General features: G+C 48.3%; 1 protein-coding gene and 1 pseudogene across 1 annotated transcript; one reads left to right on the plus strand and one right to left on the minus strand.

Annotated features, from left to right (window-relative positions):
- Window positions 1–14865: 14865 nt before the first annotated feature.
- LOC149329191 (uncharacterized) lies at window positions 14866–18967 on the minus strand. Its single transcript, XM_089560134.1, has 3 exons — window positions 18623–18967; window positions 17444–17612; window positions 14866–17368 (listed from the first exon to the last, which is right to left on the minus strand). The coding sequence occupies exons 1-3, from the start codon at window positions 18813–18815 to the stop codon at window positions 16909–16911; spliced, it is 822 nt and encodes a 273-aa protein (XP_089416260.1). The 5' UTR covers window positions 18816–18967; the 3' UTR covers window positions 14866–16908.
- Window positions 18968–36364: 17397 nt separating this feature from the next.
- LOC149329192 (uncharacterized) lies at window positions 36365–82399 on the plus strand (annotated as a pseudogene).
- Window positions 82400–134249: the final 51850 nt, after the last annotated feature.

Consider the following 134249-nt stretch of genomic DNA (forward strand, 5'->3'; position numbering starts at 1 on the left):
TGGAAATTTTTCAAAGCGTGACGAAAACAGATTTGTTTTCAACAGCACAACGATAAATAATAATGCTCCGAAGTTCAGCGGAATATGCAGTTGTAGATGTCATATTGTGAAACGAACTTCTTGTTCTATACTGCACCGAGAAGATAAAGAATGATTTGTCATCAGGCGTATATGGAGATATAAATATCATATTTATGGAACGAACTTCTTGTTTTACCGCACCGAGAAAGGGAAAGACTCAGAGTCAGTGTCGCTACAGTACTACGCGCAGCAGCACGGATTGAAGCTTTGTCCGCAGCTTGGTTCGACTGCACATACACAAGCTTTCGAACGCGTTCCCCTGAAAGCCTGTTGCGAATCCTTGTATGGATGTTTCCGAAACGTGACCAGTTTCGTTTGCAGCTGGCGGATGATGGTGGCCGGCAAGCAGTCGGCAAGCCAGACGAGTTAGCGGCTGGTTGGTACAAAAGCCTTGCCACCAGGTAGATGGGGCCACGTGCTTCGCTGAAGACCTCTGTCTTTGACAAAATTCCTGCGGTTGTCCCGTACTCTGCTGCGTTGGAAATCAAGAAGCTAGGCTTGTATTTGCCTAAAACCGCTTACGTTCACAGCAGCCTATGTAATTTATGTCATGTGTGTAGCACAGTAGAATTTGCAGCCATTTTGTTCTACTTAAGGCGTGAGTTCAAGCGGTTGAATTTCTTTGGAGGAGAAATTTCAAAGGCCCGTGTACTGTGCGATGTCAGTGCATATTAAAGAACCCCACGTGGTCGATATTTCCGGAGCCCTCCACTACGGCGTCTCTCATAGCCTTATACCCGTGCCACACGCTCACAAGAAATGGCAGTAAATGCTTAAGGCCTTAAGTTTGTTAATGCCATTATTTTCGGAGTTGGTGCTACACGTCCACATTTAATGCCATTATCGAAAGTGACGATGACGATAACGCTTGCAAGGTAGTTAAAAGTTTCATCTGAATATGAACATTGCTAATGAGCACAATATATGGGAAATGTTATTCAAATGTAATATAAAATCGATTTTTCAGAAAATACGGCTGTTCCTGCTTTACAAGTCGAAAAAGTAGCCATAGACTCGCATGTCAGCACCGAAGTCGAGAGTACCTGTCAATAAGGCTGATAAAAATGGCGCTCTTCGCATCGAAAATGCAGTATAGTTGCCTCATCTGACTGAAAGTTAAGAATTAACTATTTCCTACTGGTTAGGAAGTTGCTACTAACAGCTGCATACTGTTCTGCGTGTGGAATGGGCACGAGAGTAGGCATTGCACGGGCGAATGAGTTGTGGCGAACTCAGTAGGTCGCGAATGGCAGTAAGGCTAATGCCATTAAATTTGTGCGTGTGGCACCGCACGAATGCCATTAAAACTTAAGGCAGTAAGCACTTAATGGCATTAAATCTGTCCGTGTCGCACGGGTATTAGTCGCTTTGGGACGTTAAACCCCATAAACCAAACCAAACCAAACCTGTTTTTAAGTCAAGCCTGGATCTTATATGTGACCTGGCCTCCAACCCGCGTACTCACAGCACGAACGTTTTAAAAGCACTACATCGCAGCGGCGATGACGACTGCTCTCCAATCGTTCAACGATGCACGCTGTAATGGTTTTCAAAGCAAAAACAAAAACCCGTAACTGAAAGCAAGCAATCATGAAACTTTGAAATTCCACTGTAAATTTTTCCATGTCTCTTTCCATTTTTTCTCGTCTGAAAAAAAACCGCAAAAAACGTTTTTTTTTTGCAATATTGCACTGTTTTTTTTTTCAGGCCTTCACACCTGCAGTCCTGATGTCCCCCCACCGTTGTCTTGCCTTGGCGCCGTCGGGGCGACGTCGGCGGTGGCGGCGGTGCCATTCCCCTGCGGTCACGGTGGCCAACAACCTCGTCGGGGCGGCACAGAGCCACCTCTTCATGTCTTTATCCCACTATGGGACACAGCGACGCCAACCAGGCGATTATCCCTTTTTTGCCTTGACAAGGAGCGCCGACCCGCCACCTTGTGGGAGGTGTCCGAGGGCGGAACAAAGCCCCTTCCCCGAACTGAGTAATGAACACCACTAACCCCGCTCGTGAAATGCCCGGCCAGCTGCTTTGACCTTCCTGGACACGCCGCAGCGGGATATCTCAGCCGACGACCCTGGTACCGAAATCAGTATCCCTCCCACAACACTCTCTTTCATTTCACTCCTACACACTGCCTGCTGTCCTTTATTTTTCAGCCACAAAGCGCACAAAATTTTTTGTACAAATAAAATGTAAATAAAGGGTCCTTATTTCCATTTTTATTCTTGGTTCCTGGAATCCTGGAAATGAAGCCGCCAACCTCATAGCCCGAGGTTCCTTAAACTGAGGAGTTTAGAGCACCTAGCGTGCTCTAAACCCCTCTCGTTGTTAAAAAGTTTTTGACCATGATGACGATCATTTCGTTTCGAGCGAAAAATTGTACCTTCAAATCCACTTTTGCTGAGGTGAAAGTCGGATGGCGACCCATGCGCGAGCATGAATTCGATCACAAACGGAAGACCCTAAGCAGAGCGAATGTCCATCTCTAACGACACCGCTGGCCTGTCATGCTTTTTTTGCGCTGTGCACAATGGAATATAACGATCTAGGAAGCCATTCAACGCAAAGGCCTTTACAAAGAGTCATCAATAACCTCCAATGCTAACATCAGGCACAACCAGCACACTGTTGAGAGTCGACAAGCTATCGCAGCTTCGTTGCTAGCTGAAGCTCCAAACATGTCTCAGCGAGCTTGACTCAACAACCTCATGCAATCATTTTTCGCGTCATGTGCACTGCAGCACCGACATTAAAGCACGCTAGAAAGAGAACAGCTGCGGTTGACCCACATGCGAATGCACAGCTGCACGTAATCCCACATTCCAACACGGCAACGATATCGCCCAGATCATAGACGGTGCTGCATATGCAAGATGGCAGCGCCCCAGTCGGAGTCTCATTCCATGCTAAAATCGAAAGTAACGGCAAAATTAAAACGGAATGAGAAATAGCCTGCACCTGCGTAGCATCAACAGACTTAAACCAATAAAAAATAAAAGAACAGGGCCCATGTGGCCAAAACTCGAATTTGGTGCAGAAACCCAATGAGAAAAATAAAGTAGGGCACGGTAGCATTGTAACCGAAGGGCTCAACGAGCACAGAGGGATGATGAATCCTCGGTGAGCTTCTTTTATTGACGAATATCAATCAGGGTGCCAAGCACGAAAAAAAAGAAAAAAAAGATGACATGATAATTTACATAAATACAAAAAAAGTGGCTTGATTATTCACAAACTAAAGGAAAAGAAAAAGAAAGTAGAGCAGAGAAAGATTTTTTTTCTTTATTGCATTTTCACAAAAGGTACAAAGAAGTAAAACTTGTCAGCAACACTTTCACTGACACGGCAGGTTAAAATTTTTTCACTACAACCAAGTCATCCAACACATTTAACCAAATTGGCTGATCAGGTAGTGCCTGATACACTTCCCTCAGACGTATGACACCTTCAATGAAATGCTCGAGTGGAGATCTCACAACTACTTCTGCATTGTTGAATTGCGTCCTTGTTTTCCATGAACTATGGAGGCCAAGGAGCATAATAGTGTCATAAGGGATGTACTGTTTTCCTACCTGTAAGAACCCTGATGCCATGCGGGTGTAGCGGTAAATCTTTCTTTAATATTCTTTGAAGCACATCCCAGAAAAAAACCGCATCCCAACAATCTAAAAACACGTGATCTACTATTTCAGGTTTTTTACATAGAAAACAATCTGTTGACCGAGGGAACTATGTCGGTCAAAACATGGATGCATGGTAGAGCAGAGAAAGATGCAAGATGGCAGCGCCCGCAGCTTCGCAGGGGGGCGCTGCGGACGCCAGTGAAATGCGCCCTCTCCGGCCGACTCCGCATTTTTGACCGGGCAAACCGATCACCCCTCCCATTGAGTAGCTGCGCGAGCAGCGTGCTTTCTCCTGAAAAAAAAGCCAGTTCTGCGCGTACTTTGCACGTGTTGGCCAGCCTCCAAATTTCTTTGTGCAGTGGAGAGTTTTGTTGGCTTTTTCCCCTCGTGCTTGAACGCTGACGAGCTTCAGAGGATTAGTAAAATGTACAGGGGCGCGAGAAAGAAACGCGAACAGCAAGGCGCCCACGCGCTGCGTAGTGGGAATTTACCTTTAATGCGTTTTTATCTCTGTAGTAACAAAAAGACGCTAGAGTGGTACATTATTGTATCACGGATGTCTCTGGCGTATTTGTGTTGCGAGCCAAGTATAAGCGTGACGAAAATAAACTCCAACAGCGGAGCGCCTAGGCACCGCGCTATTCGCATTTCTTTCTGTCGCAGCAGTACGCTCTGAGATGTAGGTTAAAAGAAATAGTGGACAGTTAATTATTTTTTTCGCTGCGCAAACTTGAAAAAAAGAACTGCTAGTGGATCAGGCCCACTCCGTGAAACAGATTGTTGACGAAAAAGCCGGTACCGTAACGCCGAAATGTGTATCGCAAGTAAATGACGAGATCATTTAAGACATGTAATTCGAGGTAAATACCTTTTTTTTTGGCGCAGCCTTCTTCGTAAGATACTTTCACTGCTGTGTTTGTTCCATAAATATGTTCACACCCGTCCTTCGTTGTTACCTCTGGCATCACCTTTCCGCTCTTCACAACGCTTACACAATCAACTCAGCTTCAACCGGATATATGGGAAGACCCTGTCGTTTAATTCCTCTGCATTACCTAGAGCAATAAAACTCTGGAATGATCTTCCTGACAACATAATCTCTTTCATTGACCCTGGTGAGTTTAAAAAACATCTATGTATACATTTATTGCCATAGTGATGTTCGAAATGTACAACAGTTTCATTTGTTCTTAACGTTGTTTTCCCATTTACCACTTCTGTTACCCCTGGTTGCTTTTTTTTTTCTCATGTTCGTGTTTCGCTTTTTTTCCCCCCTCTATTTTCGTGTCTGATGTTATTTTCTCCGTTTTGTATAAATTTCGTGTTCCTGTCTTGTATTTGACTTGTACCGCGTTCTTGTACCGATATTACGGTTTTTTCCATCTGTATATACCTTTTTTTCGATTTGCCCCCCTCACCCAATGCTCTTCGGGGCCTGTGAGGTACTAATAAATAAATAAATAAATAAATACCTAATTTCGTTGAGTGGCTGAGCAGTTCGCTGCATGCAGGTTTGTTGGCCAAATAATAAGGATTTTGTTACGTGTTTCGCTGAATAATAATGGAAATAATTTTTATTTTAACTTAATATAAAGTGGCCTTAAGGCGACACGCGAGGCTGAAGAGAAAAATGAAAACACGCACGAAATGCGCCTACCAGCTGCTTGCTATATACGGCTAAGAGAAAAAAATGCTCTAGTTTGGTCAATCGCTGCAACGGAGATAAGCGGTTGGCATATTTATTTTAATGCCGATTACAGTGCACGCTCATCCCCAAAACAATTAATTTGCATATCCATTGCTCATATGCAAACGTTCATTCATATGCAAGCAAACATTTTGATTATTTTTATTTTTAGAAATTTTTTACATGAAAAGCAACTTCGAAAATTGAGCCAGGCGTTACAAGTCGAAACATTGACGCGATCACTGACCTTGCCTCACACGCGTCTCCATAACGCCGCTAGCTGTTGTTGTCAGCCTCCAAAATAAGAAATGGCAAAAAAAAATTAGTTTCCTTAGAGCGAGCTTTACTAAACACTGCATACTTAGTGAATTACAGCAAAAACTGCTCAGAAATAATATTACGCGTGCAACATACAAAACATCTTTAGCAACAGAAAAAGCTTACTGCACCCTGTCCACAGCAGTTATCCAGGCCTGCCGTTTCTCGTTCTCATCCATTTCATACCCTACAATTCCGGTCAAAAACATTTTTGGATAGAAAACAATACGACCGCATTTTTTTTTTCATATACTGGAAGATTTCATTGTAGCAATCTCCCATCGATAGGCTTGCATTTTTTTCCCCGTATTAACGTTTTTCCTATCGTCAACTGCTCGATACGAGCGATGACAAATTTTTAAGATTTAGCTACATATAGAAAGGGTGGACCATTACCTTCAATATTTCCATTACTGTACGTTACAATTTTAAAATATTAATTTTTTTGTCCCCAAGAATGCAGGACATGTCCAGGAAATCTGTAGAATTCCATGGGCATTCCTTGGCCGTTGATGTTCAGAGAACTATTGTGACAGCCCCTGAGACAAGTTTATCCACTCTTTGAACGTCGCGGAATTCCAGCCATGACTCACAGCGAGCGGCAACAATACTTTTGTGCGCCCGCGAGCATATGGAAGATAAAAGAATGTTTGCTGCCCCCGCATCTGCTATGGCGGCTGGAAGCACCTGAGCTGGGGCAGCCGAGATAAAGGATAGCAGGCAGTGTGTAGAAGTAAAAGGAAAGATGTGAGGGGATAGTAGAAGGGACAGGGGAAAGAGGGCGGAGAGGGTCCAGCTGTCTTCCTTGCAAGCCTCGGTCGGCCTTCAACAGACGAGCATAGGCGAAGGTGGTGCCCTCCAGAAACTGCTGCGAACAACCCCACTTCCCTCAAATCCCTGCGAGCGCTAAACTGACCAAGGACGCACCGTAACTAATCTCTTCCTCCTCCTCACTCTTGACGAGGCCGTGCTAGAGACTTTCTTTGACATCCACGCGCCCCGTACCCGCCCAGCATTTGTCCCTGTTTCTATGCCACCCCTGCTCAATCCCCGCTCGGGCTCCTGCTCCTCAGGCACCTTTTTTTTGCCCTCTTTTGCTACCTCTACCCAATCCCTTTGCTGTTCTTCTGCTTGAGAGGGTGTTTTTTGTGTTCATGCCTTGGGCCCAGCTCTTTCTCCTTTTCAGCATATTCACTCTTTCCCTCGTTCCTTCCTCCTTTTCTTCCGGAATACTGCTGTCACCATAAAAAAAGGTGACGTAGAGGGTGAAGGAGAGCGAGAGTGAAGGGAGGAAGAGGGAACACTTAAGAAGGCATGTCCTGGCCGCCTCGGGTACGGCAGACTCGTTGAGCGCTCGGCACTGAGCGGACGCAAAAAGCATCGCTATGAAAAGTTACGTCCACACGCTGGTCGGATTCTGCGGCCGACGAGATCGGAAACCCTTGAAGTTCGTCGCCCCGATACCCTTAGATCAAGTGTGCAGTGCCTGTGGGCTGATTCCCAAGACGCTGTCAATGCTTCCCTGCATGCACGTGTTGTGCGGGTCGTGCTACGACCAGTGCGCAGACGTTGCCGGTAGTATCATATGCCCTCTGGACGGACGCTGGATCCTGGAAATCGACGTCGACTGGGAGGAATCCTCCTTCGATGATATCGCCGAAAGAGAGGTAAGCGAGGATGGCACCGACCCTTGGTTTTAGTGTAGTGAACTAGATTTTAGAGCGCAGCTTTTCGCCGCCCGTTTCTGCGTGTCGCGGCGTCGCCGTCACCGTTGTCCGCTGTGATCAACAGTGGCCACCTTAGTCGCACTTTAAGCTGCGAAACCAATGGAGCGGGAGCTTAGAAAGCAGAGGGATAATAATTGGTAAATTGGTTTGAACAAAGCAAACGGCGCAGTATCTGTCTCGCATATCTCGGTGGACACCTGAACAACGCCGTAGGGGAAGGGAGGAAGGTGGGAGTGAAAGAAGAAAGGACGGCGCATAAGTGCCCTCTTGGAACAACGGACACCTCAATCGTGCTTTAAGCTACGTGGCGGTAGTGATATAAAGGAATCGTTAGTAGAGTTTTTCTTGAAGAAAGATTATGTGTGAGAAATAACGTTTTTATTTTATATACATGTCTTGCTCCAATTCTTGGCCTCATTCTATCGAAAAGCTGAAATAGCTGATGAGCTGCGCTCAAATTTCGCATAAGGAAGTAACGTAATCGACGGCAATTTTCTTGTAAGAGTTTTTCATTCGATGATTAATACAATTTACCGCCATGTAAAGAGCAATGCTGTGGGCCCCAATAAGTCATCCAGGAAAACAGGAAAAGGCTGCGAGTATGATGATGATAATAACGATGATTCTATTATAGTCGCCTTGTAGTGGGCAGGCAACGTTTTGGCGTCCCCAAGTGGTAAGAGAAGAAAAAGTGAAAAGGGAGAAAAGAAGACGCACAGAAATAAAAGCAATTGAGAAAGTGGCCCATCCGTGTACGCACGCACATAAACGCACGCACACACACGAACCGAGCCGACCACTCGGTCAGTGTTCTGTAAGGATGAAACCTCCTTGGTCTACTGATGATGATGATAATGTGTGTGTGGCTTTTCTCTTTGTATGGGGTGGGTGCAGGACTGCGCCCGAGCCTGGGAAAATTAAAAAATAAAGGAGGTAAAAAAATTGGCTGGGGCTTAGCTCGTTTAAGCCCGGATATCAGAAGCGAAAAGCCTCGGTGAGGCATGGCTAAACCGGCAGAACCGCGGCGGCATGCGCCTCCTGTGACGTCACGCGGTTGTTGCAGAGTCACGGCAGCGGCGGCTCCGACCACCTGCGCCTCTCCTGTGACGTCACGCAGTTGGCGCAAGCGCACCTGTGGCTTTTTCTGACGACGGGGCCACGCTCGCCTCGGTATTGACTGGCCCAGTGAAGCTTTTCGCTTCAAATCGGTGTATTCCGAAAAGGATATGCGAGCTCCTGTTATCGTCGGAGGAGTGTCCACCGCATGAAGAGACGAGATTTCGCTGTGTAGATATAGCTTGCACGTGTCGACAGCGCCCCCATCAAGCGCTTGCGGCCATGCTGCCGAGCCATTCGGCTTTCTCCGCCCTGCGGTGCCCGACCACTCCTCGGACGCTTTGGATTACTTTCTTATCTTTCGGGCGCGATGCCTACCCCACAGAGGAAAGAACCATTCCTCTGTTCCCTGAAGTGTTCCCTGAAGTGGCCCAGGGGGATATCATGTTCTCTTTCCAGCTTTGTGATATTGGGAGGGATGAAAGCCTTCTAATCAATGGAGGCACTCAACGAGTTCTACAGAAGCCTGTCTGCGATGCGCCTACGAGACGAAAAGCTCGGCCTCGGCACGCCGCTTTCTCTGCCGCCATTGCTCGCTGCGGTCGTGGCGATCCGAACCGGCTTGCCTTGAGCTGTAGTTAGGATGTAGCGACGCGGGTCTCAGTCTAGGTTTGTGTTGTCAGACAAATCGGATGGGGTCAATGAAAACAGCAACGTTCAATTCAGGGTGCAACCGTTGCTTCCCATGTTTTCGCTGACATTTAGTTGACGACACAAGCCTCTTACCTGCTCAGTGTGCTCCGCAGACAAGGAGATTACAGTTATCGAGGTCCAAATTATCGCGCTTAATGCGAGCCAGCCACAGCTCGCGCAGATTCGTACTGAGTCGATCATGGAGAGCTCGCACTTGCATGCCTACGATTATCTGATGAATGCAGACGAAGTTCGTGTTAATCGGCCTCTTGTTTCACCTGGAGATGTCGTTACGGTTGGAGCAGCAAAGGGTGGCGCACAAAACCATACTGAACCTACAGATGGACGAGAACCAAACTATGCGAGCTACCATAGCCAGCGGTAAGCTAGAGGCAGGGCTGACGGTGGTTCGGCAGCATGGCGTAGAAAGAGACATTTTTTTCTAATGTCAACAAAAAATACAAAGCAAAACTGCTGAACTCAATGCTCTGATTAGTTAAGTACATGCGCAGTGACAACCTTTGCAGAGCGCCGCCTCTCCCTCTCCTGCGCCCGTCGCCTCTTCCCATTGGTCGAGGGTTTCGCGCGCAAAAGTCCTTTAAACCCGCGCTTTTCGCGGCCGCACACGCCATATCGTCCGCTCCAACCGCGCAGCGTAGGTTCGGCAGGCGTCGTTGCGGACACTGAGCTATTGCTTGCTGTGAAGAACATCGGCTTTTGTTTTGCTCGGAACGTGTGTCAGTCACCTAACTTCAAGCCGTCTATCTGTGCGGCGTGACGGGCTGCTGCGCCTTCGGGTGCAGGAACCGTCACGACGGTGGAAAGCGGTTCTTCGCGATCCCATCATCGAAAACCGACGCGGGCCGGAGGAAGGTTTGGCTACACAGAATTGGCCGTCCGAATTTTAACGCAACGCCATCGACCAGACTTTGCGAGTTAAGTGAGGGGCTTTCAATAGCTGCTGAGTTTTCCTTTCTTTTTCAAGCTACGCTGTGCAGTGTTTTGTTCGCGATCGAGCGTATGGCCGCAGTAAGCTCGACATAAGGGCGCTTGAGTTGAGCGCATCGTGATTGCACGCACGCAAGCGTGTAAGTGACGCGAGGCACACGTCTAACTGTAGAGTGAAGTTCCTTAAATTTGAGCGCATGCCGCAGTTAGACATACATGAGTACTATGAGCGCAGATCAAACTGCGCTCTGAAATCGTAAAGCGCACGCGTTGCATTCTGCAGTCGCGCGCGTGCGCACGTGCGTGCGTGTATATTATATATATATATATATATATATATATATATATATATTACAGAAAAAGACAAAGAATTATCGCGCCGATATGCATCGTCAAGGCACCGTAGCACCGTTGGTGGAAACACCAGCTAGCGCGCGCTGGCTTGCGTTTACTCTCGAAATATGACCAGTAGCTGTGGGTATGCGTGAAGGCTGGTTCACATGCAAGCGATTGAGCGAACAGAGCGACCAGCGGCGCGGCGCTGCGACGCCTTTCGCAAGGTTCCGTTTCACATGGGTCGTTCCAAAGCGTTTACTGCCGCTGCGAATCCCAGTGTTGCTGACAAAGAATACGAGCTCGTGGCTGGTTTCGGTGGTTTGCAACCATCAACATGGGCAATGTTTATGCATTATTTTGCCAGAAATGCTCAAATTTTATTAAGAAATAAAAAATTCTTATTTTTTAAATATCAATTATTTCTTACTTTGATGCCGATAATATCTTTTTTTTCTCAAGTTCGTACGTACGTGCGGTGTAACCGCCGGGGCGCCGGCGTTGAATGCTTTCTTTTGCAAACATGGACGCTCACGCAGCCGGAGGTGCGGACGGTGGAGCAGACGTTGAGTCGTCCGAAATGGATGTATGCGACACTTTTCACTCATCGTACACCCATCTCCTCTTGCTAGAGCAATACTGTTTGTTAAAAAAAAAAAAGGCTTTGCTGGAGCTCCCAGTGCCGCGGCGCTGGTGGGTGAGGCCCGTCTGGGAGAACCGCAAGCAAGAGTCGGAGTACTACACCGCGGTGAGTTATACGTTGCAGTTTTGCCTGATACTGGTGCCTTAAACTCCGAAGTTTTCTTCACAGATGCCACTACTTATGAGCGGGGACAAAGAGTACTTTCAGAAGTACTATAAGATGTCCCCAAACAAGTTTGAGGAACTACACGCCCTTGTCGAGGGGCCCCTCACCAAACAGCACGTCGTACGGGAGCCGATACCATCCCGTGCAAGGCTTGCCATGACACTAAGGTACTCGGAAATGCGTGTCACTGATGACTCCTTGATCAGTGCACGCGAGCGGTTATTGTTTTTGCAATCCCTTCTAGGTATTTGGCATCGGGAATGCACATCCAGGATGTTGCCATGGCCTTCCGAGTGGGCATCTCCACAGCGAAAGGCATTATCTGCGACACCTGCAAGCTGCTGTGGGAAGTTCTTCAGCCGATTTGCCTCAAGGTGTGTTGCAGCTGGATGAAATGCTCTTTCAAGCGAAGCCTGCTGTGCTCACTGGGACCTTTTGACTGTTAATGCTACCATTCACTAACATTGCCTCCATCGTTTTCATTGATATTTTGTTATTGTTTTCATTGTTCATTTTCATATCTCACTGCACCAGTGTACAATGCCTGTGGCTGTTAGTCGGCACCTCGTAATGAACAAACAATTAAAATTTGCTTCTTAAATTCAAAACCTTATGGACTGGTAAATGATCGAAACTTGAGCCATGGTTACTGGGGCAGCTACAAAGCGACTGCATACAGTCTTCCCAGTCAAATGCACATTTGTGAATCCCATAAAGGGAACAGAATGTTTATAATGTGTGCGGTGTGCTCGCTTAAAAATGAATGATATATTTAATGAACACTGCAGCTTACAAGTCTCCCCCCCCCCCAAAGTACTGAAAACACCTGAATAGTACACGTTGCTGTGCTTGTTTTGTACTACAGGGAAAATGGGCACAAACCAAAGGCAGGGATAGGCAAAGAAGACAGGATGAGTGCTTCTTAGCGCCTCATTGCCTTTAGTTTGTGCTCCTGCTATTTTGTCACTAAAGATACTTTCACATTTCTACTTCATTGTCACCGCAGATACCAACCACTGCTGACTGGGAGAAGGTTGCTACTGGATTCTCTGAAAAGTGGAATTTTCCGCACTGTGTTGGTGCCGTGGACGGCAAACATGTTCAAATTCAGGCCCCACCACATTCAGGCAGCCTTTATTTCAATTACAAGGTAATGTTCACACTGAAGGGTCTTTTGTCAATTACATAATTTTTCTGTGTACATAAACTCTTGTCATTTCAGGGTACATACTCTATCGTACTTATGGCTGTGGCTGACAGCAATTTGAGGTTCATCCTCATTGATGTGGGTGCCTATGGGAGACAGAGCGACGGAGGAACGCTTAGCGCATCAAGGCTGGGAAAATGCCTTGAGCGTGGCCTGCTAAATCTCCCACTACCGAAATTATTGCCAAGAACATCAACGGTGGCACCTCACGTGTTTCTTGGAGACGAGGCATTCCAGCTGCGCCCTGATTTCCTCCGACCCTACCCGGGCAGGGGCCTTGATGAGGCCAAACGAATATTTAATTACAGGCTCAGCCGTGCAAGGTTTGTTGCAGTGCAAAAATTACCTACTGCATGGATTTCATCACTAGCCTGTTGGCAAAAAATGCAGATACTTTTCATGTGCGTCTGCAGTTGACAAAAATCAAAATACTCGATGTTTCATTCTTTCCAGAAGGTGCGTTGAAAACGCCTTTGGAGTGATGGCGTCCAGGTTCCGAATTTTCCGACGCGTCATCAACGTGCTTCCAGAAAATGCCGACTACATAGTCATGGCTGCGTGTGTTTTGCACAATTTTCTTGTGGATGATGACATGTATATGCCAGCGAACTATGCCGATGTGGAAGATGGCTATGGCAACGTCACTGAAGGCCAGTGGCGGGCAGCAGCTCAGGACGCAGCCACGCTGAACCTGGAGCCTCCGGTGGGGCACAACTACAGCCGTTCTGCAGCAGATACGAGAGAGTTATTTAAAGCATATTTCATGAGCAGCCAAGGAGCCGTGCCATGGCAGTGGGCATCGGCTGGGCTGCGTCGATGAAGATGACACTGCCGTGAATCTTGGTAGTGCTTGTTTGTTCATTCTGTAACGACAAAGAAGTTCCTGTTCAAGCGAAGACGGCGATGAACTTCTGACCATTGTGTTGAGCGGCATTGCCATCGCTTTGTGTGTGTGCTCGTGGTGCCCGACCTCTGTGTCTACGAGGCCTGTGTCTCTGTGTCTACCGCCGGCGCCCAGTACCTCTAACCATCCCAGTACCCATCTTACATTTGGTGGAGGTGCTGGGTAGGAATCTCCATCGTGGAGCTGCGTAGCCGCACTCTTCCCACGCTTGAAATGCCTGCACTTTCCTGCGCCGCAAGTCCCTCCCGCTGCCCTACGCTGTGCTCACTATTTCTGCTGGCCTTTCCATGCTATGGGTCTCTAACCCGTTTTCCTTTCCTACTGCTTTGCGCCATGGCGAATGTCTCGGCAGTATACAATCTATTGCTTCCATTCTCACCTGTGAGGACCCCGCCGATTCGCCTCATCTAGCCATGACTGCGCTCAGCCCTCCATCTTCTGCACCTGATTCCTCCGCTACAGACCTCTTCCTTCGCTCTATCGACACCGATCTTCCTTCCCCACAACGGACACAGCTTCTTAACCTCCTTCACCAGTTCCGCTCCTCCTTCGACTGTCATCGGAGTTCCTTGGGCCAAACTTCCACGGTCACCCATCGTGTCGACACCGGCAACCACGCACCAGTGCGGCAGCGCCCCTATCGTGTATCTGCCACCGAGCGCCATGTTATCGAAGAGCAAGTTGATAAAATGCTCCAAGACGGTGTGATCCAGCCCTCCAGTAGCCCTTGGGCTTTGCCTGTTGTGCTGGTCAAGAAGAAAGACGGCTCCATCCGATTTTGTGTCGACTACCGCCGCCTTAATAAGATTACGCGGAAGGATGTCTACCCTCTTCCGCGCATCGATGACACTTTGGACTGTTTGCAAGGGGCTGAACTATTTTCCTCCCTCGATCTTCGTTCCGGATATTGGCAGGTCTCCATGGAAGCGGCCGATCGCCCCAAAACCGCTTTTGTAACCCCCGAAGGCTTATATGAATTTACAGTTATGCCATTCGGCCTTTGTAATGCGCCTGCAACATTTGAGAGGATGATGGACACCATTTTGCAGGGATTAAAATGGAAGGTATGCCTCTGCTACCTCGACGACATCGTCGTCTTTTTTTGACACCCACCTCCATCGCCTGAGGCACGTCTTGAGCTGCCTTTCTGACGCCGGTTTGCAGCTAAACTTGAAGAAATGCCATTTTGCCGCTCGTAAACTCACTATCTTAGGGCACGTTGTCTCCAAGGAAGGCGTTTCTCCAGACCCAGCCAGACTTCGTGCGGTCGCTGCTTTTCCCAAGCCTACATCTATCAAAGAACTGCGCAGCTTCCTTGGCCTGTGTTCCTACTTTCGTAGGTTTATTCGAAACTTTGCATCGATTGCTGCCCCTTTAACACAACTCCTATCCAGCAGCTCCGACTTTTCACAGTGGTCACCCGCATGCGACAACGCGTTTTATACCTTACGCCGCATCCTCACCGCACCGCCTATCCTGCGCCATTTCGACCCGACGGCCCCTACCGAGGTCCACACCGACGCCAGTGGTGTTGGTCTCGGGGCTGTACTCGCGCAGCGCAAACCTGGCTTTGCTGAGTACGTTGTCGCCTATGCAAGCAGCACCCTGACGAAGGCAGAGTCCAATTACTCAGTAACGGAAAAAGAGTGTTTGGCTATCGTTTGGGCTCTTACCAAATTCCGCCCTTATCTCTATGGTCGTCCCTTTGACGTCGTGATGGACCACCATGGGCTTTGCTGGTTATCCTCCCTGAGAGACCCCTCCGGCCGCCTCGCAAGATGGGCTCTTCGTATGCAGGAATACGACGCCCGCGTAGTTTATCGCACCGGACGCAAGCACCAAGATGCCGATGCCCTTTCTCGCTGCCCCCTTCCGGTTGAGCTCGCTGGCCTCTCAACACTCGAAGACTCCCCTCCGTTGCTTCACATCAACGACATGCCTTCAGCGCAGCGCAGGGACCCTTGGATTGCGTCTCTGCTTGATTTCCTCTCTAACCCTACGGCGGCTTCTCCATCACGCGCTCTCAGTCGCCAAGCTCCTCACTTCGCCATTCGTGACAATCTCCTTTACCGCTGCAACTGCAGCGCAGATGGTCGCAAGTGGTTATTAGTTGTTCCTCGCCATCTCCGCTCGCAAGTCTGTGATTATTTCCCCGCTGACGCACACTGCAGACACGCAGGAGTCTTCAAAACATACAATTGGATCCGGCTGCGTTACTACTGGCGTGGAATGTATAACTTCATCCTTAAGCACATCCGCTCATGCCTGCCCTGCCAACGTCGCAAGCCCCCTGCTCACCGTTCTGCAGGCGAGTTGCAGCCGCTACCTTGCCCACCGCGCCCATTCGACCGTGTAGGCATTGATTTGTATGGACCTCTTCCCTACACTGCAGCCGGTAACCATTGGGCTTTCGTCGCTGTTGACCACTTGACGAGGTAGCCTCCTTCATTTTGCGACGGTTCATTCTTCGCCACGGCGCACCGCGCGAACTGCTGAGCGACAGAGGTCGCGTTTTCTTATCGGAAGTTGTCAAAGCCTTGCTCCGCCAGTGTAACATCATTCACCGAACAAGCTCTTATCACCCGCAAACTAACGGCCTTACAGAAAGATTTAACCGTACCCTCAGCGATATGCTCTCTATATACGTCTCATCAGACCATTCCAATTGGGATCTCGTCCTACCGTATGCGACATACGCCTACAACACCGCAACGCAGTCGACTACCGGCTTCTCCCCGTTCTATCTTCTTTACGGCCATCATCCTTCTGCTCCACTCGATACCATTCTCCCATACCAGCCTGACGCATCTGAGTGCACTCCTATTTCGCAAGCTGCACGACACGCAGAAGAGCGTCGCCAAATCGCCCGTTCTCTCACAACTGAGGCCCAATACCGTCGGAAATCCCGCCACGACAGCCATCACATGTCCGCGCACTTTTCTTCTGGTAGCCTCGTGTGGCTCTGGATTCCATCCAGTACTCCGGGCCTCTCGTCGAAACTTCTTTCAAAGTTTCACGGCCCCTACCGAGTTGTGGAACGCACCTCGCCTGTTAATTACGTGGTAGAACCGCTGATGCCGTCGCCTGATCTTCGCCGGCGCGGACGAGAGACTGTTCACGTGCAGCGCCTAAAGCCGTATTATGACCCGGCCATCCCGCCTACGCCGTAAGTCGCCAGGATGGCTCCTCTCCTCCCAGGGGGGCAGTTGTAACGACAAAGAAGTTCCTGTTCAAGCGAAGACGACGATGAACTTCTGACCGTTGTGTTGAGCGGCATTGCCATCGCTTTGTGTGTGTGCTCGTGATGCTCGACCTCTGTGTCTACCGCCGGCGCCCAGTACCTCTAACCATCCCAGTACCCATCTTACAATTCGTCAAAGCTGCCGGCAGCTTTGATTAATGAACATACACTACAAAGATTCGCGGAAATGTGTTGCTGACGTGTATGCTGCTACAACATACATGAGTGTCTGTGAAAGAGCAAGTGCACCAAAAAATAAAGGCATACAAGAAACTGTGTTCATTTGTTCTGTGCTGATTGCACAGCCAGGCTAGCAGGGTATTCGCCCTGGCTGTACAGTTCGCAAATGTTTAAAAGCTCCATCTTCAAATGCATTAGCATATGCGGTGGAGTTGCCTCCATTTGTGGCCGTAGGGACAGCAGGAAGTGGCTGGAGGCGTCCATCGGCCTGTGTGCAGCGAGTGCACTCCTCACGGCCTGAAGTTCCTTGTCGGTGGCCTCCAGTTCCTGCCGCCTTTTTTGGCGTTTTCTGGGTGGGGGAACCTCACGTGCAGTGGTGGCGACTGCTGCACAGGATGGCCCTGCTCCATCTTCGTCCGGAAGGCCTGGGAGCAGGAACATCGTGTGCAACTCGTTCGCTGAGGTTTCCACTGCTTCTGGAGCTGCGCTGTTGGTGTGGCTCACCTCAGCCGCTGCACTGGCCACTTGCACGCGGCCAATATCTAGGTTGCCGAAACTCCTGGGTAGAATGTACATGCTGTTAATTGCTGTTGCTTACACATTTAGTTCAACATTACTATTAGTCATTGCTTACCGTCTTGGTTCAATACAGTCCCTCAGAAACTCCATTTGTTTGAGGTATGGCCAGGCAGTTTTTGGAGTGGCTCCTGCCCCACTCTTTTTTGAATCCTTTTCGTCCTTAACTTTTCTTCGGTAGGTGTCTTTTAAATTTTTCCATCTCGCGATGATCTCCTCGACTGTTACTGAAATATGGAGCAGTATACAGCATAATGTTAGATTAGCAAAATAAACAATGGCAGCCATTTGGACCAAAGGTTAGCATGAGCATGTAGAAATGGTTGCCTGTTAGTACAGAAGAAAAAAATGACAGCGTTTACAACACTTGATTCATTGCAAAAGTACAGGTTCTTTTTTTTTCTCAAAAGGCTGTTTTTACTGATTTTACAAGCATGAATGACTGAACTGGGGCACACACACATGACGACTGATTTATTTTTCTATTTACCGAACACACGACACTATTTTGTGCGCGTCAGCAGCGCCGGATTATTGCTGCTTAGCAGACGGCGATGAGCGGGCAGTGCCGCGGGACGGAGCGCTCGCGCTAGGTACAGTCTTTGTCAAAAGTAACCAGGCTGCATGGTTTTCTTCTCAGTCGTATATTAAGGCTATTATATGTCAGCCCTCAAGCTCTAAATCTCTGTATGGTAAGATGAACCCCTGTTCGCACCTTCAAAGAAATTTTTGATCTTCAAGGAAGCCGTGAGGGCTCTGTTATACGAATGAGAAGCAAACCGTGGAGCCTGGCTACTTTTGATAAAGACTGTACGTACATGCAAGAGACGATTTTGCTAGGCTCTGAACGTCCGGATTAACCTCGCGCATGGGCGAACTCGAAGGGCCCGCTCCCGCGTTTACAAACGCGACGTAGCTGAGTACATGAAAACGTGCCGGTCGTGCATTTCACGATTAAAGAGAATGGTACAAAATGATGCTTCTAGCGTGTCTGAGAACCAAAAACGTTTGTTCACGGCTGCGTGATGCCGACAATTTTTTATATAGCTATAGCTTATATGCGCAGAATAGCCGGCGCACCGAAAAAATTCCGTAAAGTATGCAGGAATGCGCGGGGACAAAACAGTTTATGACAGGCTGCGGAATCCTTCCACAGTGACGAGAAAAATTTGTTGGCTGCACAATGGCAAATATGGTGACAATCGTTGAGCTCGCCACAAAACGTGTTTTCACTTACCGGTGTCGTCAATTTCTTTGAGTGCGTCCCTTACTTCTTCCCACAGGGACTCTTTAGTAGTTCTATTTCTGAAGCTGTTGTCTTTAACGTCCCACAGCAGTGGGCGCTTTGCAACTTCGTTAATAAGCGCCTCGTTGAACAGGCCACGCGACATGTTGCCGTGTTGCCGGAAGCACGTGTAGTAAACAAACATTGTCTTTCCCGCACTAGTCCTCTTCTTGTCACGTGGCTTTTCCGCCGCGCAGTCATTGGTCAGAGGGCGGAGCTATCGCGCTGTCGCAGCGAAAAATTTCCAACCTGTTGGAATCTCTTCGCTCTGGCCGGCGCAGCCGCCGCGACGGGTCGAAACAGGTTTTTACGCCGCGGCGACGGGAATCGCAAGCACTTTCGCTCCCATGTGAAACGGCCTTGATAGTGGCCATCGTAAGTGGGTAGCGCGTTTCCTGTCACATACTTTGTAACAGCACTTCCGCGTTCTCGCTTCCCCTTGACGCCGAACTAATTCGGAGGAGGCTACGAATGCGAGCAAATCTGTGATAACCTCTTTTATTAATGCTAAAACATTTGTTTTTTTTTTTGTTAACGTTGCCCACAGTGACGCCTCCATTATCTCCATTTTTAAAAGCTTTGTAGCCGCTTCTTTTGTTTTAATGAGATCAGTATAACAAAAGGCTTTGGCTTTGCCGATGTGCATTTAGTACTCGGGCTGTTTCCGAGCCTGAGCCGGGCAAGTCTACCTCGCGGGCCGGGCCGGGTTCGGGCCTATATCGAAAAAATCGGGCCGGGCTGGGGCGCGTAACGAAAAAGGTTCACGGGCTCGGGACGCGTGAATAATTAAGACCCGTGCAGTGCTGTAATATACAGCTTGCACCGACGTCACATCCGGTGGCCGTTGGTTGCGAGTCGGCCATGCTGCCGAACCACCGCCAGACCGCGTCTAGCTTTCCGCTGCCTATGTTAGCTCGCAACGTGTCGATTCTCGTCCATCAGTAGATTCGGTATGGTTTTGTGTGCCACCCTTGGCTGCTACGATCGTAGCGACTGCTCCAGGTGAAAGAAGCCATTTAACACGAACTTCATCTGCATTCGTAAGATAATCGTAGGCATGCAAGTGCGAGCGCTCCATGACTGAGTACGAATCTGCGCGAGCTGCGGCTGGCTCGCATTATGCGCGACGATTTGGAACCCGTCAACCCAAATTTACTTGTGCGCGGACTGCACTTTGTGACAAGTAAGAGGCTTGTGTCGTCGACTAAATGTTTACGAAAACGTGGGAAGCAATGACTACACTCTTGAAAGTTGCTGTTTTGATTGACGCCATCGGATTTGTCTGAACACAAACCGAGACTGGGTCCCGTGTCGCTGCATCTTAGCTAGAGCACTAGGCAAGCCGGCTCAGATCGCCACGACCGTAGCGAGCAATGACGGCAAAGAAAGCGGCGTGCCGAGGCCAAGCTTCTCGTCTCGTTGCTTGCGCATCGCAGACAGGCTTCTCACCCACCTGCTGTAGAAATCATTGTGTGCCTCCATTGATTCGAAGGCTTTCATTTCTTCCAACTTCCCAAAGCTGGCAAGAGTACACGACATCCCCCGTGGGCCACTTCAAGGAACACATCAACGCCCGTCTTCGCGTCGACTCCCGGTTGCAGCGTGTGCGGATCTGTATCATCGCCAATTTTCACTTTGTCTGCGTAGCGTACGCGCGCCGATCGAATAAATTCAGACTAGTAGCCTGCACTGAATGGTTCATTCCTCTGTGGAGTAGGCATCGCGCCTGAAAGATAAGAAAATAATCCAAAATGTCCGAGGAGTGGCCAGGCATCGCAGGGCGGACGGGCGGGGACGGCCGAATGGTTCGGCAGCATGGCCGCAAGCGCTTGATGGGGGCGGAAGTGACGACACGTGCAACCTATGTATAGCGACTATACGAATGTGGAAGATTATCGGACAGATGTAAAAGCGAGGCAGGTTTTGCTTCTCACTAAATGACTGATGGCGATGGAACATTTACGTAGAAATTTATTAACCCATTGCTGGCAGGCCAAGGATATTTGCGAGGTAGGTTTTCTCCTTACTAAGTAACTATTCCAAAGAAAATTTTGATGCGGGAGTCTATATCGTTACAGTTCATGCACGCGGGAGAACAGGGGAGGCACAGATAAGTGCACACGTAGCGTGGCCTTCATACCGTATTTCGAGCACTCCCTCAAGCGTCTTACCTGGTCCGCGATACACTGCAGCAGACTAAAACCAAAAGCCACTAGAAGATCGGATGAACTACGGGCATTTAGAATGCCTTTACTTGCAGGTGTCTTTTCGGATGTCAAACCTGTGCATCCGTTGTAGCACGTCCAGCGTTCCGGCGGGGACGGTCGTTCTGTTTGCATACTCCTCTTCACCAAAACAGATCACCGCAAATTCCTTCTACGGCCTCGTGATTCACGGTCACGTTCAATGCACGCCCCACCCTCGATATCAAACTTGGCACGCCGCATAAAGCCCGGCGCACCCGGACGCGGTGCGCGTGAGGCTCTACCAAAACAATTCATCTATGCGTGCTCATTTTTGCCTTTAGACGATTCAGTGAAGCATGCAAATGTTTCTCCTAAGTCACCGATGTATTTATGCAGCGGAACGCATGGTTAATGCGGAGACATAGAGAAGAACTCGGCAAGTACGGGAATTCAGCGCAACCAATTGAAAAGGGGCTTTAGTTCCTTCGGAGCGGGCTAGAGGTCGCCACCGCAGTCACATGAAATCACAAAGAAAACAAAAGTCGTTCGGCCGGCGCGCGCGGGAGGAAGAGAGAAAAGGTAGGGCGTCCTGTCGCTACTTTAGTTTTTTTAGGGGCTTTAATGCTGCCCGGTACCTGGCGCCATCTGGCGCCGTCAAAGCGACTTGCGGAAGCGCATTGGCTGCGTGCGGGCTCCCACTACACGCCATGCTAAAGCTGTCTAATATTTAGCACTCAGTCGGCTGAACCCGACTATCAGTAGAGCAGTAGCTCCATGGTTGCGCAATATGCCAAATTTGAAGGCTCGTCGATCGGACTCCTTGCCAATGCAAAGCATAAAACCTGAACACAAGCCTGAAAAATGCAGTCTCTAAAGCGTTCGCACTTGAGAACTGCCGTATTCAGCGGAGAACCGGCCATCGGCAATGGCATGTCGAGAAAATCGGGATTGGTCGATAGGGTCTTGACGTCAAAAGCAAGCACAACCTCATGCGGGTAATTCAAACCACAGACAACAATGACGCAGTGAAACAGTGATGACGTTGCTAACATTTCCTCATGGGTCTACTTTGTGGTGATGCAATCCCACCACCATTACGTAGTGCCTGGAAGAACGAAAAAATGATCGAGATGCGAGTCCGTGACTCGAACTGCTACTCCTCAACCACTGGGACCGGTGAGGAAGGTTTGTTCCACTTGGCTGAAAGGACGCCTTGTGTGTTAAAAAAAAAATAAGATGAGATAGACGACAAAATAATGTAATAAAGAAGTTTTCATATCTGTGGAGTGATCTGCAAAGAGGACCTCAGGCTGCTGAAGAGATTAATGGAACCGCGTCGTGCCCCTACGGTAACTCTTTAGGATGAAAATTAGGGGCGATCAATTTTAGCGTTGCTGAGGAAATGTGCTAAAATTCCACTTATGATTCCTTCTCTTCCAGTCAAGATTCTGATTGTGAGCACACATTTTATTAATTTTTTGCGGCTGTCTTGAGTCATTTTTATATAACTTGAGTCATTTTCAGTTCGGCATCTTCCTCCTGCCCTATACAAGCGTGGAGGAGACGTTTTTGTTTATATTTTAATTTGAATAATCGAAGCCATATACCGGGGGTGACAAGGCCATCCCATCTTGATGTTTCATTATTCTTCTCGCTTGCACCTTTAGTAATTTCAATAACTAACATTTACCGCTTTGAATGCAGGTCAGATGCTGGAATGAAGAGAACGGTTGCACTGCTGTAATGGCTGCTTCAGACATCGCCGAACACTTCCAGCACGACTGTGGACACCACTCTGTTCACTGCCCAAAGTGTTCGGCGTCTGTTCTTTGCCGCAAGGTGTGCGCGCACCTCAGATCTGGCTGTTCAGATCACACAATTCGTCCACCTTCAGAACACGGTGGGCAGACTGGGCATCATGACGAATCACTTTTGACAGCTCTGAGCAGAGCCCTAGATCAGCACACAGCCGAAATGAGGGCACTTCTGGAGCAATTGCTTAGCGATGGCAATGCACGAGCCGACCAACTGAACAAGATCTCGCAAAATGTAAAGCTTGTCAGTAAAGCTATAAAGCAGGAACCCTCTGAAGGAGCCCGAGAAGGCCACGGCACTATAAACGGAAGCTTTCTCCAAATAACCGCACCAGAGCAAATAGAAGGATCCTTGATCGATAGAAGTGAGGTAGCCGACACTCTCTCGAGGAGAATAAGATCATTAGCAGAAGAAATAAAAGGTGAATTTGAAAAAGCAACGGCACAGAGGCACGACTGCTATTCAGGGCTTGCTGCAGCCATCAATGAAGCTAAGGATAGCGAAAAATGCGAACAGAAGGGCATTGGGCCAATTGAACAGAGTCATTCGTCAGACTGAAAACAGAGCATCACAGTGCAATTTTTTTATCAGAAACATTCAACTGCTCCACGATACAGCTGTGGCGCTAGGATCCGCCGCCTATTATACCTGTGTGGCTACCGCGTGTCTCCTGCGGTTGTGCTCAGTAAAACAACCAGGATCTGTTGCTTTATTTGGGGCTGCAGCTACACAAGGGCAGCATGGACGACGTAGTTCAATGGCCATTTCAACACAGATTTAGGGTTAGTGTGGTGCACCCGAAGGAATGGACAAAACGGCAGCCCGAATTTAAACCCTCTCCTTTATGCGCATATATACGAAGGCCCATAGGTTCATCGAACGAGCCTTTTTATCATACCGAAGGGTCGTTTAATCTGTGTGACCTTGCACGTGACGGCTATGTGCATCAAGACGAGCTTAGGATAACACTGGAGTTGATTTCGTGCAAATGCCTGAAGGCCAGTGGTGTTTGTGGAAGAAACTTCACCTCAAGAAATTTAAAGTGGATCTTGACTGTTGTTTATATCGACTGACCTGTGCGCATCACTTTTGTTGTGAGCAGATTGAGTGTGAAATAAAACTGTTTTTGTGTTTTGCAGTGAATCATAAAACTCGGACTCTGAGTGATCAAGTAGCATTTTTTGTAAGGCAGAATTTTCTTTCGTTATAAAAGGCGCAGTTATTTTGATGCACTTGCATATTGCAGCAAAGGCTGTTATAGCCTTGTTTTGCCGCACATATATCCCTGCCTTCTACCATGGAATGTACTCATTAGCTATGAAACCTTAATTGCTTCATGAGTTTTTGATCTTAACATAAATAACGTAAGCGAGTTTAAATTATCAACCACCTTCAAACACATTGAATTTTACACCTGCAAACCTAAGCGTGGCCGGTTTCAAAGGGCTCATTCCATGCCAAGCGAACCATAGTTTGCACTCGACGGGCCTCCTCCGATCTTTTCCATAAAATCTGTGGCTCTTAATTGAACCGTCTAAAGTTCCAGTTGACTGATACTTTTTTTTCGTGAGGCTGGCAACCATGGGTTGCCAATAGGCATAAAACAGCACTTCATGCCCCAACAAGCAAAGTATTGGTGCACGGAGTTTTACACTGATGCCTCCAAGACTTCTTCAGTTGCAAGTGCAGTTTACAGCTGTCAATCTTCCGAAACGAGAACAATGAATAGACACACAAGAATATTTAATCCAGAATGTCATGGTATCCTGTTGGCTGTCAGATCCATCCTACAAAAGAACATCCCAACGTCTGTTATTTATTCAGATCCTTTAAGTGCGGTTATGGCCCTGTCCTCCGGGAGACCCTGTAAAAACCCTGTTATGAATTCCCTCTTGAAATGCCTTATGGCTGCATGCCCACTGAACCTCAATATTACATTATGCTGGGTACTAGGTCACTTTGGCATAGAAGGAAATGAGGAAGCAGATAGCCTTGCTGCGTCAGCTGCCAAACTGAGTCTTATTCATGTAAACCAACTTCCACACCATACTCAGGCCTCATATTAGGAGTGCACTCCGCAAAGAATGCCTGCAGGATTGGGACAAATAGAAAACAAACCACACACGATAAAACCAAGCATTGGAAGATATGCCAGAGATGAACAAAATTGATTCAAAGAAGGTGCTATCTGCAGACTGAGGATAGGATATACATACATCACACATTCACATCTTTTAAACGCTACACCGGCACAACAGTGGGAGAGATGTGGACCTCACATCTCAGTTGTGCACATATCAATCATGTGCCCGAGATCGGAGACAGAAAGACGACACTTCCCAGAACTGTCCACATTCAAAAAACCATTGCACCCTTCTTTATTTTCAGGTGATGACCGCACGTTTTATTGGATAGGGCTTTCAAACGCTTTAGACAAATAGACTTTTGGCAAGATATCTCTTATTTAAAGTAACCTCAGCCCCTCCTCAATGCTGAGAAGGCTGAGCTGCTAGATGCGTCGCTCTTTTTGCCCAAGCAAGGACCGAGGTTTAGGCTACCGTCTTTTATGTATAACTGCTCTTACCACAACCTTTAGGTGCTATACACCACTTTAGGCCATTCCACCTCAATTATACATCCTCATGACACACCATAATCATGAACATGCTAACTGTTCGTAGGCCCTATACACCTGGAGTTGATTTTAACATGTGCCGTATTTTAGCCTGAGCTGGCCAAAAACCTCGAGTCTGGCGCTCTTTCGCCTTAGATGCACTTGCACCAATAAAAATCTAGCATCATCATGTACCGTTTAAAGAAACTAGCTTTAAAGGTGCACTGAAAAGGAATCTGAACTCGTATGTTTAGCGCTGCAACTCGGTCTACATGTTCCAAGCGTTCTTGGAAGCCTCGAATTATTGCCCTGTGCGGCCAGTTCCCTAATTTAAAGCAGATTAACATGGAGCTCAACCCTTCTTTTATTTTTAATTCCCCGCAAATGGTGGGAGGAGTCGACCAACCTTTCATCCAGTCCCGTGGCGGCTTGTTGCCCTGCCATCGGCGGAGTGATACGTAGTGATCGGCGAAAGCAAAGAGTGCACGCGTATTTTCACTTCGGTGGGCCTAATATTCAACTAGGTAGTCTCTGACTAGACCTATTTATTCACGGAAACCTAAAAGAAACAAAATAATTGCGAAAGCAAAGTTGCCACGCGACTGCCTGAAAGGCACCCCATGCGTTGGTAAACTCCTTAAAAAAAAGGTGGGAGATGGGGCATTTAATCGGATTTAAATGAGGGAAATCGGCCGCACAGGGCCATAATTCAAAGTTTCCAAGAACACTCGGAACGTGTAGATGGAGTTCCAGCGGTAAAAAAGAACGAGTTCAGATTCCTCTTCAGTGCACCTTGAAGGCCCTTGGGGAAAAAAAAATCCAGGTCATGTGGCAGCCCTTTGATATTCTCAGATGAGCACAAGATTTGGTCTCGCTATCGAGTGCACGACATAACTTCGTCGTCGCCACATCTATTGAGCGAGAGCCAGAGATATAATCCAGGCAGCACTAATTGTCCTGAGGATGTCCTCAAATGCTCAGAACGTCCTTATTCTGAAGAGGCAATTCTGAGCACCTTTGAAGGGCATCGATGCCTTATCGTCTTGAGCGTGTCCCAGATTGTACTTTGCTGGACAACTGGAGGATGAAAATTCCTCGAATGTCCTACAATCGTCCTATCGCAGGAGAATATTGTGGGACTGAACTGAGATCAAACTAGCTTCATCTCTCGCTCCATGGATCTCTTTAATTAAAATCTGTAGGTTCATTAAAACGTCTGTACAATCACGATGCAAATAAGCGCAAACAGCACGGTGCCTATGTGCACCGCTGTTCGAATTTCTTTTGACGGTGTGTTTACTTGGCTGGTAAGAAAAAGACGTTAGAGTCGTCCTAGAATGCATCACAAACAAATCTGGCATCTTTTTGTTACCACTGAAGTATAAGCGTGTTTAAAAGAAACGCGAACAGCAGAGCGCCTAGGCTCCGCTCTTCTCGTGTTTCTTTCCATCGCGCTTGTACATGCATATAATCAAGTAGACCATTGCGACCCCAAAATTATGTGCCTTGAGGAGATATCCTGCAATAATTTTGCATGCTTTCCATAAGGTTCCGCGGTTTAGATTATCGTCATGAGGATGTCCTCAGATTGTACTTTGCTGGGCTTCTGGAGGATGAAAATTCCTTGAATATCCTACAATCGTCCTATCGCAGAACAACATCGTGGGACTGAGATCAAACCAACTTTACCTCATGCACTCAGGATCTCATTATTAAGAACTGTAGGTTCATTGAAAAGTGTGTACACAGACATGTTATGTGCCTGTGAAAATTAGGCGCCTTGAGGAGTTATCTTGAAATATTTTTCGATGCTTGCATGAGGTTACATTGTTTACATTTTTGGACCATTCAACTTTAGATTTAGGGAAAAGAGAGCTATAACTCTCTGTAGCACTGGGCACAGTAAACCCGTGCTGCGCCTTTTTTGCTTATTCTGGTTAGCTTCTTTCATATTAGCTTTGACTACAGCACTCCTACGAAAAAAAAAGCTCTTGGTACAAATTCAGAAGTAGCACTGAAAATGTCCCCAACCTAAATCCTCAAAACGATCTGAGCATGCGACACGGATGGAAAAATGGATCCCAGCTGGACTGCTTCAGGACCAGTTTAGAAAGCCTGAAGATGTCTGAACATTCCGACGTGGAAATCCTGAGTTTATACTCAGGAGGTCATACTCAGGCCATACATTCTGAGGTCATACTCAGGATGTCCTTGCGTTGTCTTGCCAAATGGCCACCTTCTACAATTCCATTTCCTCAAAAGTCGCGAATGTGGCTTTAAACTACCAAAAGCTTCGCAGAGCCGAGCGAACTGCTTGTGCTGCTACGCGCACGACAAACACCACGTCTTCGGTCGTTCGATTGCAGCGCAAAAACGCGAAATATTACTCCAGCGTAATTCCATGCTAACATGACGCATATGTGGGATTTTCTGCCATGTGCCAAAGCCGGCTCCACGAACGTTGATATTTTCCTTGCTGTGAGCCGTTTTCTCATTAAAGTTGAGAGTGCGCTCCACTCGGCCATCGTCTCCATGGTTCGGCTCACGCTAACCACGAACCCGCAGTGGTTTAAACTCCATGTACGCGAACTTTCGCGAGAAGACAAAGCTGCGGCCTCGGCTCTTGCTTAGAGTCACCGTGTCTTCCATAAATAGTGTTCGCCCGGAACCAGATCGTTCATGCTTCCAGTTGCTCTCTCATGCATTGCGGTGGAGCATATCTTAATGACCAGGCATGCCGGCCTGGTCGTCGCAGCTGAACCAGCATATAGGCCTGACATAGGTTCGACATGTATTTTGCTGCGGCATTGAGGTAGAATAAAATAAAATTAATAACAAAATTCCTATTTGCTTTTTGCGAGCGTTGAATAACCAGCCTAACATTTCTTATGGGTTACACACGGAAGGGTGTCGCTGAGACACGTTCTGTGATGGCTGCTAAGAAAGTTACTGCTGCAAGTACGTTACAAGATTCAGTATAGTGTCACCTTTCAGTCTTCTCCAACTTTCAGCACCTAGCACCTTCCAAGTCCTGCTACCTGCAGGAGTTAGGAGCTATTGCTCACGCTACTAGCCAAAAGTATGTAACAGTTTAGCTGCTTGCTCGGCAAGCGATGTAAACAGTTGAACGAAAAATACATAGGCTCCATCACGACCTAGAAAGCCAATTTGGAATGCTTCTCTATGCGAGTCAAAACGATTCAATTGCATTTGTAGCACCATTTGCGATCTCCATGAGTGCCAAGTTCTTCAGGGTAAACTAACATCTGCAGGAACTCCCACTCGCCAATTACACCAATCGCGTTCACTCTCACTCTTCCAGATACTGAAGGGCACTGTGACAACATCTCTCCTTAATGACCAGTGTAGGAAGTGGCCCCGTGAATTCATTTGTCTATGAAGCACAACGTAGCGGAGGCCTGTGGATTAATTGTGACCACCTCGGGTTTTTTAATCACCAATGCTGCGTGATATCAGTGCGCATCAAAGACCTCGTTCATCGAAATTAACCAACAGTCATCCACTACGATTCTTGTCATAGCCCACGTGTAACTTCTTGGCATTAAATACCAAAAATAATGCAACATAAAATATCCTGGCATTTAAAAGCAATCCATGCTGCTTTCAGATGAGTTCGCTTAGTGTACTGCTGTCCTCTGCTTGCTTACTTTGGAAAAGATTGCAAATATTAGACAGATTTCTTTACTAATTACATTTCAGTGCGCTGAGAAAAAGCCTAAGTAGCAATTCTTTTTGACCTAGGGTTCAAGAAAGGGCTGAGGAATACGCAGTTCCTAGAAGTGTAATGAGAAATAAATTGTGCTATTTTTGTAAGGCTAACCACGTAACATATGATAGGTGTTACGTTAAGAGATCGGAAGCGGCGGAGTGGATGAGAGAACAAACGCGGGTTAATGACATCCTAGTTGAAATCAAGAGGAAGAAATGGGCTTGGGCAGGGCATGTAATGCGAAGGCAAGATAACCGCTGGTCCTTAAGGGTAACGGAGTCGATTGCTGGAGAAGGCAAGCGAAGCAGGGGCATAGGTCGGCACACTCACTCATGAGTGCACTCATATCGCCTCACTCACACTCACACTCACGTCTGTGAGTGTGAGTGTGAGTGAGTGGTCGTGAGTGCAAGTGGACGTGAGTGTGAGTGCGAGTGAGTGGATATGAGTGTCGGTAACCAAGAGTGTGAGTGCGAGTGAGGGGATGTGAGTGTGGGTGGTCTGAGTGTGAGTGCGAGTGAGTGGTCGTGAGTGCGAGTGGACGTGAGTGTGAGTGCGAGTGAGTGGATATGAGTGTGGGTTGTCATGAGTGTGAGTGTGAGTGAATGGTCGTGAGTGTGAGTGGACGTGAGTGTGAGTGCGAGTGAGTGGATGTGAGTGGGGGTGGTCATAAGTGTGAGTGTGAGTGGACGTGAGTGTGAGTGGACATGAGTGCGAATGCGATTGAGTGGATGTGAGCGTGAGTAGAGGTGAGTGGGTATGATTGATGAGTGAATGTGAGTGGGCGTGAGTGGCAATGAGTGGTTGTGAGTGGATATGAGTGGATATGAGTGACAATGAGTGGTTGTGAGTGGCAATGAGTGGATGTGAGTGGCAATGAGTGGATGTGAGTGGTGGGTGGAAGTGACAGCGAAGTCGCCCATGTTTCGTGACGCTGATACCTGCTTAGCTATTTTCATGTTGTTGACAGCTGCGGGGAAGAAAATATTCACTACTGAAGGCGCTCGAGGCAGCATAAGGCATCATGCCGGTGTCTTTGGACAACCGAAGGAAAGGATTCCGCTGGCACGGGAACGGCAATCTTTCGTTGCTTTTGTAGTTCACCGTTGGCACGGGCGCAGGCCCTTCGCGGATGCAATGAGCCGCTACAAGTTTTTTGAGACCCTTTATCGAATTTCGCGTTGCTAGTCCTGAAAATATAGATATATGTCTCTTGCCACGCTCCCCGCATGGCTCGATCTCGTATACATATGAGTTAAAATGCTTACTGCTGAAACAACGACTGTCCGCTGCTCGGCAATAACTACCGTACGTTGGGACCTCGGGTGCTGCAGTAGACTTCGGTTTTTTTTCTTTGCCCAGGTGTGCGCATTGCAGAGCTCTCGTCTGGCCGTAATTTGTTCATAGGCTCTAACCCATGCGGTAACCCGACCTCCTTTATCCCAGGTCTTGAACTGCACAAACCCGGCTCAAGCCCGGAAACGACGCGAAAACCAAGTGCGCTTTTCGGTAACGCCAGAGGATTCTTGTTTCTATCATGTACTTAAAGAGCCCAGCGTCGGAAATCAAGCATGTGGCTTTTATAATTTATTTTTTTTTTGTGTGCATAGCATCAGGCATGGTAATATCTTTGACGCCCAAGGAGATATCCAGAACGGCAATATTTTATGTTTTAATTTGCGCCAGAAATTATTGTTTCGTGCTGATAGTGGTAGTGAAGTTCGCGGTCCTGTGCATTGTTTGTCGCGTCCGGGTTCGCGATAAAGGAATGTCCACTGAGTTTTTTTTTTTCTGCCCTCCGCACAACTGCAGGGAGGGGGATGATGAGTCACATTGGCTGCCCAGCGGTATAAGGGGAGCGGGATAGCGACGGATTCCGATAATAAGGGAAAGGTCAAACACCCTCCGGGAACATATACGTCAGGTCGCATCCCACTGTGCACGTTCTTGCGGAAAGGCGGATCCTCGTCGTGTAGCTTTTGTCCCATGTCTATGGCAGCACGCGTTGACAACTTGAGGCGCGGTCAACAGGACATTGCCACGCTAGCTACAGGCTTGAAGACAGTTTGTAAGTGATGGTACTCAACAGATGGGCCTTGAGGTGACTTTCCCCGAACCTGAGTTTACCAGAGGTTGAAACAACCTGCACCGTGGGAAATCGAGAATGTTTGCGGAGCTCGCGGGACGAAGGGAGAAACCTCCGAAATCTTGATGGTGGAAAATGTACATATTTGGGCAGTGTTTGTGGAGGTGAGTTATCTTTTTTCCAAAATAACTGATTGGCTGTGTTGTCCTTTTACAGTTGTTGATCGGCGACGTTTTCCTTTCCCCAATGATTTATTGGGTTGATGTTTGTGGAGTTACCTGATTGGTTACTGTGTTTGGGCGGGACCAAGGGCTGGTTTCGTCACGTAAAGCTACTGGTCAGTCAAATGTAAACAAGTTTTCTCCTTGCTTGTATCTTTCTTTGTTTTATTAATTGGTAATAAAAAGTTAATCTCTCCAGAAGTGTCCTCTGGCAACGTGATCGAGCAATATCGAATCTGCAAGACGTCAAGCACCCTTCAATAATCATCATCAACGTAATTTACCTCTACAAGATTGAGAGGGAAACTCAACTGTGATGAAACGTTGCGGCGATTTTCGGCAGTGGATATGAGGTGGCAACCAAATAGCCGGACCTTTTTTGATTCGTTGGACGTACAGGTCGAAATTAATTTTTATGCACTCGGGAAAGGGATAAAAAATAGAATGTTTCTGAGTATTGTCACCGTTTCACTCGAGAAAAAAAATAAAGAAGAAAAGCAGTACATGCGACTGAAAGTTAATAAGAATCAAGCTAGTGCTGCTAAGGCACTGAAGAAAAAAACATACGACGCCACAGCCGAAAATGTGACCAGAAGAGAACAGAAAACTGAGGGCGGCGGGCGGAAGGGGGGCCAGGAACTTTTCACAAACAGTTCGAAGGGTGCCGACATATGCGACTCTGGACTGTGCTCGCAGCACAGGAAAAAGTTGAATATTAAGCTCCTTCACGCTCTTCCCGTAGTCCAAAAAAACATGTTTTTTCTTTGGTCATGAATAGGCTCCCGTCAGCGTCATGTAAGCAGAACTACGCCGTTGGCAATATGAGCAGGTGGGGGCTGCCCTGGCAAGTCAACAGCTCAAAAGAAAACATTCGACAGAAGTCTGTCTTGTTAGGGTGCTGGCAGAAGGGGTGCTGGCAACGCACAAACCGACCAGCTCTATTGGTCACCTTCTCCCCCGCCCAAAAAACCGGCAGCCCAGAGAAAAGGCCCAGGGCGTCGTGTACAAAATTCCGTCTTCCGTCTGCCCGGCTTCGTACATAGGGGAAACGAAGAACTTCGCGTAAAGGATGAGCCAACACAAAGCGGACGTCCGTCACATGAATCGTCAACGCAGCGCCGTGGCCGAACACTGCGAAGGGTGTGACCATCCAATTGACTTCGACAGCACCATTGTATTGGAAACGGAAGCTAACCCACGCAGGAGGCTTCTACTCGAGTCGTGGCACATACAGCAAACACGAGAGAATGTTAATCGTTCTCTGGGGACACTCCCCTCATCCTACGTCCATGCGATGCGGCCATTGACCCGGAGGTCCTCCACGCAGGGGCTTAAAAAGCCAAGCTGCGCTCGCCCGTAGTCACACCGTGAAGAAGGGGCCGAGCCGGTCCCGAAACGTCGTGTTTTTTCTGTTTTTTCTGTATTTTACTTGGTTGGCGTCACTTACCTTCTCCTAACAAGTCAACAACTGCATACAAGCTTCCCCTGCATGTTGCGAGGCTTGGTTCTCATTTGTGCCGCCTAATCTTCGGCATTTGGCGAGTGAAACCGAAATGAGCTCGTGAAATGCGATTTTGTTCATTTTTCGTGTACAGCAAGGGGATTAACTTCTGTTGGCACGCACCGATTTCAGCAATCTTGCCCTAACTGATATCTGCATGGACAGCATGAGGCATCATTTGACGCAGATACTATGATTTCCACCAAGAACTTCTGGATGGCGCTTTTTCCCAGTAAACTCATATCATTTCAGATTGGCTCAAATTGGCTAACAAGTTAGCTGCATATGCATTCTTCCGAGAACGACGTTGGAGAATAATCGGGTGCAAAGTAAGCACCCCCTATTACCACGCGGATGCGCATGTGGTCTCCGCATGCACTGGCCTCAAAAACACCACGTTGGTTTGTACAACTTCCTTCAGACAGGGATTATGGGCAATACAGAAAACGTACTGCCTGCAGATATTTACAGTACACATATCGGTCACACATAGTAAGCTTAGTAGGTTTTGTAAATGGATTGATAATGGCAACCTCCCCTAGCATCGTTATTACGCGGGGAAATCCTCTACTTGCGACCCATTCCAGCCATTTTCCTTTGCGTGAGGAAATCACTCGATCTTTTGAAAAACACGCTCCATTTTTCATGCCGCGAAAAGTATTCATAATCGTCACTTGACTCCAATAAGTTGATGCAGAGTCACGGACACGTCATTGTCAAGGAAGACCAAATCTTGGTAATTAGACACCATCCAAGAATATTGTCAAGGCAAACTCATTATTATTACTTGCACACCGGCATAGGCACACGCACAAGGGAAGGAGGTGCGTCCCCCCCCCCTCCCCTTTCTCCCAAATAGCCAAGTCTGCCCCATACATTTAATCTGTCGGACCTATTCGGTCATTGTTTACAGTGCAGTGCTACCGCCAAGCAGGTTTTTGAACGGCCAATGACCTCTGATGTTGCGTTTTAAGAACTGTTTACTTGCCAGGTCATTTTGGAGACAATCTTTTCAGTTTCTTTTTTGCTGTGACAGTAACCAAAAAAAAAATCTGTCATAGTTTCTGTGGTCTAGAGAGAACGGAAATTACTCCGGAAGCGCGGTGCTACATCAATGCTTCAGCGACGCAATGACTGCCTTCCTCTGCCGGTACTCACGTGGTGAACAAGGGAGGGAAAGCCTCAGGGTGTTTGCGAACGTTTCAACAAGAGGACTGTCTTCGTCTGGGTGGAGACAAGACCTCTTGTGGAGACGCTGGAAATATTGTGAATCTTGCCCCTCACTTGTTCACATTTTGAGCGTCAAAAAAATCAGCCGCGCTATATCCTCACTATACCCTATATTCCTCTGCCGATGTTACAGATTAAAATAAAAAACTACACCTCTATAATATCCTGTATATTTAGCAATTCTATCACATGGAAATAAATGTTTTATAATCATTCCTCATATTTGCGGCAGGGGCCCAGGTGAGAGGTGGTTGGGGTGGGGGGCGGGGAGGAGGGGGAGGGGGGCACTGCGCTAAAACTTGGCTCATTCTCATGGAGAACCCTGCGCACGCCTATGGACACTGTTCAAAAACTTGTCTAAGCATCTCAGCTGCTGACGCTATACAGGCAATCATCGTCTCAGCAGCAAGCGCAGGAGCACAGGTGCATAGCATTCGGTGCATGGAATATGCGTGATGAGTGACTACTTTCTTCGAGCATCGAAACTGTGCAAATTGGCCAAATAGCCCGACAAAGCCTGGGCAGCTCACCACCACATCTTTGCGACTCAGGATAATGTTGGGGGAGCTACGAGGGCAGTCGCCGCGCCAGTAAATCTCTCATCCCCTCCGTTGTCAGCAAACAAGGAAACAGTACACTGAACGTAAATGCGAGTGAGCGGACATGAGTATGAGTGTGAGTGGAAATGAGTGTGAGTGAGTGGTTGTGAATGAGAGTGGTCATGAGTGCGAGTGAGTGGTTGTGAGTGGACATGAGTGCAAGTGAGTGGTTGTGAGTGTGAGTTGTCATGAGTGCGAGTGTGAGTTGTCATGAGTGCGAGTGTGAGTGAGTGGCTGTGAGTGTGAGTGGACATGAGTGTGAGTGCGTGTGAGTGGTTGTGAGTGCGATTGGTCATGAGTGTGAGTGTGAGTAAGGGGTTGTGAGTGTGAGTGGACATGTGTGATTGCGAGTGAGTGGTTGTGAGTGCGAGTGGTCATGAGTGCGAGTTTGAGTGAGTGGTTGTGAGTGTGAGTGGTCATGAGTGCGAGTGTGAGTGAGTGGTTGCGAGTGTGAATGGACATGAGTGTGAGTGTGTGTGAGTAGTAGTGAGTGCGAGTGGTCGTGAGTGTGAGTGTGAGTGAGCCACCGCTCATGGTGCCGAGGTATGAGCAGGGGGCGGCAGAAAGTTAGGTGCGCGGATGAGATTAAGAAATTTGCGGGAATACGGTGGCCGCAACTGGCGAAGGACAGGGTTAATTGGAGAGACATGGGAGAGGCTTTTGCCCTGCAGTGGGCGTAGTCCGGCTGATGATGATGATGATGAACCACGTTATAGCATGGAATGGGATTGTGCATGGTCAGCTCATCACCTTCTGTGCATACAGTTTCCAGCCCTAGCAAAATTGTTGCACATGCCGTTCTCGGTATGTACAAACCTTGGGTTTATTGGCGAAGGTCCGAACATTACATCAGCCGTTGCTCTAAGAAACACACTTCTAGGGCCCCCTACGTTAGTGCAAGCAGTTCCGGGGGTCTCATGCGCACACATAAGTTACACGAAGGAAGTGTTCCAAAAGTCACACAAAGTATGCGGCCAACTGCGCCATCTTATGCTTGGGCTTGCCCCTGCGTCGACCACGGCCCCGGCCCGGGCAATTTGCTGTCATTGCCTGCCGATTACAGCGCGGGGTGGCTGTCGTTCGCTCTCCACTGCGCAGTGTTTCACGCTTTCCCCTTACGTGAGCGGCCACCCCGCGGTGGCCTCCAAGAACGGGAGCACAAGCAGCTGCGGCGTCCTCCGTTCCCGGGTGGCTCGCGCGGTTCGCCATGTGGCGTTCGCACGCTCGCCGCTGGCTGGCGGAGGAAATGGGGTACGCGGTTATCCCACAACATGACGGCGTCACGGAACTGCAGTGACGTCTTATTTCTCGCTCCCGTCACCACGCAATCTTTGTTGAAGAAACACGTACCTGCAAAACAAAAATGAAACAAGGACGAAGACCTTAACAAAGCCCCGGGAATCCTCTCCCTCTTTCCCGTTATGGTCAAAATGTCGGTGATCAACGAATTATCATTTCTGCTCAGCGGCAGATATGCGCATGCCTGCGGGGTAGCAGTCTGAAGAGTGACTTGAAAGTGTTGACGATTCACAACGTGGCAAGGAACTGGGACAGGTGTATACGCGGTGGCAATTCACATCGATCGGAGCCTGACGACGGGCAAAAAACAAAATCGATGGAGAGAGACGGAGAGACAGAGATAGCGGGACAAGCATTCTCGGATGGGCACAGCATTTCCATCGTCTTCAGCACTAGGACGACAGCAGGACGGGATGCCTCATGGAAAAGTGTCCTACACGCTGGTCGGTTTCACCTCCGAGCTCGACTGGAGGCCTCTGCGCTTCGTGAAGTCGCCTCTACGAGTCATAGTGTGCAGTGCTTGCGGACTGGTGCGGTCAAAGGCGGCAGTCCTTGCCTGCGAGCACATCCTTTGCATGTCCTGTTACGAGCAGTGCACGGAGGGCGTCGAGCCCGTGTGTCCCCTGGATGGCCTCCTGTGCCCGGAAAAAGGAGTGAACTGGACGTATTTTCCCGTTGAAGAGCTGGTGAGTAAAGAGGTGAGTGACCAGGGCGAACTGTTCAGGTTTTACGCGTCGGATTCTTGGTGTTTTTAGATGCAATAAGGGCTGCAAGTTTAATGTAAGCAGACGACATGACGACGCCTTCTCATAACGAAAGTTGAATGTCTCGGAATGCGATTAAATGGCGAGCGGTGACGCAGTGGCCGTTTGAGTACGTTTCTTTTACTATCGGACTTTAAGCAAGCTTCCTGTAGCTCAGAAGTGCTCACGTGAGGAACTTAATTCTATTTCTACTGGTGGGGGGTGTTCGGTGCTCCTTATCCTCAGTCCAACCGCGAGATTTGACCGGAATCTCTGAAAGTTCAGCCTACGGATTGCTACGACTACAGCTGGGTAGTCATGGAAAATTGGAAAATAAAAACTTGCCCGGCCTCACAGGAAGTTTTATCCGCGGTACGCCACGACAGCTGCGAAGACGCAATTGGGCGGCAAGTTGAACGCCATGCATTCGTTGATCGTTGCCCTGAGATTTATTTCGCGCGCTCTGCAGAGGAAAACAAATCCCTAGAGGCCGGAACCATTATTCGCTAACTTATTTATTCAGATAAGTATATAACCTGTCTAGCGCCGGAGTGGACCATTTAATATCCGCACGGGCAGCATCCGCGTGCGGTAAATACAAATAGCGGCGTTAGCTATCTCTGGAGATTAAAAGCGCTTCGTTATCGTAGAATTACAACACATAATCTAGTCTCCTTTGTGACTTAGATTCCCATGTTGTCCATGCACAAACGTCGGTATACCCTTTGGGATGTAAACACTGCGAGTAATCTAACAGATTGGCACGAAAATTTATTAGAGCAAGTCGTGTCGTTCAGGATTCGTTTTCAATCGTTTTTGCTGTTACATGTCACCTAATTTAGTCCTTAAAAATTTAATTGCCATTCTAGCGGTCGTCACGCTTTTCTGCCTCGCTTGTATCAGGCAGCAGAGATATCCGTGGCACAACGCGACTGTCAAGGCAACATGGTCATTGCGTCTCCGGAACAGAGTACCTGCTAAAAATTTCACATTGTTTTTGCTACAACGCGGCTTTCGGTTGCTCTAGAGAATTGCTCTGACCACAGTACGAGATTTTGCTCATCATACCGTGTTTCTACGGAAATGAAATAATGTATTAAAAAAATAAGAAAAATAAGAGTGAATAAAGTGTGCTTTTCTGCACACCAGTGTAAAATCAGGTGGAAATTATGTAAAATTTTGGGAGTTCGAAGTGAATTGTCCGAACTGATAGCTTTAAAAACCCCCCAGTCCAAAGCGCCTAGCACTCGGTGAGACGCCTGACGCCGTCTCACGGCATGCTTCCTACCATTGCACGCATCGCGTGGACCGCTAGTAGTTAGACGCCTTTAGCATGCAATTACCAGAATATTGGCAGCTCGCCCACCGCCACTGCGCATGCGCAGATCCCCTCGATAACGCTAGAGGGCGCCAGGTGCCTTGCAGATGCGTGCACGCCTTCAGCATCAGGACCAATCAGCGCGTGCTCACTGGCAGTGGGCGGGATCCCGGTGCTCCGGCAATGGCGACGGTAACACATTACACGGTATGCTAAAGGCGTCTATTAACAGATACCTACGTACCGTGTACCATGTTACCGTTACTGGACTCCCCGCCCACCGCCGCTGGGCATGCTGCCTAAAGCCCCTGGAAATTTTTAAGGTAACGACAACCCTTGCAGAGCGCCGCCTTTCCCTCTCCTGCGCCCATCGCTCTTCCCATTGGTCGATGGTTTCGCGAGCAAAAGTCCTTTAAACCCGCGCTTTTCGCGGCCGCAGACGCCATATTGTCCGCTCCAACCGCGCACCGTAGGTTGTCCAGGCGTCGTTGCGGACACTGCGCTTTTGCTTGCTGTGATGAACAGCGGCTTTTGTTTTGCTCGGAACGTGTGTCAGTCACCCAACTTCAAGCCGTCTATCTGTGCGGCTTGACGGGCTGCTGCGCCTTCGGGTGGAGGAACCGTCACGACGGTGGAAAGCGGTTCTTCGCGATCCATCATCGAAAACCGACGCGGGCCGGAGGAAGGTTTGGTTACACAGAATTGGCCGTCCGAATTTTAACGCAACGCCATCGACCAGACATTGCGAGTTAAGTGGGGGGCTTTCAATAGCTGCTGAGTTTTACTTTCTTTTTCATGCCACGCGGCGCAGTGGTTTGTTCGCGATCGAGCGTACGGCCGCAGTAAGCTCGATATGAAGGCGCTTGCGTTGAGCGCATCGTGATTGCATGCACGCAAACGTGTAAGTGACGCATGCCACATGTCTAACTGTAGAGTGACGTTCCTTAAATATGAGCGCATGCTGCAGTTAGACATACATGCGTAGATGAAACTGCGCTCTGACATGGTGAAGCGCACGCGTTAGATTCTTCCAGAAAAAGACAAAAACAGAATTATCGCACCGATATGCATCGTTAAGGCACTGTAGGCATCGCTGGTGGAAACACAGCTAGCGCGCGCTGGCTTGCGTTTACTCTCGAAATATGACCAGTAGCTGTGGGTATGCGAGATAGTGCCCATCGCAAGTGGGTCGCGCGTTTCCTGTCACATCACTTCCGCGTTCTCGCTTCCCGTTGACGCCTAACTAGTTAGGAGGAGGCTACGAATGTGAGAAAATCTGTGATAACCTCTTTTATTAATGATAAAACGGTTTTTTTTTGTTAACGTTGCCAACAGTGATGCTGCCATTATCTCCATTTTTAAAAGTTTTGTAGCCTTTTTTTTTTAAAATAAAACAGTATAACAAAAGGCTTTGGCTTTGCCGATGTGCATTTAGTACTCGGGCTGTTTCCGAGCCTGAGCCGGGCATGTCTACCTCGTGGGCCGGGCCGGGTTCGGGCCTATATCGAAAAAATCGGGCCGGGTTGGGGCGCGTAACGAAAAAGGTTCACCGGCTCGGGACGCGTGAATAATTAAGGCCCGTGCAGTTCTCTAATAGCGACTATACGAATGTGGAAGATTATCGGACTGATGTAAAAGCGAGGTAGGTTTTGCTTCTCACTAAATGACTGATGCCGATGAAACATTTACGTAGAAATTTATTATCCCATTGCTGGCAGGACAAGGATATTTGCGAGGTAGGTTTTTTCCTTACTAAGTAACTATTCCAAAGAAAATTTTTATGCGTGAGTCTATATCGTTACAGTTCATGCACGCGAGAGAACAGGGGAGGCACAGATAAGTACACACCTAGCGTGGCCTTCGTACCGTATTTCGAGCACTCCCTCTAGCGTCTTACCTGGTCCACGATACACTGCAGCAGACCAAAACCAAAAGCCACTAGAAGATCGGATGAACTACGGGCATTTAGAATGCCTTCACTTGCAGGTGTCTTTTCGGATGTCAAACCTGTGCATCCGTTGTAGCACGTCCAGCGTTCCGGCGGGGACGGTCGTTCTGTTTGCATACTCCTCTTCACCCAAACAGATCACCGCAAATTCATTGTACGGCCTCGTGATTCACGGTCACGTTCAATGCACGCCCCACCCTCGATATCAAACTTGGCACGCCGCATAAAAGCCCGGCGCACCCGGACACGGTGCGCGTGCGGCTCTACCAAAACAATCTATCTATGCGTGCTCATTTTTGCCTTTAGACGATTCAGTGAAGCATGCAAATGTTTCTCCTAAGTGACCGATGTATTTATGCAGCGTAACGCACGGTTAATGCGGAGACATAGAGGGGAACTGGGCAAGTACGGGAATCCAGCGCAACCAATTGAAAAGGGGCCTTAGTTCCTTCGGAGCGGGCTAGAGGTCGCCACCGCAGTCACATGAAATCAAAAAGAAAACAAAAGTCGTTCGCCCACGAGCGCGAGGGAGGAGGAGAGAACAGGGAGGACGTCTTGTCGCTATTACAGTTTTTTTAGGGGCTTTAGTTTTCCGCCGGCGCCAATCCCAGCGCCAGCTAGAGTTACTGGTCTGTGGTTTGTGGAGTTCAACGCCCCAAAGCGACTCAGGCTATGAGAGACGCCGTAGTGGAGGGCTCCGGAAATTTCGACCCCCTGGGGTTCTTTAGCGTGCACTGACATCGCACAGTACACGGGCCTCTAGAATTTCGACTCCAACAAAATTCAGCCGCCGCTAGAGTTACTGCATAAGTACCTAGAGTTGCGCATAGATCTGCTTTGTTGCCGCAAAGCATCCAAACCATGAGGGAAAGCCGCAACTCTTGAATGCAGGATGTGGACTAGGTGCAGGGGTTGGAGCAAGTGCAGGCTCAATCCGCTTATTTCTGGCAGCCTAACTTGCTTTATTTTAGGTAAATTACTGTCGCATTGAATCATACAGCTTACTAGTAATGCACCGGCTGCAACGAGGCCTGCCTCAATGAGCTTCGAACAAAATACGCGTCTTGTGGATGGGTGACGCCACCTTTTGTAAACGTCACAAATCACAAACGTTTTTCTGGTGGCCTCCGCGATTATTCTTTTGAACCATTAGCGAGCACTTGTGATAAAATTGCGTGTTAAAGATCAGGAAACATCGTTTTCAGAGAGCACGTGCTCTACGGCAAAAAAAACTGCCACAAAGCACGAGGAAAGATGTTGTACATAATATTTGTCGGTGTACAATGCAAATGAGTTAGCGTCTCCGAAAAACATCAATGCTTTTCAACCATGTGATCGCATATGGCCAATAGAGGCGCGAGCGGCCCAGGGAAAAAAAAAACGCGCAACTCTATAAGCCAGTAACTCTAGTGCCTGCGGCAGCATGGGTGCCCTCTCTCGGTGGAGGCGACAGTTGTGAGCAGTATAGTAGGATGTGCCTCCGACAGGCCCTTTACATTGCCGCCTGTACCTCGTGCCTCGAAGAGCAGTGTGCTGCCGACGCTGTTGTTGTAGAGGGACTCAGTAGAGATCACCCCCTTGTGTGCGTGGCATAGCCCAACGGTAGTCTCTCAACGCGCTAGTCGGTGTTGACCAGCGTCATGACCGAAAACTTAGGGCTAACTGACCGGTTCGCGACGTCACAACACCCGTGCTATCACACCCTTGCTTCCCGTATTTTATATTCTGCTCCGTCACAGCGCAGAGAGAGAAAAAAACTTTCATTTAGAATAGATTAATTCCCAGAAGTCAGGTGGTTGGGGCGCATAGTCCAGGGCTCCAAGCAAAACGGCAGTGGCAGTGGTTCAGGTGAAGTTAAGAGTGAATAAAAGGTGTTTGCAATGGCCAACAAAAGGTGTTTGCAGTGGTTTGAAAAGTAGCTAAGCACTCGTTAGTCTGATCAATTGCTTGCTAGAGCATGCAAACCTTGCTCTTGCAGAGCGTGGCCTGTCATTTTATATGCATATCACAAGCGTTTTCTGGTGGCCTCCCCGATCATTCTTTCAACAATTAGCGAACATTTGGGACAAAATTGCCTGTTATTGGCAATAAAACACCGTTTTCAGCGGACGTGTGCTCTGCGACAAAAAAAAAAACCGCCGCAAAGCACGAGTACAGTCGGTGTACAAATTTACTGCCAGCAACGGCCGAGTGCAACGGAGTTTGCTTCTCCAAAATTATTTGATAGCTTTCAACGATATGATCGTGTATGGCTAATAGAGGCGCTAGCGGCCCAGGGAAAACAATGCGCAATTCTCGGCACTTATTCAGTAACTCTCGTGCCAGCGGCAGCGATGTGCCCTCTCTCGGCTGAGGCGACAGTTGTGCGCAGTGTAGTAGGATGTGCAGCGCTGCATGTATCCTCTTTGCTCCGGCAAGCCGTGCACATTGCCGCCGGTACCTAAAGTGACTCTGACAGCAGCGTACTGCCGACGCAGTTGTACAACGACGCAGCAGAGGCAGCTACATTGTGTGCGTGGTACAGCGCAACGGCAGTCTCTTAACTCGCGAGCTTTAAAGGCCCGGTGTCGCAGAAAAACCGCGGTTGGCGTTGACTGCCGTTATGGCCGGAATCTTAGGGCTAACTGACCGGTTCGTGAAGTCACAACACCCGTGCTATCACAACCTTGCTTCCCGTATATTATATTCTGCTCCGTCACATCGCAGAGAGAGAGAGAAAACTTTCATTTAGCCAGAAGTCGGGTGGCCGGGCCCCTAGTCCAGGGCTCGGAGCAAGGCGGTGGTGGCAGTGGTTCAATCGAAGTTAAGAGTGAATAAAAGATGTTTGCAATGGCCAACAACAGGTTTTTGCAGTGGTTTGAAAAATAGCCAAGCACTCGCTAGTCTCGCTAGTACATGCAAGAACTCGCTAGCGCATGCAGACCTTGCTCTTGCAGAGCATGACCTGTCATTTTTTATGCATACTGGCTTGAATTTAATTGCAAATTTTGAAGCGTTAAACTTTTAACATCGGTGTGCTACAATTCTTCCAAATGGCACAGTTTTTTAATGTGGCCACCGCTAAGTCTTGAAAAGAAGTAGACATGCTAAATTTCGTGCTGAAGGTTGGCTGACTTACTTATTACAGTCAAGTGTTAGGTTACGACGACCAATATGCACTCAGTTTATGTCGGCCTGGTCGTCTCGTGTGGTCCTGTGTGGTCCTCTCTTGTGTACGTCTTGATTGCGTTACAGTTCTTTTCATACAGTATGCAGGGTTCTTAGTGTTTAAAAAGTCCTGAAAGTATAATCTCGAACAAAGCCTATATTGTTCATTTTCTTCGCACATTTCTTATACGCAGGTGAAGTGCTGGAACGCAGAAAATGGCTGCGAGGCAGTGGTGACTACAAAAGATATCATCCGCCATTTCAATGAGGAGTGCAAGCACCACTCAGTTTTCTGCCCCAGGTGCACAGCTCGGGTTCGCTGCGCCGAAGTGTGCACGCATCTGAGAACGGACTGCGCCATGTCCCATTTTTGTGCAGAATGTGAAGACGAGTCCAGATGCATAGACGAGTCTATGCCTTTGCGGTCTGCCGGCCAAGTCTCAGAAGAGCAGGCGTGTGTGGAGCAGCTGGCCAGGAACCTCGTAACACAGAGCGACGCACTCGAGAAGCTCTCTGACACTATGCATACCTTCAGTCAGGCTCTGGGACTACTCGAAGCAGCAATGAAGCAAGACCACAGCAGAATGACAGAGAACGACACCAGAGCTACCACACCTAATGAGGAAAACACGCCAAATCTGACAGCAGAGAGCAACGCAGTTGGCAATCTCTCGAGCACCACAGAGACATCCGACGCAGCAGCCAAATATGAACCAGCGAGGGTTGAAAAAGGGAGAAATGGGTCCTTATCCGCTGCCGCCGACGGACCAGAATCCAGAACGCAAGAAAATAACCAGACGTCATCGAAGCGCATCTACCCCGGGCTCCTAGCCGAAGAACGACGAATAGCTGTCAGCGAGTCGTCAATAACGGGGTTCGAATCACTGCTAGATAAATACCTGGATAACGTTTATGCTGAGTTTAAGTGCGAGGAGGTACGGCTCCTAGGCTGCTCCGTGTCACCTGTAGCTGTGCCCATCATAAACGGTGGCTGTGCCCACAAATATCGACCAAACCTGTCTCCTTCAAGTGACTGTGCGGATGCTGTGGAACGATGACCTTTGGCTGCCTCCAGCCGTAGGACCACTTGGGCTGAGTTTCATACATCCATCGAGATTAGAAAAATATTCGGACGGAAGCAGAATACCTTTGTCAGTTCCAAGAAGGGATGACGAATTGCGGACCATAGGAGTCTTTTTTTCCTTTTCCATCGCTTAGGCTGAGGCAACTCTGGAATGAAGGCTTTGTGTGCGAGGACATAATTCGGTTGAAACTAAGGTGGATCTTCTGAGTCTAATCCACTCGAGGCGAGAATCCGGGTCTAATTTCTACCAGAGAGCCTCTAGGAATCCCTGCAGTTTGTTCATGCTTCTGTGCATGTATCGAAAATTATTTAAAGTGCTTCGATGGTTCCATACATAAGCTTAGCTCTGTTCTAATGCTTCTGTTTTGCGGTTAGCAGTGGTGTTCCATTTCGTAACCAAAAATTTCCGAAATTAGGCCCGAAAATCGACATTTTTAGCCCTTTCTCCTTCAGCAGTGTAGCAATGTGACCCAGTCGGTTGGAACGAGAAAATTTCCCGAGAACAAGTGAAGATTCCTTTTTAGGCGTATTTTATTCCCGAAATTCCCTGAAAAACAAGAAATTCCTCATGTGGAACATCACCGCTGTGTGTGTGACTTTTTTTGTGCTTTATGCGTATGATTTAATTGATACGCATACGCATTTATTTCATGTTATGGTAATAAAGAAAGAAAAAAATTCCAACAGCAGATTGTTTTTCCTCACTCTTCGCTCAAGGATGGAAGCTACATTGCATTTATAATTTTTTATCAGTGTTTGAGAAAGTCACGTACTGTTCAACATTAGACAGTTTTAGCTGTGCGTCCGCAAAAGCTGTGCGTACGCTACGGGCGCACCTTACGCGCAGTACCACCAGTCCTGGCAACGACAGTTTTAGTTGGGAGTGGCTAGCGTAGCGCCCAAGCCCGGGATGATGATGATGATGATGATGATGATGATGATGATGATGATGATGATGATGATGATGATGATGTAGCCTTCCCTTTGTAACGGGTGGGCGCCTACCAAAGGTGCCCTGGCTGGATATACACACACATAAAAACACTACTATCAAACGCGAAGCGGCAAACACACACGCAAATACCGACGAAACAGTACTGTTCTAGTGTCGCACCAGCGTCCACCACTCTGTCAATCGGCGCTTCGTCGCTGCAACCGCCGCCTGGTTTGCCGCATCCGCCGTGCAGCCCTCGTTCGCATGGATGGGTGGATGGATGGATAGGAGCGCCCCCTTTGAAACGGGGTGGTGGCAATTGCCACCATGCTCAGCTTTTCTTTCTTTATTATTTTTTTTGTTTGTTTACGGTGTTGGCAATTCTCATTAAGATTCTTCATCACCTTTGCCTACGGTTTCGTACAATTCTAACCTTATGCCACATCTCTGCTTTTCAGCCACCAATCCTCCAATCGCTTTTTGCTGACTTCCACTGCAGATTTATTTACATGACCATTGTTATCTTTAAACCCTAGGGCCTCAGAAAGAGTGACTGTGCCTGCATCGACATCCGGATGGATACCATCACATTTGATTATGAGGTGTTCAATTGTTTCCACAGATCTACCACGCACTGCACAGCTGCGCGTTCTAAGACACCCTGATCTAGCTTCAAAAAGTAGGGCACTGCCTCTTGAGTTATCATAGAAAAATTCTTTCCTGATCTGCCTTTTCCAGAATCGATATAGTTCTACACTATGTTTCTTTTCCATTGAATTCATCCAATTTTTAACTTCCGCGTTTTTAACCTGTCGTTTAATGCTCTTTCTTTCTCCGTCCTCATGACCGGCATACTTATTGGTTAGTTTTCTAGTTCTTTTCCGCCACTGTGAGTCAACAGGGGGCACTTTGACTGTCTAAAGTGGGTAGAGGCGGAAGCGTTTTCCGCACCACCTTCGCTGTTTCTGTGGCACTGGTGGCGTCACATATATTTGAGTACTAATTACTAAGTTATGGCAAATCACTAATTAATTGTTAATTACTGATCAATGCCTGAATGCTAATTAAGTGCTAATTAATGACGCTTAAGCTTCGCCTTTAGGAGTGGAACGCGACAGCGCGTTGTAGCTGCTGCCAGGGAGTCCACGGAACGCCACCACCCATTCGGCGCGATGCCTTGCCCTTTGAACGCAACCCTTTTTGAGGAAAGGAAATGGCGCAGTAATTCTCTGTCATCTCAGTGGCCAGCTGAACCCCACCGTAGAGGAAGGGACGTGGGAGTGAAAGAAGATAGATAAAGAGGAGCCGTAATGAAGAAAATGAAAATTGTATTTGAGGAAAGGAAATTACGCAGTAACTGTCTCACATATCTCGGTGGACACCAGTCAAAATTCAGGGGGGGGGGGCACTTTTTTGACCTAAAGTGTGGTCACTGATGTGTGGTTAAGATGTTAAGCTTCGCCCCTAAGAGTCTTGCAACGCTGCCAAGGAGTCCATAGAACGCCATCGCCCATTCGGTTCTACGCCTCGCTCGTCGGTAAATTGGTTTTTGAGGAAAGGAAATGTATCTGTCTCTCATTTGTCGGTGGACACCTAAACCTCGCCGGAAGGGAATGGAGGAGGATAAGAGTGAGTGAAGACACCGTATTCACTAGGCGCGCCTTTGTTCATTCCAAACCATCGAGCTGGCATGGCGGAGCAATAAAGACAAAAAAAAAAGAGCTGGCATGGCGGAGTGGATAGCGCGCTCGTCTCTCGCGACGAAGACCGGGGTTCGATTCCTGAGCTCGACCAATTTCTTAATCGCTTTTATTTATTTATATGGCCTGACTAGTAAAACTAATTAGGCTAATTGGGTAATTAAGCAATTAACTAAGCTCAGTCCCACTTACTTGGAGCATCACTATACGATCCCTTCTATTGGTTGTATGGCTACTAGACAAAGTGCAATTGGCCCCGTTTGAAATTCGCGCACTGTGACGTCACGACCGTTTCCACCAATTGAAAAGCGTCACATTTTCTGTCGACAACTGCTGCTTACAACGATGAGACATTAAAGTCTTCCGCCTTAATATTTAAATACCTCAGCTGCCCATCTGTTATCGTCCAATTTCCTCAGGCGTTCTTCATATAGTATTTTACTCTTAGCTTCCCGTGCCTCGAACGATGCCCAGCCCATATCCCCCTTGTACTGCCTCGTTTGTGGTTTTGCCGTGGGCACCTAGTGCTAATCTTCCAACAGCTCTCTGATTTACGTCTAATCTCGACTGAACTTCTTCGCAGAACGGGCACAGTGGCGCCATCTAGCGACAGGAAGTCAAAGCTTGTGAACTGTGTGCTGAGGAAACTTTTTCCGCTTTTATTAATGGCAGTGGTGGTTGTATTCGAAGGCTTTGTTTCTTTTTTAATGTAAATCAATTGAATCAAATGAAAATATAAATTCTCGCGCAAAGTTGGAGAAGTACTTTACCGCAGGTCGTTGCTATGACGACAGCGTACGCCGTAGATAGTTAGGCTTAACATCAAGAAATTCTTGGATTTATCTAAAAAACGATTACTATTTGTCACATATATCGTTACGGAGGGATGAGAATGCACAAAATAAAAGTGAATACAACCGTTTAGAGCTAGCTATCGCGTCGAAAAATGCACCGGCGATGCAGTATTTGGTCCGAAGCGGGCGTGCAGGGCGCCACCATGTTGCCACGTTAACCACGCAAGCCACGCAAGCAACGCAACGCAAAGTCCGCTGGCTTGCGTACGTACGCAAGACGCACGGATCGCGCTTGCGTTCTGCGCATGCGCACTACGGTCCCCGCAGTCTCCTTGCGTACGCTAAGCCCTTGCGGACGCACAGCTAAAACTGTCTGTTAAGTTATTCGTATCGCCCTCCCGCTCCCCCACGATGCAAATGCGGGATGTTGCCAAATTCGTAGTTACAGTCTCCTGGGTCGCACCCTCCAAAAAGCAGACAACCTTCGTTCCCAGAATTGACAAGAGGCTCCAGTGGCGTCGCTTGTGCTTATTTAATTATTTATTTGAAATCCTTAGAGGCCCATTGGGCATTGCGTAAGTAGTGCGTAAAAATACTATACTCTGCATTCATAACCAAAGGAAACAAAAGGGAAACATACAGTCATGATAAACATCATATCAACAAATTAGTAGAGAAGAAGAAGAGACGCGGAAATAAAATGAGAAAAAATGCGCGACCCAAAATAAATACCAAATAGGAGTACTTAGTCGTTGACATCCACCCGAGCGCAGCCATACGGCTACAAAGGAAAGCTATTCCCCTAAAACATCCGACCAAAATAAATACCAGCAATAAATGATATTGTGCTGGCGGAACGTGGTAACAGTGAGTAGCGTCACTAAGGCAAGCATATAGGAGTGAAAAGAAAAGGAAACGTAAGTAAGAAAACATCAAAATGGCACGACAGTTGCAGCAAAGTAAAGAACAAAAAATAAGAGATAACAATGATTTGAACGAAGGCGTGCTAAATGACGGTTTCAGTGAAATGTGTGATGAGTTAGGTATGGAAAGAATCTAGATTAGATGTGGAAGCGATGTTGTCTGTTCTGTCAACCCGTAATCTCATGGCTCGTGGTAGTGCGGATGAATTGACACCGAATGTATCACCTATATCCTTGCGAAACTGAGCTGATTACATAATCTTTTCAACGTGCAGGCTGAGACATCGAGGTGAAATGAACTTGTTCTATTCAAGTGTATGTACATATTTGTGAAATAGCGTTAGGAGAGTGAGGTGGCGGCGTGTGCTTTGTGATTGTGGCCAAAGATCTGTTTTAATCTGAGTGACGCTTGAACAGTAGTTGTAGTATCGTGAAATGAATCGCGCTTCCATGTTTTTGATAGATTCTAACGTGGTGATCATGTTATTGTGACAGGGAGACCAAATGAAAGAAGCAAATTCAAGTTGTGGACGAACAAAAGTGAGCTATGCTAGTTTTCGAATATCAGATGGTGGATTTCGGAGATTAATGACTTGGAGGCGAAGGCGCATATGGATGAGATATCGAATGACATGAAAGATGTGAAGAAACGCCAAGGTATTTGTAATGTGATACGTGAGAGAGTAGATCATTTTGAATACGGTATAAGTATAGCTAGACTCGATACTTTTACGGGAGAAGGAGATGACTGTGGTGTTCGCGGGTCCCGGCAAGTAAGAAGCGATAAGAACGCTGCGTAGCATTTTATTGGGCAACAGCTGAGATGCGTTCTGCCGCGGCGCTCATGCAGGCGCTCGCTTTTGTAGAGCCACTGCTGACGTCATTTGGCGCGTCATCACGCGTCTCACTCGGTAGACACGAAACGCCGGCACACGTCTCTCTCGGCTCGCACAGAACGCCGGCACGCGTCACTTCCTCCACCGCAATTTGGAGAGTCACGATGGCTGGTATCGGTCAGGCGGCTTCCTGACTCGCTGAGGGTACCGCCTCGTAGGGCTTTTTCCGCTGACCACGGGTGCAGGGCTAGTTGCGGAGACAGCGGTTGATGAGGGTGGCGGACAATCTGAAATTTCTGGATGACAGATGTCGGTCTCCTCCCCCACCGCAAATGGTGACGGCGTGTTCGCAGCCGAGGCTCGTAGCAAATGGTCCTTGTGTCGCCTCCACATGCAGGATCCCTGGGGTGTCTGCACCTTGACCTCGTACGACACTGGCCCGGTGCGCTGCACGATAGTTGCTTTGAGCCACCTTGGTCCGCTCCTGAAATTGCGCACCAAAACCTGCTCATTCACTTGAAACACAGTATGATCAGCACTTCGCAGCATCGTTTGCTGAAACTGGCTTGCTCCGACTGTACGCGACAGGACGGGCTTTAAAGCGTCCAAACAAGTGCGCAGCTCACGACCAAGGAAAAGATCAGATGGTGTCTGAAGTGTCGTCGCATGCGGTGTGTTCCGATATGCCATCAGGAACTTGGATAATGTTTCTTCAAGGCTTTCTGTGGCTGGGCCTTTCCGTAAGGCGTTTTTATGCGAAGCATACTACTTTAGCTACCACTTCAGCCCTTCACCGTGGTTATGCGCCTCCAAATCACGTGATACATGCGTCACACCACGTGACACGATGACGTCACGGCAGTGGAGAAACGGGGGCCCACCTCGCGCCGTCGCTGTGGTTGTGCGCCTCCAAATCACGTGATACATGAAGTCACACCACGTGACATGATGACGTCACGACAGTGAAGAAACGGGGGCCCACCTCGCGCCGTCGCTGTGGTTGTGCGCCTCCAAATCACTAGATACATGACGTCACACCACGTGACACGATGACGTCACGACAGTGGAGAAACGGGGGCCCACCTCGCGCCGTCGCTGTGGTTGTGCGCCTCCAAATTACGCGACACGATGATGCTTCGCATTCTCCAGGCTTAACCAAGTTAAGCCTCAGCCATTTTTTACCGTCTGCACAAACCTTTCAGCCAGCCCATTGCTGCTCGGGTGATAGGCAGAAGTGAAAACTTGTCGAACGGCGTGCTCTTTCATGCACGCTTGGAGCTCGGATGAGGTGAACTGTGTGCCGTTATCACTTACAACAGTCTCCGGCGCGCCGTATCGAGCGAAGAAATCACGTAATCTTGCTATGGTGGCTTGCGCGGACGCACATGTCATGACGTACACCTCAGTCCATTTGAATGCGCGTCCAATTTAATGGATACATACGTGTATTTAAAAACTTTGTTGCGAGGTTCTGTGTATACATGCTGTGACTTTGTTTCCAGGGGCACTTTTTTGTCCTTTATAAAGTAGTATCTTCGCATTTATAATACTCGATTTTATCTTCGCACTTCTAATGTATATCTTTCACAACTCGTTTCTTCATTTGCTCGCAGTTGCGACTAAAATTTTGCTGCAATTACTCGCAATACATGACCGGTGACAGCTGCTGCTGCAGTACACTGGAACGAAGGACTGCGTCACTGAGATTTTCCCCTGGCCGTTGCATGTGTACAAAAATGTAAAGGTTCTTGAACGACAAAGATTCATTAAAATATTCGTCCTGTACTTGCTGATTTCATGGCCTTTTCGTTTCCCATATCAGCGGCATGCACTGCTTTGCTGCTTTCGGACTGATATAGTTCTAGACATCGTGTGCTATTTTATTTCCTTAGTGAATACGCAAAAAACTTGCAAGCATTGGTATTAGTTATATCTGCCACGAATTTTAAGACATACGATTACATTCTTTTATTTAAAAAAATACATATTTCTCTCGTCTAGACATTGCGTAGCGTTATCTAATGCACAATGACAATGCAGTTATTGTTCTTGAGTTTTATCCGTCCACAAATTCTATGTGGTCACGCTGCAACATGAGCCCGCCACCCCCGAACAATAATTCTGGCTATGCCACTGGTGCGGATGGCTTGTCACTCCCTCCAAACGCTGCTGCTACTTCGCTCGCACGAGCGCGTCTCGCCGCCTTGTCCTCTGCTGACCCGCCGTACCTGAGGGGGAGCGTTCTTGCATTGTACCAAGGCTGCCCCGAGGAAACCGCCATTTCCGTTCCTCAGGCGACCTAGCTGTAGGCGTTACACATAACAAGAATGCTTTAGTTCACGAGTGGCCCGCCATCTATTCGCTTCGTTATTTTTTGCCTGCACTTTTCCTTGGTAGGACGTCATACAATCAGAAAAAAAAAGAATGCGATGTAAATGTCGACACCGCCACAGTATAGACCTTATGCAAAAGTGCTGCCATCTACCGGAAGAAAACCGAAACAAGCAAGCGACGCCATGTTGGGGGCTTGTGGTCATGGGTGAACGTAGTTGCTTGGTGCGGACCGTGTACGATCGCTTTACTTTAAGTTTTTATTTTTATTTTATTTTAAGTTTTTTATTTTAAGAGCTTTTGGTGGCTTTCATCTTTTCTTCGGGCATGGAGAATGCAGACACGGATGGTACAGCCGTGACAGTTAGCCTCCTGCGCCCACTAGCTACTATGTTCCTCAGGAAGTCATTTTCTGTGAAATGCTTTGAGCAGATGCGGGCAGTCGCAATATTCAACGGGGAATCTCTCTTTATGGCGATTAGCCATGCTTTGCGCATGTTCAGCTCATCTGGGATGCAGTGGAAAGACACCTGCAAAATAACATGGAAGAACATGGAACGGAAAGGCGATGGGAATTTGGTTGTTCATTGTCAAGAGTGTAAATGTGTACCTTCCTATAACGAGACGAAGATAGTAAGCAGGCACCGTGACCAAACGGCGCGTGAAATAATTGAAGCCATGAGCATAGCGGACAGTGGGGTTGCATGCGTGAGTAGCACGTCCCTTTCACTACTATCAAAGGAAAGGGCATTTTTGCAAAAGGGAAGGTAGGATTAGACATGTGAGGAGACAGTTTGTCGATTTTTTATCATCCGGGTGTTACCATCTTCCATTTTTATCAGCTGCTGGTGTGTATAAAGAGCAGTGTTTCCCGAATGAAAATTCAGTTGTAAGTCCAGCGCTGTGAGTGTGTGTCTCTATCTTTCAGTCCGTGTCTTTTAAGCGCAGGTATATTTCAATATATTTCAAAATAAAAACGCACAGTAAAATATGCTGAATAACTGCAAATAATTTTTTTCTGCATTTGGCTCAATGCATGCTTTGCTAAACATCTTGTTTACATTGGAACTAAGAAGAGATTTTGTAGTTATGTTCTTCTGAAAACTGCTGCTTAATGGACAATTGCAAGATAACTGCAAGTGTGGTTAATTATCTGAAATAAGTCAGAACAACAATTAGTCGAGCATTAGGGACGATACGTTATGAGCTGTTTTCAAATTTACATAAAGCCTAAAATGCCTGGTGACAGCATAGCCACCTAGTGGCTACGGCGTTGTGCTGCTGAGCCGAAGGACGTGGGTTCGATCCCGGCTGCGGCAGCCGTTTTTCTGATGGAGGCGAAAAACGAAAACGCCAGTATATCGAAGTTTCGGCACAGGTTACAGATCCCCAGGCAGTCAACATTAATCCGATGCCCTCCACTACTGCGCGCCTCATAGCCCAGGTGTAGCTTCGGCGCGTAAAAATAATAATAATAAAGACGACCTGTACATCTGTGTTGCTCGCATTTATGCTCCGCAGGATTCGTATTCGGCAAAGTGATCGCCCGACCATGACTGGCGGCGCTGCAGTGTGGGTCATACCTTGGAAAATACGATCTTCACAAAATACGCGACGATCGAGCAGCCGACCACGAACGGTAAATGATCGATTTACGCTGCCTACTACGTGCGCAAGTCACTGACACGGGCTACGCGAATGTCCGTTGCGAATCCGTTCGCCTGTGACACTTCCCAAATTTAAGATTGCATAAGTCTTGCATAAAAGCAAACCGAAGGTTCAGGATAAAAAAAAAACGGGCACATGAACCCGAGCGGCAGACACAAAACTAATACCGCGTGAGAAACTACTAGCTGACCGACGCAGTGCGCCGTAACTGCTAGCAGGCGGGAGCACTCCTCGGCAAATACAAGATGAGCAAACATCCGACTTATTAGCCTTTTTAGTTCTGTAAATGTTATTTGTGTTGCGACTTCGTCTACGATCTGATTGTTAACTCTCGAAAAGCACTCGACACCCGCAAGAGGCTTCCTGCTGCCTCGCATCGTGCTCCAGGCGCGAAATAAAAAAAAGTGCACGAAGCTAGCACTCCTACCTTGTTTCCTTGGTTATCCGTGAGTCCTCTTTGTGTACAGCAAGGTACAGAGTAATATTTGGGCATCTTGGACGACAATAAATGCCAGCGTGCGCGTCGCTATTCCCGCACTGCCATATAATGCGGTATCCGTAAGCCCCCAACGTGGCGGAAACGCGCGCGGTCATAGCAAGGGGGGCCAGTTTTTGCATAAGGTCTATAGCGGACACAAGCTACTGCAGCTAGCAGTCGATCATGGCCAAATGAACTGATCCAAACGTGTGCGGAAGTTGCAAAAGGAGCTTCAACAAATGAGAAAACTGATGATTCCACTCCTAAGGCGATGTTAAGAGTCCCCGTAGCTTTTTTATATCGATTGACTATTCAGCATCCTAATGAGCCTTCTGGAATTCAAGGCACGCATAATTCTGTGGTATTTGCCTGAACGGTGGAAACATTCATGAAATAAATGTTCCGCTTTAAATTTGTCGATGTGCACCTGAGCTGAACATTTAACGAAAGGACGGTTATCAAGAACGGATGAAGCTAGAGTATCCTCAACGCTCGGTGCGCAGCGCTGTGATTAACCTGATTCCTTTTATCGAATTTTAATCTGTGCGGTTTCTGACAAGTGAGGACCGGTTGAAAAATTTAATTTATTGCGGCAACAAACAGTAATATTTCTTGTACCTAAGAAGGGCACAGGCAGAGACCCCGCAACTGCACGAGGTAAAATTTGATGTCGGGAAATAAAAGGTACCAAGGTAACTAAGATTTAAAAATCGTTAGTAAATTTTGAACGAAAACCACAGGAGCACGAACAGTAACACATGCTGAGTTGCCATGAGATGCAAATCAGCCGGGTAAAGCTACCACTGCAGAAATACAAATGTATAAATGAAGAAACAAATAAATAACGGCAGCAATAAAAATGAAATGTCTCAAATGATAAAAATTGAAAGCCATTGCCGTAAAATATTGTCTCTGAACATCCATGCCACAATTTTCTGCATACCGTTACATATAAATAACGGCAGCAATAAAAATGAAATGTGTCAAATGATAAAAATTGAAAACCATTGCCGTAAACTATTGTCTCTGAACATCCATGCCGGAATTTTCTGCACAGAGTTACAATGATTATGAAGGACCTAAAAAGCGCGGGAATAAGCCACATAAAACTTGGCTGTCCCTTGGTTTCTGTGGCTGTTGGCTTCTCTCATATTTATAACGAGCCCCTCGTTCCCCTCCCCTTGTTTGCTTAATTGCTTAGCGAGGGCCTCTGTTCAAGCAGTCTTGACGCCATAGGAAGCATAAGAGGGTTCTCACACAGCTTCCACCCTCGCCGTTCGATGGCTTGACAGCCGTCGCCGAAGCTCAGCGGTAGAGCACCGGGCGCGTAATTCGGAGGTCGTGGGTTCGGATCCCACCGGCGGCACGTGGTTGTTTTTTCTTCTGCTTTTCTAATCAATTAGCTTTGAGTGATAACATATTCGGTAATATTCTAAATCGAACAACAGCACGAAATAAATAAATTAAAAATCCTCTACGTCCCTTGGTTTCTGTGGCTGTTGGCTTCTCTCATAATTATTTATAACGAGCCTCTCATTCCCCTCCCCTCGTTTGCTTAATTGGCTGACTAGAGTTCAGGATCAGGATATCGAAATATAAATGTGTAATAGTGTTGCAACAGTATTAATCGATTCCGACAGCTCCAAATGTGGCTTTTGTCTTGAAACATTCAGAACATCCAGTTTTGTGCGTCTGACTCAGTACGCCAAGCAACCACGAGAGGACAGGGCGGAAGGTACCCCTTTTCTTTGGCGGCAGGTGGGCGCCACACCTGTCGAGTCACGACACGACTGCCTCCGGGGCAACGCCGTTTCGGCCCCGCTTTAGTGAGGTCCTTTTCCCTTTCAGGTGAAGAGGAGAAAGAGAGGCTAAGATGACAGGGGCACTGGCCGATCTCTTGTGCACTTGCATCAGGGTCACCAGAACCAAAGCCACCTGGCAGAACCCATGGAATGCATCGCGCTCAAGAATGTTGCCGGCTTTGACGACAAGGACCTTCCAGGAACTCAATGGACCACGAACAGAGTAATCCCGGAGACGTGGTTTAGAAAAAAAAGGGAAGTGGGGGAGGGGGGGGGGGAGGATGCCAAGGGAACGTCACAACGAGCGAGTGCAGCACATGACAAAAAAAAAACGGTCTCGGAAGACGGTCGCGGGCGGCTGGGAAGGAAGAAACGTACAGCTCTTGTGCATACTTGTGCTGCATGTATTAAGCAGCTTGTTGCGTTGGAAACGTAATGCGTGTTTTAAACACGTGACAGCAAGAACGAGAGATAAACATCACGACTGTCCCAAGTAGTTTCTTTTAATTCGGGGCTGAATTCTTACAGTACAATCATGAGGATACAGACTTCTCTGGTAACATTTGACAGTCGACGAACTCTTCGCCGTTCTGTGTAATATGCATATTGTGACGCATATTCATGCGTCTCATGGCACCTCAATTTTGAAGCGACAAAGGGCAAACATTAAGTGCTATGGTATTGTGCTTATACTTTTAGAGCCATAGTGCAGGCATGCATCTAAGGGTTGAGGGGGGGGGGGGGGGGGGGGGAGCGGCGTCTTAGCCTAAACTCCCCCTCCCCCGTCCCTGATCTTCGATACGAAACGTTAACTTGGGCCCCTCTCGAAAAATACTGCTGGCTACGTGCCTGACCTAGTCTGCGGAAAACCATCACTTACTCTTGCGGGCAGTAATAGATTCGGATTTTACTTAGCGGTTTCCCTCTCTAAGGGATTGCCTTTTCTTTTGGACAACCTTCGCCGGGGCACTTGGGATAAATGATTATCATCGGATAAGAAATTGATGCACTCATAGCAGCAGATGCGACCTCGAGCTTGTCATTATAGCGTCGTCCAAAGTCGGTGATTCAGTACAGTCGTACGCGATGACGCCAAACCTTTCGATCATGTCTTCGAGGCAGAGTTCCTGCACAAAGACTCGGTCTTTGCTCCTGACTACTTACTTCGTAACATCAGAGCGCATGACTTCGCTCATGGAACACCACCGAGTATGGCAAAAGACATTTTGGGATGCCTAGCAAGGGTTTAAGGTTGACGATTTTATAAGGCCGTAAAAGGGCGCTCAAGACGAAGACACAAAGATGAACACACTAGGGGCCGGTGCGTCCATCTATGCGCGTCTCCATCTTCTGAGAGCCTGCACTATCCTATGATACGCAATCAACTATAGGCCTAGCGCTGCCGCTGTTGACGATTCGAAGGCTGGAGATGGAGACGGCTCTCGTTCTATGTGCGAAGGAGAAAGGTGGGTTTAAAAAGCGAGCTTCACTGCCCAAGGCTACACGCATATGCCACAAAATAAGCTGTAAATTAGCACGCAAGCTAAGCTACCGCAGACTTTGTTTTTGGTGGTTGAGTCTGCAGTCACCGCAAGCTCCAAATGATTTGATGCGAGGTTTGCTACTTCCGAGCGGCATAGATTCGCCAGGAACTTCACAAATGCACCGTCCTAAATTAAATCATACCTGGGAGCTTAAAAGACGCTACACTCTTTCTCCGTTGTGTCTACCTTCACAATGAAAAATTGTCGCGGCACCTGCTTGCCGCATTTATGCCAGAACCATCGTGCAACATCTTGAGGCTAAAAACAATGTTATAGTGACAAGATAACCGCTAATAAAAGTTGTTCTTGCAAAAAACAACAAGCTACATAAATAGCTATCGCATCTGGGAAGCAGCAAAAGAAGTGCCACTGAAAAAGCAGCGCTTGCCACATGCGGGGAATTTGTTTTCGCTCTGCCAATTAGGAAAAAAAGCAGAAATGCTCAAGAAGGCTTACAAGCTACCTGAGTCAGCTATTGCCATAAGACAACTTGAACAGCGTGCCTTACTAACAAAGGAGAGTTGGACACGTGTCCATGATAATGACAGGTTGGTTGTTCACTATTCACGTGAATATATTTTCTGATATCTGCTATGCATACATGCTATTAAAGCATATGTACAGTCGGGGAAAAAAGTCTGTGAACCACGTGTTCCTCAAACGAAAGCGGCGGCTGGTTTGAGGAACACGTGACATTTAGCAGGGGGCTAAAGAGTCCGCTTGGGGAGGTGAAAGTCAAAGCTTTGTTCCTTCATCTCCACAAGTGTGGTCTCCAGCTGCTGGCTAACAATAAAGCTATAGGCTTCGTTTGAGGGACCCATGGTTCACAGACTTTTGACCCCGATAGTACTCCCAGTAGGCTTTCCTATATAATGTACACCTCCCCCCCTCCCCTGGTCAAAAGTCCCCGGGCTACGGAGTTAGTTTTTAAGCTGCGTACTGGAACGTCTACAACACCATCCCTGAACTTCGAAATAAGTGTATGTGTTAGGAGAGGCATCATTCTCACGTCTGGAAGCCTTGGTAGCTTTACACACGTATTAAGTGTCATAATAAACTGCAGAAAACCTGACAGTGCGACCTAGAAACTATTGACTCACTCTGTACAGATTCTGTAAAGCGTTATACTCTGTTTACTTTCCTGTTTACATTCTCCTTAATTATTCAACGACTTGGATATGATTTTACCAGATCGTTGACATTAATTACTCACAATATGCGCACCGTGTTCCGTCTAAGCCTCGCACCTAGCTCTTCGGCGGCGCTCCGACTGCCTTCCTTCATGCTTCCTCCTCTGCGCCATGTTTTCAGTGCGCTAGCTGGGCGCTTGATGCATTTTTACCACGTTTTTGCTCTTTTTTGGATTTAGCGCTAAGAAAACGAACTCGAGATCCAGTGGGAACCATTGCGTCCTCCTCGGATGCGACAACTACACTTAACTTCCGACGTAGGGTGGCCTGTTTGGGCTGGTCGCAGGCTCGTCGCGATCGACGAACGATGATGGCACGTTGGCCGGTGGTCGCATACACGGCGGTTAGTAGTACAATGAACATTTCCGGTCTTCGTCCGCCCGTCGGGCGACACGTTGCCGCTTGGGGCAGTAATTCCAATTTAATAAACAGAACTGGTTTATTAAGGACTGGAATGAAATAGAAGGCAGTTTAAGAAAAATGTGGTTTAAAAGAAAGGCTAAGATTGAGACTCGGCGCGCTCTTTCAACTTCTTTGTTTTCGGCTGGTTTCAAAACCTTCGGCAGTTGGTCGGAAGTTTACTATTCCTGCTCGCGCGTAATTCCAACCAATAAGAGTGCATTGGCAATACAGAAACAACTAGGTGGAGCTCAGGGCTCGCCAGTGCCTTACTCAGTGGACCCCGTACTCCAAAGAAGGTGTAGGGCGAGCAGTTTCGCGTATGCAGCTCGCTACATGTGCAACCGATGGAGGCTCCCCCGCAGTGTTGCCGGTAACGCTTTACTTTTTTCCGAAACTTAGTAACGTACTCGTTACCATTTCGGAACTGTAACGGGTAACGTACTTACGTTAACATTTTCCGGCAACGTGAGGTGTCACGTTACTAGCTACTTTTTATTCCAAATGCCCGCCTCCGCCTCTTTTTGAAAAAGAGGCGGAAAGAAAAAAGAAAAACGCCGAAAATGATTTTTCAAATAAACAAAATCTACAGGTGTTTTCGACGACCCGTGTTGCGGCTCGCGTGCATGCCAAAAAACACCTGTCCTTGACGACGCACTCAACTAAAAAAAAAAAAAAAACCACGAACACGCAGTCACACACTTGTCTCCGTCCCCAAACCACTCACGAACTCAGGAATGTCGCCAGTTCACTTCAAGATGGCCCCAAGAGAGTCGTGGAAAGAGTACAATGGTACAGCACAGAAAAGGGGATTGCAGTCAACCGGCTGTTTCTATCTGCAACTGCGGCTACGTTTCTGGTTATTGCGAGCGAAGCTGACCTTGAACACCTTGACGTAAACACTCGCATTTTAGCGATAATTATGCAGGTTCAAGTAAAAAAAAATTGTTTTCGTGCGCAAATTTATTTTTTCTGGAACTGACATTTAAGCATTTCTTTATTGCTACACGATTTCCGCGTAATTTCGTAAGCAGAAGCACACCAGAATTCCTGTAAATTTGGTGAGTTCAGCTGTTTTCTTTGTGAACATATTTGACAAGGTTTTAGGCGTAAAAAACAGACGAGACACATAGGAAGGTAACAGGACGAAGCGCCATCGTCCTGTTTCGGCGATGGCGCTGTGTCCTATTACCTAATTCCTATGTGTCTCGTCTGTTTTTTGCGCCTAAAACCTATTCAAATATGAACCAAAACCAAATAGCCCAGAAGCAAGTGTTCTTTCTTTGTGAAGTTGGAATTCTATGAAGTATGAGATTTATAAAATTGTTATCTTGAGTTCTTACAGCGAGGACACACTGAATAAAATTTATGGTCATAGAGTAACGGCAAAGTAACGTGCGATACTTTTTTCGGTAACGGTAACGCGTTACCTTTTTGGTAGGTAACGTAGGGCGGTAACGCGTTTTTTTTTATTGTAACGAGTAACGTATTTAGTTACTTTTTTTCCCGTTTCTTTCATGAAAAATTGGAAATTTTTCAAAGCGTGACGAAAACAGATTTGTTTGCAACAGCACAACGATAAATAATAATGCTCCGAAGTTCAGCGGAATATGCAGTTGTAGATGTCATATTGTGAAACGAACTTCTTGTTCTACTGCACCGAGAAGATAAAGAATGATTTGTCGTCAGGCGTATATGGAGACATAAATATCATATTTATGGAACGAACTTCTTGTTTTACTGCACCGAGAAAGGGAAAGACTCAGAGTTTGTGTCGCTACAGTACTACACGCAGCAGCATGGATTGAAGCTTTGTCCGCAGCTTGGTTCGACTGCACATACACAAGCTTTCGAACGCGTTCCCCTGAAAGCCTGTTGCGAATCCTTGTATGGATGTTTCCGAAACGTGACCAGTTTCGTTTGCAGCTGGCGGATGATGGTGGCCGGCAAGCAGTCGGCAAGCCAGACGAGTTAGCGGCTGGTTGGTACAAAGGCCTTGCCACCAGGTAGATGGGGCCACGTGCTTCGCTGAAGACAAAATTCCTGCGGTTGTCCCGTACTCTGCTGCGTTGGAAATCAAGAAGCTAGGCTTGTATTTGCCTAAAACCGCTTACGTTCACAGCAGCCTATGTAATTTATGCCATGTGTGTAGCACAGTAGAATTTGCAGCCATTTTGTTCTACTTAAGGCGTGAGTTCAAGCGGTTGAATTTCTTTGGAGGAGAAATTTCAAAGGCCCGTGTACTGTGCGATGTCAGTGCATGTTGAGAGACCGGTTCTGACCTTTGACCGAGTCGGACGTGTTTTTTGACGCTCCTTCGACTTCGGCCGGGCCTAGCTACGCCGTGCAGCAACCGGGTTGGGCCCGCATCGCCTGCACGTACGACCCGCAGGCAACGGACCTGGACCTAGGATAGCCACCTCCCGTGGCCCCCCGGCCATGGAGCCCCACCAGGAGGCCCGCGGCCGCGGAATGCGCAAGCCTAGGACTGTGCCGGACGGACCTCGTTCGCAGAGCGCACGCCGCGACCGGTCTATCGATTCATCTCCGCTGCTAGAGAGATGGATAGAGTGCGTGCAACGCGCAACACAGCGCGCTGCCCTGACTCCGGAGACGGCGAAGGCAACGCTACGCACCTTGGCCCTTCCGCCACGTGCTGCTGCGATGGCGGCGCGCGCGGACCAACACGTGGGAGCCGCCATTGCCAGCCCGGTCCTGCAGCCACCACTCGGCGGCGGCTACATTCCAGCAGCGGTGGAAGCAGCTGTAGAAGAGCCAGAGGGGGACGACGCCATGGATCAAAGCATCCATCGCAAGCGGCGCCGTTCCACCCACTCTGAAGAGGGGGAGGGGAACAAAGGCAGCGGGGGCGAGGAATCTGCTGCTAAGCGCGAAGCGCTGCAGCTAACTGCACCTGTCTCACCTCCCCCTCCGCGTCCTGAGAAAGCGACCACAGGACAAAGAGCCAGGGAGGTGACAGCCGACAATGGCGTGTCTGCCAGTGCTGGCTGCTCTCCCCCTGCTCTCGCCGGAACGCAAGCCCCCACCCTGAGGGACCATCTGCCGGTGACGACATCGGCTGACGCGGCGCAGAAGCCAGCAAACCCAGCACGTGACCCAGAGGCCGCAGCTGCGGCTCTCAGACGGAGCGCGGCGCACGCTGCCAGCGTGCCTGACAGCAACGAACGCCACGCCCCCCTGGCATCCTCATGCTCACTGGAGACCGCCAGCCTGATCCCCTGGCGTCAGGCTTCAACCCGAGCACAGCGAAGGCGTAAGGCTGCCCTGCAGAGAGCTGCTGCTGCTGTGGCGGTCCATGAGGAGCTCCACTGGACAGTCCTGTTCCGGCCAGCGGAACGCGGCGTGGCCATAAGCAGGGAAGAGGGCTGGGAGATTGCTGAGGAGCTGGGCCCGCGCCCAGGCGTGCTGGCGGTTCGCGTTAACACGCGGCGGAACGTCGTGGCGGTGGACACCAGCTTCGCAGCTACCTTCGGCTCGCTTCTGGCCACGACTGTCATCCGTGGCCTGGCTGTGTGCGCCAGGGATCCAGCTCCTCGCAACCAGTCCAGTGGGCTCGTGTTCGGCGTGGACGCGCGCCGCTCAGCGGACCAGCTGCTTGCCGCAGTGGAGTCGGCGGTGGCGGTGACGTCGGCGTCGCTGTCGGGAAGCACGCTGCATCTCCGATTTGCGGCGCCGATCCCGCCGCCGCATGTGTTCATTTACAGGCGGCGCCTCGCTATCCGGCCCTGCCGCCCGCGCCCACTGCAGTGTTCCCGCTGTTCCTGCCTGGGCCATGCCACCGAGGCCTGCAGAGCTGCTGCCCGCTGTGCCCGCTGCGGTGCGCCACACGACACTGGAGCGTGCACCAGCGGAAAATCGCGCTGCTCAAATTGCGGCGGTCGACACCCTGCCACGGACCCTTCATGTCCCCACTGGCAACGAGAGAGGCATGTCGCCACGATTTTGGCTTCGTCAGAGGTGCCTCTCTCACGACGGGCCGTGCGCGCGGTTGTACGCGAGGAAACGGCTCCGCAGGCTGCACAGCAGCAACCAAGCAAGCGCAGCTATGCGCAGGTTGCGGGCCACAGCAAGCAGCAGCAGCAGCCTTCTCAGCAGCTCCGGCCTCAGAAGCAGCGGGGGCAGCATCCCAAGCAGCAGGCCGGTTCCCGCACCGCACCAGTGAGGCCCGCACCGACTACCTCCGGTGGCTCCCCTCTGGACGCACGCGACGCCTTAATCGAGCGCCTGCAGGCCGCGCTGCGAGCACTAAGCGTGCTCCTGCCAGAGGGCTCCGAGGGTCGCCGCATCTGTGAGGGAGTGACAGGCCCTCCTGCACTAAACAGCCAACAACATGGCTAGTCGCCGGGCAGTACCCCGCATTCCCACAGTCCTGCAATGGAACGTCCGCTCCCTTGCAGCGCGATACGCTGAGCTCCGCTCACGCATAACATCCGAACAACCAGAGGTGATCGCGCTGCAGGAAACTTACGTCCGGCTGCGGGATGGGGAGCCCCAAAGGCGGCTGCCCGGCTACAGCGGTTACCATTCACCAACGAAGTGTGAGGAGGAGTCATGTGCATCGATCCCCTGCGGCGACCCAGCCCATCGACCCGGGAAATCGCGGGCCTCCATTTATGTGCGACGCGACGTCCAGCACGCGCTCGTCGGCACGGCGGCGGCGACGAGTGACGTTCAGGAGTGCGTGGCAGTGACAGTGCGCGTCGGGGGTGTTGACACATCAGTGGCCAGTGTTTATGTGCGCCCGGTTGTGGCGTGGAACGCGCTGTGTTTTCGTGCAGTGTCGTCGTGTTGTGCCCCGCGCCAGCTCATAGTGGGTGACTTCAACGCCCATCATTGTGCGTGGGGCAGTGCGCGCAACGACCGGCGCGGCGACGACCTGCATGACACAGCAACGCAGCTGGGACTCACTCCTCTCAACACTGGCCAGCCCACCTTCCGACGGCGTGGATCGTCAGGCTCCTGCATCGACGTTGCGTTCGCGTCCAGCGGCATCGAGGCGACCTGGCGTCGTGCACCATCACTCTGGGGCTCGGATCACTTCTCCATCACCATAGAGCCCACTGCTAAAGAGGCGCGCCCCATTCGTACGTACGCAATCGTGAATTGGGGCCGCTTCCGCCAAGAGGTGGACGCCGCCGCGGCGTCCGGCGCCGATTACTTCACCAGTCTTGTCCGGAGCGCCCTCGCAGCCACGCGTCGCGCAGAGGTGCGGGCAGGTCAGCCAACACCCGACAATAAGCTGCTCGATCTGCGCGACAAAAGGGACAAGGCGGAGCGCAGGGCGCGACGGACGGACAAGCCAGAAGACTGGACGGTCTACAATCGGCTGGACGCAGCGGCAAGGCGTCACTCCAACAAGCTTTATCGACGGCAGTGGGCTTCTCTCTGCAACACGATGGAGAAGGATCGCAGCTCGCGGCGGCTCTTCACCACCCTGCGGCGCATCACTACACCTCAGGCGAACCCTCAGCCCCTGGCCGCTCTCGCCATCTCGAGCGGCCAAACAAACCAACAGCTGGCTGAGCAGTTCGCTGACCGATTTGCGCCACAGCGTCCCGCGAGCAGTGCAGTGACGACATCGGGCCCCAGTTTTGACGCCAGGTTCTCTTCCCCCGCCCCGGATGACGGCCCGTGCAACGCGCTCTTCACAGCGGCGGAACTGAACGACGCGCTGCACCACTGCACCCGCCGCTCATCGCCCGGGCCAGACGGGGTTACGTACCAGATGCTGCGCAACCTGGACGCGGAACAACGTCAAGTCCTCCTGCGGCAGCTCAACCTGGTGTGGGAACGCGGGGTGCTACCTGAGGAGTGGCGCACAGCGGTCGTCTGCCCGATACCGAAGCCAGGCCGCCCACCCACGGAGCTCAGCGGATACCGGCCAGTGGCGCTAACGTCGGCGGCACGCAAGCTGATGGAGCATATGGCGCTCCAACGCTTGCATGCGCGGACCGCGGAGGCAGACTTGTTCGACGAGCGTCAGACAGGGTTTCGCGGGATGCGCTGCGCGGCAGATTCAATCGCGGACGTTGTCTCCGCACTCGAGCACGCCGTGGCGGCGCGGCAGGTAGCACTGCTCTTGCTGCTCGACGTGTCGAGTGCGTTTGACAACGTCCACCGTGCGGTAATTCTCGCGAGGCTGGAAGAGGCGGGCGTGGCCGGTCGTCTGTTGCGTTATGTGCAGGGGTTCCTCAACGCGCGCACTATTCGCGTGCGCGTGGGAGCGGCTCTCTCTCAGCCCCGCCCGGTGGATCTAGGCGTGCCGCAGGGGTCGGTGTTGTCCCCGTTCCTCTTCAATGTGGCGATGTCGGCGGTGCCGGGCTGTCTGCCCACAGGCAACCGGCACCGCGTGTACATCTCCATATACGCGGACGACATCGCTCTGTGGTGCTTGGGACCTCCGGGCGAGGCTTCCCGCGTGAGAGACTGTCTCCAGGGGTCCCTTGACGCTATCGGCGACCGGTTGCGGGGCCTCGGCCTGGCGCTTTGCGCGGAGAAGACTGCAGCCATGGCCTGCGCAGCTCGCAGATGCGCCCGCCTGGCGCCGCTGACGTTGGCTGGGACGCCGCTGCCGTGGAAGAGCTCCGTGCGGTACCTCGGCCTGAAAATCGACCAGCGCCTCTCCTTCCGCCCCGCGGCGACCAGGGCCTGCCAGCAGATGAAGAGGACTACAGCCGCTGTGCACAAGCTCACCGCCCGGGGCCAGGGGATTTCTCAGCAGGCTGGGCTGCGCCTCTACAACGCCGCAGCCTTAGGGGCGATACTCTACGCGCTGCCCCTCGTCACGGTGCGCAAACCATCATGGAAGGCACTGGAGGTGCAGCATCACAAAGCGCTGCGGACCTGCCTCGGTCTACCCGGAAACTCGCAATGCGAGGCGACACTGGCCGAGGCGGGCGCGTGGCCGCTGCAGCTACAGGCCACGCAGCGCTCGCTGCACCACATTGACCGCCTTCACCGCGCACCAGACGGCGCGGAACTCCTGCAGCGCCTTCGTCACTACCCGCGCTCAAGAATGGGCGCGGCACTGCAGGAATATGACCAGCTGACGCGCGCCACGCCCCCCTACGGCCTCTGCTCCCCCTGGCCCCTCACGACGGAGGTACAGCGAGAGATCGTCGGCATCGCGGGAAAACGCAGCACACCACTATGTGCAGTGCAGCAGCTAGCCGGAGCCGTCATCTACGAGCAACTGCGCGACCATCTGCTTGTGTTCACTGACGGCTCCGTGGTGAGCGAAAACTGCTCGCTCGCCGCAGCGGCCACCATCCCCGCCCTGCAGCTGCACCGCCAGCAAAGAGTGGCTTACCTGGGCTCTTCGACCACGGCGGAGCTACTGGGTCTTCGCCTGGGCTTGGACCTGGTGCTCACCCTTACTCCGCCGCCACCCAGGTGTGCTCTGCTGTGCGATTCCCGTGCCGCCCTCAGCCGCCTGCAGACTCCCGCCCGTGGCACCCCGCTGCTGTGCGCGTTACGCGAGCGCATTGAGCGCCTCGCGGAGCGCAGATGCAGTATTCGCGTGCAGTGGGTGCCCGGTCACTGCGGCATCCGCGGCAACGAGCAAGCCGACGAGCTCGCCACCGCCGCACATCAGCTTCCTCCCAGCGACGAACCGCTCGCCCTGGAAGACGTGCGTGCGGTGATCTACGACCACCTCCGTCAGCAACACCCGGACCCTCGCATCGCGCGAGGAGAGCGCATTTCTCTCGTCGGCGCGCGCTCACTGTCGCGCCTCCAGCGGGCGATGATCATCCGAGTGCGCGTCGGCTGCGTGTGGCCCGGGGAAAGACGGGTGCGCCACGGACTTTCGTCGAGCGACGCGTGCGCTGAATGCGGCGCAGTGGAGACATTGGAGCACATGCTCCTTCGCTGTACCGCTTCTGCAGTGCCGCGTCGCGAGATGCTCGCGGCCTACAGGGCGCTGGGAATCATCCCGGACAGTCTCGAAGCGCTCCTGTGGCCGCGCGGCAGTGCGCGCACCCGTGACAGAACAATGGTGAGCCTCTGTGCGTTCATCGAGCAGGCGGACTTGACTCCCCGCTTGCTCTACGCCAGGTAGTGCACGCGTGACACGAACGCTCCGTGGGTGCTACCTCGGACGGTATACGCGGCCGGGCGCCCCACCCCGGCCGCAAGTGCAGTGTGCCGCGCGCGCGATTAATCCGAGACAGGACGCTACGTGCGCGCGGCTATGTACATACAGTTTTACTTCTTGTGTAAGTGATTGTGCGCAGTGGCCGCTCGCGCGCACTTATTTTCGGACAATGCTTGGACATTAGCGCGCGAGCGGCGCGAACTTGATTACTTTTGTATTTTGTAAATAGTGTACAAAACTCTACCCTGTCCTTTCTCGCTGTCGCTCCCCTCTATACTTCTCCTCACTATCCTCTTCCTTTCCCTTTCGTTTCCGCCGGCTGCAGCTCGGGTGCTTAAGATATTAGATAGCAATTGCCGCGGCCGGCAACACTCTTTTGCTTCACTTTTTTTTTTTTTTAAATAAACCACCACCACCAGTGCATGTTGAAGAACCCCACGTGGTCGATATTTCCGGAGCCCTCCACTACGGCGTCTCTCATAGCCTTATACCCGTGCCACACGCTCACAAGAAATGGCAGTAAATGCTTAAGGCCTTAAGTTTGTTAATGCCATTATTTTCGGAGTTGGTGCTACACGTCCACATTTAATGCCATTATCGAAAGTGACGATGACGATAACGCTTGCAAGGTAGTTAAAAGTTTCATCTGAATATGAACATTGCTAATGAGCACAATATATGGGAAATGTTATTCAAATGTAATATAAAATCGATTTTTCAGAAAATACGGCTGTTCCTGCTTTACAAGTCGAAAAAGTAGCCATAGACTCGCATGTCAGCACCGAAGTCGAGAGTACCTGTCAATAAGGCTGATAAAAATGGCGCTCTTCGCATCGAAAATGCAGTATAGTTGCCTCATCTGACTGAAAGTTAAGAATTAACTATTTCCTACTGGTTAGGAAGTTGCTACTAACAGCTGCATACTGTTCTGCGTGTGGAATGAGAACGAGAGTAGGCATTGCACGGGCGAATGAGTTGTGGCGAACTCAGTAGGTCGCGAATGGCAGTAAGGCTAATGCCATTAAATTTGTGCGAGTGGCACCGCACGAATGCCATTAAAACTTAAGGCAGTAAGCACTTAATGGCATTAAATCTGTCCGTGTGGCACGGGTTTTAGTCGCTTTGGGACGTTAAACCCCATAAACCAAACCAAACCAAACCTGTTTTTAAGTCAAGCCTGGATCTTATATGTGACCTGGCCTCCAACCCGCGTACTCACAGCACGAACGTTTTAAAAGCACTACATCGCACCGGCGATGACGACTGCTCTCCAACCGTTCAACGATGCACGCTGTAATGGTTTTCAAAGCAAAAACAAAAACCTAAACTGAAAGCAAGCAATCATGAAACTTTTAAATTCCAGTGTAAATTTGTCCATGTCTCTTTCCATTTTTTCTCGTCTGAAAAAAAAACCCGCAAAAAAACGTTTTTTTTTTCAATATTGCACTGTTTTTTTTTTCAGGCCTTCACACCTGCAGTCCTGATGTCCCCCCACCGTTGTCTTGCCTTGGCGCCGTCGGGGCGACGTCGGCGGTGGCGGCGGTGCCATTCCCCTGCGGTCACGGTGGCCAACAACCTCGTCAGGGCGGCACAGAGCCACCTCTTCATGTCTTTATCCCACTATGGGACACAGCGACGCCAACCAGGGGATTATCCCTTTTTTGCCTTGACAAGGAGCGCCGACCCGCCACCTTGTGGGAGGTGTCCGAGGGCGGAACAAAGCCCCTTCCCCGAACTGAGTAATGAACACCACTAACCCCGCTCGTGAAATGCCCGGCAAGGTGCTTTGACCTTCCTGGACACGCCGCAGCGGGATATCTCAGCTGACGACCCTGGTACCGAAATCAGTATCCCTCCCACAACACTCTCTTTCATTTCACTCCTACACACTGCCTGCTGTCCTTTATTTTTGAGCCACAAAGCGCACAAAATTTTTTGTACAAATAAAATGTAAATAAAGGGTCCTTACTTCCATTTTTATTCTTGGTTCCTGGAATCCTGGAAATGAAGCCGCGAACCTCATAGCCCGAGGTTCATTAAAAAGAGGAGTTTAGAGCACCAAGCGTGCTCTAAACCCCTCTCGTTGTTAAAAAGTGTTTGACCATGATGACGATGATTTCGTTTTGAGCGAAAAATTGTACCTTGAAATCCACTTTTGCTGAGGTGAAAGTCGGATGGCGACCCATGCGCGCGCATGAATTCGATCACAAACGGAAGACCCTAAGCAGAGCGAATGTCCATCTCTAACGACACCGCTGGCCTGTCATGCTTTTTTTGCGCTGTGCACAATGGAATATAACGATCTAGGAAGCCATTCAACGCAAATGCCTTTACAAAGAGTCATCAATAACCTCCAATGCTAACATCAGGCACAACCAGCACACTGTTGAGAGTCGACAAGCTATCGCGGCTTCGTTGCTAGCTGAAGCTCCAAACATGTCTCAGCGAGCTTGACTCAACAACCTCATGCAATCATTTTTCGCGTCATGTGCACTGCAGCACCGACATTAAAGCACGCTAGAAAGAGAACAGCTGCAGTTGACCCACATGCGAATGCACAGCTGCACGTAATCCCACATTCCAACACGGCAACGATATCGCCCAGATCATAGACGGTGCTGCATATGCAAGATGGCAGCGCCCCAGTCGGAGTCTCATTCCATGCTAAAATCGAAAGTAACGGCAAAATTAAAACGGAATGAGAAATAGCCTGCACCTGCGTAGCATCAACAGACTTAAACCAATAAAAAATAAAAGAACAGGGCCCATGTGGCCAAAACTCGAATTTGGTGCAGAAACCCAATGAGAAAAATAAAGTAGGGCACGGTAGCATTGTAACCGAAGGGCTCAACGAGCACAGAGGGATGATGAATCCTTGGTGAGCTTCTTTTATTGACGAATATCAATCAGGGTGCCAAGCACGAAAAAAAAGAAAAAAAAGATGACATGATAATTTACATAAATACAAAAAAAGTGGCTTGATTATTCACAAACTAAAGGAAAAGAAAAAGAAAGTAGAGCAGAGAAAGATTTTTTTTCTTTATTGCATTTTCACAAAAGGTACAAAGAAGTAAAACTTGTCAGCAATACTTTCACTGACACGGCAGGTTAAAATTTTTTCAGTACAACCAAGTCATCCAACACATTTAACCAAATTGGCTGATCAGGTAGTGCCTGATACACTTCCCTCAGACGTATGACACCTTCAATGAAATGCTCGAGTGGAGATCTCACAACTACTTCTGCATTGTTGAATTGCGTCCTTGTTTTCCATGAACTATGGAGGCCAAGGAGCATAATAGTGTCATAAGGGATGTACTGTTTTCCTACCTGTAAGAACCCTGATGCCATGCGGGTGTAGCGGTAAATCTTTCTTTAATATTCTTTGAAGCACATCCCAGAAAAAACCGCATCCCAACAATCTAAAAACACGTGATCTACTATTTCAGGTTTTTTACATAGAAAACAATCTGTTGACCGAGGGAACTATGTCGGTCAAAACATGGATGCATGGTAGAGCAGAGAAAGATGCAAGATGGCAGCGCCCGCAGCTTCGCAGGGGGGGGGGCGCTGCGGACGCCAGTGAAATGCGCCCTCTCCGGCCGACTCCGCATTTTTGACCGGGCAAACCGATCACCCCTCCCATTGAGTAGCTGCGCGAGCAGCGTGCTTTCTTTTGAAAAAAAGCCAGTTCTGCGCGTACTTTGCACGTGTTGGCCAGCCTCCAAATTTCTTTGTGCAGTGGAGAGTTTTGTTGGCTTTTTCCCCTCGTGCTTGAACGCTGACGAGCTTCAGAGGATTAGTAAAATGTACAGGGGCGCGAGAAAGAAACGCGAACAGCACGGCGCCCACGCGCTGCGTAGTGGGAATTTACCTTTAATGCGTTTTTATCTCTGTAGTAACAAAAAGACGCTAGAGTGGTACATTATTGTATCACGGATGTCTCTGGCGTATTTGTGTTGCGAGCCAAGTATAAGCGTGACGAAAATAAACTCCAACAGCGGGGCGCCTAGGCACCGCGCTATTCGCATTTCTTTCTGTCGCAGCAGTACGCTCTGAGATGTAGGTTAAAAGAAATAGTGGACAGTTAATTATTTTTTTCGCTGCGCAAACTTGAAAAAAAGAACTGCTAGTGGATCAGGCCCACTCCGTGAAGCAGATTGTTGACGAAAAAGCCGGTACCGTAACGCCGAAATGTGTATCGCAAGTAAATGACGAGATCATTTAAGACATGTAATTCGAGGTAAATACCTTTTTTTTTGGCGCAGCCTTCTTCGTAAGATACTTTCACTGCTGTGTTTGTTCCATAAATATGTTCACACCCGTCCTTCGTTGTTACCTCTGGCATCACCTTTCCGCTCTTCACAACGCTTACACAATCAACTCAGCTTCAACCGGATATATGGGAAGACCCTGTCGTTTAATTCCTCTGCATTACCTAGAGCAATAAAACTCTGGAATGATCTTCCTGACAACATAATCTCTTTCATTGACCCTGGTGAGTTTAAAAAACATCTATGTATACATTTATTGCCATAGTGATGTTCGAAATGTACAACAGTTTCATTTGTTCTTAACGTTGTTTTCCCATTTACCACTTCTGTTACCCCTGGTTGCTTTTTTTTTTCTCATGTTCGTGTTTCGCTTTTTTTCCCCCCTCTATTTTCGTGTCTGATGTTATTTTCTCCGTTTTGTATAAATTTCGTGTTCCTGTCTTGTATTTGACTTGTACCGCGTTCTTGTACCGATATTACGGTTTTTTCCATCTGTATATACCTTTTTTTCGATTTGCCCCCCTCACCCAATGCTCTTCGGGGCCTGTGAGGTACTAATAAATAAATAAATAAATAAATACCTAATTTCGTTGAGTGGCTGAGCAGTTCGCTGCATGCAGGTTTGTTGGCCAAATAATAAGGATTTTGTTACGTGTTTCGCTGAATAATAATGGAAATAATTTTTATTTTAACTTAATATAAAGTGGCCTTAAGGCGACACGCGAGGCTGAAGAGAAAAATGAAAACACGCACGAAATGCGCCTACCAGCTGCTTGCTATATACGGCTAAGAGAAAAAAATGCTCTAGTTTGGTCAATCGCTGCAACGGAGATAAGCGGTTGGCATATTTATTTTAATGCCGATTACAGTGCACGCTCATCCCCAAAACAATTAATTTGCATATCCATTGCTCATATGCAAACGTTCATTCATATGCAAGCAAACATTTTGATTATTTTTATTTTTAGAAATTTTTTACATGAAAAGCAACTTCGAAAATTGAGCCAGGCGTTACAAGTCGAAACATTGACGCGATCACTGACCTTGCCTCACACGCGTCTCCATAACGCCGCTAGCTGTTGTTGTCAGCCTCCAAAATAAGAAATGGCAAAAAAAAATTAGTTTCCTTAGAGCGAGCTTTACTAAACACTGCATACTTAGTGAATTACAGCAAAAACTGCTCAGAAATAATATTACGCGTGCAACATACAAAACATCTTTAGCAACAGAAAAAGCTTACTGCACCCTGTCCACAGCAGTTATCCAGGCCTGCCGTTTCTCGTTCTCATCCATTTCATACCCTACAATTCCGGTCAAAAACATTTTTGGATAGAAAACAATACGACCGCATTTTTTTTTTTCATATACTGGAAGATTTCATTGTAGCAATCTCCCATCGATAGGCTTGCATTTTTTTCCCCGTATTAACGTTTTTCCTATCGTCAACTGCTCGATACGAGCGATGACAAATTTTTAAGATTTAGCTACATATAGAAAGGGTGGACCATTACCTTCAATATTTCCATTACTGTACGTTACAATTTTAAAATAATAATTTTTTTGTCCCCAAGAATGCAGGACATGTCCAGGAAATCTGTAGAATTCCATGGGCATTCCTTGGCCGTTGATGTTCAGAGAACTATTGTGACAGCCCCTGAGACAAGTTTATCCACTCTTTGAACGTCGCGGAATTCCAGCCATGAATCACAGCGAGCGGCAACAATACTTTTGTGCGCCCGCGAGCATATGGAAGATAAAAGAATGTTTGCTGCCCCCGCATCTGCTATCGCGGCTGGAAGCACCTGAGCTGGGGCAGCCGAGATAAAGGATAGCAGGCAGTGTGTAGAAGTAAAAGGAAAGATGTGAGAGGATAGAAGAAGGGACAGGGGAAAGAGGGGGGAGAGGGTCCAGCTGTCTTCCTTGCAAGCCTCGGTCGGCCTTCAACAGACGAGCATAGGCGAAGGTGGTGCCCTCCAGAAACTGCTGCGAACAACCCCACTTCCCTCAAATCCCTGCGAGCGCTAAACTGACCAAGGACGCACCGTAACTAATCTCTTCCTCCCCCTCACTCTTGACGAGGCCGTGCTAGAGACTTTCTTTGACATCCACGCGCCCGGTACCTGCCCAGCATTTGTCCCTGTTTCTATGCCACCCCTGCTCAATCCCCGCTCGGGCTCCTGCTCCTCAGGCACCTTTTTTTTTGCCCTCTTTTGCTACCTCTACCCCATCCCTTTGCTGTTCTTCTGCTTGAGAGGGTGTTTTTTGTGTTCATGCCTTGGGCCCAGCTCTTTCTCCTTTTCAGCATATTCACTCTTTCCCTCGTTCCTTCCTCCTTTTCTTCCGGAATACTGCTGTCACCATAAAAAAAGGTGACGTAGAGGGTGAAGGAGAGCGAGAGTGAAGGGAGGAAGAGTGAACACTTAAGAAGGCATGTCCTGGCCGCCTCGGGTACGGCAGACTCGTTGAGCGCTCGGCACTGAGCGGACGCAAAAAGCATCGCTATGAAAAGTTACGTCCACACGCTGGTCGGATTCTGCGGCCGACGAGATCGGAAACCCTTGAAGTTCGTCGCCCCGATACCCTTAGATCAAGTGTGCAGTGCCTGTGGGCTGATTCCCAAGACGCTGTCAATGCTTCCCTGCATGCACGTGTTGTGCGGGTCGTGCTACGACCAGTGCGCAGACGTTGCCGGTAGTATCATATGCCCTCTGGACGGACGCTGGATCCTGGAAATCGACGTCGACTGGGAGGAATCCTCCTTCGATGATATCGCCGAAAGAGAGGTAAGCGAGGATGGCACCGACCCTTGGTTTTAGTGTAGTGAACTAGATTTTAGAGCGCAGCTTTTCGCCGCCCGTTTCTGCGTGTCGCGGCGTCGCCGTCACCGTTGTCCGCTGTGATCAACAGTGGCCACCTTAAGGTACGAACACACTAGCGGCAAAGCGCGCGGCATGCCGCTGGCGGCGCCACCCCCGCCGCGAAAGGGACGGCCACACTCGGCGGCAGAGTCGCCGCCGCGCAAAGCTCCCTTCGTGAGCCAAACCGGTCGAGGTCCGCGATTCTCCAGGAGCGCGCGCGGCACCGCCGCCGCCGCTGGCATGTAACTTTAGTAGGAGCCAAGAGGTGGCGACACAGACGCTCCCTACGTCACAAAGCCGGGCGCCCCTCATTGGTCTCCCCGCTCCGCGGCACGCGGCAAGCCGCCGAAAATGGCCCCTCGACCCATTCGCTGCGCGGCAGATCAACCCGCCGCCGCGGCAGGTTTCGCGGCAAGCGGCTTGCCGCCGGCGGCATGCCGCGCGCGTCTTGCCGCCAGTGTGTCCGTACCTTTAGGCGCACTTTAAGCTGCGAAACCAATGGAGCGGGAGCTTAGAAAGCAGAGGGATAATAATTGGTAAATTGGTTTGAACAAAGCAAACGGCGCAGTATCTGTCTCGCATATCTCGGTGGACACCTGAACAACGCCGTAGGGAAAGGGAGGAAGGTGGGAGTGAAAGAAGAAAGGACGGCGCATAAGTGCCCTCTTGGAACAACGGACACCTCAATCGTGCTTTAAGCTACGTGGCGGTAGTGATATAAAGGAATCGTTAGTAGAGTTTTTCTTGAAGAAAGATTATGTGTGAGAAATAACGTTTTTATTTTATATACATGTCTTGCTCCAATTCTTGGCCTCATTCTATCGAAAAGCTGAAATAGCTGATGAGCTGCGCTCAAATTTCGCATAAGGAAGTAACGTAATCGACGGCAATTTTCTTATAAGAGTTTTTCATTCGATGATTAATACAATTTACCGCCATGTAAAGAGCAATGCTGTGGGCCCCAATAAGTCATCCAGGAAAACAGGAAAAGGCTGCGAGTATGATGATGATAATAACGATGATTCTATTATAGTCGCCTTGTAGTGGGCAGGCAACGTTTTGGCGTCCCCAAGTGGTAAGAGAAGAAAAAGTGAAAAGGGAGAAAAGAAGACGCACAGAAATAAAAGCAATTGAGAAAGTGGCCCATCCGTGTACGCACGCACATAAACGCACGCACACACACGAACCGAGCCGACCACTCGGTCAGTGTTCTGTAAGGATGAAACCTCCTTGGTCTACTGATGATGATGATAATGTGTGTGTGGCTTTTCTCTTTGTATGGGGTGGGTGCAGGACTGCGCCCGAGCCTGGGAAAATTAAAAAATAAAGGAGGTAAAAAAATTGGCTGGGGCTTAGCTCGTTTAAGCCCGGATATCAGAAGCGAAAAGCCTCGGTGAGGCATGGCTAAACCGGCAGAACCGCGGCGGCATGCGCCTCCTGTGACGTCACGCGGTTGTTGCAGAGTCACGGCAGCGGCGGCTCCGACCACCTGCGCCTCTCCTGTGACGTCACGCAGTTGGCGCAAGCGCACCTGTGGCTTTTTCTGACGACGGGGCCACGCTCGCCTCGGTATTGACTGCCCCAGTGAAGCTGTTCGCTTCAAATCGGTGTATTCCGAAAAGGATATGCGAGCTCCTGTTATCGTCGGAGGAGTGTCCACCGCATGAAGAGACGAGATTTCGCTGTGTAGATATAGCTTGCACGTGTCGACAGCGCCCCCATCAAGCGCTTGCGGCCATGCTGCCGAGCCATTCGGCTTTCTCCGCCCTGCGGTGCCCGACCACTCCTCGGACGCTTTGGATTACTTTCTTATCTTTCGGGCGCGATGCCTACCCCACAGAGGAAAGAACCATTCAGCGCAGGCTACTTCTCTGTACTTATTCAATCGGCGCGCGTACGCTACGCACACAAAGTGAAAATTAGCGACGATGGGCGTTGGTGTGTTCCCTGAAGTGGCCCAGGGGGATATCATGTTCTCTTTCCAGCTTTGTGATATTGGGAGGGATGAAAGCCTTCTAATCAATGGAGGCACTCAACGAGTTCTACAGAAGCCTGTCTGCGATGCGCCTACGAGACGAAAAGCTCGGCCTCGGCACGCCGCTTTCTCTGCCGCCATTGCTCGCTGCGGTCGTGGCGATCCGAACCGGCTTGCCTTGAGCTGTAGTTAGGATGTAGCGACGCGGGTCTCAGTCTAGGTTTGTGTTGTCAGACAAATCGGATGGGGTCAATGAAAACAGCAACGTTCAATTCAGGGTGCAACCGTTGCTTCCCATGTTTTCGCTGACATTTAGTTGACGACACAAGCCTCTTACCTGCTCAGTGTGCTCCGCAGACAAGGAGATTACAGTTATCGAGGTCCAAATTATCGCGCTTAATGCGAGCCAGCCACAGCTCGCGCAGATTCGTACTGAGTCGATCATGGAGAGCTCGCACTTGCATGCCTACGATTATCTGATGAATGCAGACGAAGTTCGTGTTAATCGGCCTCTTGTTTCACCTGGAGATGTCGTTACGGTTGGAGCAGCAAAGGGTGGCGCACAAAACCATACTGAATCTACAGATGGACGAGAACCAAACTATGCGAGCTACCATAGCCAGCGGTAAGCTAGAGGCAGGGCTGACGGTGGTTCGGCAGCATGGCGTAGAAAGAGACATTTTTTTCTAATGTCAACAAAAAATACAAAGCAAAACTGCTGAACTCAATGCTCTGATTAGTTAAGTACATGCGCAGTGACAACCTTTGCAGAGCGCCGCCTCTCCCTCTCCTGCGCCCGTCGCCTCTTCCCATTGGTCGAGGGTTTCGCGCGCAAAAGTCCTTTAAACCCGCGCTTTTCGCGGCCGCACACGCCATATCGTCCGCTCCAACCGCGCAGCGTAGGTTCGGCAGGCGTCGTTGCGGACACTGAGCTATTGCTTGCTGTGAAGAACATCGGCTTTTGTTTTGCTCGGAACGTGCGTCAGTCACCTAACTTCAAGCCGTCTATCTGTGCGGCGTGACGGGCTGCTGCGCCTTCGGGTGCAGGAACCGTCACGACGGTGGAAAGCGGTTCTTCGCGATCCCATCATCGAAAACCGACGCGGGCCGGAGGAAGGTTTGGTTACACAGAATTGGCCGTCCGAATTTTAACGCAACGCCATCGACCAGACTTTGCGAGTTAAGTGAGGGGCTTTCAATAGCTGCTGAGTTTTCCTTTCTTTTTCAAGCTACGCTGTGCAGTGTTTTGTTCGCGATCGAGCGTATGGCCGCAGTAAGCTCGACATAAGGGCGCTTGAGTTGAGCGCATCGTGATTGCACGCACGCAAGCGTGTAAGTGACGCGAGGCACACGTCTAACTGTAGAGTGAAGTTCCTTAAATTTGAGCGCATGCCGCAGTTAGACATACATGAGTACTATGAGCGCAGATCAAACTGCGCTCTGAAATCGTAAAGCGCACGCGTTGCATTCTGCAGTCGCGCGCGTGCGCACGTGCGTGCGTGTATATTATATATATATATATATATATATATATATATATTACAGAAAAAGACAAAGAATTATCGCGCCGATATGCATCGTCAAGGCACCGTAGCACCGTTGGTGGAAACACCAGCTAGCGCGCGCTGGCTTGCGTTTACTCTCGAAATATGACCAGTAGCTGTGGGTATGCGTGATAGTGGCCATCGTAAGTGGGTAGCGCGTTTCCTGTCACATACTTTGTAACAGCACTTCCGCGTTCTCGCTTCCCCTTGACGCCGAACTAATTCGGAGGAGGCTACGAATGCGAGCAAATCTGTGATAACCTCTTTTATTAATGCTAAAACATTTGTTTTTTTTTTTGTTAACGTTGCCCACAGTGACGCCTCCATTATCTCCATTTTTAAAAGCTTTGTAGCCGCTTCTTTTGTTTTAATGAGATCAGTATAACAAAAGGCTTTGGCTTTGCCGATGTGCATTTAGTACTCGGGCTGTTTCCGAGCCTGAGCCGGGCAAGTCTACCTCGCGGGCCGGGCCGGGTTCGGGCCTATATCGAAAAAATCGGGCCGGGCTGGGGCGCGTAACGAAAAAGGTTCACGGGCTCGGGACGCGTGAATAATTAAGGCCCGTGCAGTGCTGTAATATACAGCTTGCACCGACGTCACATCCGGTGGCCGTTGGTTGCGAGTCGGCCATGCTGCCGAACCACCGCCAGACCGCCTCTAGCTTTCCGCTGCCTATGTTAGCTCGCAACGTGTCGATTCTCGTCCATCATTAGATTCGGTATGGTTTTGTGTGCCACCCTTGGCTGCTACGATCGTAGCGACTGCTCCAGGTGAAAGAAGCCATTTAACACGAACTTCATCTGCATTCGTAAGATAATCGTAGGCATGCAAGTGCGAGCGCTCCATGACTGAGTACGAATCTGCGCGAGCTGCGGCTGGCTCGCATTATGCGCGACGATTTGAAACCCGTCAACCCAAATTTACTTGGGCGCGGACTGCACTTTGTGACAAGTAAGAGGCTTGTGTCGTCGACTAAATGTTTACGAAAACGTGGGAAGCAATGACTACACTCTTGAAAGTTGCTGTTTTGATTGACGCCATCGGATTTGTCTGAACACAAACCGAGACTGGGTCCCGTGTCGCTGCATCTTAGCTAGAGCACTAGGCAAGCCGGCTCAGATCGCCACGACCGTAGCGAGCAATGACGGCAGAGAAAGCGGCGTGCCGAGGCCAAGCTTCTCGTCTCGTTGCTTGCGCATCGCAGACAGGCTTCTCACCCACCTGCTGTAGAAATCATTTTGTGCCTCCATTGATTCGAAGGCTTTCATTTCTTCCAACTTCCCAAAGCTGGCAAGAGTATACGACATCCCCCGTGGGCCACTTCAAGGAACACATCAACGCCCGTCTTCGCGTCGACTCCCGGTTGCAGCGTGTGCGGATCTGTATCATCGCAAATTTTCACTTTGTCTGCGTAGCGTACGTGCGCCGATCGAATAAATTCAGACTAGTAGCCTGCACTGAATGGTTCATTCCTCTGTGGAGTAGGCATCGCGCCTGAAAGATGAGAAAATAATCCAAAATGTCCGAGGAGTGGCCAGGCATCGCAGGGCGGACGGGCGGGGACGGCCGAATGGTTCGGCAGCATGGCCGCAAGCGCTTGATGGGGGCGGAAGTGACGACACGTGCAACCTATGTATAGCGACTATACGAATGTGGAAGATTATCGGACAGATGTAAAAGCGAGGCAGGTTTTGCTTCTCACTAAATGACTGATGGCGATGGAACATTTACGTAGAAATTTATTAACCCATTGCTGGCAGGCCAAGGATATTTGCGAGGTAGGTTTTCTCCTTACTAAGTAACTATTCCAAAGAAAATTTTGATGCGGGAGTCTATATCGTTACAGTTCATGCACGCGGGAGAACAGGGGAGGCACAGATAAGTGCACACGTAGCGTGGCCTTCATACCGTATTTCGAGCACTCCCTCAAGCGTCTTACCTGGTCCGCGATACACTGCAGCAGACTAAAACCAAAAGCCACTAGAAGATCGGATGAACTACGGGCATTTAGAATGCCTTTACTTGCAGGTGTCTTTTCGGATGTCAAACCTGTGCATCCGTTGTAGCACGTCCAGCGTTCCGGCGGGGACGGTCGTTCTGTTTGCATACTCCTCTTCACCAAAACAGATCACCGCAAATTCCTTCTACGGCCTCGTGATTCACGGTCACGTTCAATGCACGCCCCACCCTCGATATCAAACTTGGCACGCCGCATAAAGCCCGGCGCACCCGGACGCGGTGCGCGTGAGGCTCTACCAAAACAATTCATCTATGCGTGCTCATTTTTGCCTTTAGACGATTCAGTGAAGCATGCAAATGTTTCTCCTAAGTCACCGATGTATTTATGCAGCGGAACGCATGGTTAATGCGGAGACATAGAGAAGAACTCGGCAAGTACGGGAATTCAGCGCAACCAATTGAAAAGGGGCTTTAGTTCCTTCGGAGCGGGCTAGAGGTCGCCACCGCAGTCACATGAAATCACAAAGAAAACAAAAGTCGTTCGGCCGGCGCGCGCGGGAGGAAGAGAGAAAAGGGAGGGCGTCCTGTCGCTACTTTAGTTTTTTTAGGGGCTTTAATGCTGCCCGGTACCTGGCGCCATCTGGCGCCGTCAAAGCGACTTGCGGAAGCGCATTGGCTGCGTGCGGGCTCCCACTACACGCCATGCTAAAGCTGTCTAATATTTAGCACTCAGTCGGCTGAACCCGACTATCAGTAGAGCAGTAGCTCCATGGTTGCGCAATATGCCAAATTTGAAGGCTCGTCGATCGGACTCCTTGCCAATGCAAAGCATAAAACCTGAACACAAGCCTGAAAAATGCAGTCTCTAAAGCGTTCGCACTTGAGAACTGCCGTATTCAGCGGAGAACTGGCCATCGGCAATGGCATGTCGAGAAAATCGGGATTGGTCGATAGGGTCTTGACGTCAAAAGCAAGCACAACCTCATGCGGGTAATTCAAACCACAGACAACAATGACGCAGTGAAACAGTGATGACGTTGCTAACATTTCCTCATGGGTCTACTTTGTGGTGATGCAATCCCACCACCATTACGTAGTGCCTGGAAGAACGAAAAAATGATCGAGATGCGAGTCCGTGACTCGAACTGCTACTCCTCAACCACTGGGACCGGTGAGGAAGGTTTGTTCCACTTGGCTGAAAGGACGCCTTGTGTGTTAAAAAAAAAATAAGATGAGATAGACGACAAAATAATGTAATAAAGAAGTTTTCATATCTGTGGAGTGATCTGCAAAGAGGACCTCAGGCTGCTGAAGAGATTAATGGAACCGCGTCGTGCCCCTACGGTAACTGTTTAGGATGAAAATTAGGGGCGATCAATTTTAGCGTTGCAGAGGAAATGTGCTAAAATTCCACTTATGATTCCTTCTCTTCCAGTCAAGATTCTGTTTGTGAGCACACATTTTATTAATTTTTTGCGGCTGTCTTGAGTCATTTTTATATAACTTGAGTCATTTTCAGTTCGGCATCTTCCTCCTGCCCTATACAAGCGTGGAGGAGACGTTTTTGTTTATATTTTAATTTGAATAATCGAAGCCATATACCGGGGGTGACAAGGCCATCCCATCTTGATGTTTCATTATTCTTCTCGCTTGCACCTTTAGTAATTTAAATAACTAACATTTACCGCTTTGAATGCAGGTCAGATGCTGGAATGAAGAGAACGGTTGCACTGCTGTAATGGCTGCTTCAGACATCGCCGAACACTTCCAGCACGCCTGTGGACACCACTCTGTTCACTGCCCAAAGTGTTCGGCGTCTGTTCTTTGCCGCAAGGTGTGCGCGCACCTCAGATCTGGCTGTTCAGATCACACAATTCGTCCACCTTCAGAACACGGTGGGCAGACTGGGCATCATGACGAATCACTTTTGACAGCTCTGAGCAGAGCCCTAGATCAGCACACAGCCGAAATGAGGGCACTTCTGGAGCAATTGCTTAGCGATGGCAATGCACGAGCCGACCAACTGAACAAGATCTCGCAAAATGTAAACGCTGTCAGTAAAGCTATAAAGCAGGAACCCTCTGAAGGAGCCCGAGAAGGCCACGGCACTATAAACGGAAGCTTTCTCCAAATAACCGCACCAGAGCAAATAGAAGGATCCTTGATCGCTAGAAGTGAGGTAGCCGACACTCTCTCGAGGAGAATAAGATCATTAGGAGAAGAAATAAAAGGTGAATTTGAAAAAGCAACGGCACAGAGGCACGACTGCTATTCAGGGCTTGCTGCAGCCATCAATGAAGCTAAGGATAGCGAAAAATGCGAACAGAAGGGCATTGGGCCAATTGAACAGAGTCATTCGTCAGACTGAAAACAGAGCATCACAGTGCAATTTTTTTATCAGAAACATTCAACTGCTCCACGATACAGCTGTGGCGCTAGGATCCGCCGCCTATTATACCTGTGTGGCTACCGCGTGTCTCCTGCGGTTGTGCTCAGTAAAACAACCAGGATCTGTTGCTTTATTTGGGGCTGCAGCTACACAAGGGCAGCATGGACGACGTAGTTTAATGGCCATTTCAACACAGATTTAGGGTTAGTGTGGTGCACCCGAAGGAATGGACAAAACGGCAGCCCGAATTTAAACCCTCTCCTTTATGCGCATATATACGAAGGCCCATAGGTTCATCGAACGAGCCTTTTTATCATACCGAAGGGTCGTTTAATCTGTGTGACCTTGCACGTGACGGCTATGTGCATCAAGACGAGCTTAGGATAACACTGGAGTTGATTTCGTGCAAATGCCTGAAGGCCAGTGGTGTTTGTGGAAGAAACTTCACCTCAAGAAATTTAAAGTGGATCTTGACTGTTGTTTATATCGACTGACCTGTGCGCATCACTTTTGTTGTGAGCAGATTGAGTGTGAAATAAAACTGTTTTTGTGTTTTGCAGTGAATCATAAAACTCGGACTCTGAGTGATCAAGTAGCATTTTTTGTAAGGCAGAATTTTCTTTCGTTATAAAAGGCGCAGTTATTTTGATGCACTTGCATATTGCAGCAAAGGCTGTTATAGCCTTGTTTTGCCGCACATATATCCCTGCCTTCTACCATGGAATGTACTCATTAGCTATGAAACCTTAATTGCTTCATGAGTTTTTGATCTTAACATAAATAACGTAAGCGAGTTTAAATTATCAACCACCTTCAAACACATTGAATTTTACACCTGCAAACCTAAGCGTGGCAGGTTTCAAAGGGGTCATTCCATGCCAAGCGAACCATAGTTTGCACTCGACGGGCCTCCTCCGATCTTTTCCATAAAATCTGTGGCTCTTAATTGAACCGTCTAAAGTTCCAGTTGACTGATACTTTTTTTTTCGTGAGGCTGGCAACCATGGGTTGCCAATAGGCATAAAACAGCACTTCATGCCCCAACAAGCAAAGTATTGGTGCACGGAGTTTTACACTGATGCCTCCAAGACTTCTTCAGTTGCAAGTGCAGTTTACAGCTGTCAATCTTCCGAAACGAGAACAATGAATAGACACACAAGAATATTTAATCCAGAATGTCATGGTATCCTGTTGGCTGTCAGATCCATCCTACAAAAGAACATCCCAACGTCTGTTATTTATTCAGATCCTTTAAGTGCGGTTATGGCCCTGTCCTCCGGGAGACCCTGTAAAAACCCTGTTATGAATTCCCTCTTGAAATGCCTTATGGCTGCATGCCCACTGAACCTCAATATTACATTATGCTGGGTACTAGGTCACTTTGACATAGAAGGAAATGAGGAAGCAGATAGCCTTGCTGCGTCAGCTGCCAAACTGAGTCTTATTCATGTAAACCAACTTCCACACCATACTCAGGCCTCATATTAGGAGTGCACTCCGCAAAGAATGCCTGCAGGATTGGGACAAATAGAAAACAAACCACACACGATAAAACCAAGCATTGGAAGATATGCCAGAGATGAACAAAATTGATTCAAAGAAGGTGCTATCTGCAGACTGAGGATAGGATATACATACATCACACATTCACATCTTTTAAACGCTACACCGGCACAACAGTGGGCGAGATGTGGACCGCACATCTCAGTTGTGCACATATCAATCATGTGCCCGAGATCGGAGACAGAAAGACGACACTTCCCAGAACTGTCCACATTCAAAAAACCATTGCACCCTTCTTTATTTTCAGGTGATGACCGCACGTTTTATTGGATAGGGCTTTCAAACGCTTTAGACAAATAGACTTTTGGCAAGATATCTCTTATTTAAAGTAACCTCAGCCCCTCCTCAATGCTGAGAAGGCTGAGCTGCTAGATGCGTCGCTCTTCTTGCCTAAGCAAGGACCGATGTTTAGGCTACCGTCTTTTATGTATAACTGCTCTTACCACAACTTTTAGGTGCTATAGACCTTTCCAAAAAGGGCTCCCTGGGCGCTGCCATATTGTTCCCTGGACTGCAGTGGGCACCTCGCGCTAGCACGGTGGAAGCGGCGAAACGCCTCCTCTCTGGACTGCTGGAAACCGGTTCCGCCGCCGGAAACAATATGGCAGCGCCCAGGTTAGAAAGGTGAATACACCACTTTAGGCCATTCCACCTCAATTATACATCCTCATGACACACCATAATCATGAACATGCTAACTGTTCGTAGGCCCTATACACCTGGAGTTGATTTTAACATGTGCCGTATTTTAGCCTGAGCTGGCCAAAAACCTCGAGTCTGGCGCTCTTTCGCCTTAGATGCACTTGCACCAATAAAAATCTAGCATCATCATGTACCGTTTAAAGAAACTAGCTTTAAAGGTGCACTGAAAAGGAATCTGAACTCGTATGTTTAGCGCTGCAACTCGGTCTACATGTTCCAAGCGTTCTTGGAAGCCTCGAATTATTGCCCTGTGCGGCCAGTTCCCTAATTTAAAGCAGATTAACATGGAGCTCAACCCTTCTTTTATTTTTAATTCCCCGCAAATGGTGGGAGGAGTCGACCAACCTTTCATCCAGTCCCGTGGCGGCTTGTTGCCCTGCCATCGGCGGAGTGATACGTAGTGATCGGCGAAAGCAAAGAGTGCACGCGTATTTTCACTTCGGTGGGCCTAATATTCAACTAGGTAGTCTCTGACTAGACCTATTTATTCACGGAAACCTAAAAGAAACAAAATAATTGCGAAAGCAAAGTTGCCACGCGACTGCCTGAAAGGCACCCCATGCGTTGGTAAACTCCTTAAAAAAAAGGTGGGAGATGGGGCATTTAATCGGAATTAAATGAGGGAAATCGCCGCACAGGGCCATAATTCAAAGTTTCCAAGAACACTCGGAACGTGTAGATGGAGTTCCAGCGGTAAAAAAGAACGAGTTCAGATTCCTCTTCAGTGCACCTTGAAGGCCCTTGGGGAAAAAAAATTCCAGGTCATGTGGCAGCCCTTTGATATTCTCAGATGAGCACAAGATTTGGTCTCGCTATCGAGTGCACGACATAACTTCGTCGTCGCCACATCTATTGAGCGAGAGCCAGAGATATAATCCAGGCAGCACTAATTGTCCTGAGGATGTCCTCAAATGCTCAGAACGTCCTTATTCTGAAGAGGCAATTCTGAGCACCTTTGAAGGGCATCGATGCCTTATCGTCTTGAGCGTGTCCCAGATTGTACTTTGCTGGACAACTGGAGGATGAAAATTCCTCGAATGTCCTACAATCGTCCTATCGCAGGAGAATATTGTGGGACTGAACTGAGATCAAACTAGCTTCATCTCTCGCTCCATGGATCTCTTTAATTAAAATCTCTAGGTTCATTAAAACGTCTGTACAATCACGATGCAAATAAGCGCAAACAGCACGGTGCCTATGTGCACCGCTGTTCGAATTTCTTTTGACGGTGTGTTTACTTGGCTGGTAAGAAAAAGACGTTAGAGTCGTCCTAGAATGCATCACAAACAAATCTGGCATCTTTTTGTTACCACTGAAGTATAAGCGTGTTTAAAAGAAACGCGAACAGCAGAGCGCCTAGGCTCCGCTCTTCTCGTGTTTCTTTCCATCGCGCTTGTACATGCATATAATCAAGTAGACCATTGCGACCCCAAAATTATGTGCCTTGAGGAGATATCCTGCAATAATTTTGCATGCTTTCCATAAGGTTCCGCGGTTTAGATTATCGTCATGAGGATGTCCTCAGATTGTACTTTGCTGGGCTTCTGGAGGATGAAAATTCCTTGAATATCCTACAATCGTCCTATCGCAGAACAACATCGTGGGACTGAGATCAAACCAACTTTACCTCATGCACTCAGGATCTCAATATTAAGAACTGTAGGTTCATTAAAAAGTGTGTACACAGACATATTATGTGCCTGTGAAAATTAGGCGCCTTGAGGAGTTATCTTGAAATATTTTTCGATGCTTGCATGAGGTTACACTGTTTACATTTTTGGACCATTCAACTTTAGATTTAGGGAAAAGAGAGCTATAACTCTCTGTAGCACTGGGCACAGTAAACCCGTGCTGCGCCTTTTTTGCTTATTCTGGTTAGCTTCTTTCATATTAGCTTTGACTACAGCACTCCTACGAAAAAAAAAAGCTCTTGGTACAAATTCAGAAGTAGCACTGAAAATGTCCCCAACCTAAATCCTCAAAACGATCTGAGCATGCGACACGGATGGAAAAATGGATCCCAGCTGGACTGCTTCAGGACCAGTTTAGAAAGCCTGAAGATGTCTGAACATTCCGACGTGGAAATCCTGAGTTTATACTCAGGAGGTCATACTCAGGCCATACATTCTGAGGTCATACTCAGGATGTCCTTGCGTTGTCTTGCCAAATGGCCACCTTCTACAATTCCATTTCCTCAAAAGTCGCGAATGTGGCTTTAAACTACCAAAAGCTTCGCAGAGCCGAGCGAACTGCTTGTGCTGCTACGCGCACGACAAACACCACGTCTTCGGTCGTTCGATTGCAGCGCAAAAACGCGAAATATTACTCCAGCGTAATTCCATGCTAACATGACGCATATGTGGGATTTTCTGCCATGTGCCAAAGCCGGCTCCACGAACGTTGATATTTTCCTTGCTGTGAGCCGTTTTCTCATTAAAGTTGAGAGTGCGCTCCACTCGGCCATCGTCTCCATGGTTCGGCTCACGCTAACCACGAACCCGCAGTGGTTTAAACTCCATGTACGCGAACTTTCGCGAGAAGACAAAGCTGCGGCCTCGGCTCTTGCTTAGAGTCACCGTGTCTTCCATAAATAGTGTTCGCCCGGAACCAGATCGTTCATGCTTCCAGTTGCTCTCTCATGCATTGCGGTGGAGCATATCTTAATGACCAGGCATGCCGGCCTGGTCGTCGCAGCTGAACCAGCATATAGGCCTGACATAGGTTCGACATGTATTTTGCTGCGGCATTGAGGTAGAATAAAATAAAATTAATAACAAAATTCCTATTTGCTTTTTGCGAGCGTTGAATAACCAGCCTAACATTTCTTATGGGTTACACACGGAAGGGTGTCGCTGAGACACGTTCTGTGATGGCTGCTAAGAAAGTTACTGCTGCAAGTACGTTACAAGATTCAGTATAGTGTCACCTTTCAGTCTTCTCCAACTTTCAGCACCTAGCACCTTCCAAGTCCTGCTACCTGCAGGAGTTAGGAGCTATTGCTCACGCTACTAGCCAAAAGTATGTAACAGTTTAGCTGCTTGCTCGGCAAGCGATGTAAACAGTTGAACGAAAAATACATAGGCTCCATCACGACCTAGAAAGCCAATTTGAAATGCTTCTCTATGCGAGTCAAAACGATTCAATTGCATTTGTAGCACCATTTTCGATCTCCATTAGTGCCAAGTTCTTCAGGGTAAACAGTTGAACGAAAAATACATAGGCTCCATCACGACCTAGAAAGCCAATTTGAAATGCTTCTCTATGCGAGTCAAAACGATTCAGTTGCATTTGTAGCACCATTTTCGATCTCCATCAGTGCCAAGTTCTTCAGGGTAAACTAACATCTGCAGGAACTCCCACTCGCCAATTACACCAATCGCGTTCACTCTCACTCTTCCAGATACTGAAGGGCACTGTGACAACATCTCTCCCTAATGACCAGTGTAGGAAGTGGCCCCGTGAATTCATTTGTCTATGAAGCACAACGTAGCGGAGGCCTGTGGATTAATTGTGACCACCTCGGGTTTTTTAATCACCAATGCTGCGTGATATCAGTGCGCATCAAAGACCTCGTTCATCGAAATTAACCAACAGTCATCCACTACGATTCTTGTCATAGCCCACGTGTAACTTCTTGGCATTAAATACCAAAAATAATGCAACATAAAATATCCTGGCATTTAAAAGCAATCCATGCTGCTTTCAGATGAGTTCGCTTAGTGTACTGCTGTCCTCTGCTTGCTTACTTTGGAAAAGATTGCAAATATTAGACAGATTTCTTTACTAATTACATTTCAGTGCGCTGAGAAAAAGCCTAAGTAGCAATTCTTTTTGACCTAGGGTTCAAGAAAGGGCTGAGGAATACGCAGTTCCTAGAAGTGTAATGAGAAATAAATTGTGCTATTTTTGTAAGGCTAACCACGTAACATATGATAGGTGTTACGTTAAGAGATCGGAAGCGGCGGAGTGGATGAGAGAACAAACGCGGGTTAATGACATCCTAGTTGAAATCAAGAGGAAGAAATGGGCTTGGGCAGGGCATGTAATGCGAAGGCAAGATAACCGCTGGTCCTTAAGGGTAACGGAGTCGATTGCTGGAGAAGGCAAGCGAAGCAGGGGGCGGCAGAAAGTTAGGTGCGCGGATGAGATTAAGAAATTTGCGGGAATACGGTGGCCGCAACTGGCGAAGGACAGGGTTAATTGGAGAGACATGGGAGAGGCTTTTGCCCTGCAGTGGGCGTAGTCCGGCTGATGATGATGATGATGAACCACGTTATAGCATGGAATGGGATTGTGCATGGTCAGCTCATCACCTTCTGTGCATACAGTTTCCAGCCCTAGCAAAATTGTTGCACATGCCGTTCTCGGTATGTACAAACCTTGGGTTTATTGGCGAAGGTCCGAACATTACATCAGCCGTTGCTCTAAGAAACACGCTTCTAGGGCCCCCTACGTTAGTGCAAGCAGTTCCGGGGGTCTCATGCGCACACATAAGTTACACGAAGGAAGTGTTCCAAAAGTCACACAAAGTATGCGGCCAACTGCGCCATCTTATGCTTGGGCTTGCCCCTGCGTCGACCACGGCCCCGGCCCGGGCAATTTGCTGTCATTGCCTGCCGATTACAGCGCGGGGTGGCTGTCGTTCGCTCTCCACTGCGCAGTGTTTCACGCTTTCCCCTTACGTGAGCGGCCACCCCGCGGTGGCCTCCAAGAACGGGAGCACAAGCAGCTGCGGCGTCCTCCGTTCCCGGTTGGCTCGCGCGGTTCGCCATGTGGCGTTCGCACGCTCGCCGCTGGCTGGCGGAGGAAATGGGGTACGCGGTTATCCCACAACATGACGGCGTCACGGAACTGCAGTGACGTCTTATTTCGCGCTCCCGTCACCACGCAATCTTTGTTGAAGAAACACGTACCTGCAAAACAAAAATGAAACAAGGACGAAGACCTTAACAAAGCCCCGGGAATCCTCTCCCTCTTTCCCGTTATGGTCAAAATGTCGGTGATCAACGAATTATCATTTCTGCTCAGCGGCAGATATGCGCATGCCTGCGGGGTAGCAGTCTGAAGAGTGACTTGAAAGTGTTGACGATTCACAACGTGGCAAGGAACTGGGACAGGTGTATACGCGGTGGCTATTCACATCGATCGGAGCCTGACGACGGGCAAAAAACAAAATCGATGGAGAGAGACGGAGAGACAGAGATAGCGGGACAAGCATTCTCGGATGGGCACAGCATTTCCATCGTCTTCAGCACTAGGACGACAGCAGGACGGGATGCCTCATGGAAAAGTGTCCTACACGCTGGTCGGTTTCACCTCCGAGCTCGACTGGAGGCCTCTGCGCTTCGTGAAGTCGCCTCTACGAGTCAGAGTGTGCAGTGCTTGCGGACTGGTGCGGTCAAAGGCGGCAGTCCTTGCCTGCGAGCACATCCTTTGCATGTCCTGTTACGAGCAGTGCACGGAGGGCGTCGAGCCCGTGTGTCCCCTGGATGGCCTCCTGTGCCCGGAAAAAGGAGTGAACTGGACGTATTTTCCCGTTGAAGAGCTGGTGAGTAAAGAGGTGAGTGACCAGGGCGAACTGTTCAGGTTTTACGCGTCGGATTCTTGGTGTTTTTAGATGCAATAAGGGCTGCAAGTTTAATGTAAGCAGACGAGATGACGACGCCTTCTCATAACGAAAGTTGAATGTCTCGGAATGCGATTAAATGGCGAGCGGTGACGCAGTGGCCGTTTGAGTACGTTTCTTTTACTATCGGACTTTAAGCAAGCTTCCTGTAGCTCAGAAGTGCTCACGTGAGGAACTTAATTCTATTTCTACTGGTGGGGGGTGTTCGGTGCTCCTTATCCTCAGTCCAACCGCGAGATTTGACCGGAATCTCTGAAAGTTCAGCCTACGGATTGCTACGACTACAGCTGGGTAGTCATGGAAAATTGGAAAATAAAAACTTGCCCGGCCTCACAGGAAGTTTTATCCGCGGTACGCCACGACAGCTGCGAAGACGCAATTGGGCGGAAAGTTGAACGCCATGCATTCGTTGATCGTTGCCCTGAGATTTATTTCGCGCGCTCTGCAGAGGAAAACAAATCCCTAGAGGCCGGAACCATTATTCGCTAACTTATTTATTCACATAAGTATATAACCTGTCTAGCGCCGGAGTGGACCATTTAATATCCGCACGGGCAGCATCCGCGTGCGGTAAATACAAATAGCGGCGTTAGCTATCTCTGGAGATTAAAAGCGCTTCGTTATCGTAGAATTACAACACATAATCTAGTCTCCTTTGTGACTTAGATTCCCATGTTGTCCATGCACAAACGTCGGTATACCCTTTGGGATGTAAACACTGCGAGTAATCTAACAGCTTGGCACGAAAATTTATTAGAGCAAGTCGTGTCGTTCAGGATTCGTTTTCAATCGTTTTTGCTATTACATGTCACCTAATTTAGTCGTTAAAAATTTCATTGCCACTCTAGCGGTTGTCACGCTTTTCTGCCTGGCTTGCATCAGGCGGCAGAGATCTCCGTGGCACAACGCGACTCTCAAGGCAACTTGGTCTATGCGCCTTCACTCCAGAGCCATCACTCTCCGGAACCGAGTACCTGCTTAAAATTTCACATTGTTTTTGCTACATCGCGGCGTTCGGTTGCTCTAGAGAATTGCTCTGACCACAGTACGAGATTTCGCTCATCATACCGTGTTTCTACGGAAATGAAATAATGTATTTAAAAAATAAGAAAAATAAGAGTGAATAGACTGTGCTTTTCTGCACATCAGTGTAAAATCAGGTGGAAATTATGTAAAATTTTGGCAGTTCGAAGTGAATTGTCCGGACTGATAGTTTTAAAAACCCCCAGTCCAAAGCGCCTAGCACTCGGTGAGACGCCTGACGCCGTCTCATGGCATGCTTCCTACCATTGCACGCGTCGCGTGGACCGCTAGTAGTTAGACGCCTTTAGCATGCAATTAGCAGAATATTGGCAGCTCGCCCACCGCCACTGCGCATGCGCAGATCCCCTCGATAACGCTAGAGGGCGCCAGGTGCCTTGCAGCTGCGTGCACGCCTTCAGCATCAGGACCAATCAGCGCGTGCTCACTGGCAGTGGGCGGGATCCCGGTGCTCCGGCAATGGCGACGGTAACACACTACACGGTATGCTAAAGGCGTCTATTAACAGATACCTACGTACCGTGTACCATGTTACCGTTACTGGAGTGCGCGCCCACCGCCGCTGGGCATGCTGCCTAAAGCGCCTGGAAATTTTTAAGGTAAGGACAACCTTTGCAGAGCGCCGCTTTTCCCTCTCCTGCGCCCATCGCCTCTTCCCATTGGTCGGTGGTTTCACGCGCAAAATTCCTTTAAAGCCGCGCTTTTCGCGGCCGCAGACGCCATATTGTCCGCTCCAACCGCGCACCGTAGGTTGTCCAGGCGTCGTTGCTGTTATTGCGCTTTTGCTTGCTGTGATGAACAGCGGCTTTTGTTTTGCTCGGAACGTGTGTCAGTCACCCAACTTCAAGCCGTCTATCTGTGCGGCGTGACGGGCTGCCGCGCCTTCGGGTGGAGGAACCGTCACGACGGTGGAAAGCGGTTCTTCGCGATCCATCATCGAAAACCGACGCGGGCCGGAGGAAGGTTTGGTTACACAGAATTGGCCGTCCGAATTTTAACGCAACGCCATCGACCAGACTTTGCGAGTTAAGTGAGGGGCTTTCAATAGCTGCTGAGTTTTCCTTTTTTTTTTAAGCTACGCTGGGCAGTGGTTTGTTCGCGATCGAGCGTATGGCCGCAGTAAGCTCGATATGACGGCGCTTGCGTTGAGCGCATCGTGATTGCATGCACGCAAACGTGTAAGTGACGCAAGGCACACGTCTAACTGCAGAGTGACGTTCCTTAAATTTGAGCGCATGCCGCAGTTAGACATACATGCGTAGATAAAACTGCGCTCTGACATGGTGAAGCGCACGCGTTAGATTCTTCCAGAAAAAGACAAAAACAGAATTATCGCGCCGATATGCATCGTTACGGCACTGTAGGCATCGCTGATGGAAACACCAAGCTAGCGTGCGCTGGCTTGCGTTTACTCTCGAAATATGACCAGTAGCTGTGGGTATGCGAGATAGTGCCCATCGCAAGTGGGTCGCGCGTTTCCTGTCACATCACTTCCGCGTTCTCGCTTCCCCTTGACGCCTAACTAGTTAGGAGGAGGCTACGAATGCGAGCAAATCTCTGATAACCTCTTTTATTAATGCTAAAACGTCTTTTTTTTGTTAACGTTGCCATCAGTGATGCCGCCATTATCTCCATTTTTAAAAGTTTTGTAGCCGCTTTTTTCTTTCTAAATGAGATCAGTATAACAAAAGGCTTTGGCTTTGCCGATGTGCATTTAGTACTCGGGCGGTTTCCGAGCCTGAGCCGGGCATGTCTACCTCGCGGGCCGGGCCGGGTTCGGGCCTATATTGAAAAAATCGGGCCGGGCTGGGGCGGGTAACGAAAAAGGTTGACGGGCTCGGGACGCGTGACTAATTAAGGCCCGTGCAATGCTCTTATAGCGACTATACGAATGCGGAAGATTATCGGACAGAAGTGTTAAAAGCCTGGTAGGTTTCGCTCCTCACTAAATGACTGATTCCGATGAAACATTTACGTACAACTTTATTATCCCATTGCTGGCAGGCGAAGGATATTTCCGAGGTAGGTTTTTTTCTTACTAAGTACCTATTCCCAAGAAAATTTTTATGCGGGAGTGTATATCGTTACAGTAAATGCACGCGAGACAACAGGGGAGGCACAGGTAAGTGTACACGTAGCGTGGCCTTCATACCGTATTTCGAGCACTCACTCAAGCGTCTTACCTGGTCCGCGATACACTGCAGCAGACCAAAACCAAAAACCACTAGAAGAGCGGATGAACTACGGGCATTTAAAATGGAGGGCTAGTGGAGGGCTCCGGAAATTTCGACCCCCTGGGGTTCTTTAACGTGCACTCACATCGCACAGTACACGGGCCTCAAGAATTTCGCCTCCATCGAAATTCAGCCGCCGCTAGAGTTACTGCATAAGTACCTAGAGTTGCGCATAGATCTGCTTTGTTGCCGCAAAGCATCCAAACTATGAGGGAAATCCGCAACTCTTGAATGCAGGAGGTGGAATACGTGCAGGAGTTGGAGCAAGTGCAGGCTCAATCCGCTTATTTCTGGCAGCCGAACTTGCTTTATTTTAGGTAAATTTCTGTCGCATTGAATCATACAGCTTACTAGCAATGCGCCGGCTGCAACGAGGCCTACCTCAATGATCTGCGAACAAAATACTCGTCTTCTGAATGGGTGACGCCATCTTGTGTAAACGTCACAAATCACAAACGTTTTTCTGGTGGCCTCCGCGATTATTCTTTTGAACAATTAGAGAGCACTTGTGATAAAATTGCGTGTTAGTGATCAGAAAACATCGTTTTCAGAGAGCACGTGCTCTACGGCTAAAAAAAAAAACTGCCACAAAGCACGAGGAAAGATGTTGTACATAATATTTGCCGGTGTACAATGCAAATGAGTTAGCGTCTCCGAAATACATCAATGCTTTTCAACCATGTGATCGCATATAGCTAATAGAGGCGCGTGCGGCCCAGGGAAAAAAACGCGCAACTCTATAAGCCAGTAACTCCAGTGCCAGCGGCAGCATGGGCGCCCTCTCTCGGTGGAGGCGACAGTTGTGAGCAGTATAGTAGGATGTGCCTGCGACAGGCCCTTTACATTGCCGCCTGTACATCGTGCCTCGAACAGCAGTGTGCTGCCGACGCTGCTGTTGTAGAGGGACTCAGTAGAGATCACCCCCTTGTGTGCGTGGCATATCCCAACGGTAGTCTCTCAACGCGCTAGTCGGTGTTGACCAGCGTCATGACCGAAAACTTAGGGCTAACTGACCGGTTCGCGACGTCACAACACCCGTGCTATCACACCCTTGCTTCCCGTATTTTATATTCTGCTCCGTCACAGCGCAGAGAGAGAAAAAAACTTTCATTTAGAATAGATTAATTCCCAGAAGTCAGGTGGTTGGGGCGCCTAGTCCAGGGCTCCAAGCAAAACGGCAGTGGCAGTGGTTCAGGTGAAGTTAAGAGTGAATAAAAGGTGTTTGCAATGGCCAACAAAAGGTGTTTGCAGTGGTTTGAAAAGTAGCTAAGCACTCGTTAGTCTGATCAATTGCTTGCTAGAGCATGCAAACCTTGCTCTTGCAGAGCATGGCCTGTCAATTTATATGCATATCACAAGCGTTTTCTGGTGGCCTCCCCGATCATTCTTTCAACAATTAGCGAACACTTGGGACAAAATTGCGTGTTATTGGCAATAAAACACCATTTTCAGCAGACGTGTGCTCTGCGACAGAAAAAAAAATAACTGCCGCAAAGCACGAGTACAGTCGGTGTACAAATTTACTGCCAGCAACGGCCGAGTGCAACGGAGTTTCCTTCTCCAAAATTATTTGATACCTTTCAACGATGTGATCGTGTATGGCTAATAGAGGCGCTAGCGGCCCAGGGAAAACAATGCGCAATTCTCGGCACTTATTCAGTAACTCTCGTGCCAGCGGCAGCGATGCGCGCTCTCTCGGCGGAGGCGACAGTTGTGCGCAGTGTAGTAGGATGTGCAGCGCTGCATGTATCCTCTTTGCTCCGGCAAGCCGTGCACATTGCCGCCGGTACCTAAAGTGACTCTGACAGCAGCGTACTGCCGACGCAGTTGTACAACGACGCAGCAGAGGCAGCTACATTGTGTGCGTGGAACAGCGCAACGGCAGTCTCTTAACGCGCGAGCTTTAAAGGCCCCGTGTCGCAGAAAAACCGCGGTTGGCGTTGACTGGCGGTAAGGCCGAAATCTTAGGGCGAACTGACAGGTTCGCGACGTCACAACACCCGTGCTATCGCAACCTTGCTTCCCGTATATTATATTCTGCTCCGTCACGTCGCAGAGAGAGAGACAAAACTTTCATTTAGAATAGATTAATTCCCAGAAGTCGGGTGGCCTGGCCCCTAGTCCAGGGCTCGGAGCAAGGCGGTGGTGGCAGTGGTTCAATCGAAGTTAAGAGTGAATAAAAGATGTTTGCAATGGCCAACAACAGGTTTTTGCAGTGGTTTGAAAAATAGCCAAGCACTCGCTAGTCTCGCTAGTGCATGCAAGAACTCGCTAGCGCATGCAGACCTTGCTCTTGCAGAGCATGGCCTGTCATTTTGTATGCATATTGGCTTGAATTTAATTGCAAATTTTGAAGCGTTAAACTTTTAACACCGGTGTGCTACAATTCTGCCAAATGGCACAGTTTTTTAATGTGGCCACCGCTAAGTCTTGAAAAGAAGTAGACATGCTAAATGTCGTGCTAAAGGTTGGCTGACTTACTTATTACAGTCAAGTGTTAGGTTACGACGACCAATATGCACTCAGTTTATGTCGGCCTGGTCGTCTCGTGTGGTCCTGTGTGGTCCTCTCTTGTGTACGTCTTGATTGCGTTACAGTTCTTTTCTTACAGTATGCAGGGTTCTTAGTGTTTAAAAAGTCCTGAAAGTATAATCTCGAACAAAGCGTATATTGTTCATTTTCTTCGCACATTTCTTATACGCAGGTGAAGTGCCGGAACGCAGAAAATGGCTGCGAGGCAGTGGTGACTACAAAAGATATCATTCGCCATTTCAATGAGGAGTGCAAGCACCGCTCAGTTTTCTGCCCCAGGTGCACGGCTCGGGTTCGCTGCGCCGAAGTGTGCACGCATCTGAGAACGGACTGCGCCATGTCACATTTTTGTGCAGAATGTGAAGACGAGTCCAGATGCATAGACGAGTCTATGCCTTTGCGGTCTGCCGGCCAAGTCTCAAAAGAGCAGGCGTGTGTGGAGCAGCTGGCCAGGAACCTCGTAACACAGAGCGACGCACTCGAGAAGCTCTCTGACACTATGCATACCTTCAGTCAGGCTCTCGGACTACTTGAAGCAGCAATGAAGCAAGACCATAGCAGAATGACAGAGAACGACACCAGAGCTACCACACCTAATGAGGAAAACACGTCAAATCTGACAGCACTGAGCAACGCAGTTGGCAATCTCTCGAGCACCACAGAGACATCCGACGCAACACCCAAATATGAACCAGCGAGGGTTGAAAAAGGGAGAAATGGGTCCTTATCCGCTGCCGCCGACGGACCAGAATCCGGAACGCAAGAAAATAACCAGACGTCATCGAAGCGCATCTACCCCGGGCTCCCAGCCGAAGAACGACGAATAGCTGTCAGCGAGTCGTCAATAACGGGGTTCGAATCACTGATAGATAAATACCTGGATAACGTTTATGCTGAGTTTAGGTGCGAGGAGGTACGGCAACTAGGCTGCTCCGTGTCACCTGTAGCTGTGCTCACAAATATCGACCAAACCTGTCTGCTTCAAGTGACTGTGCGGATGCTGTGGAACGATGACCTTTGGCTGCCTCCAGCCGTAGGAGCACTTGGGCTGAGTTTCATACATCCATCGGGATTAGAAAAATATTCGGACGGAAGCAGAATACATTTGTCAGTTCCAAGAAGGGATGACGAATTGCGGACCATAGGAGTCTTTTTTTTCCTTTTCCATCGCTTAGGCTGAGGCAACTCTGGAATGAAGGCTTTGTGTGCGAGGACATAATTCGGTTGAAACTAAGGTGGATCTTCTGAGTCTAATCCACTCGAGGCGAGAATCCGGGACTAATTTCTACCAGAGAGCCTCTAGGAATCCCTGCAGTTTGTTCATGCTTCTGTGCATGTATCGAAAATTATTCAAAGTGCTTCGATGGTTCCATACATAAGCTTAGCTCTGTTCTAATGCTTCTGTTTTGCGGTTAGCAGTGGTGTTCCATTTCGTAACCAAAAATTTCCGAAATTAGGCCCGAAAATCGACATTTTTAGCCCTTTCTCCTTCCAGCAGTGTACCAATGTGACCCAGTCGGTTGGAACGAGAAAATTTCCCGAGAACAAGTGAAGATTCCTTTTTAGGCGTATTTTATTCCCGAAATTCCCTGAAAAACAGGAAATTCCTCATGTGGAACATCACCGCTGTGTGTGTGACTTTTTTTGTGCTTTATGCGTATGATTTAATTGATACGCATACGCATTTAATTCATGTTATGGTAATAAAGAAAGAAAAAAATTCCAACAGCAGATTGTTTTTCCTCACTCTTCGCTCAAGGATGGAAGCTACATTGCATTTATAATTTTTTATCAGTGTTTGAGAAAGTCACTGTTCAACATTAGACAGTTTTAGCTGTGCGTCCGCAAAAGCTGTGCGTACGCTACGGGCGCACCTTACGCGCAGTGCCACCCGTCCTGGCAACGACAGTTTTAGTTGGGAGTGGCTAGCGTAGCGCCCAAGGTAGATATACCATGGTAGCGAAGGCTCCATAGACGCCCATTGGTCCAAAAAATGGCGACTCATGGGGCACCCCCGCGCCCCCATTTCGGGGGGCAACCTACGTATGAGTGACGTTGAATGACGTCACGCTTACGTATGCCTTTGGCGCGAATTATAAAGTGGTCTTTTTATAGGACCGGCATTTTCGAACCGGTATCTCTAGAAGGTTGCCTTTCAGCGCGCACGAACCTTTGCCAGTCAAATGTGCTCGCGTTCCTGCTAGTTATGGCCTTGTTAATGTGCAATTGGGAACCAAATGAAAGTCACTGGCAAAGAAGGCAGCATAGAAAGGCAGCAACACTTCCAGACGCTGGCTAAGGATGCATGATTCGTAGTGGAAACCTTGGTGAATATACTGGTGCCAGTACTTTTGAGTACATCAAGGTATGATGCACAAAGCACAGGCTCAAATGCACAGTTTGGAATACAGTGTACGGCAAGTATGGTTTTGATATTTATGGTTTATTACAGCAACCAAACAAATACAGTGATAAAGCACGCCAACAAAAAATGCGCGTCACAGGCAGCTCAAGCAGCAGCTTTTTTAAGCTGGCTATTCATCTCAATGGTCACAGTGCGGATAGGAAAATGCCCTGAAGTTCCACGAATGTTGCCAAGTAGGAAATTGAAAAGTATAGAAAACAATGCTACGACAGCTTCCATTGAGGCAAACATGACATGACATAAGTAGGCGCATCAACACATAGACCATGCAGCACACAAGGATTACTCTTCACACATTTCGTTTCTTCAACTGAAAGAATATAGCAGCTATGTTTACACCTGCATGACAATATTGAAAACAAGTTTTAGCATCAACAAATCTGCTCAACGCTAGAGCATTACACCATACGTAGGGCCTGCGCACAACCTCGAGACCTGATTCTTGTCGCTAACCGAAGTAATTTGAAGCAATTCTAATCAAACTAAAACATACATGAAGTGCAGTTTAAAGTGAAGTGCAAGGACATTCAATACAGCCACTTTCTCCTCGAGTAGGCACAGCATGGAGACGCAGCCGTCCTGACCGCAGATACACAAACAGTTCGAAGTGCTTGGAAAAAGTCCTCAGGTCTCGCGGCTGGCACGGCGTCTTCTCCAGGCTGAGGTTGCGGCAGAACTGCACCCGCGATTTGCACCTGGACATGATGCAGCGTCCACGTTATACAACTGCACCCAAATGAATACCATATACTCCAAACGTCAATACGCCAAGACTCCTTTCACCTAAATACAGTACGTTATAACTATGGCAGAAAATGCTCGCGCCAAGCCTCCAAGCCTCAGAGTGCGGTTACGCTCGCCTGATACCACGCGGCAAGCTGCTTTTCTATGCTCAAAGAGTGACGAGAGCGATGCAGCGCAATGAGTTTAAAACTACATTGACGGTCATGTATACGTAAAACGGCAATAACTACTGCTGGCTGAATTCAGTTAAGGCACAGTCAATGCGGCGCACATGCACATGGTTGAGTTTCGATACTGTCAGTTGCGAGGAGATCCTCAAATTGGCTTCACGGTGCTGCAAAACCATTAATGTCATGCTCAGAGCTGTTATGCAGCGCAGTTGGTTTTAAATTGACCATGCGACAAGTAGAAGGCACGAGGTTGCTCATGAGAGCCCGGTATCAATTTCATGTTGATGACAGTCGGCTGCACGAAACTAGCTACAAATAAGACAAATGATTTGTGTCTTTTGCACATCTTATGATTGCACGTGCGTGCCCTGCAATTTACTAAAATATCCCGATAACATGAAGCCAAGTGCGCAAGAAACGGTTACAGCTACGATAGGCGCGGAAAGCCCGACAAAAGCATATATAGAGCAGACGACAACGGCAAGAGCTCACCTGCGAAAGTCCAGAGGGAAGCGGTGTAGTAACTTGGTAAGACACTCACGGTACAACCCATGCTGTCACAATGTGCCACGGAGCAAGGTTTTTTCACATGCCGCAAGCTCATCTTGAAATGCAGAGCTAAGCGCTCGAAGCGATGAGCGCGAAGCCTCGGGAATAGGTTTCGCACTGGCCGTACACCGAAGCAAACGCTGCAGCGGTGCAGCGGGGTGCAGATCTTGCCAAACGGTGACAGAGAGGCGACGGGCAAGGACGACAAAAACTTCTTAAAGGGGCCATTTCGAAACCGGCGAGCTTAATTTGCACGCTTTCCAAGGCGTGCCATAGCAGGCAGCTGGAGATAACAAATCGCTTCGCAAGCTGCCGCAGCCACTGTGGCCGGGTACCGAAACTAGGCCTGCAAAGTCGCGCTGCAAATGCACCGCACACTGATCAACAGAGAGCGCAACAAGAGCGTTGAAAAAAATTACAGAATTCGGCGTAACGTTTAGCTGAAATAGTTTACGTAACTTATAAAACGTGGCATTAAAATATTCATTTATTTTTGTTGTTTTATAGCATTTTAATTTGTGCTTTTGAATTTTATTATGTGAGTGTTTCGGCCGCCCAAAGTGGCTGTGCTGCAGTCGCGCTAAACCGATTTTGGGGCCCAGCCTTCGCCACCATTCTACATCCACCTTGGAGCGCCCGGGATGATGATGATGATGATGATGATGATGATGATGCTGCTGCTGCTGATGATGATGTAGCCTTCCCTTTGTAACGGGTGGGCGCCTACCAAAGGTGGCTGGATATACACACACATAAAAACACTACTATCAAACGCGAAGCGGCAAACACACACGCAAATACCGACGAAACAGTACTGTTCTAGTGTCGCACCAGCGTCCACCACTCTGTCAATCGGCGCTTCGTCGCTGCAACCGCCGCCTGGTTTGCCGCATCCGCCGTGCAGCCCTCGTTCGCATGGATGGATGGATGGATGGATAGGAGCGCCCCCTTTGAAACGGGGTGGCGGCAATGGCCACCACGCTCAGCTTTTCTTTATTTATTATTATTTTTTTGTTTGTTTACGGTGTTGGCAATTCTCACTAAGATTCTTCATCACCTTTGCCTACGGTTTCCTACAATTCTAACCTTATGCCACATCTCTGCTTTTCAGCCACCAATCCTCCAATCGCTTTTTGCTGACTTCCACTGCAGATTTATTTACATGACCATTGTTATCTTTAAACCCTAGGGCCTCAGAAAGAGTGACTGTGCCTGCATCGACATCCGGATGGATACCATCACATTTGATTATGAGGTGTTCAATTGTTTCCACAGATCTACCACACACTGCACAGCTGCGCGTTCTAAGACACCCTGATCTAGCTTCAAAAAGTAGGGCACTGCCTCTTGAGTTATCATAGAAAAATTCTTTCCTGATCTGCCTTTTCCAGAATCGATATAGTTCTGCACTATGTTTCTTTTCCATTGAATTCATCCCATTTTTAACTTCCGCGTTTTTAACCTGTCGTTTAATGCTCTTTCTTTCTCCGTCCTCATGACCGGCATACTTATTGGTTAGTTTTCTAGTTCTTTTCCGCCACTGTGAGTCAACGTTCTTTCTGCATAAATATTTAAATACCTTAGCTGCCCATCTGTTATCGTCCAATTTCCTCAGGCGTTCTTCATATAGTATTTTACTCTTAGCTTCCCGTGCCTCGAACGATGCCCAGCCCATATCCCCTTGTACTGCCTCGTTTGTGGTTTTGCCGTGGGCACCTAGTGCTAATCTTCCAACAGCTCTCTGATTTACGTCTAATCTCGACTGAAATTCTTCGCAGAACGGGCACAGTGGCGCCATCTAGCGACAGGAAGTCAAAGCTTGTGAACTGTGTGCTGAGGAAACTTTTTCCGCTTTTATTAATGGCAGTGGTGGTTGTATTCGAAGGCTTTGTTTCTTTTTTAATGTAAATCAATTGAATCAAATGAAAATATAAATTCTCGCGCAAAGTTGGAGAAGTACTTTACCGCAGGTCGTGTCTATGACGACAGCGTACGCCGTAGATAGTTAGGCTTAACATCAAGAAATTCTTGGATTTATCTAAAAAACGATTACTATTTGTGACATATATCGTTACGGAGGGATGAGAATGCACAAAATAAAAGTGAATACAACCGTTTAGAGCTAGCTATCGCGTCGAAAAATGCACCGGCGATGCAGTATTTGGTCCGAAGCGGGCGTGCAGGGCGCCACCATGTTGCCACGTTAACCACGCAAGCCACGCAAGCAACGCAACGCAAAGTCCGCTGGCTTGCGTACGTACGCAAGACGCACGGATCGCGCTTGCGTTCTGCGCATGCGCACTACGGTCCCCGCAATCTCCTTGCGTACGCTAAGCCCTTGCGGACGCACAGCTAAAACTGTCTATTAAGTTATTCGCATCGCCCTCCCGCTCCCCCACGATGCAAATGCGGGATGTTGCCAAATTCGCAGTTACAGTCTCCTGGGTCGCACCCTCCAAAAAGCAGACAACCTTCGTTCCCAGAATTGACAAGAGGCTCCAGTGGCGTCGCTTGTGCTTATTTAATTATTTATTTGAAATCCTTAGAGGCCCATTGGGCATTGCGTAAGTAGTGCGTAAAAATAATATACTCTGCATTCATAACCAAAGGAAACAAAAGGGAAACATACAGTCATGATAAACATCATATCAACAAATTAGTAGAGAAGAAGAAGAGACGCGGAAATAAAAGAAAAAATGCGCGACCCAAAATAAATACCAAATAGGAGTACTTAGTCGTTGACATCCACCCGAGCGCAGCCATACGGCTACAAAGGAAAGCTATTCCCCTAAAACATCCGATCAAAATAAATACCAGCAATAAAGGATATTGTGCTGGCGGAACGTGGTAACAGTGAGTAGCGTAGCGCCACTAAGGCAAGCATATAGGAGTGAAAAGAAAAGGAAACGTTATAGAAAACATCAAAATGGCACGACAGTTGCAGCAAAGTAAAGAACAAAAAATAAGAGATAACAATGATTTGAACGAAGGCGTGCTAAATGACGGTTTCAGTGAAATGTGTGATGAGTTAGGTATGGAAAGAATCTAGATTAGATGTGGAAGCGATGTTGTCTGTTATGTCAATCCGTAATCTCATGGCTCGTGGTAGTACGGATGAATTGACACCGAATGTATCACCTATATCCTTGCGAAACTGAGCTGATTACATAATCTTTTCAACGTGCGGGCTGAGACATCGAGGTGAAACTTGTTCTATTCAAGTGTATGTACATATTTGTGAAATAGCGTTAGGAGAGTGAGGTGGCGGCGTGTGCTTTGTGATTGTGGCCAAAGATCGTTTTTAATCTGAGTGACGCTTGAACAGTAGTTGTAGTATCGTGAAATGAATCGCGCTTCCATGTTTTTGATAGATTCTAACGTGGTGATCATGTTATTGTGACAGGGAGACCAAATGAAAGAAGAAAATTCAAGTTGTGGACGAACAAAAGTGAGCTATGCTAGTTTTCGAATATCAGATGGTGGATTTCGGAGATTAATGACTTGGAGGTGACGGCGCATAAGGATGAGATATCGAATGACATGAAAGATATGAAGAAACGCCAAGGTATTTGTAATGTGATACGTGAGAGAGTAGATCATTTTGAATACGGTATAAGTATAGCTAGACTTGATACTTTTACGGGTGAAGGAGATGACTGCGGTGTTCGCGGGTCCCGGCAAGTAAGAAGCGATAAGAACGCTGCGTAGCACTTTATTGGGCAACAGCTGAGATGCGTTCTGCCGCGGCGCTCATGCAGGCGCTCGCTTTTGTAGAGCCACTGCTGACGTCATTTGGCGCGTCATCACGCGTCTCACTCGGTAGACACGAAACGCCGGCACACGTCTCTCTCGGCTCGCACAGAACGCCGGCACGCGTCACTTCCTCCACCGCAATTTGGAGAGTCACGATGGCTGGTATCGGTCAGGCGGCTTCCTGACTCGCTGAGGGTACCGCCTCGTAGGGCTGTTTCCGCTGACCACGGGTGCAGGGCTAGTTGCGGAGACAGCGGTTGATGAGGGTGGCGGACAATCTGAAATTTCTGGATGACAGATGTCGGTCTCCTCCCCCACCGCAAATGGTGACGGCGTGTTCGCAGCCGAGGCTCGTAGCAAATGGTCCTTGTGTCGCCTCCACATGCAGGATCCGTGGGGTGTCTGCACCTTGACCTCGTACGACACTGGCCCGGTGCGCTGCACGATAGTTGCTTTGAGCCACCTTGGTCCGCTCCTGAAATTGCGCACCAAAACCTGTTCATTCACTTGAAACACAGTATGATCAGCACTTCGCAGCATCGTTTGCTGAAACTGGCTTCCTCCGACTGTACGCGACAGGGCGGGCTTTAAAGCGTCCAAACAAGTGCGCAGCTCACGACCAAGGAAAAGATAAGATGGTGTCTGAAGTGTCGTCGCATGCGGTGTGTTCCGATATGCCATCAGGAACTTGGATAATGTTTCTTCAAGGCTTTCTGTGGCTGGGCCTTTGCGTAAGGCGTTTTTATGCGAAGCATGCTACTTTAGCTACCACTTCAGCCCTTCACCGTGGTTATGCGCCTCCAAATCACGTGATACATGCGTCACACCACGTGACACGATGACGTCACGGCAGTGGAGAAACGGGGGCCCACCTCGCGCCGTCGCTGTGGTTGAGCGCCTCCAAATCACGTGATACATGACGTCACACCACGTGACACGATGACGTCACGACAGTGGTGAAACGGGGGCCCACCTCGCGCCGTCGCTGTGGTTGTGCGCCTCCAAATTACGCGACACGATGATGCTTCGCATTCTCCAGGCTTAACCAAGTTAATCCTCAGCCATTTTTTACCGTCTGCACAAACCTTTCAGCCAGCCCATTGCTGCTCGGGTGATAGGCAGAAGTGAAAACTTGTCGAACGGCGTGCTCTTTCATGCACGCTTGGAGCTCGGATGAGGTGAACTGTGTGCCGTTATCACTTACAACAGTCTCCGGCGCGCCGTATCGAGCGAACAAATCACGTAATCTTGCTATGGTGGCTTGCGCGGACGCACATGTCATGACGTACACCTCAGTCCATTTTGAATGCGCGTCCAATTTAATGGATACATACGTGTATTTAAATACTTTGTTGCGAGGTTCTGTGTATACATGCTGTGACTTTGTTTCCGGGGGCACTTTTTTGTCCTTTATAAAGCTGTATCTTCGCATTTATAATACTCGATTTAATCTTCGCACTTCTAATGTATATCTTTCACAACTCGTTTCTTCATTTTCTCGCAGTTGCGACTAAAATTTCGCTGCAATTACTCGCAATACATGACCGGTGACAGCTGCTGCTGCTGCTGCAGAACACTGGAACGAAGGACTGCGACGCTGAGATTTTCCCCTGGCCGTTGCATATGTACAAAAATGTAAAGGTTCTTGAACGACAAAGATTCATTATAATATTCGTCCTGTACTTGCTGATTTCATGGCCTTTTCGTTTCCCATATCAGCGGCATGCACTCCTTTGCTGCTTTCGGACTGATATAGTTCTAGACATCGTGTGCTATTTTATTTCCTTAGTGAATACGTAAAAACTTGCAAGCATTGGTATTAGTTATATCTGCCACGAATTTTAAGACATACGATTACATTCTTTTATTTAAAAAAATACATATTTCACTTGTCTAGACATTGCGTAGCGTTATCTAATGCACAATGACAATGCAGTTATTGTTCTTGAGTTTGATCCGTCCACAAATTCTATGTGGTCACGCTGCAACATGAGCCCGCCACCCCCGAACAATAATTCTGGCTATGCCACTGGTGCGGATGGCTTGTCACTCCCTCCAAACGCTGCTGCTACTTCGCTCGCACGAGCGCGTCTCGCCGCCTTGTCCTCTGCTGACCCGCCGTACCTGAGGGGGAGCGTTCTTGCATTGTACCAAGGCTGCCCCGAGGAAAGCGCCATTTCCGTTCCTCAGGCGACCTAGCTGTAGGCGTTACACATAACAAGAATGCTTTAGTTCACGAGTGGCCCGCCATCTATTCGCTTCGTTATTTTTTGCCTGCACTTTTCCTTGGTAGGACGTCATACAATCCGAAAAAAAAGAATGCGATGTACAAGCTACTGCAGCTAGCAGTCGATCATGGCCAAATGAACTGATGCAAACGTGTGCGGAAGTTGCAAAAGGAGCTTCAACAAATGAGAAAACTGATGATTGCACTCCTAGGGCGATGTTAAGAGTCCCCGTAGCTTTTTTATATCGATTGACTATTCAGCATCCTAATGAGCCTTCTGGAATTCAAGGAACGCATAATTCTGTGGTATTTGCCTGAACGGTGGAAACATTCATGAAATAAATGTTCCGCTTTAAATTTGTCGATGTGAACCTGAGCTGAACATTTAACGAAAGGACGGTTATCAAGAATGGATGAAGCTAGAGTATCCTCAACGCTCGGTGCGCAGCGCTGTGATTAACCTGATTCCTTTTATCGAATTTTAGTCTGTGCGCTTTCTGACAAGTGAGGACCGAGTGAAAAATTTAATTTATTGCGGCAACAAACAGTAATATTTCTTGTACCTGAGAAGGGCACAGACAGAGACCCCGCAACTGCACGAGGTAAAAGTTGATGTTGGAAAATAAAAGGTACCAAGGTAACTAAGATTTAAAAATCGTTAGTAAATTTTGAACGAAAACCACAGGAGCACGAACAGTAACACATGCTGAGTTGCCACGAGATGCAAATCAGCCGGGTAAAGATACCATTGCAGAACTACAAATGTATAAATGAAGAAACAAATAAATAACGGCAGCAATAAAAATGAAATGTCTCAAATCATAATAATTGAAAGCCATTGCCGTAAAATATTGTCTCTGAACATCCATGCCACAATTTTCTGCATACCGTTACATATAAATAACGGCAGCAATAAAAATGAAATGTGTCAAATGATAAAAATTGAAAACCATTGTCGTAAACTATTGTCTCTGAACATCCATGCCGAAATTTTCAGCACAGAGTTACAATGATTATGAAGGACCTGAAAAGCGCGGGAATAAGCCACATAAAACTTGGCTGTCCCTTGGTTTCTCGTGGCTGTTGGCTTCTCTCATATTTATAACGAGCCCCTCATTCCCCTCCCCTTGTTTGCTTAATTGCTTAGCGAGGGCCTCTGTTCAAGCAGCCTTGACGCCATAGGAAGCATAAGAGGGTTCTCACACAGCTTCCACCCTCGCCGTTCGATGGCGTTCTACGTCACATCAGCGGTAACTTAGGACGTGCTACGTCCGCCGCTTAAGAACGCCGTTATTTGTAAACATAAATACCCCCGAAAGCAGAAGGTTTGACAGCCGTCGCCGAAGCTCAGCGGTAGAGCACCGGGCGCGTAATTCGGAGGTCGTGGGTTCGGATCCCACCGGCGGCACGTGGTTGTTTTTTCTTCTGCTTTTCTAATCAATTAGCTTTGAGTGATAACATATTCAGTAATATTCTAAATCGAACAACAGCACGAAATAAATAAATTAAAAATCCTCTACGTCCCTTGGTTTCTGTGGCTGTTGGCTTCTCTCATAATTATTTATAACGAGCCTCTCATTCCCCTCCCCTCGTTTGCTTAATTGGCTGATTAGAGTTCAGGATCAGGATATCGAAATATAAATGTGTAATAGTGTTGCAACAGTATTAATCGATTCCGACAGCTCCAAATGTGGCTTTTGTCTTGAAACATTCAGAACATCCAGTTTTGTGCGTCTGACTCAGTACGCCAAGCAACCACGAGAGGACAGGGCGGAAGGTACCCGTTTTCTTTGGCGGCAGGTGGGCGCCACACCTGTCGAGTCACGACACGACTGCCTCCGGGGCAACGTCGTTTCGGCCCCTCTTTAGTGAGGTCCTTTTCCCTTTCAGGTGAAGGGGAGAAAGAGAGGCTAAGATGACAGGGGCACTGGCCGATCACTTGTGCACGTGCATCAGGGTCACCAGAACCAAAGCCACCTGGCAGAACCCATGGAATGCATCGCGCTCAAGAATGTTGCCGGCTTTGACGACAAGGACCTTCCAGGAACTCAATGGACCACGAGCAGAGTAATCCCGGAGACGTGGTTTAGAAAAAAAAGGGAAGTGGGGGAAGGGGGGGGGGAGTCCAAGGCAACGTCACAACGAGCGAGTGCAGCACACGACAAAAAAAAAAACGGTCTCGGAACGGAAGACGGTCGCGGTCGGCTGGGAAGGAAGAAACGTACAGCTCTTGTGCATACTTGTGCTGCATGTATTAAGCAGCTTGTTGCGTTGGAAACGTAATGCGTGTTTTAAACACGTGACAGCAAGAACGAGAGATAAAACATCACGACTGTCCCAAGTAGTTTCTTTTAATTCGGGGCTGAATTCTTACAGTACAATCATGAGGATACAGACTTCTCTGGTAACATTTGACAGTCGACGAACTCTTCGCCGTTCTGTGTAATATGCATATTGTGACGCATATTCATGCGTCTCATGGCACCTCAATTTTGAAGCGACAAAGGGCAAACATTAAGTGCTATGGTATTGGGATTATACTTTTAGAGCCATAGTGTAGGCATGCATCTAAGGGTTGAGGGGGGGAGGGGGGGGGTGGAGCGGCGTCTTAGGCTAAAATTCCCCCGTCCCTGACCTTCGATACGAAACGTTGACTTGGGCCCCTCTCGACAAATACTGCTGGCTACGTGCCTGCCCTAGTCTGCGGAAAACCATCACTTACTCTTGCGGGCAGTAATAGATTCGGATTTTACTTAGCGGTTTCCCTCGTTAAGGGATTGCCTTTTCTTTTGGACAACCTTCGCCGGGGCACTTGGGATAAATGATTATCATCGGATAAGAAATTGATGCACTCATAGCAGCAGATGCGACCTCGAGCTTGTCATTATAGCGTCGTCCAAAGTCGGTGATTCAGTACAGTCGTACGCGATGACGCCAAACCTTTCGATCATGTCTTCGAGGCAGAGTTCCTGCACAAAGACTCGGTCTTTGCTCCTGACTACTTACTTGGTAACATCAGAGCGCATGACTTCGCTCATGGAACACCACCGAGTATGGCAAAAGGCATTTTGGGATGCCTAGCAAGGGTTTAAGGTTGACGATTTTATAAGGCCGTAAAAGGGCGCTCAAGACGAAGACACAAAGATGAACACACTAGGCGCTGGTGCGTCCATCTTTGCGCGTCTCCATCTTCTGAGAGCCTGCACTATCCTATGATACGCAATCAACTATAGGCCTAGCGCTGCCGCTGTTGACGATTCGAAGGCTGGAGATGGAGACGGCTCTCGTTCTATGTGCGAAGGAGAAAGGTGGGTTTAAAAAGCGAGCTTCACTGCCCAAGGCTACACGCATATGCCACAAAATAAGTTGTAAATTAGCACGCAAGCTAAGCTACTGCAGACTTTGTTTTTGGTGGTTGAGTCTGCAGTCACCGCAAGCTCCAAATGATTTGATGCGAGGTTTGCTACTTCAGAGCGGCATAGATTCGCCAGGAACTTCACAAATGCACCGTCCTAAATTAAATCATACCTGGGAACTTAAAATACGCTACACTCTTTCTCCGTTGTGTCTACCTTCACAATGAAAAATTGTCGCGGCACCTGCTTGCCGCATTTATGCCAGAACCATCGTGCAACATCTTGAGGCTAAAAACAATGTTATAGTGACAAGATAACCGCTAATAAAAGTTGTTCTTGCAAAAAACAACAAGCTACATGAATAGCTATCGCATCTGGGAAGCAGCAAAAGAAGTGCCACTGAAAAAGCAGCGCTTGCAACATGCGGGGAATTTGTTCTCGCTCTGCCAATTAGGAAAAAAAGCAGAAATGCTCAAGAAGGCTTACAAGGTACCTGAGTCAGCTATTGCCATAAGACAAATTGAACAGCGTGCCTTACTAACAAAGGAGAGTTGGACACGTGTCTATGATAATGACAGGTTGGTTGTTCACTATTCACGTGAATATATTTTCAGATATCTGCTATGCATACATGCTATGAAAGCATATGTACAGTCGGGGAAAAAAGTCTGTGAACCACGTGTTCCTCAAACGAAAGCGGCGAATGGTTTGAGGAACACGTGACATTTAGCCGGAGGCTAAAGAGCCCGCCTGGGGAGGTGAAAGTCAAAGCTTTGTTCCTTCATCTCCACAAGTGTGGTCTCCAGCTGCTGGCTAACAATAAAGATATAGGCTTCGTTTGAGGGACCCATGGTTCACAGACTTTTGACCCCTATAGTACTCCCAGTAGGCTTTCCTATATAATGTACACCTCCCTCTTCCCCTGGTCAAAAGTCCCCGGGCTACGGAGTTAGTTTTTAAGCTGCGTACTGGAACGTCTACAACACCATCCCTGAACCTCGAAATAAGTGTATGTGTTAGGAGAGGCATCATTCTCACGTCTGGAAGCCTTGGTAGCTTTACACACGTATCAAGTGTCATAATAAACTGCAGAAAACCTGACAGTGCGACCTAGAAACTATTGACTCACTCTGTACAGATTCTGTAAAGCGTTATACTCTGTTTACTTTCCTGTTTACATTCTCCTTAATTATTCAACGACTTGGATATGATTTTACCAGAGCGTTGACATTAATTACTCAGAATATGCGCACCGTGTTCCGTCTAAGCCTCGCACCTCGCTCTTCGGCGGCGCTCCGACTGCCTTCCTTCATGCTTCCTCCTCTGCGCCATGTTTTCAGTGCGCTAGCTGGGCGCTTGACGCATTTTAAGCATGAAATGCTTTTAGCCCCCGTTGTCGGCAGTGTGGTGACGTCACGCCGAGACCGAGAGCCATCATCCGGGCACTGAAATCCACTCATCCGGGCACTGAAATCGAGTCATCCGGGCACTGAAATCGAGTCATCCGGGCACTGAAATCGAGTCATCCGGGCACTGAATTCCAGTCATCCGGGCTCTGAAACGAGAACATCCGGGCACCGTACGAGACTTAACGAGATTTAACGAGACTCTCTAAGCCCTCCTACGCGACCGGCATGCAAGCAACGGTTGGTCTCCAAACGAGTCACAAAAAATAACTGCTGCCAGTGCCTTCTCAATGTTTATCAAGATATCAGTCGCGCTGTGCGTATGATAATGCACGGAATTATAATTTCCGATTTCTAATAACTCCTGCAAAAGCACATAAATGCCACGTACACTTCGTTGTCGTAGGTGATCTCTTACGGGCTTCGCGCATCGAAGCAAAGCTGCGCAGGTGCACAGGGGCCCGGGGGAGAAGCGCTGCGTTCAAAGGGCAAGGCATCGCGCCGAACGGGTGGTGGCGTTCCTCCCTTGCTTTACGGTGCGGTTCGGGTGTCCACCGAGATGGCAGAGAATTACTGCGCCATTTCCTTTCCTCAAAAAACCAAATGGCAAGGCATCGCGCTGAACGGGTGGTGGCGTTCCTCCCTTCCTGTACGGTGCGGTTCGGGTGTCCACCGAGATGACATTAGGCCGGTAAACATTTCATGCTTACTCTACTCTCGGTTACGGGAGAGGCAGAGATTTTTTACCATGTTTTTGCTCTTTTTTGGATTTAGCGCTAAGACAACGAACTCGAGATCCAGTGGGAACCATTGCGTCCTCCTCGGATGCGACAACTACACTTAACTTCCGACGTAGGGTGGCCTGTTTGGGCTGGTCGCAGGCTCGTCGCGATCGACGAACGATGATGGCACGTTGGCCGGTGGTCGCATACACGGCGGTTAGTAGTACAATGAACATTTCCGGTCTTCGTCCGCCCGTCGGGCGACACGTTGCCGGTTGGGGCAGTAATTCCAATTTAACAAACAGAACTGGTTTATTAAGGACTGATGGAAATAGAAGGCAGTTTAAGAAAAATGTGGTTTAAAAGAAAGGCTAAGATTGAGACTCGGCGCGCTCTTTCAACTTCTTTGTTTTCGGCTGGTTTCAAAACCTTCGGCAGTTGGTCGGCAGTTTACTATTCCTGCTCGCGCGTAATTCCAACCAATAAGAGTGCATTGGCAATACACAAACAAGTAGGCGGAGCTCAGGGCTCGCCAGTGCCTTACTCAGTGGACCCCGTACTCCACAGAAGGTGTAGGGCGAGCAGTTTCGCGTATGCAGCTCGCTACATGTGCAACCGATCGAGGCTCCCCCGCAGTGTTGCCGGTAACGCTTTACTTTTTTCGGAAACTGAGTAACGTACTCGTTACCATTTCGGAACTGTAACGGGTAACGTACTTACGTTAACATTTTCCGGCAACGTGAGGTGTCACGTTACTAGCTACTTTTTATTCCAAATGCCCGCCTCCGCCTCTTTTTGAAAAAGAGGCGGAAAGAAAAAAGAAAAACGCCGAAAATGATTTTTCAAATAAACAAAATCTACAGGTGTTTTCGACGACCCGTGTTGCGGCTAGCGTGCATGCCAAAAAACACCTGTCCTTGACGACGCACTCAACTAAAAAAAAAAAAAAACCACGAACACGCAGTCACACACTTGCCTCCGTCCCCAAACCACTCACCAACTCAGGAATGTCGCCAGTTCATTTCAAGATGGCCCCAAGAGAGTCGTGGAAAGAGTACAATGGTACAGCACAGAAAAGGGGATTGCAGTCAACCGGCTGTTTCTATCTGCAACTGCGGCTACGTTTCTGGTTATTGCGAGCAAAGCTGACCTTGAACACCTTGACATAAACACTCGCATTTTGCGATAATTATGCAGGTTCAAGTAAAAAAAAATTGTTTTCGTGCGCAAATATATTTTTTCTGGAACTGACATTTAAGCATTTCTTTATTGCTACACGATTTCCGCGTAATTTCGTAAGCAGAAGCACACCAGAATTCCTGTAAATTTGTTGAGTTCAGCTGTTTTCGTTGTGAACATATTTGACAAGGTTTTAGGCGTAAAAAACAGACGAGACACATAGGAAGGTAACAGGACGAAGCGCCATCGTCCTGTTTCGGCGATGGCCCTGCGTCCTATTACCTAATTCCTATGTGTCTCGTCTGTTTTTTGCGCCTAAAACCTATTCAAATATCAACCAAAACCAAATAGCCCAGAAGCAAGTGTTCTTTCTTTGTGAAGTTGGAATTCTATGAAGTATGAGATTTATCAAATTGTTATCTTGAGTTCTTACAGCGAGGACACACTGAATAAAATTTATGGTCATAGACTAACGGCAAAGTAACGTGCGATACTTTTTTCGGTAACGGTAACGGTAACGCGTTACCTTTTTGGTAGGTAACGTAGGGCGGTAACGCGTTTTTTTTTTTTTTAGTGTAACGAGTAACGTATTTAGTTACTTTTTTTCCCGTTTTTTTCATGAAAAACTGGAAATTTTTCAAAGCGTGACGAAAACAGATTTGTTTGCAAGAGCACAACGATAAATAATAATGCTCCGAAGTTCAGCGGAATATTCAGTTGTAGATGTCATATTGTGAAACGAACTTCTTGTTCTACTGCATTGAGAAGATAAAGAATGATTTGTCATCAGGCGTATATGGAGATATAAATATCATATTTCTGGAACGAACTTCTTGTTTTACCGCACCGAGAAAGGGAAAGACTCAGAGTGAGTGTCGCTACAGTACTATGCGCAGCAGCACGGATTGAAGCTTTGTCCGCAGCTTGGTTCGACTGCACATACACAAGCTTTCGAACGCGTTCCCCTGAAAGCCTGTTGCGAATCCTTGTATGGATGTTTCCGAAACGTGACCAGTTTCGTTTGCAGCTGGCGGATGATGGTGGCCGGCAAGCAGTCGGCAAGCCAGACGAGTTAGCGGCTGGTTGGTGCAAAGGCCTTGCCACCAGGTAGATGGGGCCACGTGCTTCGCTGAAGACCTCTGTCTTTGACAAAATTCCTGCGGTTGTCCCGTACTCTGCTGCGTTGGAAATCAAGAAGCTAGGCTTGTATTTGCCTAAAACCGCTTACGTTCACAGCAGCCTATGTAATTTATGTCATGTGTGTAGCACAGTAGAATTTGCAGCCATTTTGTTCTACTTAAGGCGTGAGTTCAAGCGGTTGAATTTCTTTGGAGGAGAAATTTCAAAGGCCCGTGTACTGTGCGATGTCAGTGCATATTAAAGAACCCCACGTGGTCGATATTTCCGGAGCCCTCCACTACGGCGTCTCTCATAGCCTTATACCCGTGCCACACGCTCACAAGAAATGGCAGTAAATGCTTAAGGCCTTAAGTTTGTTAATGCCATTATTTTCGGAGTTGGTGCTACACGTCCACATTTAATGCCATTATCGAAAGTGACGATGACGATAACGCTTGCAAGGTAGTTAAAAGTTTCATCTGAATATGAACATTGCTAATGAGCACAATATATGGGAAATGTTATTCAAATGTAATATAAAATCGATTTTTCAGAAAATACGGCTGTTCCTGCTTTACAAGTCGAAAAAGTAGCCATAGACTCGCATGTCAGCACCGAAGTCGAGAGTACCTGTCAATAAGGCTGATAAAAATGGCGCTCTTCGCATCGAAAATGCAGTATAGTTGCCTCATCTGACTGAAAGTTCAGAATTAACTATTTCCTACTGGTTAGGAAGTTGCTACTAACAGCTGCATACTGTTCTGCGTGTGGAATGGGCACGAGAGTAGGCATTGCACGGGCGAATGAGTTGTGGCGAACTCAGTAGGTCGCGAATGGCAGTAAGGCTAATGCCATTAAATTTGTGCGTGTGGCACCGCACGAATGCCATTAAAACTTAAGGCAGTAAGCACTTAATGGCATTAAATCTGTCCGTGTCGCACGGGTATTAGTCGCTTTGGGACGTTAAACCCCATAAACCAAACCAAACCAAACCTGTTTTTAAGTCCAGCCTGGATCTTATATGTGACCTGGCCTCCAACCCGCGTACTCACAGCACGAACGTTTTAAAAGCACTACATCGCACCGGCGATGACGACTGCTCTCCAATCGTTCAACGATGCACGCTGTAATGGTTTTCAAAGCAAAAACAAAAACCTAAACTGAAAGCAAGCAATCATGAAACTTTGAAATTCCACTGTAAATTTTTCCATGTCTCTTTCCATTTTTTCTCGTCTGAAAAAAAACCGCAAAAAAAGTTTTTTTTTTTTGCAATATTGCACTGTTTTTTTTTTCAGGCCTTCACACCTGCAGTCCTGATGTCCCCCCACCGTTGTCTTGCCTTGGCGCCATCGGGGCGACGTCGGCGGTGGCGGCGGTGCCATTCCCCTGCGGTCACGGTGGCCAACAACCTCGTCGGGGCGGCACAGAGCCACCTCTTCATGTCTTTATCCCACTATGGGACACAGCGACGCCAACCAGGGGATTATCCCTTTTTTGCCTTGACAAGGAGCGCCGACCCGCCACCTTGTGGGAGGTGTCCGAGGGCGGAACAAAGCCCCTTCCCCGAACTGAGTAATGAACACCACTAACCCCGCTCGTGAACTGCCCGGCCAGCTGCTTTGACCTTCCTGGACACGCCGCAGCGGGATATCTCAGCCGACGACCCTGGTACCGAAATCAGTATCCCTCCCACAACACTCTCTTTCATTTCACTCCTACACACTGCCTGCTGTCCTTTATTTTTCAGCCACAAAGCGCACAAAATTTTTTGTACAAATAAAATGTAAATAAAGGGTCCTTATTTCCATTTTTATTCTTGGTTCCTGGAATCCTGGAAATGAAGCCGCCAACCTCATAGCCCGAGGTTCCTTAAACAGAGGAGTTTAGAGCACCAAGCGTGCTCTAAACCCCTCTCGTTGTTAAAAAGTTTTTGACCATGATGACGATCATTTCGTTTCGAGCGAAAAATTGTACCTTCAAATCCACTTTTGCTGAGGTGAAAGTCGGATGGCGACCCATGCGCGCGCATGAATTCGATCACAAACGGAAGACCCTAAGCAGAGCGAATGTCCATCTCTAACGACACCGCTGGCCTGTCATGCTTTTTTTGCGCTGTGCACAATGGAATATAACGATCTAGGAAGCCATTCAACGCAAATGCCTTTACAAAGAGTCATCAATAACCTCCAATGCTAACATCACGCACAACCAGCACACTGTTGAGAGTCGACAAGCTATCGCAGCTTCGTTGCTAGCTGAAGCTCCAAACATGTCTCAGCGAGCTTGACTCAACAACCTCATGCAATCATTTTTCGTGTCATGTGCACTGCAGCACCGACATTAAAGCACGCTAGAAAGAGAACAGCTGCAGTTGACCCACATGCGAATGCACAGCTGCACGTAATCCCACATTCCAACACGGCAACGATATCGCCCAGATCATAGACGGTGCTGCATATGCAAGATGGCAGCGCCCCAGTCGGAGTCTCATTCCATGCTAAAATCGAAAGTAACGGCAAAATTAAAACGGAATGAGAAATAGCCTGCACCTGCGTAGCATCAACAGACTTAAACCAATAAAAAATAAAAGAACAGGGCCCATGTGGCCAAAACTCGAATTTGGTGCAGAAAGCCAATGAGAAAAATAAAGTAGGGCACGGTAGCATTGTAACCGAAGGGCTCAACGAGCACAGAGGGATGATGAATCCTCGGTGAGCTTCTTTTATTGACGAATATCAATCAGGGTGCCAAGCACGAAAAAAAAGAAAAAAAAAAAGATGACATGATAATTTACATAAATTCAAAAAAGTGGCTTGATTATTCACAAACTAAAGGAAAAGAAAAAGAAAGTAGAGCAGAGAAAGATTTTTTTCTTTATTGCATTTTCACAAAAGGTACAAAGAAGTAAAACTTGTCAGCAATACTTTCACTGACACGGCAGGTTAAAATTTTTTCAGTACAACCAAGTCATCCAACACATTTAACCAAATTGGCTGATCAGGTAGTGCCTGATACACTTCCCTCAGACGTATGACACCTTCATTGAAATGCTCGAGTGGAGATCTCACAACTACTTCTGCATTGTTGAATTGCGTCCTTGTTTTCCATGAACTATGGAGGCCAAGGAGCATAATAGTGTCATAAGGGATGTCCCGTTTTCCTACCTGTAAGAACCCTGATGCCATGCGGGTGTAGCGGTAAATCTTTCTTTAATATTCTTTGAAGCACATCCCAGAAAAAAACCGCATCCCAACAATCTAAAAACACGTGATCTACTATTTCAGGTTTTTTACATAGAAAACAATCTGTTGACCGAGGGAACTATGTCGGTCAAAACATGGATGCATGGTAGAGCAGAGAAAGATGCAAGATGGCAGCGCCCGCAGCTTCGCAGGGGGGGGGGCGCTGCGGACGCCAGTGAAATGCGCCCTCTCCGGCCGACTCCGCATTTTTGACCGGGCAAACCGATCACCCCTCCCATTGAGTAGCTGCGCGAGCAGCGTGCTTTCTCCTGAAAAAAAGCCAGTTCTGCGCGTACTTTGCACGTGTTGGCCAGCCTCCAAATTTCTTTGTGCAGTGGAGAGTTTTGTTGGCTTTTTCCCCTCGTGCTTGAACGCTGACGAGCTTCAGAGGATTAGTAAAATGTACAGGGGCGCGAGAAAGAAACGCGAACAGCACGGCGCCCACGCGCTGCGTAGTGGGAATTTACCTTTAATGCGTTTTTATCTCTGTAGTAACAAAAAGACGCTAGAGTGGTACATTATTGTATCACGGATGTCTCTAGCGTATTTGTGTTGCGAGCCAAGTATAAGCGTGACGAAAATAAACTCCAACAGCGGAGCGCCTAGGCACCGCGCTATTCGCATTTCTTTCTGTCGCAGCAGTACGCTCTTAGATGTAGGTTAAAAGAAATAGTGGACAGTTAATTATTTTTTTCGCTGCGCAAACTTGAAAAAAAGAACTGCTAGTGGATCAGGCCCACTCCGTGAAGCAGATTGTTGACGAAAAAGCCGGTACCGTAACGCCGAAATGTGTATCGCAAGTAAATGACGAGATCATTTAAGACATGTAATTCGAGGTAAATACCTTTCTTTTTTTTTGGCGCAGCCTTCTTCGTAAGATACTTTCACTTCTGTGTTTGTTCCATAAATATGTTCACACCCGTCCTTCGTTGTTACCTCTGGCATCACCTTTCCGCTCTTCACAACGCTTACACAATCAACTCAGCTTCAACCGGATATATGGGAAGACCCTGTCGTTTAATTCCTCTGCATTACCTAGAGCAATAAAACTCTGGAATGATCTTCCTGACAACATAATCTCTTTCATTGACCCTGGTGAGTTTAAAAAACATCTATGTATACATTTATTGCCATAGTGATGTTCGAAATGTACAACAGTTTCATTTGTTCTTAACGTTGTTTTCCCATTTACCACTTCTGTTACCCCTGGTTGCTTTTTTTTTTCTCATGTTCGTGTTTCGCTTTTTTCCCCCCCTCTATTTTCGTGTCTGATGTTATTTTCTCCGTTTTGTATAAATTTCGTGTTCCTGTCTTGTATTTGACTTGTACCGCGTTCTTGTACCGATATTACGGTTTTTTCCATCTGTATATACCTTTTTTTCGATTTGCCCCCCTCACCCAATGCTCTTCGGGGCCTGTGAGGTACTAATAAATAAATAAATAAATAAATACCTAATTTCGTTGAGTGGCTGAGCAGTTCGCTGCATGCAGGTTTGTTGGCCAAATAATAAGGATTTTGTTACGTGTTTCGCTGAATAATAATGGAAATAATTTTTATTTTAACTTAATATAAAGTGGCCTTAAGGCGACACGCGAGGCTGAAGAGAAAAATGAAAACACGCACGAAATGCGCCTACCAGCTGCTTGCTATATACGGCTAAGAGAAAAAAATGCTCTAGTTTGGTCAATCGCTGCAACGGAGATAAGCGGTTGGCATATTTATTTTAATGCCGATTACAGTGCACGCTCATCCCCAAAACAACTAATTTGCATATCCATTGCTCATATGCAAACGTTCATTCATATGCAAGCAAACATTTTGATTATTTTTATTTTTAGAAATTTTTTACATGAAAAGCAACTTCGAAAATTGAGCCAGGCGTTACAAGTCGAAACATTGACGCGATCACTGACCTTGCCTCACACGCGTCTCCATAACGCCGCTAGCTGTTGTTGTCAGCCTCCAAAATAAGAAATGGCAAAAAAAATTAGTTTCCTTAGAGCGAGCTTTACTAAACACTGCATACTTAGTGAATTACAGCAAAAACTGCTCAGAAATAATATTACGCGTGCAACATACAAAACATCTTTAGCAACAGAAAAAGCTTACTGCACCCTGTCCACAGCAGTTATCCAGGCCTGCCGTTTCTCGTTCTCATCCATTTCATACCCTACAATTCCGGTCAAAAACATTTTTGGATAGAAAACAATACGACCGCATTTTTTTTTTCATATACTGGAAGATTTCATTGTAGCAATCTCCCATCGATAGGCTTGCATTTTTTTCCCCGTATTAACGTTTTTCCTATCGTCAACTGCTCGATACGAGCGATGACAAATTTTTAAGATTTAGCTACATATAGAAAGGGTGGACCATTACCTTCAATATTTCCATTACTGTACGTTACAATTTTAAAATAATAATTTTTTTGTCCCCAAGAATGCAGGACATGTCCAGGAAATCTGTAGAATTCCATGGGCATTCCTTGGCCGTTGATGTTCAGAGAACTATTGTGACAGCCCCTGAGACAAGTTTATCCACTCTTTGAACGTCGCGGAATTCCAGCCATGACTCACAGCGAGCGGCAACAATACTTTTGTGCGCCCGCGAGCATATGGAAGATAAAAGAATGTTTGCTGCCCCCGCATCTGCTATCGCGGCTGGAAGCACCTGAGCTGGGGCAGCCGAGATAAAGGGTAGCAGGCAGTGTGTAGAAGTAAAAGGAAAGATGTGAGAGGATAGAAGAAGGGACAGGGGAAAGAGGGGGGAGAGGGTCCAGCTGTCTTCCTTGCAAGCCTCGGTCGGCCTTCAACAGACGAGCATAGGCGAAGGTGGTGCCCTCCAGAAACTGCTGCGAACAACCCCACTTCCCTCAAATCCCTGCGAGCGCTAAACTGACCAAGGACGCACCGTAACTAATCTCTTCCTCCCCCTCACTCTTGACGAGGCCGTGCTAGAGACTTTCTTTGACATCCACGCGCCCGGTACCCGCCCAGCATTTGTCCCTGTTTCTATGCCACCCCTGCTCAATCTCCGCTCGGGCTCCTGCTCCTCAGGCACCTTTTTTTTGCCCTCTTTTGCTACCTCTACCCCATCCCTTTGCTGTTCTTCTGCTTGAGAGGGTGTTTTTTGTGTTCATGCCTTGGGTGCCTTGGGCCCAGCTCTTTCTCCTTTTCAGCATATTCACTCTTTCCCTCGTTCCTTCCTCCTTTTCTTCCGGAATACTGCTGTCACCATAAAAAAAGGTGACGTAGAGGGTGAAGGAGAGCGAGAGTGAAGGGAGGAAGAGTGAACACTTAAGAAGGCATGTCCTGGCCGCCTCGGGTACAGCAGACTCGTTGAGCGCTCGGCACTGAGCGGACGCAAAAAGCATCGCTATGAAAAGTTACGTCCACACGCTGGTCGGATTCTGCGGCCGACGAGATCGGAAACCCTTGAAGTTCGTCGCCCCGATACCCTTAGATCAAGTGTGCAGTGCCTGTGGGCTGATTCCCAAGACGCTGTCAATGCTTCCCTGCATGCACGTGTTGTGCGGGTCGTGCTACGACCAGTGCGCAGACGTTGCCGGTAGTATCATATGCCCTCTGGACGGACGCTGGATCCTGGAAATCGACGTCGACTGGGAGGAATCCTCCTTCGATGATATCGCCGAAAGAGAGGTAAGCGAGGATGGCACCGACCCTTGGTTTTAGTGTAGTGAACTAGATTTTAGAGCGCAGCTTTTCGCCGCCCGTTTCTGCGTGTCGCGGCGTCGCCGTCACCGTTGTCCGCTGTGATCAACAGTGGCCACCTTAGGCGCACTTTAAGCTGCGAAACCAATGGAGCGGGAGCTTAGAAAGCAGAGGGATAATAATTGGTAAATTGGTTTGAACAAAGCAAACGGCGCAGTATCTGTCTCGCATATCTCGGTGGACACCTGAACAACGCCGTAGGGGAAGGGAGGAAGGTGGGAGTGAAAGAAGAAAGGACGGCGCATAAGTGCCCTCTTGGAACAACGGACACCTCAATCGTGCTTTAAGCTACGTGGCGGTAGTGATATAAAGGAATCGTTAGTAGAGTTTTTCTTGAAGAAAGATTATGTGTGAGAAATAACGTTTTTATTTTATATACATGTCTTGCTCCAATTCTTGGACTCATTCTATCGAAAAGCTGAAATAGCTGATGAGCTGCGCTCAAATTTCGCATAAGGAAGTAACGTAATCGACGGCAATTTTCTTATAAGAGTTTTTCATTCGATGATTAATACAATTTACCGCCATGTAAAGAGCAATGCTGTGGGCCCCAATAAGTCATCCAGGAAAACAGGAAAAGGCTGCGAGTATGATGATGATAATAACGATGATTCTATTATAGTCGCCTTGTAGTGGGCAGGCAACGTTTTGGCGTCCCCAAGTGGTAAGAGAAGAAAAAGTGAAAAGGGAGAAAAGAAGACGCACAGAAATAACAGCAATTGAGAAGGTGGCCCATCCGTGTACGCACGCACATAAACGCACGCACACACACGAACCGAGCCGACCACTCGGTCAGTGTTCTGTAAGGATGAAACCTCCTTGGTCTACTGATGATGATGATAATGTGTGTGTGGCTTTTCTCTTTGTATGGGGTGGGTGCAGGACTGCGCCCGAGCCTGGGAAAATTAAAAAATAAAGGAGGTAAAAAAATTGGCTGGGGCTTAGCTCGTTTAAGCCCGGACATCAGAAGCGAAAAGCCTCGGTGAGGCATGGCTAAACCGGCAGAACCGCGGCGGCATGCGCCTCCTGTGACGTCACGCGGTTGTTGCAGAGTCACGGCAGCGGCGGCTCCGACCACCTGCGCCTCTCCTGTGACGTCACGCAGTTGGCGCAAGCGCACCTGTGGCTTTTTCTGACGACGGGGCCACGCTCGCCTCGGTATTGACTGTCCCAGTGAAGCTTTTCGCTTCAAATCGGTGTATTCCGAAAAGGATATGCGAGCTCCTGTTATCGTCGGAGGAGTGTCCACCGCATGAAGAGACGAGATTTCGCTGTGTAGATATAGCTTGCACGTGTCGACAGCGCCCCCATCAAGCGCTTGCGGCCATGCTGCCGAGCCATTCGGCTTTCTCCGCCCTGCGGTGCCCGACCACTCCTCGGACGCTTTGGATTACTTTCTTATCTTTCGGGCGCGATGCCTACCCCACAGAGGAAAGAACCATTCAGCGCAGGCTACTTCTCTGTACTTATTCAATCGGCGCGCGTACGCTACGCACACAAAGTGAAAATTAGCGACGATGGGCGTTGGTGTGTTCCCTGAAGTGGCCCAGGGGGATATCATGTTCTCTTTCCAGCTTTGTGATATTGGGAGGGATGAAAGCCTTCTAATCAATGGAGGCACTCAACGAGTTCTACAGAAGCCTGTCTGCGATGCGCCTACGAGACGAAAAGCTCGGCCTCGGCACGCCGCTTTCTCTGCCGCCATTGCTCGCTGCGGTCGTGGCGATCCGAACCGGCTTGCCTTGAGCTGTAGTTAGGATGTAGCGACGCGGGTCTCAGTCTAGGTTTGTGTTGTCAGACAAATCGGATGGGGTCAATGAAAACAGCAACGTTCAATTCAGGGTGCAACCGTTGCTTCCCATGTTTTCGCTGACATTTAGTTGACGACATAAGCCTCTTACCTGCTCAGTGTGCTCCGCAGACAAGGAGATTACAGTTATCGAGGTCCAAATTATCGCGCTTAATGCGAGCCAGCCACAGCTCGCGCAGATTCGTACTGAGTCGATCATGGAGAGCTCGCACTTGCATGCCTACGATTATCTGATGAATGCAGACGAAGTTCGTGTTAATCGGCCTCTTGTTTCACCTGGAGATGTCGTTACGGTTGGAGCAGCAAAGGGTGGCGCACAAAACCATACTGAATCTACAGATGGACGAGAACCAAACTATGCGAGCTACCATAGCCAGCGGTAAGCTAGAGGCAGGGCTGACGGTGGTTCGGCAGCATGGCGTAGAAAGAGACATTTTTTTCTAATGTCAACAAAAAATACAAAGCAAAACTGCTGAACTCAATGCTCTGATTAGTTAAGTACATGCGCAGTGACAACCTTTGCAGAGCGCCGCCTCTCCCTCTCCTGCGCTCGTCGCCTCTTCCCATTGGTCGAGGGTTTCGCGCGCAAAAGTCCTTTAAACCCGCGCTTTTCGCGGCCGCACACGCCATATCGTCCGCTCCAACCGCGCAGCGTAGGTTCGGCAGGCGTCGTTGCGGACACTGAGCTATTGCTTGCTGTGAAGAACATCGGCTTTTGTTTTGCTCGGAACGTGTGTCAGTCACCTAACTTCAAGCCGTCTATCTGTGCGGCGTGACGGGCTGCTGCGCCTTCGGGTGCAGGAACCGTCACGACGGTGGAAAGCGGTTCTTCGCGATCCCATCATCGAAAACCGACGCGGGCCGGAGGAAGGTTTGGTTACACAGAATTGGCCGTCCGAATTTTAACGCAACGCCATCGACCAGACTTTGCGAGTTAAGTGAGGGGCTTTCAATAGCTGCTGAGTTTTCCTTTCTTTTTCAAGCTACGCTGTGCAGTGTTTTGTTCGCGATCGAGCGTATGGCCGCAGTAAGCTCGACATAAGGGCGCTTGAGTGAGCGCATCGTGATTGCACGCACGCAAGCGTGTAAGTGACGCGAGGCACACGTCTAACTGTAGAGTGAAGTTCCTTAAATTTGAGCGCATGCCGCAGTTAGACATACATGAGTACTATGAGCGCAGATCAAACTGCGCTCTGAAATCGTAAAGCGCACGCGTTGCATTCTGCAGTCGCGCGCGTGCGCACGTGCGTGCGTGTATATATATATATATATATATATATATATATATATATATATATATATATATATATATTACAGAAAAAGACAAAGAATTATCGCGCCGATATGCATCGTCAAGGCACCGTAGCACCGTTGGTGGAAACACCAGCTAGCGCGCGCTGGCTTGCGTTTACTCTCGAAGTATGACCAGTAGCTGTGGGTATGCGTGATAGTGGCCATCGTAAGTGGGTAGCGCGTTTCCTGTCACATACTTTGTAACAGCACTTCCGCGTTCTCGCTTCCCCTTGACGCCGAACTAATTCGGAGGAGGCTACGAATGCGAGCAAATCTGTGATAACCTCTTTTATTAATGCTAAAACATTTGTTTTTTTTTTTGTTAACGTTGCCCACAGTGACGCCTCCATTATCTCCATTTTTAAAAGCTTTGTAGCCGCTTCTTTTGTTTTAATGAGATCAGTATAACAAAAGGCTTTGGCTTTGCCGATGTGCATTTAGTACTCGGGCTGTTTCCGAGCCTGAGCCGGGCAAGTCTACCTCGCGGGCCGGGCCGGGTTCGGGCCTATATCGAAAAAATCGGGCCGGGCTGGGGCGCGTAACGAAAAAGGTTCACGGGCTCGGGACGCGTGAATAATTAAGGCCCGTGCAGTGCTGTAATATACAGCTTGCACCGACGTCACATCCGGTGGCCGTTGGTTGCGAGTCGGCCATGCTGCCGAACCACCGCCAGACCGCCTCTAGCTTTCCGCTGCCTATGTTAGCTCGCAACGTGTCGATTCTCGTCCATCATTAGATTCGGTATGGTTTTGTGTGCCACCCTTGGCTGCTACGATCGTAGCGACTGCTCGAGGTGAAAGAAGCCATTTAACACGAACTTCATCTGCATTCGTAAGATAATCGTAGGCATGCAAGTGCGAGCGCTCCATGACTGAGTACGAATCTGCGCGAGCTGCGGCTGGCTCGCATTATGCGCGACGATTTGGAACCCGTCAACCCAAATTTACTTGTGCGCGGACTGCACTTTGTGACAAGTAAGAGGCTTGTGTCGTCGACTAAATGTTTACGAAAACGTGGGAAGCAATGACTACACTCTTGAAAGTTGCTGTTTTGATTGACGCCATCGGATTTGTCTGAACACAAACCGAGACTGGGTCCCGTGTCGCTGCATCTTAGCTAGAGCACTAGGCAAGCCGGCTCAGATCGCCACGACCGTAGCGAGCAATGACGGCAGAGAAAGCGGCGTGCCGAGGCCAAGCTTCTCGTCTCGTTGCTTGCGCATCGCAGACAGGCTTCTCACCCACCTGCTGTAGAAATCATTGTGTGCCTCCATTGATTCGAAGGCTTTCATTTCTTCCAACTTCCCAAAGCTGGCAAGAGTACACGACATCCCCCGTGGGCCACTTCAAGGAACACATCAACGCCCGTCTTCGCGTCGACTCCCGGTTGCAGCGTGTGCGGATCTGTATCATCGCAAATTTTCACTTTGTCTGCGTAGCGTACGCGCGCCGATCGAATAAATTCAGACTAGTAGCCTGCACTGAATGGTTCATTCCTCTGTGGAGTAGGCATCGCGCCTGAAAGATAAGAAAATAATCCAAAATGTCCGAGGAGTGGCCAGGCATCGCAGGGCGGACGGGCGGGGACGGCCGAATGGTTCGGCAGCATGGCCGCAAGCGCTTGATGGGGGCGGAAGTGACGACACGTGCAACCTATGTATAGCGACTATACGAATGTGGAAGATTATCGGACAGATGTAAAAGCGAGGCAGGTTTTGCTTCTCACTAAATGACTGATGGCGATGGAACATTTACGTAGAAATTTATTAACCCATTGCTGGCAGGCCAAGGATATTTGCGAGGTAGGTTTTCTCCTTACTAAGTAACTATTCCAAAGAAAATTTTGATGCGGGAGTCTATATCGTTACAGTTCATGCACGCGGGAGAACAGGGGAGGCACAGATAAGTGCACACGTAGCGTGGCCTTCATACCGTATTTCGAGCACTCCCTCAAGCGTCTTACCTGGTCCGCGATACACTGCAGCAGACTAAAACCAAAAGCCACTAGAAGATCGGATGAACTACGGGCATTTAGAATGCCTTTACTTGCAGGTGTCTTTTCGGATGTCAAACCTGTGCATCCGTTGTAGCACGTCCAGCTTTCCGGCGGGGACGGTCGTTCTGTTTGCATACTCCTCTTCACCAAAACAGATCACCGCAAATTCCTTCTACGGCCTCGTGATTCACGGTCACGTTCAATGCACGCCCCACCCTCGATATCAAACTTGGCACGCCGCATAAAGCCCGGCGCACCCGGACGCGGTGCGCGTGAGGCTCTACCAAAACAATTCATCTATGCGTGCTCATTTTTGCCTTTAGACGATTCAGTGAAGCATGCAAATGTTTCTCCTAAGTCACCGATGTATTTATGCAGCGGAACGCATGGTTAATGCGGAGACATAGAGAAGAACTCGGCAAGTACGGGAATTCAGCGCAACCAATTGAAAAGGGGCTTTAGTTCCTTCGGAGCGGGCTAGAGGTCGCCACCGCAGTCACATGAAATCACAAAGAAAACAAAAGTCGTTCGGCCGGCGCGCGCGGGAGGAAGAGAGAAAAGGGAGGGCGTCCTGTCGCTACTTTAGTTTTTTTAGGGGCTTTAATGCTGCCCGGTACCTGGCGCCATCTGGCGCCGTCAAAGCGACTTGCGGAAGCGCATTGGCTGCGTGCGGGCTCCCACTACACGCCATGCTAAAGCTGTCTAATATTTAGCACTCAGTCGGCTGAACCCGACTATCAGTAGAGCAGTAGCTCCATGGTTGCGCAATATGCCAAATTTGAAGGCTCGTCGATCGGACTCCTTGCCAATGCAAAGCATAAAACCTGAACCCAAGCCTGAAAAATGCAGTCTCTAAAGCGTTCGCACTTGAGAACTGCCGTATTCAGCGGAGAACCGGCCATCGGCAATGGCATGTCGAGAAAATCGGGATTGGTCGATAGGGTCTTGACGTCAAAAGCAAGCACAACCTCATGCGGGTAATTCAAACCACAGACAACAATGACGCAGTGAAACAGTGATGACGTTGCTAACATTTCCTCATGGGTCTACTTTGTGGTGATGCAATCCCACCACCATTACGTAGTGCCTGGAAGAACGAAAAAATGATCGAGATGCGAGTCCGTGACTCGAACTGCTACTCCTCAACCACTGGGACCGGTGAGGAAGGTTTGTTCCACTTGGCTGAAAGGACGCCTTGTGTGTTAAAAAAAAAATAAGATGAGATAGACGACAAAATAATGTAATAAAGAAGTTTTCATATCTGTGGAGTGATCTGCAAAGAGGACCTCAGGCTGCTGAAGAGATTAATGGAACCGCGTCGTGCCCCTACGGTAACTCTTTAGGATGAAAATTAGGGGCGATCAATTTTAGCGTTGCAGAGGAAATGTGCTAAAATTCCACTTATGATTCCTTCTCTTCCAGTCAAGATTCTGATTGTGAGCACACATTTTATTAATTTTTTGCGGCTGTCTTGAGTCATTTTTATATAACTTGAGTCATTTTCAGTTCGGCATCTTCCTCCTGCCCTATACAAGCGTGGAGGAGACGTTTTTGTTTATATTTTAATTTGAATAATCGAAACCATATACCGGGGGTGACAAGGCCATCCCATCTTGATGTTTCATTATTCTTCTCGCTTGCACCTTTAGTAATTTCAATAACTAACATTTACCGCTTTGAATGCAGGTCAGATGCTGGAATGAAGAGAACGGTTGCACTGCTGTAATGGCTGCTTCAGACATCGCCGAACACTTCCAGCACGACTGTGGACACCACTCTGTTCACTGCCCAAAGTGTTCGGCGTCTGTTCTTTGCCGCAAGGTGTGCGCGCACCTCAGATCTGGCTGTTCAGATCACACAATTCGTCCACCTTCAGAACACGGTGGGCAGACTGGGCATCATGACGAATCACTTTTGACAGCTCTGAGCAGAGCCCTAGATCAGCACACAGCCGAAATGAGGGCACTTCTGGAGCAATTGCTTAGCGATGGCAATGCACGAGCCGACCAACTGAACAAGATCTCGCAAAATGTAAAGCTTGTCAGTAAAGCTATAAAGCAGGAACCCTCTGAAGGAGCCCGAGAAGGCCACGGCACTATAAACGGAAGCTTTCTCCAAATAACCGCACCAGAGCAAATAGAAGGATCCTTGATCGCTAGAAGTGAGGTAGCCGACACTCTCTCGAGGAGAATAAGATCATTAGCAGAAGAAATAAAAGGTGAATTTGAAAAAGCAACGGCACAGAGGCACGACTGCTATTCAGGGCTTGCTGCAGCCATCAATGAAGCTAAGGATAGCGAAAAATGCGAACAGAAGGGCATTGGGCCAATTGAACAGAGTCATTCGTCAGACTGAAAACAGAGCATCACAGTGCAATTTTTTTATCAGAAACATTCAACTGCTCCACGATACAGCTGTGGCGCTAGGATCCGCCGCCTATTATACCTGTGTGGCTACCGCGTGTCTCCTGCGGTTGTGCTCAGTAAAACAACCAGGATCTGTTGCTTTATTTGGGGCTGCAGCTACACAAGGGCAGCATGGACGACGTAGTTCAATGGCCATTTCAACACAGGTTTAGGGTTAGTGTGGTGCACCCGAAGGAATGGACAAAACGGCAGCCCGAATTTAAACCCTCTCCTTTATGCGCATATATACGAAGGCCCATAGGTTCATCGAACGAGCCTTTTTATCATACCGAAGGGTCGTTTAATCTGTGTGACCTTGCACGTGACGGCTATGTGCATCAAGACGAGCTTAGGATAACACTGGAGTTGATTTCGTGCAAATGCCTGAAGGCCAGTGGTGTTTGTGGAAGAAACTTCACCTCAAGAAATTTAAAGTGGATCTTGACTGTTGTTTATATCGACTGACCTGTGCGCATCACTTTTGTTGTGAGCAGATTGAGTGTGAAATAAAACTGTTTTTGTGTTTTGCAGTGAATCATAAAACTCGGACTCTGAGTGATCAAGTAGCATTTTTTGTAAGGCAGAATTTTCTTTCGTTATAAAAGGCGCAGTTATTTTGATGCACTTGCATATTGCAGCAAAGGCTGTTATAGCCTTGTTTTGCCGCACATATATCCCTGCCTTCTACCATGGAATGTACTCATTAGCTATGAAACCTTAATTGCTTCATGAGTTTTTGATCTTAACATAAATAACGTAAGCGAGTTTAAATTATCAACCACCTTCAAACACATTGAATTTTACACCTGCAAACCTAAGCGTGGCAGGTTTCAAAGGGGTCATTCCATGCCAAGCGAACCATAGTTTGCACTCGACGGGCCTCCTCCGATCTTTTCCATAAAATCTGTGGCTCTTAATTGAACCGTCTAAAGTTCCAGTTGACTGATACTTTTTTTTTCGTGAGGCTGGCAACCATGGGTTGCCAATAGGCATAAAACAGCACTTCATGCCCCAACAAGCAAAGTATTGGTGCACGGAGTTTTACACTGATGCCTCCAAGACTTCTTCAGTTGCAAGTGCAGTTTACAGCTGTCAATCTTCCGAAACGAGAACAATGAATAGACACACAAGAATATTTAATCCAGAATGTCATGGTATCCTGTTGGCTGTCAGATCCATCCTACAAAAGAACATCCCAACGTCTGTTATTTATTCAGATCCTTTAAGTGCGGTTATGGCCCTGTCCTCCGGGAGACCCTGTAAAAACCCTGTTATGAATTCCCTCTTGAAATGCCTTATGGCTGCATGCCCACTGAACCTCAATATTACATTATGCTGGGTACTAGGTCACTTTGACATAGAAGGAAATGAGGAAGCAGATAGCCTTGCTGCGTCAGCTGCCAAACTGAGTCTTATTCATGTAAACCAACTTCCACACCATACTCAGGCCTCATATTAGGAGTGCACTCCGCAAAGAATGCCTGCAGGATTGGGACAAATAGAAAACAAACCACACACGATAAAACCAAGCATTGGAAGATATGCCAGAGATGAACAAAATTGATTCAAAGAAGGTGCTATCTGCAGACTGAGGATAGGATATACATACATCACACATTCACATCTTTTAAACGCTACACCGGCACAACAGTGGGCGAGATGTGGACCGCACATCTCAGTTGTGCACATATCAATCATGTGCCCGAGATCGGAGACAGAAAGACGACACTTCCCAGAACTGTCCACATTCAAAAAACCATTGCACCCTTCTTTATTTTCAGGTGATGACCGCACGTTTTATTGGATAGGGCTTTCAAACGCTTTAGACAAATAGACTTTTGGCAAGATATCTCTTATTTAAAGTAACCTCAGCCCCTCCTCAATGCTGAGAAGGCTGAGCTGCTAGATGCGTCGCTCTTCTTGCCCAAGCAAGGACCGATGTTTAGGCTACCGTCTTTTATGTATAACTGCTCTTACCACAACTTTTAGGTGCTATAGACCTTTCCAAAAAGGGCTCCCTGGGCGCTGCCATATTGTTCCCTGGACTGCAGTGGGCACCTCGCGCTAGCACGGTGGAAGCGGCGAAACGCCTCCTCTCTGGACTGCTGGAAACCGGTTCCGCCGCCGGAAACAATATGGCAGCGCCCAGGTTAGAAAGGTGTATACACCACTTTAGGCCATTCCACCTCAATTATACATCCTCATGACACACCATAATCATGAACATGCTAACTGTTCGTAGGCCCTATACACCTGGAGTTGATTTTAACATGTGCCGTATTTTAGCCTGAGCTGGCCAAAAACCTCGAGTCTGGCGCTCTTTCGCCTTAGATGCACTTGCACCAATAAAAATCTAGCATCATCATGTACCGTTTAAAGAAACTAGCTTTAAAGGTGCACTGAAAAGGAATCTGAACTCGTATGTTTAGCGCTGCAACTCGGTCTACATGTTCCAAGCGTTCTTGGAAGCCTCGAATTATTGCCCTGTGCGGCCAGTTCCCTAATTTAAAGCAGATTAACATGGAGCTCAACCCTTCTTTTATTTTTAATTCCCCGCAAATGGTGGGAGGAGTCGACCAACCTTTCATCCAGTCCCGTGGCGGCTTGTTGCCCTGCCATCGGCGGAGTGATACGTAGTGATCGGCGAAAGCAAAGAGTGCACGCGTATTTTCACTTCGGTGGGCCTAATATTCAACTAGGTAGTCTCTGACTAGACCTATTTATTCACGGAAACCTAAAAGAAACAAAATAATTGCGAAAGCAAAGTTGCCACGCGACTGCCTGAAAGGCACCCCATGCGTTGGTAAACTCCTTAAAAAAAAGGTGGGAGATGGGGCATTTAATCGGATTTAAATGAGGGAAATCGCCGCACAGGGCCATAATTCAAAGTTTCCAAGAACACTCGGAACGTGTAGATGGAGTTCCAGCGGTAAAAAAGAACGAGTTCAGATTCCTCTTCAGTGCACCTTGAAGGCCCTTGGGGAAAAAAAATTCCAGGTCATGTGGCAGCCCTTTGATATTCTCAGATGAGCACAAGATTTGGTCTCGCTATCGAGTGCACGACATAACTTCGTCGTCGCCACATCTATTGAGCGAGAGCCAGAGATATAATCCAGGCAGCACTAATTGTCCTGAGGATGTCCTCAAATGCTCAGAACGTCCTTATTCTGAAGAGGCAATTCTGAGCACCTTTGAAGGGCATCGATGCCTTATCGTCTTGAGCGTGTCCCAGATTGTACTTTGCTGGACAACTGGAGGATGAAAATTCCTCGAATGTCCTACAATCGTCCTATCGCAGGAGAATATTGTGGGACTGAACTGAGATCAAACTAGCTTCATCTCTCGCTCCATGGATCTCTTTAATTAAAATCTCTAGGTTCATTAAAACGTCTGTACAATCACGATGCAAATAAGCGCAAACAGCACGGTGCCTATGTGCACCGCTGTTCGAATTTCTTTTGACGGTGTGTTTACTTGGCTGGTAAGAAAAAGACGTTAGAGTCGTCCTAGAATGCATCACAAACAAATCTGGCATCTTTTTGTTACCACTGAAGTATAAGCGTGTTTAAAAGAAACGCGAACAGCAGAGCGCCTAGGCTCCGCTCTTCTCGTGTTTCTTTCCATCGCGCTTGTACATGCATATAATCAAGTAGACCATTGCGACCCCAAAATTATGTGCCTTGAGGAGATATCCTGCAATAATTTTGCATGCTTTCCATAAGGTTCCGCGGTTTAGATTATCGTCATGAGGATGTCCTCAGATCGTACTTTGCTGGGCTTCTGGAGGATGAAAATTCCTTGAATATCCTACAATCGTCCTATCGCAGAACAACATCGTGGGACTGAGATCAAACCAACTTTACCTCATGCACTCAGGATCTCATTATTAAGAACTGTAGGTTCATTAAAAAGTGTGTACACAGACATATTATGTGCCTGTGAAAATTAGGCGCCTTGAGGAGTTATCTTGAAATATTTTTCGATGCTTGCATGAGGTTACACTGTTTACATTTTTGGACCATTCAACTTTAGATTTAGGGAAAAGAGAGCTATAACTCTCTGTAGCACTGGGCACAGTAAACCCGTGCTGCGCCTTTTTTGCTTATTCTGGTTAGCTTCTTTCATATTAGCTTTGACTACAGCACTCCTACGAAAAAAAAAAGCTCTTGGTACAAATTCAGAAGTAGCACTGAAAATGTCCCCAACCTAAATCCTCAAAACGATCTGAGCATGCGACACGGATGGAAAAATGGATCCCAGCTGGACTGCTTCAGGACCAGTTTAGAAAGCCTGAAGATGTCTGAACATTCCGACGTGGAAATCCTGAGTTTATACTCAGGAGGTCATACTCAGGCCATACATTCTGAGGTCATACTCAGGATGTCCTTGCGTTGTCTTGCCAAATGGCCACCTTCTACAATTCCATTTCCTCAAAAGTCGCGAATGCGGCTTTAAACTACCAAAAGCTTCGCAGAGCCGAGCGAACTGCTTGTGCTGCTACGCGCACGACAAACACCACGTCTTCGGTCGTTCGATTGCAGCGCAAAAACGCGAAATATTACTCCAGCGTAATTCCATGCTAACATGACGCATATGTGGGATTTTCTGCCATGTGCCAAAGCCGGCTCCACGAACGTTGATATTTTCCTTGCTGTGAGCCGTTTTCTCATTAAAGTTGAGAGTGCGCTCCACTCGGCCATCGTCTCCATGGTTCGGCTCACGCTAACCACGAACCCGCAGTGGTTTAAACTCCATGTACGCGAACTTTCGCGAGAAGACAAAGCTGCGGCCTCGGCTCTTGCTTAGAGTCACCGTGTCTTCCATAAATAGTGTTCGCCCGGAACCAGATCGTTCATGCTTCCAGTTGCTCTCTCATGCATTGCGGTGGAGCATATCTTAATGACCAGGCATGCCGGCCTGGTCGTCGCAGCTGAACCAGCATATAGGCCTGACATAGGTTCGACATGTATTTTGCTGCGGCATTGAGGTAGAATAAAATAAAATTAATAACAAAATTCCTATTTGCTTTTTGCGAGCGTTGAATAACCAGCCTAACATTTCTTATGGGTTACACACGGAAGGGTGTCGCTGAGACACGTTCTGTGATGGCTGCTAAGAAAGTTACTGCTGCAAGTACGTTACAAGATTCAGTATAGTGTCACCTTTCAGTCTTCTCCAACTTTCAGCACCTAGCACCTTCCAAGTCCTGCTACCTGCAGGAGTTAGGAGCTATTGCTCACGCTACTAGCCAAAAGTATGTAACAGTTTAGCTGCTTGCTCGGCAAGCGATGTAAACAGTTGAACGAAAAATACATAGGCTCCATCACGACCTAGAAAGCCAATTTGAAATGCTTCTCTATGCGAGTCAAAACGATTCAATTGCATTTGTAGCACCATTTTCGATCTCCATTAGTGCCAAGTTCTTCAGGGTAAACAGTTGAACGAAAAATACATAGGCTCCATCACGACCTAGAAAGCCAATTTGAAATGCTTCTCTATGCGAGTCAAAACGATTCAGTTGCATTTGTAGCACCATTTTCGATCTCCATCAGTGCCAAGTTCTTCAGGGTAAACTAACATCTGCAGGAACTCCCACTCGCCAATTACACCAATCGCGTTCACTCTCACTCTTCCAGATACTGAAGGGCACTGTGACAACATCTCTCCCTAATGACCAGTGTAGGAAGTGGCCCCGTGAATTCATTTGTCTATGAAGCACAACGTAGCGGAGGCCTGTGGATTAATTGTGACCACCTCGGGTTTTTTAATCACCAATGCTGCGTGATATCAGTGCGCATCAAAGACCTCGTTCATCGAAATTAACCAACAGTCATCCACTACGATTCTTGTCATAGCCCACGTGTAACTTCTTGGCATTAAATACCAAAAATAATGCAACATAAAATATCCTGGCATTTAAAAGCAATCCATGCTGCTTTCAGATGAGTTCGCTTAGTGTACTGCTGTCCTCTGCTTGCTTACTTTGGAAAAGATTGCAAATATTAGACAGATTTCTTTACTAATTACATTTCAGTGCGCTGAGAAAAAGCCTAAGTAGCAATTCTTTTTGACCTAGGGTTCAAGAAAGGGCTGAGGAATACGCAGTTCCTAGAAGTGTAATGAGAAATAAATTGTGCTATTTTTGTAAGGCTAACCACGTAACATATGATAGGTGTTACGTTAAGAGATCGGAAGCGGCGGAGTGGATGAGAGAACAAACGCGGGTTAATGACATCCTAGTTGAAATCAAGAGGAAGAAATGGGCTTGGGCAGGGCATGTAATGCGAAGGCAAGATAACCGCTGGTCCTTAAGGGTAACGGAGTCGATTGCTGGAGAAGGCAAGCGAAGCAGGGGGCGGCAGAAAGTTAGGTGCGCGGATGAGATTAAGAAATTTGCGGGAATACGGTGGCCGCAACTGGCGAAGGACAGGGTTAATTGGAGAGACATGGGAGAGGCTTTTGCCCTGCAGTGGGCGTAGTCCGGCTGATGATGATGATGATGAACCACGTTATAGCATG

The sequence above is a fragment of the Amblyomma mixtum genome, chromosome 9 (genome assembly GCF_055824585.1).
Source record: "Amblyomma mixtum isolate Tamu chromosome 9, ASM5582458v1, whole genome shotgun sequence".
NCBI lineage: Eukaryota > Metazoa > Arthropoda > Arachnida > Ixodida > Ixodidae > Amblyomma > Amblyomma mixtum.

Bases quoted from the DNA above. Each gene is read 5' to 3' on its own strand.
- LOC149329191 (XM_089560134.1), bottom strand. From the start codon at position 18,815: ATGTTTGTTTACTACACGTGCTTCCGGCAACACGGCAACATGTCGCGT. The intron at 17,613-18,622 runs GTAAGTGAAAAC...TCCATATTTCAG, and splicing joins CAAAGAAATTGACGACACCG to TAACAGTCGAGGAGATCATC. The intron at 17,369-17,443 runs GTAAGCAATGAC...CATTCTACCCAG, and splicing joins GACTGTATTGAACCAAGACG to GAGTTTCGGCAACCTAGATA.